The sequence below is a fragment of the Chrysemys picta genome, chromosome 2 (genome assembly GCF_011386835.1).
Source record: "Chrysemys picta bellii isolate R12L10 chromosome 2, ASM1138683v2, whole genome shotgun sequence".
NCBI classification, from domain to species: Eukaryota; Metazoa; Chordata; order Testudines; family Emydidae; genus Chrysemys; species Chrysemys picta.
This window is the reverse complement of record NC_088792.1, coordinates 80,244,597-80,388,775: the sequence shown is the minus strand read 5'-3', so window position 1 is coordinate 80,388,775 and position 144,179 is coordinate 80,244,597. Positions and strand designations below refer to the sequence as shown.

Below are 144,179 nucleotides of genomic sequence, written 5' to 3'. Positions count from 1 at the left end.
ATTCCACAGTCGACATAATGGCTATGTTCAGTGACTGGTAAAGATCCCGGAGTTCCCATTCCGTGTATCTTACTAAAACTACATTTTAGCTATTTTGTTTCCATGTTTTAAACTTTGGATTATAAGTTTTAATACCTTTATATCCATTGCTATTTACTATCTGTCCTTTTATAGAATGGTTTTAAATACATATAATAAATACTTAATACATGGATTAAATTCTATTTTAAATTATTAGTTTATTTTTTAACTACTGAATTTGGATGCGGACTGGCCGCTTATAGTAACCAGGAAAGGGCAGGTAGTCACGCCTGTACATAAATAGCCAAATGCCTCATCATCTAATTAATAATGCGTCATCTCCAGCGCATCATCAAAGATCTACAACCTATCCTAAAAGACAATCCCTCACTCTCACAGATCTTGGGAGACAGACCTGTCCTCATTTACAGACAGCCCCCCAACCTGAAGCAAATACTCACCAGCAACCACACACCACACAACAAAAACACTAACCCAGGAACCTATCCTTGCAACAAAGCCTGATGCCAACTCTGTCCATATATCTATTCAAGTGACACCATCATAGGACCTAATCACATCAGCCACACCATCAGGGGCTCATTCACCTGCACATCTACCAATGTGATATATGCCATCATGTGCCAGCAATGCCCCTCTGCCATGTATACTGGCCAAACCGGACAGTCTCTACGCAAAAGAATAAATGGACACAAATCTGACATCAGGAATCATAACATTCAAAAACCAGTAGGAGAACACTTCAACCTCTCTGGCCATTCAGTACCAGATTTAAAGGTGGCAATTTTGCAACAGAAAAGCTTCAAAAACAGACTGCAACGAGAAACTGCTGAACTTGAATTGATATGCAAACTAGATACTATCAATTTAGGCTTAAATAGAGACTGGGAATGGCTGAGCCATTACACACACTGAATCTATTTCCCCCATGTTAAGTATCCTCACAGGGCTATCTTGATTATCACTACAAAAGTTTTTTTTCTCCTGCTGACAACAGTTCATCTTAATTAATTAGCCTCTTAGAGTGGGTTGGGCAACTCCCACCTTTTCATGTTCTCTGTATGTATATATATATCTCCTCACTATATGTTCCATTCTATGCGTCCGATGAAGAGGGCTGTTGGTCATGAAAGCTTATGCTCAAATAAATTTGTTACTCTCTAAGGTGCCACAAGTACTCCTGTTCTTTTTGTTTATCATTCCTTATGGAGATCACAGATTGGGAATCTACGATCTCTATAATATATTAATTTTGTTTAACGTTTAGATGAATTTAATACATTTATTTATGTATTTTTAATTTTTATTCCAGTCTATTGAACAAGACCCTGCATTATGAATAGTATGAATTCTAAACGTCCGAGTGGGACAGAGTACCATAAACGATAAAAACACGCTACAGTAGAAAATGAAAAATGTCAATGACAATGGGGAAATGGCTAGTGAAAAATGCATCAAACTATGGGAATACGCCAATAGCTGACGTCTCTGACATCATAAGTTCGGCACCGCTATCTAATAGTAACAATGAGAATTATACAACTTCAGAAATTATTGTTGTAATTGACCAGCAATTGGATCGTGAGGTTACAACTTCCCCTTCAGTATCGATTACTGACAATGATGAGACACTCGACGCATTCAATATCATGACTAAAACTAATGTGAACAGCCGCGATCAGCAACATAATTCCTCTGCAAGGCAAATCATTGAAATCAATGTTAACGATCCATCATCTTGGCCCTGTATAAACGATAAAATAAGATGCCACCTTATTGAACATGGACCTGACCAGGGAAAATCTGCAGATTTCCGTGACTCAACATTGGAAGATGGAAGAAAATTTTCAGGAGACTGGTTTTGTAAAAAGCTTTTTAATAGTGAAACTGTAGAGCGTAATTGGCTTATTTACTTGGAAACCAGTAAGTCCATTTTTTGTTTTCCATGCATGTTATTTGATCAGCGCTTTACCAAACCTAATATTGCAAATCAGAAAGTAGGATTGAATGATTGGAACAATTTAAACCGTGTTGTGGAACATGAAAATTCAACCAATCATCGTGAAAATTTCTGTAAATGGAAATCCTTACAAAAGAGATTACTAAGCGGAGAATGTGTCGATGATGCACTACAAAAAGCTATTGAAACTGATAAACAAAAATGGAGACAAATTCTAAAAATAATTCTTGATGCCATGATGTTTTGCGCCAAAAACAATTTACCACCTAGAGCAGGGGTCAGCAACCTTTCAGAAGCGATGTGCCAAGTCGTCATTTATTCACTCTAATTTAAGGTTTCGTGTGCCACTAATACATTTTAAAGTTTTTAGAAGGTCTCTTTCTATAAGTCTATAATATATAACTAAACTATTGTTGTATGTAAAGTAAATAAGGTTTTTTAAATGTTTAAGAAGCTTCATTTAAAATTAAATTAAAATGCAGAGCCCCCCAGACCAGTGGCCAGGACCCAGGCAGAGTGAGTGCCACTGAAAATCAGCTCACGTGCCGAAGGCGGCACGCGTGCCATAGGTTGCCTACCCCTGACCTAGAGGATTGTGTAGCAGTATAGAAAACCCTAATTCAGGAATAGTTCTTAATCTATTGGAATTTATAAGTCATTATGATGTTCAACTAAGACAGCATATCATAATTTACAAAAAAGGTTCAGTGAGTTATTTTTCACCAGCTATACAAAATGAATTTATTGGCTTACTAGCAAACCAAAAAAAGAACAGGAGTACTTGTGGCACCTTAGAGACTAACAAATTTATTAGAGCATAAGCTTTCGTGGACTACAGCCCACTTCTTCGGATGCATATAGAATGGATGCATCCGAAGAAGTGGGCTGTAGTCCACGAAAGCTTATGCTCTAATAAATTTGTTAGTCTCTAAGGTGCCACAAGTACTCCTGTTCTTTTTGCGGATACAGACTAACACGGCTTCTACTCTGAAACCTAGCAAACCAAGTTCATAATGAAATTATATCCAAAATAAAAAAAGGCTAAATATTATTCTATCCTTCTGGACTGCATATCAGACATATCTGATCGAGAGCAAATGTCCCAGATTGTGAGATACGTGAGAATCGATAACAGAATTGTATCTATAGAAGAAAGTTTCATAGACTTCATTGAAACCAAAGAAAAAATGGGAAGTGGATTAGCTGAAGAAATACCGTATTTTCCGGCGTATAAGATGACTTTTTAACCCAGGAAAATCTTCTCAAAAGTCGGGGGTCGTCTTATACGCCGGGTGTCGTCTTATAGGGCGGGTGCTGAAACTTCCGAGCCGGACTGGAGAATCTGTGGTCGCCGCATATGGTGGGGGGAGCTCAAAAACGGCCGCGGCCGCATCCCCGCCATATGCGGTGACCGTATGAAAGCAGCAAGGGCGGCGCTGTACAAGTACGGTAGAAGAAAATCCACTCACCAGGATTCGTGGAAAGAAGTGACTTAACACGGTCCCGATGACGAGGTGAGGGGGCGCCTCACCGGGAAGGTGTAAGTGAAGGGCGGAGCAAGCTGCAGGCGTCCTGGACGCCCGGGGTATGGAAAAAAGAGATAGAGCGGCGCATTGCCCAGAATAACGCGCCTCTTTCACCCGTCTGGCCCGCCCCTGTATCCTATTACCGTACCTCCTCCTCTGCCTCTCAGATCTCGCTCCTGAGGACTGCAGTGAAGCGGCGCAGGCGCGCATGTGCAAGATCTGAGAGGCAGAGAAGGAGGTAATAGGATACAAGGGCGGGCCAAACGGGTGAAAGAGGCGTGTTTGCGCTACCGCTCTGATAGTCTTGGAGACAGGGAGGGCTGGGCAGGCAGGGAGAGCTGACCAATCCAAGCAGGCTTTGTATACAACAACCAGCCAATCGCCGGTAAGGTACATCGCTTGCCGTGATTGGCTGGTTGTTGTATACTGGGTACCACATACAGTACAGCACCAGTATCTGTACCTGTTCATACAGTATAGCACCAGTACATACAGTACAGTATACAAATGTCCAACAGTCAAAACCCCATCATGGCTCCACCAGCAAGAAGAAAGAAATATGAAGCCAGTTTCAAACTTAAAGTTGTAAACTTTGCCATGGAACATAATAACTGCGCTGCTGCAAGACAATATGGAGTAACAGAAAAGATGGTTCGGGACTGGAAAGCAAATGAAAAAGCATTAAAGAGTATGCCAAGGGGTAAGTGTGCATTAAGAAGAGGCACCCCACATTGGCCAGAACTCGAAAAACATGTAGCAGACATGGTGAATGAGCATCGCCAAAACGGTTATGTAGTGACACGAAATAAAATACGTTTGTTTGCACTTCATTGGGCCAAATCTAACCCAGATCACAGCAACAGATTTAAGGCCACTGTATCCTGGTGTACTAGATTCATGGGAAGGCATAATATGGTACTGAGGCAAAAGACGAAAATTGCCCAAAAATTACCTGCATATCTTGATAGCAAAGTAAATAGTTTCCAGCGATACGTAATACAACAGCGCACTAAACATGGCTATGCGTTAAGTAGTATTGGAAATATGGATGAAACTCCAATGAATTTTGATATGGTTGGAAATAAAACTGTCCATCAAAAAGGTGAAAAAACAATTTTAATTAAAACAACAGGACATGAGAAGTCCAGTTTTACAGTGGTACTAGGATGCACAGCTGATGGCGCCAAACTGAGACCAATGATTATTTTTAAAAGAAAAACAATGCCGAAACTCAAGTTCCCTGTTGGTTGTTTTGTACATGTGAATGAAAAAGGCTGGATGGATGAAGAAGGGGTAAAGCTATGGCTTGATAATGTATGGAGCAGGCGACCAGGTGGACTTATTCAAAAAGGTAGTCTATTGGTGTGGGATATGTTCAGGGTTCATTTAACTCCCAGCACCAAGCAAAGGCTTGCAAGACTAAACACAGATGCGGCAGTTATTCCTGCAGGATTGACATCGTTGGTACAGCCACTGGATGTGTGCCTAAACAAGCCATTTAAAGATCGCATTCGAGAACAGTGGAATGAATGGATGGTTAGCGGCGAAAAGTCATTCACAAAAGGAGGAAACATGCGTGCTCCACAGTTGGATGTTTTGTGCAAGTTTGTCATAAAAGCCTGGAATGATATTGATGCAGAAACAGTAATCAAGTCTTTCAAGAAGTGTGGCATATCAAATTCATTAGATGGTATGGAGGACGACTACTTGTGGCAAGATGAAGAGGAAGCCGAAGCTGAGACCACACCATCTGATACGGAATTCGATCCATACGATGACTGCCTTATAAATGTATCACAAGATGTCATTGATGTACTTATGATATCAGATGACGAACAGGACGATTTTGAAGGCTTTTAAAGGGAAACTGTCACGCCAGCAAAACCTGTAAAAATACCGTAGCTTGCAGTTATGATGGGCGTTGCTAACTCGCCAGGGACTTGCCTGGCACTTGCTCTCTCTCTATTGTTTGTTATCTTCCTCCTATCATCATCAGTTCCAGTTTGGTTGACAGCTTAGAAAACAAACAGCATGGCAGCTCCCATGGGTTTATTGTCTTATCCTTCCTTTCAGCTTTAGAGTGAATTAGGAAAATTTTAATCCACTTGCACTGTTTTATGTTTACATGTTTGATGACAAACAGCCTTATGTTTATAAGTGACAGTTTTCCTGCTAAGTACCTGCATGTCATAAGCATTTGAATTAAAATTACCATATTGAAATCAAATCTGATGTTTTTTTAATTTTTATTTGGTGTGCGTTGGAAGAGAGGTAGTCTTATACGGCGAGTATATTCCAAACTCTATATTTTAACTGGAAAAGTTGGGGGTCGTCTTATACGCCCAGTCGTCTTATACGCCAGAAAATACGGTAATAAAGAAGCTTGAAAATGATGGGCTTGATCTACAAAACACGAGAGGCCAGGGCTATGATAATGGCGCAAATATGTCAGGTGGGTACAAAGGCGTCAAAGCTGTCATTTTGCAAAAAAATAGATTAGCGAATTTTGTACCATGTTCAGCCCACTGTCTAAATTTAGTCAGAGTACGTGCGGCTTCCATAAATTCTACTATGGTTTCATTCTTTTGTCCCCTGTCACCAGTGCACTTTAATTGTCCCTGGAGACCCAGGGTTACTGACAAAACCCCTGATGATGAGTTTAACCATCTCCAGCATCATGTTTTGTCTGATCGGGGGCATTCTGAGGCAATTAGCTGGAATTGCATTATTGGAGTCTGTTACTCAAGCCAGACTTATACTGTCAGTTTGTCTGTTGGTGCTGCAGGCTGTCTTTTGACAGGCCATATGGGTCTTCGGCTAACCCCTGCAGAGGCTAGCTATCGGCCGACTTGTACCAAGTCAGGGGAAGCCGGTGCTGGGACTGATCCAATACGTTTGTGGAAGGATGCCCAAAAGATTTTGAAGGCGGCTGGAGGCACCTGTCCACTCACTATTAACCCCCCAAGCCTCCCAAGCGGGGGCCCCGCACATGAGCTAGTGATTCAGCTCATTCAGGAATTAGAGGGTGGGAAAAAAATCTAAGAAACTTCACCCTGACCAGTACAAATCAGAAGTTGTAGCCAGTGCCTATCACAAAATCCTAGGCCTGGCCCTAGATAAACTGACCATTGTTATGGGGGTCAATCGCTCGAGAGATGATTGAAATCCCCAAAACTCCCAGTGTGGCTCAATCGTTACCTGAGATCCCACTCCCCCCCTTGTACCAGATCTTAAAATCCCCGAATCCTCCCCTCCACCATATCCGTCAGCAACCAGCTTGTACCCAGCTTTACTATCACCAACCCCCGAGGTAATAACTCCCGGTCCCGTTGAGGCTATGCCAGTGCAGTTAACACACACCAAAGTGGACCAAACTGGGGTGCAAAATATCACTTCTGAGTGTCGCACTCGTAGCAAGGCTGAGATGAAAGAATTTATTAACGATACTGGGCGAGAGCCAAACGAGCCGGTATTCACCTGGCTAGGACGGCTCATCCTAGAATATAGCCAGGAGTTAGTCGACCAGGAGGAGGCGACCCTTATAGCCCGGAGTGCTGCCTGGTCCAGGGGAACAGGCCACGGATTATTTTTAATGGCTCCTCGCTGGCCAATCTCAGTACCAGCAGCTGCTTACCTACAGATACAGAATAGCCCCGCAGCGTTTCAGCTTCCCTCGGGCGGGATCTCTCGCGATTTAATTTTTACCATTGCAGGGGCATCCCTCATCTGGTGGGACCCTGCACAAACCCCCTTAAATTTGACATTAGCACAGCAGCAACTTCGTCCGTTTCAGGCCTACTGTTATGTCACCGACCCAGCTGCCATCCCCATACATGAGCAAGGGATAGACATGACACTTGACAGTAGCCCCTTAGGGGACACAAGTACGCTGCTATGGATGCGGGGGTTCCAGGGACGGCCAGTCACTTCTCTATTCCAGGCCATGGACAGCTTAAAGTGGCCTACTCCCTGACCATCTGTAGTGGCCGCGGGTACAGTGACCCCCGGGATCAGATCCAAGTATCCCGAACGTTCTTATATAGAACGAAAGATCTTCGGGTTTTTACTCAACAAAGGGGGGCTTAGCAAGGATACTGCTCGTAAATTAAGCCCCACACAACAAAGAGAGCTGGCTATAACCTTGGGGTGGGAGGACCGTTCAGAGGGCCCACACCCGGGAAACGGCACAAGACCGAGTGCGTAATGGCGGCCAACGCTCAATCTAGTGACTCCAGGCCGTATTTTCCCTTAGTTACTCTTGGTAATCAGGTCCAGTTTTTACTGGACGCAGGTGCCCAAGTCTCCATTATTCCTCCATCCATGCCCCACAAGCGCACGGGTTGCATCATTTACGTCCAAGGGCCCGAAGTTAAAGTTAAAGCTACCCTTCGGGGCACCCCCATTCAGTTTACCGCTCTTCTGGGAGATCAGGCTATCCTTGGGGTGGGTGAGTTAAAGGCTTTTAAGTTGGCCCCATTTATCACTTCCGTTTTGTCAGCTGCCTTAATTGCTAACCCCACGAGCCTCGTGCTGGTAACCCAACACCGTGGAAACATCAACCTATCCCCACTCCTCCCCAGGGAAAGGCCTCCATTAGTCAACTTCTAATTCAGCTTAAAAATGCCCAGCGTATCTGCCGTGTCACTACTAGTCGATATTTGTCCAGTGCATGGGGTATCCCAAAGCCCCACAATCCCAATGAATATCGCATGGTTATTGATTACCATTCAGCCAACCAACATATTGAGGCTATTGCATTTACAAGCCAGTGGGATTTACCCACAATTGAACGTATTTTACTAAACAGATAGACCAGGTGGGCATGTACCCTTGACCTTAAAGACATGTGTTACCAAATCCCCCTTTATGATCCACAGGGGTTTCTCAATTTTGCATATGAGAGTGCTCAATATCAGTGGCGGGTTTGTCCCCAGGGATACCGAAATTCACCCGCCTGTGCCACTGAGGCTCTAAATCAAACCCTTCAAGCTGTTTCACCCCAGCCTGGGGTCGAGATCGTTCATTATGTAGATGACATTCTCATTTGCGGTCCCGATCCTGGCCCTGTTCAGACCGTCACTGATCAGGTCCTCCAGACCCTAGACAATGACGGATGGGAGGTTAACGAGGCAAAAAGTGGTTTATCACCATCAACTTTATTTCAGTTTTGGGGTTTTAATGTTGAAGAAGGGGTACTTCAGCACTCCTTGTATCATTCATTACAGCCCCAGTTTAAGGTGGGGATTCACCCCCCTCGAAAGCAGATTCAAAGGGTGCTTGGGATTGTTAATTATCACCGGGCCTTCCTCCCAGCGAGCTTGCTTAATGCCCTCTCCATCATTCAGCAGTTTGCAAAGAGCAAAAGATTGCTCTGGACTGAGAAGGCTGATCAGGCCGTAAATGACCTAGCAGCATGGCTCCATTCTAGCCCGATTCTATATCAATGGGAACCCCAAAAACCAATTCTCATCATGCTATCAGTTACGACTCACGGCGTAAGCGCCACCATCACCCAAGAAAGCCACCCAGTGTACCACAGTGCTCACACTTTTAATGGTCCGGAATATCGGTACGGATCGGTGGGACACATGCTCCTCGGAGTTAAACTAGCTGCCCCTTGGGCCAAATTGGCTCATGGCAAACTCCAAGGCCCTCATGTACAGCTCATTCCTTGGTTGTCGTTCACTCCAGCCCCACAGTTCCATGGTTCATCAGCCACTTGGGAAAAGTTAGTGTTTGTAGCACAGGAAGCCTTTGGTCAGTGGGTATTATGTTCAAGTTCTGTAGTTGAGGAATATCCCAGTCTAGATGAGCTTAGTGTGTTTAACCCATGGATCGTGTCTGATGGGGGCACGGCCCCCTCCCCCCGTGCTGGTATTTTATGTCCGCAATGCGAGATGTTTCAAGCTGAACTTCTCCCAAGCCATGCTTCAGCCCAGCTAGCTGAAGTTCAGGGAATATTCCTGGCTGCTTCCCACCTTGCTTGTGCTCATCCTCGTACCCGGGTTGTCCTTGGTGTTGATTCTGCTTACGGGGTATCCATCCTTACTCGTGAGGGACAACCACGAGCTCACGAGGACTTGTGGGAGCAAATTTTCACCCTCATGCATAAGACTAAGTTACCCTGGTTTGTTACTCATTGTCCCTCCCACCGACCAGATAGCAATCCACTCCACACTACCCTCGATCAACGCCTCCGTACCTTTAAGGCCGAGACTCTTAGCAGTCCTGAGATGTCTTCTGTTACTTTCCCTCGGGATCCTTTTCTGACATGGATGCATGAGGAATGGGGACACTTACCTGGGCAAGCTCTTTACCAAATTTTCACAGCTCATGGACGCTGCAAATCAGATATGACCCGAAAGCACTGCAATGAAGTTATACGCGCTTGCCAGCAGTGCCAAGCGACCCGTCATACGCCCCGACTTGCTGTAGCCCAGGGAGCTTTACACCTCCAACTTTTCAAACCTGGATGTCATTGGCAGTTAGATTTAATTGGCCCTTTAGCTGGGGCTAAACTGTTCCCAAAGGGGCTAGTGGTTGTGGATCTAGGCTCCCGCCAAGTCCACCGTTCACCTTTAAAATGGTCCACAGCTCCAGCTGTCAACCAGGTACTACTTCAAGTTTTTGCAGCCTGGGGTGTTCCCTCTGAAATCCAAACTGATGGAGGCCCCCCATTTAACAGTCATAGCTTTGAGGCCTTAGTTACCAAGTGGGGAGCCCAGCTCCATGTCCACCTCCCCTATCAACCCCATAGCAATGGTGTTGTGGAGCATCGCATTGGAATTCTTAAGACACAACTCCATGCTATTACTGGGAAACCAGATTACAAAGGCTGGCACCTGGCACTCCCACAGGCCCTCATCACTTTAAATCCAAGCCCGGTCATTTTCCTAATACATATCACGTTGTGTGCACTGGTCAGTCAGAAGCTCGGCTAGTCCATCATAACTGGCTCAGCCAGCGATCATAACGGGACCCGCCCTAGGGGCTCGTCCTATTTTTCTTTTTCTCATTTCAAGTTTACCTGCAACCACATCATCCACACCCAAACCCTCTGGTGAACTGGATTCTGGCCTACGCCCATCAGGAGCTCTTGGCTGCTAATTCAGGTGATGTTTCTTCTATTCCCTCGAATCATTATTGTGTAGTATGCTCTTACCCCCTTTCCACCCTCGGGGAGATTCCCTTTTTCCTTGATTTTATCCCTATCGAAAATGTGTCTCGCGAGGAACCTGCCTCACGGTGTAATGTACCCAGTTGGCCCTGGAGACACTTGTTTACCTGTAATTCTTCCCAATCGGATCGATTTGAGACCCCTAGCACCTCCATTTCCATGTATAACTCCATGTCTACAGCCAGTCCCTGTTTTGTGTTTCTGGGCCCTGACTCCCTCCGTTCTTGGGGGAAATATCCCAACTGCTCCCATTACTATATGCCCCCACCTCCTTGTCAGTGGTGTGGTAAACGATATAATTGTAGTGATCAGCATAATTGGTAGCGTTCAACTTCCCCTAATTGGTATTGCCAGGCATTTGAGTCTACCTTAGCCATTCTTAATCAGTCTAATGTCCCTGTTACTGTTTTCAATGCCACCTCATGGTTATCTTCCTTTTGGCCTCATATTTTCCACTAGAAGGCAAACAGTTGGCCTTAGGGCCGTTGATTGGGCACATCGCTATTGGATTACAGTTGCATACGATCCCACAGCTATAAACAAAAAGAACTTGCTTCTTAAATGGGGCAATACTTCTGGCCTGTATTCCCCTTCAGGAATTTATTGGCTGTGTGGTTATGGCGTTGCCCACAGTCATCTCCATTTACCCAAGGGCATCTGTGCTCTCAGACAGGTTTTTATCAAAGGAGGAGGCGTTTTTCACAGACCTCCCCCTACGTTTGGTCCACAAAAGCATGAACTCACATGGTGGACCCATCTAAAATCTGCTACTGAGACCCTTTTTTGGGGCTATGTACAGTTCAATCCCCTTAGTTATGCTTTCACCCTTAATCAGCTTCGCAGCCTTTCAACAAACTTAGAGACACTCACTAATCTTACAGCTCTTGGATTTCAACAGGTTGATGACTCCCTCACTGTGCTAGCTGAATACACCGAACAGAATCGCCTGATGATACAGACCTCGTTGCATCAGGACTTTTGTGAAGCCTTAGAGAATCTTGATTCTCGCTTCAAAGGACAATGTTGCCTTCCGTTTACGTCCTGGATGGAACAACATCTCTGCCATCACCCAGCAGTTATCATCTCTGGCTGTTCGTATCTGTGAGGAACGTCAATCGTGGGACTGGTGGCAAACTACTTTGTCAGGCTGGGGACTTGGACAATGGGCACGATCTTTCAAGTACTGGTTAATTGCTGCAGCAGTTGTTATTGTTGTTTTTTGTTTAAGTCTTGCATGTACCAAAGCTTTGGTGACTAGAGCTGTATCTGCACTACCTATTCAAGCCACATACTCCGCTTTCCAGTCAGCTGACAACCAATCGGACATCGAGACCCCAGTCTAAATTTGGTTCCTTCCCCAGGCTCGCCCCCCTTCCTGGGTGTGAGCTGTCCCTCTTATAATGGACCGCCAATCGGCCACGGGGGCATGTCGCAGCCCTATGCTCTGTCATGGCGTCTGGATGGCCAATTGTCGGTCAGAAGATCACATTGGTGTTGTGTGCAGCACCTTGGTGCCGTGTGCAGCGCCTTGGTGTCGTGTGCAACACATTGGGGCCGTGTGACCATTCTTGAACCTTCCGCCTGGTCAATTGTGGGTCACATTGGTACCGTGTGCTACAATTCCGGCGTGCCGTGTGCATAAGCTTAGCGTGCCGGGTGCAGTATCTGTTTACGTAGAGGGCACCAGCTCGGAGCCTGGTTGGTGTAGGAGCGGGGAACCTATCAGATGCTAGCACGAGCAAGGGTCTTCGAATAAAATTATGTCCCTCGCCTAAATCAGCAGGAGTGTCCGCGTGTTAGCTGGAAGGCCAGATCACCCTTTCAGCCAGGATCTCCTCCGGATTTAGCTGGCTCGTGTCATGTCATCTCGGGTTACATCTCGACATGTCCCTGGTGTCTGTACTGCTGGTCAGCTGCGCCTGGAGTGTGGTATGTACATATTAATTTTTGTAGATATTCTGTGTGTTAGGCCTTTTTTCTTTATTACTTGGTACCAAATCTCATGTATAGTGTATAGCGGACGAATTGTTACAGTTTACTCAGTTTTGTATGTTTGTTCTGGCTTTTCAGTAAATAGTTGGTTGTAAATTATCTGATTCCTTGTTGTTAAGTTTACATAGACTGTTTTATATTACTGCTCTGGTGATATTTTTGGTTGGTTACTTGTTCCTATTTCAATTGAATCTGTACTGTTAGTTGGTAAAGGTGCTCCTCCCCAGCCCAATTATTAGAGAACCTAACAAAAAATAAACCTGATGTATTGGGGACCAAAGTCTTTTGGACAGAGGTGGTTGTGATTGATAATTTGGTTGGAGATGGGGAAAATAGAGAGAGGAAAAGACATTTACCCTGTCTAGTGTAGTATCCCCTCTCTCTCCGGACCCAATGCTAGCACAGGACACCCTCCAGAGACAGACACTGAACACAGACTTTTTCGCAACACTATAACCAGGTATTTCTGTAAGGCTTCAGCTGGTACCAGCTCTCCTGTTGTTCCGGTTCGGAGGCTAAAAGATAGAAACTTAGAAACAGATTAGCACAGTGCTCCCACCATGGCAGACCCTGCTCATTTATTTGTCCGCAGTGTACCCATTTTCCCTCCGGAGTCCCATGGCCGATCAGAGAGGGTCAGGGTATCTAGGGTGCTAGTTACGGCTTGGTGGGCTAGCATGGAAGAATTGTGGAATCCCTGGGGACCTGGGTGAACGTATACTGGGTATTGCGAAAGGTGAAGGCAAATTGGTCTTAGCTGTCTGGAGTCATGGGCAGGGCAAAGAAGCAGTTTGCTAAATCGGTCACTGAAAACCACTTTTCCTCAGGCAGAATTCTTTCCGACAATGCGGTCATGTCTGCCACCGCTGGAGCCCGCTGTGGGGTGCAAGCATTGATCCAGCGGTAATCTATAGTTAGTCACCAGGTCTTTCGGTCTGCCTTGCGGACCGGCCAGATGGGGGAGTTGAAAGGAGAGGTAGTTAAACGAACCACTCCCTGGTCTATCAGGGCATCCAATATCTCACCCACAGCTTGCTCTGCCTTAGGAGGATACTTGTATTGTTTCTGGGGTGGCACCGGGGGCTTTTAACACCCATCGGGTCTCAGCTAGGTTCAGTCCCTGATCCAAACACAGGATCACCATGTCCCGGGCCCACCCGCTGAACCCGGAGCGCGAAGGGCCACTCAGGGTTTTTGCTAACTCTATTGCTTGTGCGGGAGTCAACTCAGTCTCTGCCACGGTATGTCCGGTACTTGGGGCTGCCCCGCCCTCTGTGGGTGCAGGCCCATAGTTTCGGACCACCCTCCAGACTGCCGCAACACAGTGTCTGGGGCCTGGCCATCCGGGATCCGGAGGATCCGGATCACACCAGATATCCCTGTTCCAATCATCATATGGTCCCACACACCCCTGAGCTTTCACCCCAACAGTGGCGACCCGGACTGAATGAGCCCCCGAGACCCTGTTCTCCCAGGCAGACCCTCCAGGACCAGATCCTTCAGGCAGGTAACTGCCTGGCTCAGAGCGGCATTCTCTACTTCCACCCGCTCCCACTCCTCCTCTGCTGCCGCCACCTGTACTGCGGTTACAGAAAGGGAAGACGCCTGGGCGCTAGCAGTCAAAGCCTGTGCCTTCCATATATCCCGTTCCTTCTCCAACTCATTACATTGGTCCTTGAGTGAGTCTATTTCAGTGGCGAGCTCACTCTTTGCCACCTGCCATTGCCAGCCTGTGTGCCACAGCAACCAGGCTGCTGCATGATCCAGTCCCACCTTATTGGGACCATACATAAGTACATAAGAACATGAGCTCTAGTTCAGGAATTGTACTCCCAAGTGGAACCGCCCCTGGCATCCAGGGGTCTGCCCCTTTCTTTTGGAGCCATTCTAACAACAACCCAGGTAGCGGCACCGCTCCCCAAGGGGGGGGGGTGTATTCTTGCTCGGGCTGCTTCGCCTTTTTCTTCCCCTTGTCCCACAGTGGCATACTTAGCAGTGGCATCCTTTTCTCCCTGCAGTGGGTTGCTAGCCTACCACTTTTTCACACAGGCTTGAACCAGACTCACCCAAGAGAGCACCGGGGGGCACCACGAGACCCCCTACTCTTGGGTCAAATCCTCCACTAAGCTGCTCACATTCTCCACCCTTAATGTTACCTGAAATTGGGCCAGCTAGTAAGCTTAGGGAGGACTAATGACCCACCAGAGATTGGCAGAAAGCAGCGCGTTTATTATACTGATAGCTAAGCTCAAAAGAAAGCGGGGGGGGGCACATTCCCACTCGCATACCCATGCTCCCAGGACAGGCACGGCACTGGAGATGTTAGGATCCTTGAAGGTAAGTGTCCCACAGCGCAGCAATGGACGGTGTGATGAAGGGAAGTCTTCCCGAGGCACCATGGAATGCAATGCGGCAAACCACTGGCCAGGTGGTCTGGGCGAAGGGCCTTCATGGAGGTACAAGCTTGTGAGTGCACTCCTGAGCACATGGCCCCTTCCCCTTTTAAGGACCTGCTCCTCATGGCCTGCGACTACAGATGATTTGGCCGCATCTGGTTGGTCACACTCCACCTCAGGCAGTGTCCATGCACTGGGTGTGTGATCGCTGCCTAATCAGAGTGTCATGGCCTACGACTAGAGATGACTTGGCCGCGTCTGGTTGGTCACACTCCACCTCGGGCAGTGTCCGTGCAGCGTCCATGCACTGAGTGTGTGAATGCTGCCTAATTAGAGCCCCAGACACCTTGTCTACCTGGAAGCTGTTCTGATCTTCCAGCTGTTCAACCAGCCCATTCATCCCACAAGCATTCCAGGAGGGAGGGGGAGGGGGAAAGCCACTTCACAGGTATTCAGAGAGGGAGAGGAGACAATGGGGGGGAAGGGGAGTATAACAGACCTTTTGAGTATACAGGTTATACATAGCATACAGATCACTGATGCTTCTACAACAGAGAACATGTCTTGGTTCTGCTGGATGATTTCAATGACATCTGTTCGTTGTTCTGGGGCTAATTCAGGGCTGAGCTTTGTGACTTTGTCCTCACCCACAACCATTTCAGATTTGGGGACAACTTATACCTTCAAGTCAGTGGCACTGCTATGGGTACCTGCATGGCTCCACAGTATGCCAACATTTTTGTAGCTGACTTAGAACAATGCTTCCTCACCTAGTGCCTCTCCTCTACTTATGCTACATTGATGACATCATCATATGGACCCATGGGAAGGAGGCCCTTGGATTTCAACAATTTCCCCCCTCCCCCCCGCCATCAACCTCAGCCTGGACCCATCCACACAAGAGATCCACTTCCTGGACACTACACTGTAAATAAGTGATGGTCACATAAACACCACCCTATACCAGAAACCTACTGACAGCTATACTTACTTACATGCCTCCAGCTTCCATCCAGGACACATCACATGATCCATTGTCTACAGCCAAGCCCTAAGATACAACTGCATTTTCTCCAATCCCTCAGACAGAGACAAACACCTACAAGAACTCTATCCAGTGTAAGCAGAGTCAGGATGAGCTCTACCCTGACATCTGGTGGTGAATTATGGCGAGGGTGGAAAAGAACTTCAGGGGCTGATCTTGTTTGCATAGGCACACCCACCTGCCTAGCCTGGGACAACAACAACTCAAAGTGGTTACTTTGGCTGGTGTGGGATCCCCAGTTTCTCTGTTATTGGGGCAGGAAGAATAAAGTGTTTTTACCCTGATTCTGTGAATCAAGGCCAGTGACAGAGGGATTCACCAGTAACTAAGTAGCACTCGCTAGACAAGGGGCATGGGTTACAAAACCCAGTGAATTGAGAGAGGCTGGGGATAGGTATGTGTACCTGTTGGTATGGGTCTCTTTTGAGGGCCTGGAACACCAATTGCACTACCCGCTCTCTCCACTGTTGAGTAGCAGAGTTAAGTTTGCTTCCATTAGGAGTCTAGCTAGAAGTTGCTGAACTGAATTCACTTCGGGCCAATGGTGCACAAGCACTGGGGCTCCCCTACTACAAGCTGAAATCACTAAGAGCAGAAATTGCTAAAATTACTGAGCTGAGATCACTGAGTGCTGTTTTAAACTGTGGGGGAGCCCGAAGAAATATTGCTAAGCAGCTGGCAGAGCCGAGCAGTTTGTGGGCTGGTTGGAGCGGCCCACGGAACAGCGGGCAGAGAGGAGTGGCGCAGAGTGGAGAAGCCTACGGAACGGGGAGCAGAAGGGAGCAGTTTGCGGGGACGGCTGGAGGAGCGGAGCGGCGCGAATGGTAGAGCGGAGCCATTCATGGTGAAGGCTGCAGCAGAACTCCACAGAGAGGTGGGGCAGTCGGCTTCGGACCACGTAAGGTGCCCCTTAACATCCCGTGTGCCCCCCCCCCCCATTTCCGCCCAGGCTGTGGGGGTAAAACTCTGCAGATAAACTTTCGAACTCTGGGGCGGCACTGACCAGGGACAGAGACTTTGGGGTTGTTGGACTTTGGGGTGATTGGACTTAAGACCCTGAGGGGAAAAGGACACTGCCAAACTTACTTGCTCATAGTTTGTGTTATGAATCCTGTTTGTGGTGTTTCCCCAACATAATGCCGCATTGTTTCCCTCCTTTATTAAAAGCCTTTTGCTACACTCAGACTCCGTGCTTGCGAGAGGGGAAGTATTGCCTCCTAGAGGCGCCCAAGGGGGTGGTATGTAATTGTCCCAGGTCACTGCGTGGAGGCTCGAGCCGATTTTGCATTGCGTTATTGCAACGGAACCCCTAGATACTGAACCCGGACCTTGTTGCTGCCAACTCAGAGGGGCAGAAGGGTTACACAAGCATTCTTAAAACTACAATACCCACCTGGAGAAGTGAGGAAACAGATTGACAGAGCGAGACAGGTACCCAGAAGTCACCTACTACAGGACAGGCCCAACAAGGAAAATAACAGAACACCACTGGCCATCACGTACAGCCCCCAGCTAAAACCTCTCCAGCGCATCATCAATCTACAACCTATCCTCCAACCTGAAGCAAATACTCACCAGCAACTACACACCACACCACAGAAAAACTAACCCAGGAACCAATCCCTGTAACAAACCCCGTTGTCTTCTCTGTCCCCATATCTACTCTAGCGACACCATCATAGGACCCAACCATACCATCAGAGGCTCATTCACCTGCATATCTACTAATGTGATATATGCCATCATGTGCCAACAATGCCCTCGGCCCGCGCTGCTTCCCGCAGCCCCCATTGGCCTGGAGTGGCAAACTGCGGCCAGTGGGAGCCGTGATCGGCCGAACCCGCGGATGCGGCAGGTAAACAAACCAGCCCGGCCCGCCAGGGTGCTTACCCTGGCAAGCCACATGCCAAACGTTGCCAATCTCTGCCCTAGATATTGAACACGGCCCTAGTTGCCACCGACTCCACCCAGCAGAAGGGTTACATAAAGACTTTGGAGAATTGCCAGTAGTGGTCTGCCAAGCCCTCAATCTAACCAGTCACTGGATTATAGAAAAGGGTCACTTCTGATTCATGTTTGCCCTTCTCAGTAGGGAGCTGAAACATAGCACTTTGAACAGTAAAGTTCTGAAACACTGTCATCTTGTGGTAGTTTCGTTACCTAGCACTGTTTAATATAATTCCTTAATACCATGGTCCAGAACAGAAGATTTCTTACTCAGTGGAAGATCACTCTTGTCACTGAGGTGAAAATCTTCCATAAAAATCAAAATTTAAGAAGTTTGGTTACAAGTACCATTCACTGAGACATTTTTAAGCAAGTATGAAAGAATATACATGTTCTTCTGATTAACCATGAGCAGTAGACGCATATGCACATCTAAAGTTTGGGGTTTTAACAATACTGCCTCAAAGGAACTGACAAGTAATAAGAACTATTGAGATATGTACATACAGTACATTGGCAGCTTGGCCAGCAGCTTTAAAGGCAGCATATCAGTGTTGATGATGATTGGCCCACAAGGGGGTCCAGTGAATTACATGTGCATACACACACTCACGCCCCCTCTTGAAAGGATGGAAAAGAAGAAATGAAACCAAGGAAACCAATGCCGCCTTACAGTCAGAAAATCCCACACAAAAGAGTCCTTGTTAAAATGAAGCTATTAGACACAAATCAGTGATTTGAGCACACATTATTTTTCAAGAATGTTAGATTATTTTTTTAAGTGAGAATTCAGGGTGGGATTTTCAAGAGTGGTGAGATTAAACTCACTCTGCTCCCATTGAAGACAGCATGAAAAAGAGACCCAGAAAACGCAGATAAGGAAAAGAGTTAGGGACTTTTTTTTTTTAAATAGATTATAATGAAAGCTTAGATCTCCAGCACTCATGTGCTGTACTAACACTGATGGCGGCTGCATCCACCATAAGTTTGCCAATTTCAGAAGTGAATAATTTTCAAAATTAGACTTTGAACAACAAAATTAAGGTGCTGGGCAGTTAGTCTTTTAAATCCCCCTGGCTGAGATTAAGATTTACTTCTCTGGAGCAACTAAAAAACAAACACAGACGAGTCAATAAAGTTGAAAGACTTCTTGAACTACACTGAACACCTATTTTTAGGTTGTTATAATGCATGAAACTTTGTCTGATTCAAAGTTTTACAGAAAAAATTAACTTCAACCCCAGATCTGGCCTACCACTTTTGAGGCAAATATAGCGTTTTGTGCACGTCACTCATGTCTGCTTGGTGTGGCCCACTGTCCCACTTTAGTGGCAGTTAGAGACTGATGAGTCTGCTACAGACTTGGCTAAGAGACACACACCTTTTAGCTTGTGCAGTAGAGGCTCATGCATTAAGCTCCAGAAGTCCCAGGTTTGATCCCAGCAGACGATGACCAGGGTCTGTTGGCATTACACACATTAATAGAAGGGCAAAAGTTAAGCCAATAAAAACTCTTTGGAGTATCAGCCATCACTCCAAAGTTGAATATCCATGCATTTTTCAACCTACAAGACTACACCATAACAATGTGTATCCATCCTTCAAATCTGGGGCAGAAACTGTATTCATGAGAGCTAGAAGTATGTATATTGTCTTAAGAAATTGTGCTCCTGAGCAGCCTGTTATGGAGGAGTGTGGCTCCGCTATGGTCTGCCTCAGTTTCCCCTCTTTCCTGAGGAGACAATGAGGTCACTTAAACAGCCCAGTCAAGAAGAAGCCAAACAAACACTCTACAGCAGAGTTGCACCCTTTAAGAAAATCTCCTGAAAGGAGCACTTCTGCAAGTGTTTAGAGGCTCTTGCCCAGATGAAACGTCCAAGTCCCAAACCAAAAGCCTCTGGGTTTCAGCAGCTCCTTGTGCTGTGAGGAGGCCTTAGGCTTCTTCACTGTTTGGAGAGCTCTGCTGTCCTTCCCCAGCTTGGTCAGGGTCTCTCCCAGGATTCCCTGCCTGGACAGTTTTTGCCTAGCTCAGACTCCCTAGAAGCATCTCTCCCCCCCATCCAGGGCATCCTTCCTCTTCCAAAGATTCCCCTCAACTGAGTTCTCCTAGACCTTGTATTAGGCCCAGGCGCTTCTTTCTTTATTAACTGCTTTCCAGGTGTGTAGGCAGTTAACTATCTCCAGGTGGACCTGGGTTGGCTCATTCCCTTCAGTAGAGCCTGTTCACAGGTAAGCTGGGCAGCTGAGTCCCTTAAAGGGCCAGCCCTGTGACAGGCAGCTACTGGTGAAAATTCCAGTTACTGCTTTTAATAGAGAGATTCTACAGAAGCACCACACCCTCTGCTACAAACCTTGTGTTTTCTCCTCCAGCAATCACTGTTTTGGTACAAAACGAGGAAAGGAAATTGGAACAAAATAATTTTTGCCCAGTTTCTGAAGATGAAGGATTTGCTCTGCTTGTTTATGTAAAATGTAATGTTTCCATTTGATTACTTCATAAAAATGAGACCAAAGCAAGAGCTTTGTGCGTATTTTTAAATCTCAGAATCATTGTACATCCTTACTCGGCTTTTACTGATTGGTTTCCTTTTCATTTTTTATATCCCTTGCACTTGCCACATCATACCAGCTCTTGTTCTCTTTTTCCATGCCATCGAGCACCAAGGCTCCCAGTGAGGTTTAAGGGCTTGACTACACTTAAAACACCGCAGCAGCACATTTCACATTTCAGTGAAGACACTACCTACACCAATGAGAGTGGTTCTCCCATCAGTGTAAGTACTCCACCTCCATGAGAGACAGTAGCTAGGTCAACGGGAGAATTCTCCTGGCAACCTAGCGCTGTCTACACCAGGGGTAAGGTCGGTTTAACTGTGTTGCTCAGGGATGTGTATTTTTCACATCCCTGAACAACATCGTTATACTCACCTAATTTCATAGTGTAGACCAGGCCAAAGATACAAAACAGTGTACACCCAGCAGCTTCTGTTCTCGCTAGTTCCCAATTCCACATTCACTTACGCCCAGGAGTAATTTACCCATCTGAGAACATTTCACTGAACTATTCATAGGGACAGAGTTCAGCACATGCATAAATGTTTGCAGGATCAGAGACTAAGGCTATGTCTACACTACAGCCTACGTTGGCATAATTTATGTTGCTTGGGGGTGTGAACAAACCACCCTCTGAACGTTGTAAGCAGGGCTTTGGAGTGGAGCCCGGAGCTGGAGCACGGAACAGCTCCGGAGCAGTGGAGCTGCAGGTTTTTGCCTGGCGCTGGAGCGGAGCCAGAGCACAGCTCCAAAGCCTTGGTTGTAAGTTACACCAACATAAGCACTCACATACACAGTGCTATGTTTGTGGGAGAGCTTCTCCCGCTGACACAGCTTCTGCCGCTCGCGGAGGTGGGTTTTTTGATGACGACCGAAGAGCTCTCTCCCATTGGCATAAAGCATCTTCACCTCACACGCTGCAAAGTTTAACTCTTTTTCTGTCGTGTTCCTTTGTAGTGCAGTATGGCAGCATTGCTGCAAGTTGGAATGTTAGCACAGAAGCTGAAGCATAAATACCAGTCTGGCAGTATCACCATCTGAAGTCAGTATTGGTGATCCCATATCTGCCTATCTACATTGGTGTTTACATACCATCCTTAACTTTCACCCGTAAATATACACACATATAGATATAGGACTTCCCAAATATTTAAACATTGAAATAATAATCTCTCTTCCTATCCAGACTATAGGAGAAACAGCTCAATTAGTTAACACATGTGTTGTATATAAGCAAGTGGGTAGAACTGATTGAGTGAAGATGAAAAGACAGGCTTTGCATTTAGTTGGAATGCAGTGAAGCCAGTGGTCTGCCTTAAATAAGAAGATACTAACTTTTTGTGTAGGGGAAACAGCTGGTATAACGTATCAAAATGGACCTGGAGTAATTTCTATGGTATTTTTCCAATAAATTTTATCTTGGCAATTTTAGCCTGATCTTTTAGTGTAAGGACATTATGATACTTTTATCAAAAAGTGGTCTTCAAAACTGCTTGATTAGTCGTTGACACTTTCCTTGCTTTGGTCATTGTTGATCTCCATAGTTTTATTAGTAGAACAATGAAGGTGCTCTTGGATGAGTGGACAAATTGGTATTGGTAAGAGGAGCAAGGGTTTTAGATACATGATGTCTTGCTGGTCCTGGAGGACAACAGTTAAGAGTGGGGCAATACAATGAGATCCTGTGACAGTTTACTCGTTGCTTGAAAGATGTTCTCTTTTTTAAATAAAATATACTTCGCTTCTCCCTGGCAGTCAATACATCAGATAAGAGAAGCAGGCTGGATACAAGGGAAAGAGCTCATTTATATACCAACTTCATTGTTATCTGGTATGATGGGAGGGTCAATACAAGAACATTACATGACAATACAACTAATGGCATTTTGATTAAATACTGTGTTTCTTAGGGCTTGCCTAAGCATCATGTTGGAACTTGAAGGCAGTTCTCTAAATCAGTAGGCTGTTATCCACGACCCGCAACACACTGAAGAAAGAACCTACAAAACAGGGCAGTTTACTATTATTGCAAGTCTTATATTCAAGTGCAATATTATGGTCCCCATTATCTACATCACCACTCTTCTGTGGACAGGTTGTGGGGCTTCAACACAACTCTTCTGTGGGTGCTCCAACAGTACATAGTGTGACAAAGCTCCAAACTTGTCTCAGTGGGTCCCACACTTCCAGGCAGATTACGCTAGTCTCAGAGGCTCACTGTGACCCTCCACGTAGCCCTTCTCTCTCTAGAGGCAAGGGTCACAGCCTACTGAGCCATTTTCATCATAAGCCAGCAAGGGAGGTGGGAAGAAGCAACCCTCCCTCGCAGTTTCTGTTATCTCACAATCTACTTCACCCTTACCTCAGGGCCTCCTTCCTTGTTCCTGATAGGGTTTGTATTGCCCAGTTTCTCCAGCAGCGCAGCTTCCTCCTATATTTCCTGACACGCACCTCTAATTGATTAACTGGGAGATTTTTAGCTAGTTCCAGCCAGCCCTTGATTGGCTTCAGATGTCCCAATCAACCTAGCTGTCTCCACTGCTTTCTAGAAGGATCTTAATTGCCCCCAGGTGTCTTGATTAACCTGAAGCAACTGCCATTTGGTTACAATGGTAACACAGATTTGTTTAGCCTGGGGCTGACCTACCTGTTTTTTACTACTTTCCTATAGCCATCTGGCCTTGCCCCATCACAACAGGCTAACAGAGAAGCTCTTACCACTTTTCACCCCTGTGCGGTGTGTCAGGCATGCTGGATCTTTGTAGTCACATATTCCATGGCCTATCCCCACCCAGACCTACATGCACATTTCCCATATGTCCAAGCCTATTCAGGCCCTGCAGGACACATTATTGTGATGCCCAGGTAGTGAAGAGGCCCTCACAAAACAGCCAGTCTGGGCTAAGCCCCTTTGCTGGGCTAAGGCTGTGCAGTTATCTTTGGAGGACCCTCCATATTACCACACTACTGGGCAAATTTTGCACTACAGTAAAAATGTTTGCATGAGTATCCATTTCTGTGTTTGAAAGGTATAGACTTTATCAAAATGGGTTCATCTACCAGAAGGGTTTAAAATGCTCTTAAGTCAAAGTTCATAGAAATGTTTTTTCTTAACAGTGTGAAATACTGCTGCTCTCACTGAGGGCTACATAAGTTGGCTCACTGACGTCTACCAAGTCCAGATCCAATTATAGGATCAGGGCCTAAGTTTTCCCAGACAATGGAGCCTCACTTACACCTGATTGCACCTGCACTCACCACCTGTAAAACAGGTAACTTTGCCCATAAAGGCACATTTACACATTGCATGTGCCAATATTGTGGATGCAACTTGGAAACCAATGGCAGAAAAACTGACCCTAGTCGTAAACATAGAGCAAAATTTACTTGGCCATATCAAAGAATGGGGTTGAATTCACAATTAAACAGCATCTGTGTCATATGGTATGTTCCCCAAACCATTTTTTTCTCTTGCTTTGCTGTCTACGTGAGGGAAAATTTGCTTCTCTTTAGTCACAATAACTTAGAATACTTAATAAAATAATATTGAATTACTATATTTCTTTTCAGATGACCAGGGTTTAAATCATCATGCCACTGGAAAGCCATAGGTAGGGTGCATTAAAATAATTTTTCCCCCAAGTACACGTCTTATGGCAAAACTGCTGTTTCAGACAAGTCTAAAGGATTTACTTGCCAGGATTTAAATTTTCGGCAAATAAGTTGATGCAACACAGATAATAAGGTCAGATTTTAAAAAAAGATAAAGCTGACATGAAAAGCTAAGCAGCACCATAAGAATTTAGTCTGTGTGGAAAGTGAAGGAAGGGGTATTTCGGCTGAACTTCTGCAAGTTAGATAATAGATAAATGGGAGTCTATGGATTACATTTTTTTTAATTGGAACAAAAACATTCTTTTATGATACAAAGAGTTGTAGAAATATTCCTAAGGAATTTCAGATCAGATTAAGTTGATACAACAGTGAAACAAACTACTAGGAAAAACAAAGTTGCTGTACAGTATTGTAAATACCTGGAGAATTGAGTTCACAGAAAGCCACTAACATTCTCAAGTCTAAGGACAAATTCTGCAGATCTTACTCATGCAAGACTCCATTGGATTGTAAGGTTTGGCCCTAAATCAGTTGCAATGTTCCCTATGATGAATGAGATGACTCATTTATTCAAAAGAATGAGTCAAGCAAATGACCTCTCTCACAGCAAAAGCAACAGATAAATTAAATTGTTTTTATATAAAAAGAGCATCTGTTTTTTGTGATGGAGTTCAGCAGCCTAGTGTGTCTGTGCTATTTCTCCATTTGCTCTAAATTCATGGCTTTTTTCACTTAATGAACATGAGAAATAGAGAACCAGAAATTAAAATGTAAATACTCTCAAGTCTATTCATTAAAATTAAGGTCAGTGAATATTTTAAAGAATGAGGTACAGATGCTAGCCCAATACACGGGGTCACAATTTCAAAGGGTCTTCAACTTGCTTCCTAACCTGTTGCTCCCTTCAGTTTTATCTGAAAGAATTGGAGACATTTATTTATGCACAAGTATTAGCATGCACAACTAGTAAAATTGCAGTTGCATGAATCTTGTAGTTCGATTGCAATATTTTGTTAGTTGCACCCACCAACAAGAGCACATGCAAAATCGCAGGTGCATATTGATACTTGATAATATGCCATGTCCATGTCTAGCACTCATTCTTTATTGGGGTGATACACATCTTTTCCTTGTTTCTGGTAAAGCAGAATGCAAGCCTTTTCTACTGTGAAGGAGACAAAGCTGTGGATAAAATTTTCAAAAGCAACTAAATCACTTAGGAGCTTAGGTCCCATTTTCAAAAGAAATTGGGGCCTGGACTACACTAGAAAATTAAGTCGGCTTAACTACAACGCTGAGGGATGTGAAAAATCCACACCCCTGAGTGGCGTAGTTAAGCCAACTTAACCCCCGGTGTAGTCAGCCCTAAGTCGATGAAATAATTCTTCCCTTGACCTAGCTACTTTCTGTCGGGGAGGTGAATTACCTACGCTGACAGGAGCATCCTTCCCATCGGCGTAGGTAGCGTCTACACTGAAGCACTACAATGGTGCAGCTGTGCCACTGTAATGCCTGTCGGTTTTTGTTTTCTTCACCAGCTATCCATTGGCAATTCAGGTTTTATAGTAGTAATAATATTAAGGTGCCCTGAAACATTGGGGAATTATGTAAACACTACAGGTAAATTTTACAAAGAACCAAGCAATTTGAATAGTGTACATCTTGTCTTCTCAAATTCATTGTCCATTTTGTTGTAGAAAAACTACTGAGATACCAGAATACCAGATACCAGAATTTATGTCCATGATATGCTGAGCTGTACACTGTGAGGAAGGCAGAAAGTTTCAGTAATATTTTTATTAACCATATGTCTGAATCAAGGTGCCTACTTTTTACTGCTATCCATTGTGAGGAAAGGGTAAGGGCTAGGGGTTTGAGTCACTAAACTGTTTTGCTTGGAATCAGACCATTTAAAAAGAACTGGCTGGAATCTATGCACATGAATGAAAGACCCTGTCTTTACAGTGGAAAAGTCAAGTTCCAGGCCGCTAATACTTAACCACTGGGACAGCCAAGACAAGAGCAGGCTACTTCCTCCAACACTCTGTAGGGAAGCAGAGTGAAAAGATCACCGCTAGAAATACTTCCTACGGCCTGATCTACACTACACAGTTAGGTCGATGCAAGGCAGCTTACATCAACCTAGTTGTGGATGTGTCTACACTTAAATTTTGTTCCCACTGACAAAACTGCCCCCATTACGTCCACTTAATAACACCACCACCCCGAGCAGCATAGAGTCAAGGTTAATGTAGGTAAGTTGACATGGTGCCAGTGTAGACACTGCATTACATACATCAACTGTTACTGGCCTCCAGAAACTGTCCGACGGTGCCCGCTCTGGTCACTATTGTGAACTCCGCGGCCCAGGGCCAGATGGACAGGAAGCTGCCCCTTCCCCTTAAAATCCCTCAAATTTTTGAAATTCCTTTTCCTTGGTTGCGCGGCTTGGCGAGCACATCTAGCAGCTCTCCATTGTTGTGTGCAATGCCCAGCTGACCATGACAGCTAAACACTGCAGACACACCTTTGCCTAGAGTACACAGGAAGTGTTGGATCTCCTGGGTCTGTGGGGAGAAGAGGCTGTGCAGGCATAGCTCTGATCCAGATGTAAAAATGTCAACTTCTACAAGCAGATGCTTGGGGCGTGCAGGAGAAGGGGTATAACAAGGACCAGTAGCAGTGCCGCATGAAAGCCAAGGAGCTGCAGCAGGCATACCAGAAGGCAAGGGAGCCAACAATAGATCTGGTGTGGAACCACAGACCTGCCACTGTTACAAAAACCTCCATGCCATCCTTGGTGAAGACCCCACCACCACACCCAAGAGTCCCGTGGATACTTAGGAGGAGCCCAAGTCTTAGGCCCCCACTGTGAACAGCGAGGAGGAGAAGGAGGTGGATGAGGAAGAGGAGGATTATGGGGGACAGGTGACCAGGGGATCCAGGGGGACAGTGAGCCAGAACATGTTTTTTACTCCAGTGCAGTCCAGCCAGTCACGACAGTTGAGCACAGGTAAGTTTGATGCAGGGGAAGCATGGACAACAGCTATCATTGGCTGCGGGAGGCGGTACCTCCCCAAACAGCCAGGTATGGCCCCACCCACACTCCACCCCCAGGCTTCCCCTCTCCTGCTTTCTGCTCTGCAGCTTCCCCTGTGCCATGGCCCGAGCTTGGGCCCTTCTGGTGCTGGTGGGGGCTGGGCCCACATCACCCGCACTCACAGAGCCTTCACAACTCTTGGGTGAATACCATCTGGTCCTGGTGACTTATTGCTGTTTAATTTATCAATTTCTTTTTTGGCCTTCCTAATTGTATTTTTACACTTCATTTGCCAGTGTTTATGCTCCTTTCTATTTTCTCACTAGGATTTAACTTTCACTTTTTAAAGGATGCCTTTTTGCCTCTCACTGCTTCTTTTACTTTGTTGTTTACCACAGTGGCTTTTTTTTTTTTGGTTCTCTTACTATGATATTTTATTTGGGAAATGTTAGTATTCTTTAATATTAGTATTTTTAAACCAGTAATTGAATTATCCAGTAATACCAGCTGAATGTGATTCAAAATTATCAAAATAATTGATGGAGTCTGCACTATTTTCAGTGCATGTTTCTTAGTTCCTGGAAATTTTAATAAAATGCAGGCTCAAATTAACCCCTAATCTTGTTGAGTAGGAAATATTTACTGCAAAGAAAAGAACTTCTTACGGGATAATGAACTTTATAAGTAACTGCTCCAAAATGATTTATACTGGCTGGTGGATAAGAAGAAAAACATTAATAATTCAGAGTATACACTTCCACTCACCGAACAGGCTTTGACCATAATTGAAAGTCAAGATTCCAGCTCTAGTACGGATTCCAGAAATAACAACATACTTATGGAATATAGTTCAAAACCAATTAGGACAGACAAATCTATACAATAGCAACAAGTTATTCAAAATACATGCTAGACCCATCAATAATTCTTCCCTAAAATAACTTTGATCCAGTGCATAATTAGGTTTGAAAGGTATTACTCACAAAAAAACCTGGAGAGGTCAGTAATAGTTTAAACAGAAACATACTGTACTCACGCGGTCTACATGTGTGCAGGCTGTCACTTGGAGGTTTCAAAGCATTAATCTGATTGTGTGAAAACTGTGTAAGGTAGGATATTATTTAGCTTGCTTACAAAAAGGGTTCCAGTTCAGTGATGATCCAGACACATTCATGTGTCTATTTACTCCCGAGGGAATTCTGTGCCAAAAATATAAAAATTCTGTGCACAATATTTTAAAATTCTGCAAATTGTATTTGTCAATAAATAAAGGTGGAGGCTCCAGCATGGCAGTGGGGAGCACAGGCCACTGACTGCATGCAGGTGGGAGATCACCCTGCAGCCCTTCTCCCTTCCCACCTGGACACGGACTCGGTGCTGACGCTGCACCCAACCCTGACACAGCACAAGGGCCGGGCCTGCCCCAGAAACACTCCGGGGCCCTGCCCCTCTGTGTGGCAGGCAGGATCAGCAAGGCAGAATCCAAGTGTGGAGGGGCTTAATGTGGGGGGATCCAGCTGTGGGCTGAGAGGGTTCTCAATCTAATGTGGGGCAATCTGGGTATGGGTGGCTCAGTTGGGGATCTGGTCACGGCGGGGGGGGGGGCGGGGGATCTGGATGCACAGGGGCTTGTTGGAGGGTCTGGGTGCAACAGTAATGGGACTCTGCAGGGGGGTCCAGGTGAAGGTGGTTGTGGCTCAGCAGGGTGTAGATAAATCTCTGATAATTTTCATATGACTTTACATTGTGCCTCTTCATATAACCTTGTGGTGGGTCTACCCACGTGTGACCTCTGTTTTCATGGGACTTTGTATCAAAGCCTCATTTAGAAACTTTGCATTGCCCTTGGTATAATATTATAGCCCCTAAGGATAGAATAAGATAGAAGAAAAAATTCTTTTTGCTAGCAGTAGAACAAGAGCTCTCCCCCCCACTCTTAATCAATTGCCCTGTTGAATGAATGAGGTGTGGATAAGCAAGGCATGAAAGGCAGCACCTCCAGACAGCCTCAACTGTTGGAGAGGGGCTGGGAGCCAGACCCAAGGACAATAAAACGTGTCAAGTGGGCTCATTAAAAACAAGCAGACATACGGAGGGGCCGAGGGGGTTAGAAGCAAGCACCTTCTTTGGAAACACCCTCTTTGCAGCATTGGGACAACACTCAAAAGAAAGCAGCACAAAGGACCAATGGACACAGACACAGAGTTTGAATCTGGTATAGATTTGCATAAGAGGAAAGCTGCTATAAAAGTGAGGTGTCTTGCAGAGGACCCCGGGTCTCGTCTTGTCAACATGGGAGCATCGATCCGGATCGGCAGAAGCCCGGCTCCACCCTCTCCCCCATCTAACTCACCTGGCCAGTGAAGTTAAGGGGAGCAACTAATTGGTAACAACAAGACGGAGTGTGTTTGTGTGTGTGTGTGTGAGTGTAAGTGTAATATATTATATGCATATGATACAATGTTAATGAATACATGTATTACTAATAAATGTGGCATTTTGCCTTATTCCCCCTGAAAACATCCTGTGCAGTACTTTTAAGTACAACATTTTGGTGGAGAATGCGAAAGGGGGAGCAAGCATAGAATCCACAGTTATTATAAAACTGGTGTGCACACCGCCAGCTTTAGCAAGCCTGGCACTATAGGAAAAAGAGCGTAAACTTTCAGTTAATTAACCAAACTCTGAAGGATATAGGAGTTTAGGTTTAAATTGTGTTATAGAGGTACATACACCCTCAGCCATAGCAAGACTGAGCTAAAGAGGAGAACTTAGTGTTTCTCACTCTGATCCGGGGAAGGATTTGTATAATTGGTGTATGAACCCTCCGTGGTAGCAGACCGAGTAATACAGAGGGAAGCTTAGCGTCTCTCCCTCTGGCCCAGAATGGGTTAAAAACATAAGATACAGATCTTATTCTGTTAAACCAAACTCTGAAGGATATAGGAGTTTGGGCAGTGTAGTGTGGTTTATGTTTGTTTGTTTTGGTTTGGTTTTTTTGTAAGTAATATTGTGGTAATTTCACAATTTAAAAAAAAATGTTTAAGGAACGGAACCAGGAAGGGTGAGGGCTAGTTAAAAAGCCCACCCTCCTTGCTAAATTGGTAGTGGAACAAGGCTTGTGCCCATGGAAAAAAACTGTTTATTGAAAAAAGCAAAATCGGGCCCAGGCAAGCAACAGAAAGAGAAACTGAAAAACAGGTTGGGTACAGAGAGTTAATACGGCACTCTCAAATCTTACAGCAGCAGTAACATCAGGAGAAGAAACATTTAAAACCCCAGAAGGGGGCAGACCTTTGGGACCCCTCTGGAGATTGGGAAGGGGAATATTTGGGATATTTGGGTAAATTCCTCCTCCCAGGGCCAAAATGCCATTAAAACAGTTAACAACAGTGCCTGCTTCTGCCTCAGATCTCCAGGCTATGGCAAAATGGCTGGAAATTTTAAAACAGAATTTTTTTCCTAAATGGAGTGTTAACGCCCTTTTACTGAGAGAAAGGGAGAATTTACACTCACAAGAAATGCACCACTTAATTAGCATTTGTGCAGCTCCAAGTACCAAACACACTGTGGCAGAGACTAAGCAGGTTCTGCCATGGTGGAAGCACTGTGCTAATTTGTTTCCAAGCTTCTGTCTTTCAGGCTCTGAACCAGAACATCAGAAAAGCTGGTACCAGCTGAAGAGTTATAAAATACCATGGTTATAGTGTCATAACAAAGTCTGTGTTCAGTGTTCTGTGTTGCATGTTCTGTGTCTGTCTCTGGTGGTGTCCTGTGTTAGCATTGGGTCCAGAGAGAGAGAGGGGATACTACACTAGACAGGGTAAATGTCTTTTCCTCTCTCTACTTCCCCCATCTCCATCCAACTTATCAATCACCCCTTGTGTCCAAAAGACTTTGGTCCCCAGTGCATCAGGGTTATTTTGTTTTGTTTTGTTAGGTTCTCTAATAATCATTTTGTTGTTGATTTTTGTTCTTGATACATTTGTATTGTTAGTTACATTTGCTTGTATTATTATTAATTCCACACTTTCCTCTATGCACTCTGGTTCTATTTCCCCAAGCCCTGAAGGGTAGTTCTTGGGCCCCCATAACCTGTAAGACCTTGGCCCATAATTGTATGGCCCCATCTTTCAGGTCCCCAGAAACCTCTGAGAACAACTGTTAAAAATAGGGAATTCTACAACATTTTAGCAACTGAATGTTAGTTTAAGTCCAAATCAGCTTAACCTTGCATAACAACTGTGGTACTCCTACAAAACCTTATTTGTTGTGTGTGCTTAAGAAGGTCCTGACCTCAGTGACTTTTATTGTTTGATGGCTATTGCAGCATCAAACTTGGGCCTCATTTTGTTTGTCAATGTACCCAATTATTGTAATGGTAATGGTTTTGTTGTATTTCCAATTATTATAATTATAATTGTTTGCATTTGTGTTTATGTTATATCTGGTGTTTAGTCAATTGTAATGGTTTTAGTTATATTCACCTGGTTATAATTGTTTGGTTTGTTTGCAACAAATACAAAAGGTGTATATGGTGACCACTCAAGAATTGTTCTTGAGAGGTCAAAAGGGGGACAATGTAGATAAATCTCTGATAATTTTCATATGACTTTACATTGTGCCTCTTCATATAACCTTGTGGTGGGTCTACCCACGTGTGACCTCTGTTTTCATGGGACTTTGTATCAAAGCCTCATTTAGAAACTTTGCATTGCCCTTGGTATAATATTATAGCCCCTAAGGATAGAATAAGATAGAAGAAAAAATTCTTTTTGCTAGCAGTAGAACAAGAGCTCTCCCCCCCACTCTTAATCAATTGCCCTGTTGAATGAATGAGGTGTGGATAAGCAAGGCATGAAAGGCAGCACCTCCAGACAGCCTCAACTGTTGGAGAGGAGCTGGGAGCCAGACCCAAGGACAATAAAACATGTCAAGTGGGCTCCTTAAAAACAAGCAGACATACCGAGGGGCCTCGGGGGTTAGAAGCAAGCACCTTCTTTGGAAACACCCTCTTTGCAGCATTGGGACAACACTCAAAAGAAAGCAGCACAAAGGACCAATGGACACAGACACAGAGTTTGAATCTGGTATAGATTTGCATAAGAGGAAAGCTGCTATAAAAGTGAGGTGTCTTGCAGAGGACCCCGGGTCTCGTCTTGTCAACATGGGAGCATCGATCCGGATCGGCAGAAGCCCGGCTCCACCCCCTCCCCCATCTAACTCACCTGGCCAGTGAAGTTAAGGGGAGCAACTAATTGGTAACAACAAGACGGAGTGTGTTTGTGTGTGTGTGTGTGAGTGTAAGTGTAATATATTATATGCATATGATACAGCGTTAATGAATACATGTATTACTAATAAATGTGGCGTTTTGCCTTATTCCCCCGAAAAGATCCTGTGCAGTACTTTAAGTACAACAAGGGAGGGAGTCTGGATGGGGGGGGGGGGCTAGAGCTCAATGGAGGGGTCTAGATGCTGGGGGAGTGGGCCTCATTGTGGTGGGGCTCCAAGTGCAACTAGTTGGGACTTGGTGGGGTGGGAATCCCAGTGCAGTTGGCTCATCGGTGCAGGGGGAATGGGGCTCATCAGGGGGGTTCTGCGTGCAGGGGGTGAGGCTCAGTGGGAGGGTCTGTGTATGAGGTGGTCTGGATGCATGGGGGTTGGGCAGATGGGGGAGTAGCTCCCTGTACAGGAATCCTTCCCCCTCAAGAGCAATGGGTGCAGGAAGCAGGCAGGGGAGAGTTTGCAGTTTCCTACAGCCAGGGGAGAAATCTGGGGCGGTGTCTGACCTGGCCCTGGATGCCATGCAGGGGAAGAGAAAGTCCCGCCCTCCCCAGCTCAGCCGTGACTAGCCGCTGAGCCCAGCACAGCGTAAGAGCCACCAGACAGGTCTTCACAAGTTCCGACCCCTGCCCTATAGTGATTTATCTCTCAGCCACCTGAAATATACTGCTGGGGAGGGTCACATAACTGCTCTTGTGGCTTCCCTTTGCTTTCCCTTTCTGTGGGGAAGCAAAGAAATCTACGGGGGGGGACATAAATTCTGTGCCTGCACAGTGGCACAGAATTCCCCCAGGAGTAAATTTGGTCAGGGCTGTACTGAGGCAGCCTGAATGCCACAGATCAACCAAGCCACAGAGAACAACTCTTATTCCAGTTGACCAAAATATATTAAACATATTGATTACTGTCTACAGCAATAGTTTGCAGAATAGAAACAGCCATTGTGATACAAAGCTGAAACAGGATTGACATTTGACGGTTGAAATAGGTGTTTATTTTCCATAGTGTTTTGCCTCAGTGCTGAGTCAGCAATAGGCAATCATAGCTCTGGAAATTATTTAATGCCATGTAACATCATTTCATTAGCAATCGCTAATCTAGTGCCTGCATGCAATTCCAAATGCTTGCATAGACCTTCCAAACATCACTCGTCATACATGTTCAAGTCATTTTATACAGTAAATATTGTATGAAAGATTAAATGGGCAACACATCATTTGCAATCCTCATGTTGATTAAAGTGACTGTTCTATATGATTAACAACATGACCAAAGCAATAAAATGTATATAGCAAACAAGAACATCAGCATTTGCTTTAGCTTTTTGGCTGGATAGTCTTGTGAAAACAGTGCTCTGCTTAGTGCATGATCGCCCAACACAGTAGCATTTAACCTCAGAAAGGGAAACTACACACAAATAAGGTAGCTAGTTATACAGAAGTTAAAAGGCACAGTAACAAGAGTGAAATGCCTGCAAGCTGCATAGAAACTTTTTAAAAACACTGTAAGAGAGGTTCAAATTAAATGTATTTCCCAAATTAAAATACATAGAGGACCAAAAAACTGTGCTTTCCAGGAAGCAAAAGAAGTGAGTAAAAGCAGAAAGACATCCTTTTAAAACTGGAAGTTGCATTCTACAGTGCAAAATAGAAAAGAGCATAAACTCGGGCTAACGGCCAGCACCAATGAGCGCTCCCGTCCAGTCGGTAACCTGCAACCAGGGCTGTGCCCCCCTAACCCCGCCTGCAGCTGACCGGGCGTCCCACAGCAGCAGGGCAGCGACCGAGCCGCACACGTGGAAGGCAGCCCGTGCACGAGACCGGCTCTGGCGGGGTGGGGGGGGGAGTCTAGCCCGGCCTCCCTCCCCGAGCACGCGCAGCAGTAACCCTCCTCCCGGAGAAACCGAAACCACCTGTGTGCGCATGCGCAGGAGCGGGTTGCACGCGAGCTGGGCGGAGTCGGGGAAGCCTCGGCCAAGGCGGAGCTGCCGGTGCGAGGGGCGGGGCGGGAGCTGGCGCAGGGAGGAAGCGGAAGAAGGGAGCGAACGAGCGTGGATCGGGGTCCGGTCTGGCCATGGACGCGGCGGCGCTAGAGCTGGACGCGGTGAAGTTCGCCCAGCTGGCGGTGCAGCGAGACCAAGGCGGCCGCTACCAGGAGGCGGCCTTTTACTACAAGGTGCCGGGACCCCTCCCCCACCGCTGCAGCCGGGATCGCCCCGGGACCCCTCCCCTCTCCCCTCCCCCACCGCTGCAGCCGGGATCGCCCCGGGACCTCTCCCCTCCCCCATCGCTGCAGCCGGGATCGCCCCGGGGCCCCTCCGCTCCCCTCCCCCATCGCTGCAGCCGGGATCGCCCCGGGACCCCTCCCGGGAGCTCCCTACCTCCCGGATTTCATGTAGTTGCCCCGGGTGTTCCCGTCTACTGCATGGATGCCCCCCGCCCGCAGACATTACTCACATCGGTGTCCCCCACACTGTGAGGATTCTCCTCCACCCGGGGCGTTAGTCCTCGAACTGGACTGTGGGGACTGGAAGATCGCCTGGGCTTTTGGCACTGACCAGTCACAGCTACCAAGCGGGCATGGAGGGGGAGATAGGGGGTTGTTTAGTGGGGGACTCCTCCTTGACTGCAGCCCAAGGTGTAAAATGGTGTCTCGGGGGGAAGATATATTATCAGATCCCATGGCTGTTTGTCTGAATGAAGGGAGGGGAGACAGTCTTCCTCAGAGCAGTGAGTATTAAACACTTGTGTCCCATCTTCGTGGAGAAGGGAAGTGAATGGCTATGTATGCAATGGGTTTCCTTTTGATCTCATCCCCACCCATTTTTCTTCCCTGAGGATTGGGAAGACTTTACCATTACTTTGAGACATTTGCCTGATCAGAGGTGATTTAGAAAAACACATTTGGCATGAGGGGTGATGATGGAGCTGGGTAACCTGTGTCCTTAAATACAAGTTCAGAAATACGGTTTCCCTAGGTTATTTTTAGACTGCGGAAACTAATAAACTACCTGTGTGTTTTAAAACTGGTTGGACTTGTCATCTGGAAGCTACTTACAAATGGGAGCAGATGGAGTTCCAGCCCACAGAAACTTAACCTTATTATTGCACGTCAGGAACCTTAATGTGATCTCATTGCAAAAGGAAGAGAAATACAGTGTTTTTCTTCTGTTTTTGTGGTGCATTTCACAGATAGCCCCTGGAGACATTTTTACTTTTGGTTAACAGTGAAGTGGGAAGATTTATCTGTTTAACATCAGAGATCTAAGAACAAAGTATGCTAGAAAACTGTAAATGAACAAATTTGGGCTATTAAGTACTGTACACAGTAGCAATCAACCTTAGCTGTATTGTTTATGACAAAATGAGTAACTGAAGTGGTGAAGCCCCAATGCAAAAGGTTATTAATGGGATGAGTTCAAACTACATACTACTTGTGTATTCCCATATAATGATTCTTGGCTTATACTTATGCAGCCTTTCATCTAACATCATTTTACAGACCTAACTGCACTCTGAGGTCTCAGTTTTAATAGCAACTGTTTAGCTGTGTGAGGTTAGCATGGAGAGGTTACATGATCTGCCCATGGTCTCGTGTCACATTCGTGGCACTCAGAATAAAATCCTGACTTCCAGTCTCTGGCCACAGTTGCTACACAATACTTCCTCTGAATTATTTTGATTATGTTGAAGTGACAAGTTCTAGTCCAGTTCAGATGTAATACATCAGCTTTATGGTAGCTACAGAATATCCACGCTATTTTTTTGTTTTTTATTTGGCGCACACTTTCCTATCAGTAAGCTTTTAAAGACTGATTTCTATCTAGACTTTTTATTGACTAGCAGTAGTAACTCTGACAGCATGACCATTCTACAGTTATAATAAAATAGCTTGGGATGTTCATCTTTTGAACAGCTACCTTTGTGCTGTAATGGTGCTTATCTTTTGAAGACTTTTGCCTAATCAGAGGTGATAGTCTGATTATTATTAACGAGGGTCCACATAGGCACAGGTGTCTTGGGGCCTGATCTTGCAGGTTCTCCTTGTGCAAACCTCATTATACTTACCGTATATACTCATTCATAAACCGAATATTTTTGATAAAAAGGTGACTCATCAAAGAGCGGGGGTCTGCTTATAAACGGGTCTACACCAAATTTGATTTTAAACTCCTATGGAATCATTGAATTGAATATCTAATACATTTTTGTTTTGTTTACCTGGAGTGTCTGCAGGCATGGAGCCCCTCAGCTCCCTGTGGCCGCGGTTAAGCCAGGGCACTGATCTAGTATAGACAAGTCCTAAGAGATGGCTTTATAGACTCTCAGGAAGCTCATTTTAATTTTGCAGATCACTCCATATGCTAAAATATTAAGTGGAAGGAAAAACAACAGAGGCCTCAGTTGTGACTTGAAACAAGTTTTTGTGCAGGCAGATCCTCCTTGAAGTCATTGTGGCGCTTTGCAGGCCTAGGGGCTCACCTGCATAGAGCTCAATGCAAGCTCATAACCCCATCTTGCAGGAAGGACTTCTTCCTACAGCAAGCAGATTTATTGCATGTTAACTTTTCCCTCAGGAAGCTGCCCAAGCCTTGATTTATGCTGGAATGGCAGGCTCAAACTTGGAAAATATTCAAGAGAAGATAAATGAGTACTTGGAGAGAGTTCAAGCTCTGTATTCAGCAGGTTGGTGAAGAGCTTTCTAATTATATACTTTAGATTAGATTCACTGAGTGGGAAGAGGTATGGTCCTGTCAACCATATAGCTAAATTACTATATTTCATCCGATATCCAGAACCCCCCAACACATCAGTAAGCTGAGTGCTAAGATGCATCACAAGTGAAGCTTATTTGGGGGAATTATTTCATATTAACATGGATAGACTTTTCTACTAAATATTCTTACATAAGGAAGTGGAGCACTTCTGTCATGGTAAATTTGAGAAAATGGTTTAGCCATAGCACACACAAAAAAAAGAAGCCAAGAACAAATAACACCTAACACGTGCATTTAGGCCCCATTTCTGTACTGAAATCTATGCAGGTGGACTCCTGCTCTTTTGTGGAATGCTGCGTGGTCACGGGTCCACTTGTGATTTCATTGCAGTATTGGTGCTTGGGCCTACAAGACACAACCCCCACTGAGTCTTACCAAGTTCATTTATCTCAACAGGAGTTTTTTCCAAAGAAGTACAGGATCTCACCATATTTTATAGACCACAATTAATCCATGTATAGTATTAAAGTTAACTATATTCATATTTTTATTTCAAATTCACAGTACCCTGAGGGACAATGTCTCTAGTTCCTATGTTGTTCCTTTCTTGTATCGTGTCTTTTAGCTTAAAATCTGACAGGATGTTTAAAAGTGGTGTTGGTTTCTGGCCCATGAGCAGACGTAAGCTATGTGACCATTGTGTTCTTGCTTGCCCATTGTAATAAAGATTTTTCCACCCAAACCATCACAGCTAGCTAAATGCTGTATTTTTTTAAAATCTAGTTCAATCACAGAACACCGACCCCCTGAAGTCAAAACAGCAATTGGACCTGGAGCGTGCCCATTTCCTGGTTACACAGGCTTTTGATGAAGATGACAAAGGCAATGCAGAGGAAGCTATAGAATTGTACACAGAAGCAGTGGAACTCAGTTTGAAAACAGTATGTTATGCTACAAGTTAACTTGGTGGAATTATGTGTTGGTAAGAAATTCTTCCATTTACACAGGTGACTGATCTTTAGAGGCTGGCTTAAAAATGTAGTACCTGTATTTTGATTTTTTTGTTTTGTTTTGGTGTTTTATTTGCCTTCTGTTCTCTACATCCCATTGAAAAATACTTTGCATACATTGGCTACATTCACTTGATCCTGCACTGTTCTTCAACAGTGTAAAATTGATATGTGGGTTTTTTTTCTTCCTAGACTCTCTCTTTAAAATGTATATAAACCATATAAGTTTGCTGGAATATTCTTTTGGAGTCTATGGCCTGTAGCCAGTAAAGAAAGCTAAAACAGTTTAAAGTGTAATTCTTCTCCCAAGAAGATGGTCCTCTAATGTGTCATTGGAGACATTTTTGTTGTTGTTAATATATTACAGGCAAATGCTTTTTTTTTTTTTTTAAAGTAACACTTAACATAAGTATTCCTACAGATTTTCACTAAACTTCTTTTATGACATTAACACTGTACAAATTAATTCCAATTAAAATAGAAATAAATAATTGCCTAATTATTTTTAGTATTTAAGTGTTACTAAATAATATTACAGGTACTGCTTTTTTCATACTAAGTCCAGTAGCCAAAACTAACTCAGTAGAGGAAGAGCTCACCATCATGATGTAACTCCACCAAGTCTGATTATCTTCTTCTGCCCATTTTTTTGTTATGTGATATATTGGGAGGGTAACATTATTTCTCAAGGTAATATTTACATAAAACACTAAAACGTTTTAGTCTGAATCCTGCAAATACTTAAGCACGTGCCTGACTTCACTCAGGTAAATAGTTCCGCAGAAGTCAAAGGGGGACCGCACAAGCTATGAAGTTAAGCACTTGCGTTCGGTTTTGCAGGATAAGGGTCTAATCAAAGACTAAATGTTTTTCCCTTTGATTTGTTGGCCCTGGGCTCTTTCTGTCTATGCAGGTATTCATCATATATCATTTTGTTGTCTTTGCTGTATCCTACTCTCTGTTGTTACCATGCTTTGCCACATATTTAGATTAAATATTGTGCATACAATTAATATCACTTTACCCAAGGTGAAGGGAAACTCAGACACTAGCTGCATCTAATGAGGGACCCAAGTGAGAAGAATGGTTAATCTGTTGCTTTAGCAAGGTGATAGTTTTATGCTTTTGACACTGCAGGCAGTGCAAGAAGGTTCCTCTCCCCATCCAAGGTAAAAGAAAATCCAAACAAACCGTCCGTTCACTCTCTTGGCGACAGTGGTTCTATTTAGTTCCTTAGCTGTAGGGCTTTCTGCCTACCATATCCAAGTGGAGAGACCAGTCTGTTCTTCTACGCAGGCTGTATGCAGGGAGCAGTTTTCCAGCCTGAATATTCCGTTTCTCACTTCTCCCGTGGTCACTTCCTACCCTACTCTCCATCCCACCCTCAACCTCCACTGGCTCTGTTCCCAAGGCCCTTCCAGCCAGGAAAAATTGGGAATGAGACTTTAACTTGTAAGCTGAAGAGTTTTTTAAAAATGGAAGAAAGTCTTCTGATTTTTTTACTTTTATCATAAGTTTCTCTGATTTAGGAGGGGCGGGGGGGTCAGAAAAATCAGTTGGAAAACTTAAAGGGATACGCTCAAGTTCAATAGTGTTTTAATGTAACATCTTTAATGGTTGCACTTTTTCCCCTGTAGATTTTAACTTGATTTATTTTCCCCCCCCAACCCCCGCATTCTATGTGAATTCAGTGCTTTCCATGCTGAAAAATTTAAAACAGTACCTTACATTCTAACATATTGTGCACACCCACTCAGATGAGACAATGAGAGAAGCAGGTTTATTTATCTTAGTATGTGGAGTTTGCTTTTTCTTTAATCTCAGTGTAGGAAGTATTGACTGGTTTAAAAAAAGACAAATTTGGAGGAATTCTGAGGTTAAAATCTACAGGTGAAAAATAACAAGTGGATATTTGGCAGTATGACTTGCACATCTGGAATTAGATTGACAGGTGAGGTTTATAATGCCTGCTATTTTATTTTTTCTCTTAAGGCTAATGAAACTTCAGATGCAATCCTTCAATCAAAACTCAAACAGCTGGCTAGACAAGCACTGGATAGGTGAGTATTTGCAAAACACTCATGCAAACCATTGGTATCGGGTTACAATGCATACTTTGAGCTGGATTCTCTGGTCCACTCTGTCCATTTTGTGTTGCTCAGGTAGCACAAAGGGGATGGATTCTGGCTTGAAATGGCCCATGGAGAGTTCTCCTTTTGGAGGAGAGCTCCCCACTGGCATAAAGCTGACAGAAGCAGCTCCTGTGTCTACTGCTCTAGGGGTATGGTGATATGCTGGGGTAGGGAAAGAACAGGTTAAGAGTAGAATGGAGTTTCATAATGTCAGTTCTCTGCTGACACTAGGTCCATTAGGACCCCCGCAGCATAAATTAGAGCAGCCCCTTGGCTTCTCTAACTAATGCTGGGTTCAAGCTAGCACTGAGCCAACCCTTCCCCTGCACTGAGTGGAGCTTTGATGGAGGGGAAAATTGAACCCTTTAGTTTAATCTGTATGTATATCAGTGTGTGTATATATAGTAGATTTAGTGGGCTAGATTCCAATCTCAGTTACACAGATATAAATCCAGAGTAACTCTACATAAATCAACAATGTAGCTGAGATTAAAATATGGTCTGTAGTATGTTGAGTTCTGGCAGATATTATTTCAACACCCTTGTCCATATCAACATGATAAATTAAATCTCTTCATATCCACATAAATAGTGAACATCGTAATGGATTTTGATTTTTGTATTTAGCTTCCAAAACATACGTACATTCTCACATAAATCCTCCAACTAGCATAATTTTAAAAGCGACAGAAGCTTGAAAATGAATTAGGCCTAAATTGTTTTATATGCTAATTACTTTTGGTGTATTTTTGCCATTCTTACTACGGGAGAAAGTAGAGCGAGATGCTGGCATCAGGAACTTCCTGAGTATGCATTTCACATCTACATGAAGTGACTTCTTTAGCAAGAGCAAAATAGATAGTTTTGTTTGTCTTTCCATCTGATGTTAATTATATGGAGGCATGAACAAGCAAATTAATAATTAAACCATACATTTGTTGTTGCTGTAAACAAACATAGAATATTTGTTTTAGAGCGGAGGCACTGAAAGAATCTATGTCAAAGTCTTCTCAGAAAGACAGACAAACTGCAGCTAAACCGAATCAGCCAGTCAGAATGTTCTTTCCATTGGGACCTGATTTTTCCTTGAATGATAAGCCACAGACAATCAGAACAGTGCAAGCTAGTGAATCTCAAGGCCAGAGATACACCACAGAGGAGATTGAAGTGCTCAGGTAAGATACAGTCCAATTTTCCCAAATTGTATTATCCATGTAAATCTACTGCAAAGCGCTAGATTGAGATATAATTGGGTTTTGCGAGGGGAAGGAGGGATGGGTAATTTTGGTTTGGTTTTGTTGGTTGCTTTTTAAGGAGGTGGGAGAAATATTTCTGTAGCATTCATTACCACAGTACAGTAGAACCTCAGAGTTATGAACACCTCGGGAAGGAGGTTGTTTGTAACTCTAAACAAAACGTTATGGTTGTTCTTTCAAAAGTTTACAACTGAACATTGATTTAATACAGCTTTGAAACTTTACTATGCAGAAGAAAAATGCTGTTTTCCCTTTATATTTTTAGTAATTGACGGTTTACATAGTACTGTTTGCTTTTATTTTTTTTTTTTTCTCCCCTTTCTGTCTCTGCTGCTGCCTGATTGCATACTTCCAGTTCGAAATGAGGTGTGTGGTTGACTGGTCAGTTCATAACACTGAGGTTCTACTGTATTGAAAGCTAACATGTTCCCAAAAATAATCTTTTTGTAAGTGAACACAGATGGCTCCTTGTCAGACAGCATTCTTTGTAAGGTGTATTTGATAGAGAATTTAATTCTCCTAATGGATTAAGTATTTTTTCTGTTATCTCTGTGTATTCATTATTTCTTTAGTGCAGTACAGAACATAGACGCCACACATTTATTTCCTACCTGAATGAGTGTATCATCTAGGGGTCTGATCCTGTGAAGTGCTGAGATCCTTGTAAGATTTACAGAGTTCTCTCAAGTAAAATTGAGTGGGAATTAAGGGTGTTTATCATCTTGCAGGGTTGGTCTTTACTTAGGCCCACTCCTTCTTGCATTGACTTTGATGGGAGTGGGATCAGACACACAAATTGTACATGCTTTGGTGTTCAACAATTAATAGAGAATATCCTGAGTTCAAATTACAAGTATTGAAAACTCCATCAAATGCATCTTAGGTTATGTCTACAGTGACCCCAGTTTGGACTGCAGGGGTGTGACTACAGTACTACACTGTAATTCTCCTCTGTGGGTGCTGCACATGCAAACTAAAAGGTTCTTAATTTGTTTAATGTAGTCCCGTTAACGTGAACCAGGAACTTTTTAGTTCACACTCGCAGCGTCCTCATAGGGGAATTACATTGCAGCACTTTGGTGCATACTGCTATTCACATCCCCGTAGTCCAAACTGTGGGGCAGTGGAGTGTAGGAAAATCCTTCCAAAGGACACTGTCTGGACAGATGCGCTCTGCTTTCATTTTCAAACAGATACTGGAATGTAAGATTTCAGTGGAGGTTAGTAGTGCCCAGCTCTGTGCAGGATTGGGTCCTAAAAACTTAAGGCCTGATCCAAAGCCCACTGAAGTCAGTGAGAGTCTTTCCACTGGCTTCAATGGGCTTGGATCAGGCCCTAACAATATAAATATGTTTTGTGCAGGAAAAGTTGGACAGTTGAATGAACCAGTTTCATTTTAAAAACAAGTTTCCTTTTTTATCTTAACTGATAATTGTGAAATGGAAACCTTTCTAAAGCTTCAAAGAGAACTTCACAGTGCTTTAAATCCTATATATCTTTTGTTTTGAAAATATCGTTGTTGTTATTTTGACTACCTATTGTTCAGCAGTAGTCACTGAAACTTGTTACGGTCACATCTGGCTTGTACATATTTCTTGATTCTTCCTGATCTAAAATAGCTCCCATCTATAGGAAGACACACACAAAAGCAGACCAATGGTCCTCTGTAGAGGTACAACGGTCTGCTGTCTGCACATCAATATGTACCATTGAGGTCCAAGGCCTTAAAATACATTTGTTTAAATATACTTTCAACAATGTCTTTAAATTTCTATTTTCACAAAGTTATAACTTATATATATATATATATATATATATATATATATATATATATATATATATATATATATAGCTCCCATCTATAGCTCTGTGTGCACTTGAGTATCTCTTTGCAAATACACTAATAAATACATCCAGTGTTATCATTTGTACCGCTTTTACTATTTGACTAAATGATTAAAAGTAGATGAATATGAAAAAATCATCTCTTAAAGTGCCAACTGATTGATGCCCAACCCAGCAAGTACTCCAGCTTTAGAAATGTAGAACTTGTAGTTATTCCCTATTTGAGGCAGAATGCCACCGGTTCTCAAGTGCACCATTTCTTGGCTTCTGTTTTTTCATTACTTTCATTGTTATTTCCTGGGTGTTGTGCTCTGGAAGTTGGTAAAACAAAACAGCTTTGAACATTATGGTCCAACTTTGACACTTACGATCATGTTCTCCTTTTATGATATGCAGAAAGACATCAAAGATAAATGGTATTGAGTATGTCCCGTTCATGAGTGTTGACCTGAGGGAGCGTTTTGCCTTTCCAATGCCATTTTCGTAAGTGAACATCAGTTACTCCAGTTATTTTTGTCTTGTTTTCTCTCAAAGTTTTCCTGTGTCTTCATTGCATTTCCTTTCTCAAAATCCAAATTGTTCAAGTAAGGCTGTAGCTCAACCTTTACTGTTGCCAGCCAGTAGAGAGTGTGCCATTTGCACCAAGTTAGTCTGACAGTAGAAGAGAGTGCTAACAGCGAAAACTGAGGAGTTGCATGCAAAGTTGGCTTACAACTCAGCCATGATTTTCAAAAGTGACTATGGATTTGGGGTGCCTCAAATTCTGAATGCTCCACTTGACACCTTAATGGAGCCTGACTTCCAGTAAGTGCTGAACTCCCAGCCTCTGAAAATCAGGCCCCATTAAAGTGTGTCAAGTTGAAAACCCCAAACCATCTGTTAATTGAAAATTCTGGCCCTCCTTTGTACTGGCTGAACCTGGTGCTACTCCTCAATGCATGTTGATCCTACTGTGCTGTGTTTTTTCACCTTGTCTTATTCAGTTGCACTTCCAGCTCGTTAGAAATCTTTGGACTTGGAGAGTGGGTGTGGGAGGAGGGGGGTGGTTTTTTTGTGTAAGCCTGACATCTTCACCACATAATTTCAGAGGGCAGCTCTAGTTTCTCTTCAGAGTGGAAATGGAACTGTGGTTTAGTGCCCTGGTTCTCAACCAGGAGTCTGGGGGCCCCAAGGGGCCACGAGTAGGTTTCAGGGGTTCCACAAAGCAGTTCCAGCATTAGACTCATTTGGACCCAAGGCAGAAAGCCGAAACCCCACAGCATGGGGCTGCGGCATGGGGCCCCAGGCAATTGCCCTGCTTGCTATCCCCCAATGCCAGCCCTGGCTTTTATATGCAGAAAACCAGTTATTGTGGGACAGGTGGGCCGTGTAGTTTTACAGCATGTTGAGTGAGCTTCGGAAAGAAAAAGGTTGAGAACACCTGGTTTAGTGGATAGAGCACTGAACTGGGACTTGGGAGGCCTGGCTTCTATTCTTGGTTCTGCAGCTAGCTTTCTGGATGACATTGGGCAAATCACTTCACCTCTCTATGCCTCTGTTTCTCCACCTGTAAAATGGGGATACTGATACTGACCGTTTTGTAAAGCACTTTGGGATCTACTGATGAAGTGTGTTGTATAAGAGCTAGGTATTATTATGAGATCAGTAACCTGGGACTCAGGTGACTTCCTTGGAAGAGGGGACCACAGCAGGGACAGACACTGCTTTTAGTTCAGTTATGTGAAACTGTTGGGAAGATTTATAAATGTAAAGTTCAGTGACAATATGAGGGAGATGGGAAATTATGAATTACAGTCCAGTATCTTGAGACCTGCCAGGCCCTGAGTGGACTAGCTCAGCACTTTCCAGCATTGAGTAAATTTCTCCAACAACAGTGACCAAAAAAAATAATCTTTGTTGTTAAAGATGGCTTTTGGAATTCCCCTCTCCTGTTTGGTTTCATATGGAGGGGAAATGTCAACATTTAGTATTTTATATTTTACTTATGATATGTCCCAAATAATTATTAGCTTTGTAAGGCTATTAACTTAAACTACTTTATAGCTATATTTACATATGTCATAGAATCGTAGAAGTGTAGGACTGGAAGGGACCTCAATAGGTCATCTAGTCCAGACTCCTACACTCAAGTCAGGACTAGGTAATAACTAGACCATTCCTGACAGGTGTTTGTCTAACCTTTTCTTAAAAACCTCCAACAATGGAGATTCCAGAACCTTCCTAGGCAATTTGTTCCAGTGTTTAACTACCCTTACAGGTAGGATGTTTTTCCTAATGTCCAACCTAAACCTTCCTATCTGCAATTTAAGCCCATTGCTTTTTCTCCTATCCTCAGGTTAAGGAGAACAATTTTTCACCCTCCGCCTTGTAATAACTTTTTATGTACTTGAAAACTGTTATGTCCCTCCTCAGTCTTCTCTTCTCCAGGATAAATAAACCCATTTTTTTCAGTCTTTCCTAATAGGTGGTGATTTCTAGAATTTTAATGATATTTTGTTGCTCTCCTCTGGACTTTCTCCAGTTTATCCACATCTTTCCTGAAATGTGATGCCCAGAACAGAACACAGTATTCAAGTTGGGGCCTTGTCAGCTTGGAGTAGAATGGAAGAATTACTTCTCGTGTCTTGCTGACAACACTCCTGCTGATAGATCACAGAATATTTCTCTCCCCCACCCCTTTTTTTAAATAATGTTACACTGTTGACTCATATTTAGCTTGTGATCCACTATAATCCGATATCTCTTTCCATAGTATTCCTTCCTAGGCAGTCATTTCCCATTTTTTATATGTGCAACTGATTGTTCCTTCCTAAGTAGAGTTCTTTGCATTTGTCCTTATTGAATTTCATTCTGTTTTACTTCAGACCATTTCTTCAGTTTGTCCACATCATTTTGAATTTTAATCCTATTCTCCAAAGCACTTGCAACCCCTCCCAGTTTTGTATTGTCCGCAAACTTTATAAGTTTACTCTCCGTGCCATTATCTAAATAATTTGTAAAGATATTGAAAAGAACCAGACCCAGAACTGGTCCCTGTGGGACCCCACTTGTCCTGGCAGCTTCACTGTGAACCACTGATAACTAGCTGGGAAGGTTTTCCAACCATTTATGCACCCACCCCCATGTCAGCCCCCCGGCTCTGTCAGCACAGCAGTCTCTCCCACCTCCCACCCCCGGGCAGAAGCAGCTCGCTCTCTCTGCCTGCCTATGGTTCTGTGATTCCCTCAGAGTTCTCCCACAGCCTCCTCAGCTCTCCGGGAGCGGCATCCTGAGCAGCTCTGTGAGCTCTCAGTGCTGAGGAATGTCAAAGCAGCAAGGCAGTAGTCCCCCTCACTCCCCACTGCCTGCAGCTGTGTTCTAGTACAGGGCAGAACAGGAGCATTCCACATTAATTATTTGCTTTGTTGTGGGAGCATAGCAGCACGCTCAGCTGTCAGATACTTCCCAGAGCTTTGAAAGGGGAGGGGCGCATGCCTACAGGGCAGCAGAGATCAAAACAGCGAGCAGAGCCGTCATTGTGGGATGCTGGTGGAAGCCAGTTATATCAACAAAACAAACAGCAGCGTCTACACTGACACGTTGATGCTTTAACTTTGCCGCAAAAAGCTTTATGCCTCTCGTTGAGGTGGTTTTATTTTGAAGGCAAAACAGAAGAGTTTTGCCGCCAAAAGTAGCTTTGCAGCGTGTACACCTCCCCTGTTTCGTCAGCGAAAGGCAGCTTTTACCGAAAAAACTTTGTAGTGTAGACAAGGCTTTAGACTAGACAGATGTCATCAGGCCCTGTTGACCTGAAGACTTTTAACTTGTCTAAATAATTCTGAACTTGTTCTTTCCCTATTTTAGCCTCAGATCCTACTTTCAATGGCATTCACTGTTAGACATCCAATCGCTACTTACCTTTTTGGTGAAAACTGAAACAAAAAAGGCATTTAACATTTTCACATTTTCTGTTAGTGTCTTCCTCCTTCCCCCCCCTCCCCCCGCCATTGTGTAATGGACCTTGTTGATTAATGTCTGTGACTGCTGTAAATAAAATGGGATATACCATGGAAAGTTGTGTCTGATCTGTCTTTGGTTGATTTGAATTCTTTTTTTATTATAATTTTTAAATCCAGAGATAAATGCGGCAAATTACCATTGTCACCCAAACAAAAGGCAATGTTTGCCAAGTGGGTGCGGCCAGATGACCTAACAAATAACCCTACAATGATCTATACTGTGTCAAGTTTCAGCATAAAGCAGGTAAGTTGTTTTTAAAATGAAATTTACACCAGCTATTCTGATAATTGCTGAATGAGTTCGGGGTCTTTTAAAGTAATGTTGGGGTGCTCATTAAAACCTAGCAAGTAAGAGAACTTTGCTTTGCCCTCATCTAAGACCTACATTTGATTTCACTGTGGACCATTTGACTTTGTTACGGCTGTCAATTAATTGCAGTTAATGCATGTGCTTAACGGAAAACAAATAAACTAGATAAAAAAATTTCATCATTAATTGCACTGTTAATAATAGAATACCAATTTTAAATTATTATAATTATTTTTTGATGTTTTTTCTACATTCTCCAAAATACTTGATTTCAATTACAACACAATACAAAGTGTACAGTGCTCACTTTGTTGTTTTGATTACAAATATTTGCACTGTAAAAAAGATAAAAGAAATAGTATTTTTCAATTCACCTCATACAAGTCAACTCAGTCCTATTTCTTGTTCAACCAATCACTAAGACAATCAAGTTTGTTTACATTTGCAGGAGATAACGCTGCCCACTTCTCACTTTCAGGTGACATTGTAAATAAGAACAGACATTCACTTGGCACTATTGTAGCCGGCATTGCAAGGCATTTATGTGCCAGATATGCTAAAAATTCATATGCCCCTTCATGCTTCAATTTGTAGGCTCTAAAATTTTATATTGTTTGTTTTTGAGTGCAGTTATAGAATAAAAAATCTACATTTGTTATTGAACTTTCACAGTAGAGATGGCACTATATTACTTGTATGAGGTGAATTGAACAATGTGATTGAAACTGTGATTAATCAAGACTATTTTTAATCTCATGATTAATTGCAATTTTTTAAAATTGTTTGACAGCCTTACTTTATTTATGAGTGTAAGAATAAACAGAGGGAAAATATAGGTAGGAATGGAAAACGTAACTATTATACACCTCAGATCTCCATATCCAAAGGAATCTAGTTTAAAAAACTACATTTGGGCAGTCATGTATTCCAGTGAGCAGCCCATTATAGACTCATAAGGTATCTGCCTTCTTCAGACCTCTAAGAATCAAGAGTCATTGATCTGTTAGCTATGGGATGCACAAGGTATAACTGGACAAGGGGCAGAGCACTCTAGCTTCTGACATGTTAACAGTAAAAATAAAAATCAGTTTGGCACCATACATGAGGGGGGGCACATACAATGGGTTTTTTGAGCAGCAATAAGATGAGTTTCAGAGCTTGCACTGTCTAGCCTGACCTAAACTATTCTATCCTGCAACCAGCCACAAGATGGCAGAGCCCACCTTCAGCTAGCTTTAATCTCTTTCCATCTCCACTTGCTTCTGTGGATTTAAGAATAGGAGAAGCAAGGTTTGCCCTTTTGTTTCCTAACAGTAGCATATTACACACTTGCTTATACCATATATACTCGATCGTAAGCCGGTTCGTTTATAAGCTGAGCCCCCCAAGATGGATAAGAAAAAATGGAAAATTTTTATAACCCGTTCATAAGCCGACCCTATAATTTAGGGGTCAGCAAACTTTGGCTCCCGGGCCCTCAGGATAAGCTGCTGGTGGGCCGAGATGGTTTGTTTATCTCGAGCGTCCGTAGGCACAGCGGTAAACCTAAGTAAACAAAGTGTCCTGGCACGCCAGCCACTTACCCTGATGGCCGGGACAGCAACTGCTGGGGAAACTTTTTTTGGGGGGAGAAGCTGGGAGTCAGGGGAGTAACCCCTGTGACCACCCCCCACGTGACCCCACCCCTGGCCCGGGACCCCCACACTCTCCCCATCCCTTCCCACCTTATCTGGGGAGGGCCAGAGGAGGATGTCTCTGACCTGGCCGCAGCCTGCTCCGGCAGGCTGGGGCCGGGCGGCGCGGCCGCAGCCTGCCAGCCCCAGAGCTACAGCTGCTTTGGAGGCTGGGGGGAGAGCAGCGTGCCCAGAAGTGGAGACACTCTGGCCCTGCCTCTTCCCTTCTGGCTGTGCTGCCTCTCCTTGCTCCTCTGTTGGGGGAAGGGCTGTGTCCCACCTCTCCCTCTCTATACCCGTTCATAAGCCGACCCCCTTCTCTGGTGCTTCCCTTTTTTTACTAAAAAAAAAAAATTCAGCTTATGAACAAGTATATACGGTATGTAATATTAAACCATGTGTTTAATTTGACGTTTGTTAGTTGTTGTTTTTTTTTAACCCTTGCTAGGAAAATTAGTGGCAACTTAAGTTATTTTTCTCCTCTACCAAAGATATAACTTTACATTGAGGTTGGTGGAGCTTTGTAATTGGCAATTTTTGCTCTACCAATCCAAATAGCTATGTCATTGCTCCATTTGCAATCTGAAGTCAGACAAAACTAATTGGTCCTGACAAATGATTAACCAAATTCTGTGCAGGTAAATTTAAATTTAGGCCACATCAATGGAAACAGAAGTCAGACCACCGAGAGTGTTGGAGGGTTTTTGTGGCAAAACTATATATATTTTGTCCCAATATTAAGCCACATAGGGCCTGATTCAGAGTCCTCTGAAATCAATGAGAGCTTTTCCCATTGTTCACACTGTGGACATTTAGGAATCATCTGTCTCTGAATCTCATCCAGTTAATTTCTTTCTTCTGTCTCAGTTTATCAGGTTTTAGTTTTGAGGAAACTTAGATTTCCCAACCTGTTGGGAGTGCCTTTGCCTCTCTTGGTTCAGAAATCCTTTTGTTTGTTGGAAGCACTTCTAATTGAACTTTTTCCTGTTAAATATTAATAACAGTTAAACCCTCACTAGTGTCTTTTGCTCCTAGACAATAGTATCAGATTGTTCTTTTGTGGCATCACTAGCTATCAGCGCAGCATACGAGAGACGGTACAACAAAAAGTTGATTACAAGGTAAATGGCTGTTCCTGTTTAAAATCTTGTCAGTTATGCAACGTTTAAAAGCCTGTCTCTTTTTAACATTGGCTATAACAGATAGAAGCCTATATTATGGATGTCATGATTTAACATAGGTTTATGTTAAGCTTGCTTATAAACGTACATAAACCTGAGATATTATATTTTGTAGAAAGTCCAAATGTAGACATTTGGTTCAAAATTTTCAAGCTTACCTGCCTAAAGTTAGACTCCTAAATTCATGTTTGGGCACCTGAATAAAAATGTCCCTATTTTCAAAGGTGCAGAGCACCTGCCGTTCCTGTTTACGTCACTGGAATTTGTGCTGCTCAGCACTTCTGAAAATGAACCCCCCTTTTCGTACATGCTGAATATGGTTTTTGAATCTTAACTTTAGACACCCATGCTTGGAAAATTTGGCCATTTGGGGGGATTTTTTTTATTTCACTTTTATCTCCCTTAATCATGCTTCATTCACTTGTTTTCACTCTTTACTATGCCAACTGCTGTACAGTACGTGCCACATTTTACCTCTTGCTTCAGCATTGATGTTAAATAGAATTGAGATATTGTTATCAACTAAAGTCCTGATCCTGTGATGAACTCCACATGGGCTTAGCAGTCTGTCACATGGAGCCAACTGTGGGATCAGGGCCCAAGAGTTTTTGAAATTTTGTTTTAATCAAAATTAGTTTTTAGCAGTATTTTGCCCAAACCACTGCCATTTGTCTTTTATTACCTTATCCCTCGGGCAATGGTCTCTTAAAACCTTAACTTCTTCACTCATAGTCTTTGATTTGCAACGCATACAAATATTGTATGTATTCAGAAAGATATACAATATTGCTTGAATGGTAAAATATACAGTTGCATGCATTTATTTTGTTTGATTATCTATGAATGACTAGCTGACTGAGTGGGTGACTGCAAAAAGAATGAGGTATACAGATCTTGTTCGAAATATAAATTAAAACAAGAAAATTTAGTTAAATTTCTCATGCTGTGATTCACACAGACATTCTAGTAATTTGAGATGATGGCATGCATTTTTAAATTCCAAAAATAGATCAAATTAATGTAACCCTTTTTTTAAACATCAGATAGTAGGTATACATACAACACATTGTTCAGATATATTATAATTTCTTTTTCTTTTTCTAATAGCATAATTTACCCTCAGAATAAAAAAGGAGAACCAGAGTATAATCCATGTGGAAAGTACATGGTAAAACTTCATATCAATGGTGTCCCTAGAAAGGTAATTAGCTTTAAGGAGAGTAGTATGATTATTGGATAAGCTAACTACCTTGAAAGTTCATTCCATTTCATTGTGAAGCTGTGTTTTATTTCTCAGTAAGAATTCAAGATGCACATGCTTTCCAACAAATGTATAATTATTACACCTTGCTACATTTCATTTTGGTTACATAATAATGTGTAATATAGCATAGGTGCCTGACCCTGTAAAGATGCTGTGACACTCTGGGGATCAACACAGAGCAGTAAGGGGTTTTGCCCTGTAACCCTGGGTGCTGCTGTTCTGGGCTGCTTTCGTTCAGACAGTGTGCTTTGTAGCACAGTAGCCTTACCCTGACTTTCACCAGCCTGGTTACTCCTTGGAGGGTGACATCAACATCCTTGCAGATCCAAGTTCTCCCCCAAAACGGCTTTCTCTGCAGTGCTCAGCCCCTCTTACTGTAGCACCACAAAACATTATCACGTTTGCTGCGCCTTTAAAGAGACAGTACGCAACAGCTTATTCACTGGGGTTGACAAACTCTCCACTTCAATCAAAGCACTGAGTTGGTTTGTTGTAAAAGTAAAACAAGTTTATTAACAAATGGAGATAGGTTTAAGTTATGCCAAGTATAAGCAATAAGGATAGAAATAGTTTCAAAAATACACCTCTCAGACTGAAACTCAACAAACTAGAGTCTTTGGTTCAAAGAAGTTTTTTCACCACTGTCATTCTTCCAGCATGCCTGGCCCGTTATTTAGCCAGGACCCAGCACATGGAGCTCAGAGCACTTGATTTCTTTGCCTCCTTAGATGAAGGATAACTTAGGGGTTCAGTAAACCTTTGAAGTATATTTTTAAGTGTATCCCCAGGTAAAGTAGCTTTCCCTTGCTGAGTGTAGACACCATACTTTCTGGCCTAGACGCCGCGCTGACTTCACCCTCTACTGTGATTTTTACAGTGCAAATGATCTTTCTGCAATCTCCAATACAAATTAATAGCCCACTGTCCTTGGCCACACCTGGCTTGAGGTGGCATCCCCTTTCCTTTGTCTGGAAAAACCTGTTTATCAACTTTCCCTGACGTGCCTGATTTAAACACATTTTAGTTACGCATTTCCGGCACCTCTGTATACGTGGTTGTAGGTTAACCATACATCACACAAGAATATTAACAGTCAGTGAGTTATTACATGACACCTCTTAAATAAATATGCCAACTATAGTGTGTGAGGTGTGTTGAGCAGGTTAGGCCAGCTGAGTTTTACATAGCAGCTGTGTTCTCCTACGGTAACACCTGCATGTAAATATCCTTACTCGTGTGAATGAGTCCCATTGAAGTCACTGGGGCCACTCAGGAGAGTAAGGTTATTCATATGCAAGTTTGCGGGGTTGTGCCATAAGTTTGTGCTTCATTAATGGTCTGTACCAGTGACAGATTAGTGTCATGATGAGGCTGAGATATTTTCTTTGTGGAGCCATTACAGACCATTTTTGGAGTAAAAACTCACACACTATTCTGCCTAATTTAAAACAGAGATTTTAATAGTTTCAAAACCACCATCATGTGGCTGCTTCTTTCAAGAAAAGGAAAAACTACAAACAATCGAATGAAGGAACTGGAATAGCAGATGTGATGAAGTTTGAGGCCATCTTCCCTTTGGACAAATATAACTATTCATATTTCTGATTGACTGGGTGAGGGGGTTTTGTTAGACTTTTCTATACATTTAATAATAATAATACCTAGCTTATTTATAGACCTTTTCATCAGTAGATCTCAAAGTGCTTTACAAAGTTGGTCAATACTATTATCCCCATCTTACAGCTAGAGAAACCGAGGCACAGAGTGAAGTGCCTTGTCCACGGTCACCCAGCCTGCTAGTGGCAGAGCTCAGAATAGGATTCAGGTCTCCCACGTCCCAGTTCAGTGCTTTATCCACTAGGCTACACTGCTATTATGAATTAATTGTTGTGTTTTTAAGTCAGGGAACAATGTTTAGTTTCCTCGCAATCTGAAAGCAGCTATATGAACTAGAATGAGCTTCTGAGGATTTTCATCTTTTGAGAAAAGTCTGTTTGAATTATCACTTTTATGATAATTTGTTTGCTTATTTGCTCAGGTGATAATAGATGACCAGTTACCTATAGATCACAGTGGAGAACTCCTCTGCTCTTATTCCAACAATAAAAGTGAATTGTGGGTATCCCTGATAGAAAAAGCTTACATGAAGGTCATGGGTGGATATGATTTTCCTGGATCAAATTCTGTGAGTACCAGATTATTCTTTGCAATAGGCAAAAATGTCCATGTAGTTCATCCCATAGCACATAGCTTTCCTTCGAATGAATAGTGATGAGATCTAAATGAATTGTCTGAGGAGAGGAATGACTTTTTTCTTTTGTATGTTGCTGTCTGGGTTTATTTTTATATATAGATTTTAAAAGTTACTTTGATTTTAGTAAATATAAATTAAGTTGCTTTTAGCATCTCTCGGATCACATACGCTAGAGACCATGGCCCTGATCTTGCAAATGCTTACACACGTGCTTAACTGGACTCAGTTGGAATAGTCCCATCAAAAGAGATTTCAGTGAGACTGCTTGTGGGTACAGTTACACATGAGTAAGTCTTTTAAAAAAAAAAAAAAAGAAGAACAGGAGTACTTGTGGCACCTTAGAGACTAACAAATTTATTAGAGCATAAGCTTTTCGTGGACTACAGCCCACTTCTTCGGATGCAAAAATAGGCCCCAAACCTGCAAAGTACCTATGTTTATTTTGAGAAGTTTCATTAGGGCTCTTGTATGTTTCATAAAACCATAGTTTTGTGTTTTACACTAATAATCCTTTGGTCTCTAATGCCATTTGTATAATAAGTAAAAGAGACATTCTCCCTTATTAAGTTGAGGAATTGGCTAGGGGAGGAGCACATCAATCATTTTACTGCTCTTATGCGCATGGTGAGAATGGGTACGTGTGTAAGTTAGTATTATTTGATAGAATAATACTAACATACATAGCTATGTAACTTGGTATTCATATAGTAGTTTCTTTAGCAACCGCAACATTTTTATATAATGCTCAAGTTTAATCTGAGAAGCAAAACACTTGCAACAAGAACTGGACCGGTTTTGCTGATCTTGGTCTCTAATCACATGAAGAAATGCTTCCTAACATTTGAACTCTCGCAGCATATTTCTCAGTTCATACCAAGGTTCACACCTGATGATGTCCTGAAAACCAGACTTCATTGCTTTTTACTTGGTTGCTCATCTTCTTTTGATCTTTTGGGTAGGTTATCGGGGACTTTCTCATTGAATTTGGTTTTGTATAGAGAGTAACAATAGTGTAGATTTTTCTAAGTTTGTTCAAGTCATTACCATGACACAATTTCAGAGAATAGGGAAGTTGTCAATGCCAAAGAACAACTTGACTTCTAGCATTTGTTTCAATGAAACATAGAAACTCCAGCTCTTGACAGTATGTCTCCTTCTTTGCATAATCAGAGAAGCATTTCCCAATGCCTGCCCTGGATGTGTTGCTCTCCAAGGCCTATCTGTCAGTACTGTCCTTAGACAAGTTGGGAGGCATTTCTTTGCGCTTTCATAACCCTGCTTATTTGGGAGAGGGAATAGGGAAAAAAAGACCTTTTTTTCCTAAGTATTTTTGGGAGAGTGAAGCCCAGTATTGTGCTTGTAAAGTGCACCACTGCTAGTTAAATTGAAATTGCTTTTATTGTGCAGGACTTTTCACCATGTAAAGCTAGTTGTGTCTTGGAGACCAGCTAGAGAAAAAGCTAAACTATTGAAGGTGCACTTTGTGGCAAGACTCGACCGAGGCTTGTTTTGGGACCTCACTCTGCGAGTACTGGGAATTTGAAACCATGAGCGTGAAACACTTTAATTGTACTTTAAAAAGATACCAGTGAACAGTACTGATTATCAAGCCACTTGTTTGAGAAAATCATTTTCTTATGCTTAAGCACAGGCTAGTCTAATGAAAAATTGCTCTCATAAGTGTTATGAGGCTGGTGCAAAATAGCTCTGTGTACAATATAAACTAATTTAATAGGCATTTTAAAATACACTTAAAGGTAGCGTAATGTGTCTCTTATGACCAAATATGCTTGCATTTCAGAACATTGATCTCCATGCACTGACTGGCTGGATACCAGAGAGGATTGCTATGCACTCAGACAATCAGGCTTTCAATAAGGACAGTTCTTTCAGAATGCTCTATCAGAGGTAGAAGTTTGTTCTTCCTTGGTGAGAGAAGATGCTCTTCGTGAAACAGATGCGTTAATGATATGAAAGTGACTAAAAACGTGATGGTCTTTGTCACTAGCTCTAAACACAAGCATTGTGGTCCTACTACATCTGATCCTTCATAGCCCCTCTCTGCACTCTCCTTTGAAATCCGCTGGAGGAATAGGTTATTAATGGTTTTGACATCAGAGGCTAATGGAGAAACAAGGGAGCTCAGTTAATAGATGGAGAACTGGATCCCCATCTCTAGCAGAACTATAATTTAAAAAAAATAATAATCCCTCTTCCCTGCCAATGGTGGGGGGGGCGGGAGGGGGAGAGAGTGGGAAATGGGGAGTGGAAGTTGAATCCTCCCCTGGGCTAGATTCAGGAGGAAGCAGGAGCCAGAGAAAGGAGGATGGATTTCCCAGCTATGCAGCATGAAGCTGACTTCAGAGTGGAAACAGGTGTGGTGAGGTTGCTCTAATAGTGCCACCAGAGTCCTTACTAACTGCCCAACCAGTAGCTCTCCTGTGGAGGAGCACAGAGGTGCTCTGTACCTGTCAGGACCAGGATACTAACCTGGGGCTTAGTATATCAATCCTGCTGTCATGATACGTGTGGCCTAATTATGTTTTTCAGCTGCGGGCATTGTTCCTTTTTCCCCTCCCCAAATTAAGAAAAGTCTCATTTAGCCAACCACTTTCTCCTCATTGTCAAGGAAGGCAGAGCACCAACATGATGGGAAAGGGATCTCAGCTTGGCCAAAGCATTAAAACAAGCAAACGCTGTACACCTAACACAAAAACTCACATTTTCTTCAGTAGATTTGTGACCTCCTAGTAGGTTGACAGTCACTCTTACGATCTGTTTCTCTGTATTTAGGCATTGGGGGGGCTAAATTTTCAGATACTACAGACCTACACTGATGTTAAACCAGCATTTGTGCATGCAAACTGATGTAGGAATATGGAAGCATGTACTTTTCACCCTCTGATCCTTAGAAAATTTGCCCCCAAGATCATAAGTGCAGAGACTTATTGTTTCAGTTTGATGTATATAGCGATTGACTAGCATCAAAGGATCGAACAGTGCGTTAGGTAGAAGATTTATTTCACTGAGCGTCTTTAATAAATGATATTGTCAGTGTAAGACTGAATCTGACATGTTGTTTTCATGACAACAGTAATTTTCCTACTAGAGCCTGATCTTAAATGTTGAAAAGTAACAATTATACCTTCTTTTATTGAGCTTGTACAAATAATTTCTGTCTCCTTCAGAAAAGATTACTTGCACTCCAGGTTTGTAAAGTTGGGTCTTAACAATACCGCAATTTGGAAGTAGAGAGTTTAGTGTTCAATAAATGTAATAATATTACACTGGTCATTTTACATGTGCTAATAACCTAAACTAAGCTTCCTTAATTTCCCCTCCAGATTTCACAAAGGCGATGTCCTTATCACAACAGCAACTGGAGTGATGTCTGAAGAGGAAGGAGAGAAATGGGGTTTAGTTCCAACCCATGCATATGCTGTTTTGGATATTAGAGAATATAAGGTATCCAATAAAACAAGAAGCTTTGTAGTGGGTGCTTTTTACATACTGTCATCAGTTGTAATAGATGGTGGATTTAAACGTGATTGTCCAGTGACAGTGGAGTTTTGCTCAAAGACGGGGCTTGAAATCTTTATCTTGCTCGAGAGCTTTATCAAGTTATTCCCAAAAACTTAACACTGTATTTCCTTCAGTGTTTAGTTTATGTATCTATTTGGTAAGATTAACAATATGTTCGCTCTTACCCTGACAAGATAAATCAGGTGATTTCTTTATTGTTTCTCTAGGGGCTTCGATTCCTCCAGTTGAAAAATCCCTGGAGTCACTTACGCTGGAAAGGAAGATACAGTGAAAATGATGTGAAAAATTGGACCCCAGGGCTACAAAAATACTTAAACTTTGATCCTCGAACAGCTCAAAAAATAGACAATGGTAAAATGAATTTAAAAGATGTCGTCAAATCAAAAAGAATCATACTTCTGTTTGACTTTTTTTTGTTTTGTTTACTTTTGTTACAAGTAACATTTAAGGATATATCACTAGAAGATTAGAAAAAAAGACCTCTTGTCAATTTGAGTAATTGAGAGCAGGTGTGTGGGGGTGGGGGTGGTGGGGGGGGGCAGTTTCCTTGTTTTTGTGGGTCATTCACACAGCAATGTGGGGGACGGGACAATAAACAAAACTGTAAAGCAAAAAAAAAAAATGGCAAAGGCAGGTAAGAAGTACCTGATATTACTTTAAACTCATGTTTCAAAATTGACTAGATTTTAATAGAGTGGGTCATTTAATATATTTTAAATTTAAGAGGTTATTTCTTAGTATTAGCGTCTATTTTCCTTTTTTTTAATCATGTGATTTTGGCCATCCTTAATACTTCATAACACATACTGAGAAACCTCATAATACCATTTACTAGTACGTGAGTGGACTCTTCAGTACTTCATTAGCTGTTTTCCTACCATTCAGAAATACATATTCATACACTCCTTGTAAGGAATGTTTTATTTCCTTTCATCCAAGAGATCCGTGATGTCTGTAATGGGGACTTGAAGATTTTCTCCCTGTGCTACACTTTAATGTACACAAATCTTTAGTTGCATTCACTTGTTGACTGGATGACTATAAGTTGCTGAGATATTTCTTTGAGCCCAACCGGACTACTACATAATTATGTAGAGAGATTGAGCAATACCAGGCACTGTCTTGTTGCCCCATCTTCCCCCAGATAGAACTAATGCACTGCATCAAGGAAAGCAGCATGGGTTTCCCATTTGGCAGGGCAAAATGCTGCCACTAGATCAGCCAGTTCCCAAATGCTACAATAGCTGCTCCACTTTGGAAATACAATGTAGTTTTTTTCCTCTATGCGAACAGTTGTGTCTCTTGTCTCCCCACTGTAATTAATTAACCCTTTTTGGGTCTGGTGTCATATTTTTTACAAAACAATGGATGCAAAGGCACTGAGATTCCATGTTGATGAGTGTGGTGTAAATAGCTAGGTGGAAAAACATTATTTATTAGCAGAAAGTAATTCCATCCTGACACTGGCTTTATAATCTTCAGGAAGGATAGCTAGTTATTCATTTATTAATGCATCACTTGACAGTACTTGGATTTAAATCCCTGGGTTCTGTAAAGGGATTGTAAAGATGTTACTTTTTATGATTGGATTGGTATCTGACTAGTCTTGGTATCAACATGTACAGTTGCCATGACACTGGATATTCTTTGTACTGTAAGTCTGAAATACATCTGTATTAGCAGCTTGTGTTACAGTGCTGTCTGTGAGCATATGGAGAGTTCAAGGAGCAGGATTTCAATAGCTTGTAGTAGTGTTGGCTGTGGTTGCAATTGGGTGTGCTGAGGAGAGGATAATAATTGCCAGTGAATATTGTAAAGATTGTACAATATTGTAAAGCAAATTCCAGTGTGCTAGAGCTCACCCAAATGGATGTTAAGTGGAATGCTAGGGAAAGATCTCAAACAATGCCATGTGTACTTTCCTCTCAGAGTAAGAGCTTGTTCTGCTGGACAAGTGATGTCCCTTCTCTGATGGACCTTCAGTTAAATAGGTAGAAAACAGTGAGCTAGATTACCTAAACTGGAGGTTACCTATTAATTGTATCTAATTTTTCAGAATCCTAAGAAAGTAGGGGGCAGTACCGAAGTGGTTAACATTGCCACTCTTAGGAGGGCACAAGGATTACGGCTTTTGCTCATCACTTAAAAATGCAAAATATTCTTTCTGCTGAGGAAAAGCAAAGGCCTAACTGATCAGCAGAGACGGTGACCAGATGGTGTCTCAGAGGTCAACTTCAATCTCTTTTGGTTTACCAAACTGGCCTATTGTGGAGGTTGTTTGTAGACGGGGAAGATGAACAGCGTGGACATTTGTATTCAGGTTTATGAGAATGGATTTTATACAAACCTTGGCGCTTGTGTGTAATTAGGGTCCTGCAAAATGTGTAGAGCAAAGATATTTTGCAAGCAAACAATGAAAAATGTGTTTCCTTTGTAGGGATTTTCTGGATTGCCTGGGAGGATCTTTGCCAGTATTACGATGTTATTTATTTGAGCTGGAACCCAAGTCTTTTTAAAGAATCAACGTGTATTCACAGGTTGGTCCAACAGAAAAGATTGAAATGTTAAGATCTACAACATAGTCATATACAATATTGATGTGGCATTTTCCTTCTTTCCATTCTCCTCATCAGTCCCCAATTTATGAGCATTGATTGGAGACCAGTCTCTTCATTCAGAGCCTGACATCCCACTTTAAAATCCATGGTCCGGATTCTGTTCATTATCGCGCTCACATAAATGCAGTGTAACTCCACTGACCTCAGTGCTAACTGCTGGGCGATTGGACTTGTAGCCTTCTGCATCTTCCATCCATGCTTTCCTTGAATAGTCTGCTGAGGGGTGCTTGAAGAATAGGGCAGTTACTTTTACTTATCCCATGTCCCTGGGAAGTTAGTATGTAGCCTGTGCAATGCACACAGTCTCTCCCAGATAAACTGAGAATATTTGCACTTTTAAAAATCACTGAAATTATTAACTTGGGATGGATGAGTCCCATGACCTTACCCATAACTCTGCATTTCAGCATTCAGTGTCATAAGTCATCTTCCTTGTCCATTGATTTGATCACATCGCTCCCCATCCTCTGTCGCATCAAATTCTGGCTTCTTGTCACTCCCTTCTAAGCTGTGTGTAACTCTGTCTCTCCTTACTTCTCTGAACTCCTCTCACTTTGTGTTACCAGCTCCACTTTGCCAATGTTCTCGCCCTGTTGGCCCATATATCAGATTCACACAAACCCCTTCATGCCGTCTTCTGTTCCACTCACTGGCTGTGCATGGTACAACTTTTGCAAAGGCTCTTGCTGTATCCACATTTAACTCAGTCTTGAAGACCCACTTCTGCTGTGCTGCTTACAGCAAGACTTTTTTTTTAAATGTGTATATTAAGTAAATCAGAAAGAAAAATATTGTTTCCAATTTCCCAAGTGTCTGGCTGTCCATATATTGTTGGGGACTGTTCCTCCTCGGTCAGGAAAGCACCTGGCCATAGTGGCCATTACCATAAAGGTGTAACAGTAATAGTTGGGACCCGCTGGTTGATAACGCAGCATTCCATGGATCACATCTGAGTAAAGTGGGAAAAAATTAATTCTAGATGAGAAAAGAGCCTGTATCTCCATGTTCATCCCCACAGTGTTCTGGGCTTTTTAGTGAAGCATTAATCCCCTTCTGTTGTATTTCACATCAAGCATCCTCCTCCAGGCAACACATGAGGTAGTGTGAAAGCTTTGAAATTATGATTCAAGCTGATGCTGGTCCAAAGGTGGAGCTGCTAATTAAACTAAAAAGCCCCCTCTGTGTATAAAATTGGAGAGACCAATGTGTGTAGATTTTGGATCTAGCCATATTTTAATAGCTTTTAAGCAGTCCTACAATTACAGAAAGCACAGGTTCCCTTCCACGTGCCAGGTTTTAAGCCATACATGACAGTAACTCATTACCCTGTGGGTGTTTTCCTAAATCATGGTTTTCGCTTTTATAGTGTCTTGTGCATGGTCTTATTATTCATGGTGCTGTTCCTATTCAGCGTTTGTACTGCAGCACAGCCATCTGTAAAATAAAGTGTTAGGGATAGTGTTTCTCACAGCTGTGCTTTGTAACCATTGTCATGCTTATGGCTAGAAGTTACGCAGGTTTTAGTGGGAAATCATTTAGCTTCTGTTACCACTCCTACTTAAGGAAAACTAAGTATCACTTCCAGGCAGGATTTGCAGTTACTTTTAGAAATATGAATTAGTATCTTATTCATCAACCTATTATTATTACTTTTAGTACTTGGGATGCAAAACAAGGCCCTGTGAAAGATGCCTACAGCCTGGCTAATAATCCACAGTACAAACTGGAAGTACAATGTCCACAAGGTGGAGCTGCTGTCTGGGTTCTGCTCAGCAGACACATTACAGACAAGGTATTAAATTCTTCTTCTGACTAATATAATACTATTTTTCCTGCAGATTTATTACAATTGAGAAATAGTCAGATCTGAGTACAAGACTGTCTGTCTGATTCTCTAGATCCTAGTGAACCTCACTGTATGTCTTTTTCAACTGCAGAAGTAGTGGGGAAAAGAAAGGGGAGGCGGCCAAAAATGTTTTTGCTTGGGGCGGCAAAAATCCTAGAGCCGGCCCTGCCATCTCCAAGGGTTGCAGCTGTCTGGAGGTGCCTGCCTTCCACACCTTCCTCATTCACACCTCATTCATTCAACAGGGCAATTAATTACAAAGTGGGGGGAAGATCTTATTCTATTTCTAGCAAAAAGACATTTTTCTTTTACCTTAATTATACTACCTTAGGGGCCCACTATAACATATTACCGAGGTTCAATACTGCTGTTTCGGTGGGGCGGCGCTGGGGAAGGAGGGTTTGTTTCCGTGGGGCAGGTGGTGCGGGGGGCGCTCAGGGGGTTACGGCCCTCAGCTGTTTGCTTTGGAGTAATATGGCCCTCGCCACTTTACGAGTTGTGCAGGCCTGTCATACAGCTTCTGTTCTGCCCTAATCATGGGGTTTAATTAGTTCATTATGGTAGGATGTATGTAATCTCTCTAACAGTTTTTATTCATATATTTTAAATAAACTTGTTATGACATTACTTCTACTCCTGTAAGCTGTCGCGCTGTAGTGTAGACGTGTTACTGCTGTAGAAGGATTTTTTTCTATCACTAGGGATGGATTTACTAATCAGGCCTAAGAGCAATATACTAGAGGCCTGATCTGTTCTCAGGGAAGTCCTTGTCAAATTCTTTACTGGCTTCCATGGGAGCTGGAATAGGCACCTCAGTAAATATAAATGCCAAATCAAGCCACGTTGCTAATACAAAAGCAGCGATGAAATATGCATTTGAATTACACAGTGCATTAGTAGTAATTTCTGGATCTGTTTCAACTCATTTTAATATTTTTTTAGGATGACTTCGCACGCAATCGGGAATTCATCACAATGGTTGTATACAAGACTGATGGGAAAAAAGTTTACTACCCAAGTATGTGTGTTTTTTAGATGTCAAAGTGATGCTCACGAGTGGATGAAGACTTGCTAATTTTTTTAAGCTGGTTAGAGTCATTCATGAATGGGAAACCCCAAGTCCGAAGGGGTGAGGGAAGATTCAGACTTCAGTGTGGTCAGTTGGGCTCTGATTGACCAACCAATAAAGTCTCAATGTATGCTTTGGTCTGCTTCCATTGTGGAGAGTCCTAAGGGCTCAGTCCTGCCCTCGGATATACAGAAATCCATTGCCGCTTAAACGGGCACAGTTTTTATATCTATTTCTCTTGTAAAACCAGCTACTGTGCCTGCACAGACAGAGGGTAGTGAATATTAAAAGGGAAGTGACAACGTGCTCCTGATTATCTAAAGGCACAATCATTCCCTACTTTTGTGGAGTAAAAAACAACAACAAGAAGTGGAACTTTTTTATGGCTATTTGCATTGAGTGGAAGCTGTGGGTGCTCAGCACCGCTGATAAATGCCGTTTATTTAAAGATCCAGTTCAGCAAAGCTTTTAAATCTATACCTAAGGATGTACTTGGAGATAGTCACATGTTTCAGTGCTTTACTGAGTTAAGGTGAAGTGTTCAACTATGGATTTACATTGCCTAACTTTAGCCGCCCAAAATTGAATGCCTTGGCTGTGGTCACTATGGGCTAAATCCTGCTTGCCTTGAAGTCGGTGGGACTATTTGTAAGGCTTTGTCTTCATTGCAATAATAGGTGGGGTTTCTGTATCAAGATAGCTAACTGTAAAACCCTAGAGCCGATGAGGCACAGGTAGTTTTCACCTTGATATAGCAAGTCAAGGTCCAACCCAGGTGGGAGGGTGTAAAGTTGATCTTGACTTGATACTTCAAGGTAGAAACTACCTGTGCCTCATCTCCACTGACATCAAACTAGTGATCTCAATGTACAAACCCCACCTCTTATTGCAGTGAAAACAGTCTAAGCCAATCAGGACTAGGCCCGTTGTTGGTTACAGCCAGACAGTTCCCTGTGTAAAACTGAATTTGAGGTTGGGTTGCTGGTGGCTCTTCATGCCCTTTAGAGGAAAGGTTAATTATACTAAAACACTGCCTTTTTGGTTTTAAGGCAGCAGTTGTTAGTAAGGGCAGAGCCCATCATCTGCCAACTTGTTCAGTGAACTCTGCCAACAAGTTCCTCTTTGATTCCAGGCTGTGTTTCTGCAGTGAAGGTCCTTTGGGACCTAGGCAGATTGTCATCCATTTTTGCAAGAGCTGATCTCATTAAACATGTTTGTGTTCCTCCCTGCTGTATCGGAGACATCTTCTGATGTGACTAGCACTAGCAGCAGCACTTACGTGGCATATTAGACCAAAAAATATTCTCACTGAATGTCAGTGCATTTGTACAGTGGAGGAACTGAAGGTTTAATCTGTGTCTGAAAGATCTACAAGGGATTTTCCAAAGAGGCTGTTTGACCTCTTACTTTCAACAAATGATCTGTCCAGGTTTGGTTTTGTTTTAAGGCCCAGTTTTTTTTAACAGAGCTTTCAAACTGACAGAGTCATCAAACTGCTTTAAAATAGTCTTTCCACTGAAACTGGGAATTGCAACAGATTTGTAAAGCTGCAATATTATTTCACCCATCTGTTAAAAATACAGTTTAATCCTTTGGCATGGAGAGGTGGATTTCCCAATGCTAAGCTTCAATTTATTTTCTATTAATCCCTTTCCCTTCCCCCTCTCCTCCCACACAGTTAAAGAACAGAGTCCCTTGTCAAGAGAATGAAGGGCCTGATCCTGGACCTATTGAAGTCAGTGACTAGATTCCCATTGATTTCAGTGGAACAGAAACAATCCTGAAAAGAACCAAGGTGCCTGTAAGAGGCTGAATATTCCTGAAAGGTTCTTAAGCATTATCTGTCAGATTATGTCACTGTATTATGTAGCTATAGTAAAGCAAACATTCAGACTGCAGCTATGTGGGTAGCTAGTGGAATGCAGCCTACAGTTGAAAAGTTAGAAATGTACTGTGGGAGGAAAAGGGGAATTGAAAAAGAGAAAATCTAGCATGTTAATAAGCTGTACTCTTAAAAGCTTTGGACACTTCCACAGCCCAGATCCAGTCTTTTGATTCCCTCCCAGCAGGGAGCCTCCATAAGGAACTCATCACAGGAAAAAGTTTGAGGGTCTCTTCCCCTCAAATATATTTTAATTTAAGATTCTGGGTCTTATTTAAAATGTCTACTTAAAATCACAGTAGGACTCTCTCTAGAGTAGAGCTATTGGGCCTCATCTACTCCCATTGAAGTCACTGGAAGTTGGATGAGGCCTGTGATGCAAGAAAAGGGCATTAGGTTGCATTTCCCAATGCATCCTGAAAAGGCATCTATGGCACAATGAGTGGATGCCATATCATACCCAATTCCCAGACACTGTTTGTTTGGAGTTGCTCTTGAAAGTGTTTCTTGCTTTTGAGTGTTTCATCTGTGAAAATGGAAGATATTGTTATTTTTACAGTTAGCTAGTCTGGGTGTAGCTTGTATTTCTGTGTCACCAGCTTGTTGCCAGCAGAATGACATTCCTGGCATAAAGCCCAGTGATGAGGCAGAATGGATAGAGATTTTCACCACTGCTGGGGGTTTTTTTGGTGGTGAGGAAACATGCATCTCTTTCTTTCCAGCTGATCCTGCCCCATATATTGATGGGATTCGGATCAACAGTCCCCACTATCTGACCAAGATAGCGCTGACATCGCCAGGGTCCCATACGTTTACACTGGTGGTATCCCAGTATGAGAAACAGAACACGATCCACTATACTGTCAGGGTATGTACTATAGAGAAACTACAATCATATTATAAGCGGAGCATTGAATTCAGTGGGAAAACATAGCAAAGAGAAAATCCTCCCCATTGGTAAGAGTGATGGGAAGTGTCTGATCCTGGGGACGGTTTTCAGATTTTTTTTAAATTGATTGCCCTATATTTCAAAGTACTTATTTTTCGATGAATATAGTTGTGTTTTTGGAAGGGGTCGGGGGAAGATGTGAATCATGGACGGGACGCACTGGAGAAAGGGAAGCACTGTGTAGGTGCTTTAGTGCATATCGATAGAGCAGCTAGGAGGTGTGATTCCTAGCTCAGATAGACAGACACACACACTAGCTCAGCTTTGGCTAAGGTGTTAAAAATAGCAAAGTGGCCATGATGGCACAGGCAACAGCTCAGGCTAGCTGCCCGAGAACATACCCAGGGGGTCAGGTGGGACTACATGCAGGTGGCCACGCTGCTATTTTTAATGTGTTAGCTGAGCTATAGTGTGTATGTCTTCCTGAGCTGGGAATCACACCTCCAGCTGCTGTGTAGACATACCCATATATGGATCTTCATCTAGTGAGGGCAATACAGAGTCAGTTCTTGCGTGCAGTGCTTTGTTCCATTACCGCAGTCCAGAAACTCTCTCAATCATAATCTTATAATTAGACTAGGTTAAAAAGACGAAAGTATTTTTGTTTTATTTCCTCAGCTAAAATTAAACATCTGCTTCAAGGTAAAAGGCTCTAGCACTAGCTCATCATTGCACTACCCAGCCTTCATCCACTTCATATTTCAGTAAAGATGATTTAAAGTATTTTCTTCCCTAAATCCTCACGTACACAGTAATCCGAATGAAAGGTCATCCTGTAACTGACAAATCCTATGCTAATGTGTTACGCAGTTCCTTTCCCACTACAGAAAATAAGACCGTTCACACCCTCTCCCCCTACATTCTTTACGCTATGAAAATGTGACATGGAATTGGACGCAGTTCAGTCATGCTTCCCCAGTGCACCTCTGCCTTACCGGACTTCACTACAGGCCACTTTGACAAGCACTGGTGGAAACGGAGGACTCTATTGCTACTGTTTTGCACCTGTGTTGAGCTCTGCATTTAACATGACTAGACTGCTCACAAACAATGAGAGATGAGCTGCATTCTCAACCATGTATGAGGAGGACTTAGTTCAGAGCAAACAACTGGCCCTTATTTCACTACTCAAATATTAATCTCAATTTCCCCCCCCCCTCAAAAAAAGCATTCTGGGGGAAGGGAGGGCAGTGGAGGATAATGGTTGGAGCCCAAACACTGTAGCCCCAGTCACCCCAGGGTGACTTTACATATCAAATACACAAACTTTGAAGGGCATGTTATTGTGGGTGGTATCTGCTGTTTCCCAGTACTCACTGGGCAGAAAGTGCTTCTGGTTCTCATTTAATATCACCAGCCTTTTCTTCTCCATACGTAATCCTCTTGGTGTCCCTCTGCTCTGCATACTAAACACATTGAGCAGCTAGCTGGAGCTTTAGGGAAGCATGCACTGTGCTAAGTATCAGAAAGCAAATTAAAGCACCACTATAGGTGTTCACAGTTTGCTTTGGTGAGGGGACTAGGGCTTAATAGTTGAAAGGAGTATGGGTGCCCACAATTCCGGTTCTACCCTGTGCCCTCCAACTGTTAGTAATGTTCGAAGTATCTGTTCCCTTGCGCCCCCTCCCCCCCCCCCCCCCCCCCCCCCAGTGCCAGGAAGGGAAATAGGGAATGTTCTCTTTTTGTATAGACCATTATATTGTACGAATTAGCTGATGTCAGTCTGTATCTTTTACCTATTGGAGACAGATGGGGACTCAAGATCTCCAAAGTTGTTGTGCATGTAAAGCTGCTTTTTTCCCATAATTATATTTTGTCATGGTTTCATACTGTAAATGCTTGATTGATTTGTGTGACTGAATCCTTCTTCCACAATCTAGGTGTATTCAGTATGCAAGTTTACTTTTACCAAGATTCCTACCCCATACACCATCTCCAAACGGGTAAGAAATTGGATTTTCTTCCATAAATCAGTGCTTGTTGATAATCTGCTATGGGTGTGTGAAATTCCTGATGTTTAGAAAGAAGGCCCCTCTCGGTCTCTGGAGTTCTTTTATATAGTTTTGTGTTTGGTATTTTCCATGCAAAGTGAGCCTCTTGATGAAACACAAATGTATGCTTTGACTTAGAATGTCTGTATTGTGCATCCTCTACAGTAGTGTGAGTGGAATAACTTGTGAGCTTCATTTTTAATCTATACTCAGAAACTCTTGCTTTTTTTGGGTTGTTAGAACTTCAAGGTAGTGGCCTGAATATCATCAAGGAAAATTTGGATACTGGATTGTTTAATCCAAATGAGAAGGGGTCTGAAGCTTTAATCTAAATAGCTTTAATATTTGTTGAAGGGGAAGGCACTGTTTTTTTTTTAAAAATTCTAAACACTAAAAATAATTCTGATCTTGTCTATGCTGGTATAAATCAGGAACAACTATTGAAATCAGTGGAGTTACACACTTAGTCAACTGAAGTGAGAAGAATCCAGGACTTCACTTTTTTATTTCTCTGTTTTGAAACTAGACAGAGAAGAAACAAGATCTGTCTGTAATAAATAGGGCACCGTCTGTTTTGTTTGTTCTCAGGTTAATGGGCAGTGGAAAGGTCATAGTGCTGGAGGCTGTGGAAACTTCAGAGATTCCTACAAAAACAACCCCATTTATCAATTTCAGCTGGAGAAGACTGGGCCATTGCTAATTGAATTAAGAGGACCAAGGTTTGTGAAGAATAAATGTTGTGTATCAGTAGTTAGAACATGAGATACAGATCAAGTGTAAGCTTTTTTTTTTTTTGACTTGTCACAAACTTGAACTTTAAAGGACACTTAATTTCCAGCTGAACCAATCCTCATTAACGTTTTTTCCCTTCATTCTCATGATTTTCAAGCAGCTTCCACTCTCCACCCAGCTGTTAAACAATGAATCCTTTTTAATGTTAAGGATAACTCATCTTTCCCTCTTGAATTCTCCCCATATGCCAGAATCCTTTTTCTATCTGCTGGCTAGGGGTCAGATCACAGTTGCACCTTGCATGGCAGGGCACAGGGGGCCTTCCTTGCCCTGGCATGGCCCCTAGGACAGCTATCCATGCCTGTGGCCCCTTTACCCCTGCAGGAGAGTCAACATGCAGGAGAACCTCACCCCACCCCTGAAGTTGTGACAGAAGTTGTGCTCTCAGTCTGGCAGGCTACAGCTCATATTCTGTTTGTGCTCTAAGGCTGTGCCACTCCACACGGTCACCAACATCGAGCTGCATGCAGCTCAAGGGCCTGGTTGTGCTATGACAGAATAGCCGCATGCATTGAGGGAGGCATGTGTATAGCACTAGAGCGCCATTCATCCTGAAAGCCCCCAAAGTATTTTATAAGCATGCCTGGGGCATTTGCCCAGCACTCACCTCTGAGTTAGCAAGTGGTAATTGTGCACCACCCCTACTGCACTCCACTTCCTAAGAACAACTTCTGCAGTTAAAACTGTAGGAGGAATTTGGGAAGGCAGACTAATATAGACACTGAGGCTCATCTGATCTGGCCCCTACTTTATCCTACAGAGGATTTAGTAGGGGCCAGATCAAATGATAAACATTCACATAAAGAATCTGACACATCAGAAAAGGGCAGACAAATAAACAGTGACAAGTTTTTAAAGTGCTTGTACACAAATGCTAGAAGTCTAAATAAGATGGGTGAACTAGAGTGCCTTGTGATAAAGGAGGATATTGATATAATAGACATCACAGAAACCTGGTGGACTGAGAGCAATCAATGGGACACAATCATTCCGGAGTACAAAATATATCAGAAGGACAGAACAGGTCTTGCAGGCGCAGGAGTGGCACTATATGTGAAAGAAAATGTACAATCAAATGAAGTAAAAATCTTAAGCAAATACACATGTTCCATAGAATCTCTATGGATAGAAATTTCATGCTCTAATAAGAATATAACATTAGGAATCTATTATCGACCACCTGACCAGGACGGTGATAGTGATGATGAAATGCTAAGGGAAATTAGAGAGGCTATCAAAATTAAGAACTCAATAATAGTGGGGGATTTCAATTATCCCCATATTGACTGGGAACATTTCACTTCAGGATGAAATGCAGAGATAAAATTTCTCGATACTTTAAATGACTGCTTCATGGAGCAGCTGCTACAGGAACCCACAAGGGGAGAGGCAACTCTAGATTTAGTCCTGAGTGGAGCGCAGGAGCTGGTCCAAGAGGTAACTATAGCAGGACCGCTTGGAAATAGTGACCATAATACAATAGCGTTCAACATCCCTGTGGTGGGAAGAACATCTCAACAGACCAACACTGTGGCATTTAATTTCAAAAGGGGGAACTATGCAAAAATGAGGGGGTTAGTTAAACAGAAGTTAAAAGGTACAGTGACTAAAGTGAAATCCCTGCAAGCTGCATGGGCGCTTTTTAAAGACACCCTAATAGAGGCCCAACTTCAATGTATACCCCAAATTAAGAAACACCGTAAAAGAACTAAAAGAGAGCCACTGTGGCTTAACAACCATGTAAAAGAAGCAGTGAAAGATGAAAAGACTTCCTTTAAAAAGTGGAAGTCAAATCTTAGTGAGGCAAATAGAAAGGAGCATAAACACTGCCAAATTAAGTGCAAGAATGTAATAAGAAAAGCCAAAGAGGAGTTTGAAGAACGGCTAGCCAGAAACTCAAAAGATAATAACAAAATGTTTTTTAAGTACATCAGAAGCAGGAAGCCTGCTAAACAACCAGTGGGGCCCCTTGATGATCGAGATACAAAAGGAGCGCTTAAAGACGATAAAGTCATTGCGGAGAAACTAAATGGATTCTTTGCTTCAGTCTTCATGGCTAAGGATGTTAGGGAGATTCCCAAACCTGAGCTGGCTTTTGTAGGTGACAAATCTGAGGAACTGTCACAGATTGAAGTGTCACGAGAGGAGGTTTTGGAATTAGGCTTGGTCTACACTAAACCCCCAAATCGAACTAAGGTACGCAACTTCAGCTACGTGAATAACGTAGCTGAAGTCGACGTACCTTAGTTCGAACTTACCGCGGTCCAGACCCGGCAGGCAGGCTCCCCCGTCGACTCCGCGTACTCCTCGCGGCGAGCAGGATTACCGGAGTCGACGGGGAGCACTTCTGAGTTCGATTTATCGCGTCCAGACAAGACGCGATAAATCGAACCCAGAAGTTCGATTGCCTGCCGCCGAACCAGCATGTAAGTATAGACAAGCCCTTAGTTGATAAACTTAACATTAACAAGTCACCGGGACCAGATGGCATTCACCCAAGAGTTCTGAAAGAACTCAAATGTGAAGTTGCGGAACTGTTAACTAAGGTTTGTAACCTGTCCTTTAAATCAGCTTCTGTACGCAATGACTGGAAGCTAGCTAATGTAACGCCAATATTTAAAAAGGGCTCTAGAGGTGATCCCGGCAATTACAGACCGGTAAGTCTAACGTCTGTACCAGGCAAATTAGTCGAAACAATAGTTAAGAATAAAATTGTCCGACACATAGAAAAACTGTTGAGCAATAGTCAACATGGTTTCTGTAAAGGGAAATCGTGTCTTACTAATCTATTAGAATTCTTTGAAGGGGTCAACAAACATGTGGACAAGGGGGATCCAGTGGACATAGTGTACTTAGATTTCCAGAAAGCCTTTGACAAGGTCCCTCACCAAAGGCTCTTATGTAAATTAAGCTGCCATGGGATAAAAGGGAAGGTCCTTTCATGGACTGATAACTGGTTAAAAGACAGGGAACAAAGGGTAGGAATTAATGGTAAATTCTCAGAATGGAGAGGGATAACTAGTGGTGTTCCCCAAGGGTCAGTCCTCGGACCGATCCTATTCAACTTATTCATAAATGATCTGGAGAAAGGGGTAAACAGTGAGGTGGCAAAGTTTGCAGATGATACTAAACTGCTCAAGATAGTTAAGACCAAAGCAGATTGTGAAGAACTTCAAAAAGATCTCACAAAACTAAGTGATTGGGCAACGAAATTTAATGTGGATAAATGTAAAGTAATGCAATTGAAAAAAATAACCTCAACTATACATACAATATGATGGGGGCTAATTTAGCTACAAGTCAACAAAAAGATCTTGGAATCATCGTGGATAGTTCTCTGAAAATGTCCATGCAGTGTGCAGAGGCAGTCAAAAAAGCAAACAGGATGTTAGGAATCATTAAAAAGGGGATAGAGAATAAGACTGAGAATATATTATTGCCCTTATATAAATCGATGGTATGCCCTCATCTCGAATACTGCGTACAGATGTGGTCTCCTCATCTCAAAAAAGATATACTGGCACTAGAAAAGGGCAACTAAAATGATTAAGGGTTTGGAATGGGTCCCGTATGAGGAGAGATTAAAGAGGCTAGGAAAAGAGGAGACTAAGGGGGGATATGATAGAAGTATATAAAATCATGAGTGATGTGGAGAAAGTGGATAAGGAAAAGTTATTTACTTATTCCCATAATACAAGAACTATGGGTCACCAAATGAAATTAATAGGCAACAGGTTTAAAACAAATAAAAGGAAGTTCTTCTTCACACAGCGCACAGTCAACTTGTGCAACTCCTTACCTGAGGAGGTTGTGAAGGCTAGGACTATAACAGAGTTTAAAAGAGAACGGGATAAATTCATGGTGGTTAAGTCCATTAATGGCTATTAGCCAGGATGGGTAAGGAATGGTGGCCCTAGCCTCTGTCTGTCAGAGGGTGAAGATGGGTGGCAGGAGAGAGATCACTTGATCGTTGCCTGTTAGGTTCACTCCCTCTGGGGCACCTGGCATTGGCCACTGTTGGTAGACAGGATACTGGGCTAGATGGACCTTTGGTCTGACCCGGCACGGCCTTTCTTACGTACAACCTTTACAACCAGTGCAGTTGTAGTGACATTGCATGGTCACATTAGGGCGTCTGCCGAAAATCCCATCAGAAAGACTGTTCATGTCTTCACTTCGTAACGGGTGAAGCAGTGAGTGGAAAGCCTCCTGGCCCCCACTGTCACTTTCTAGCAGAGCCCCACTAGCAGGCACCTATGCATCGTTCCTAATTGACACTAGAGGGTCAGTGTCTGGTCACTGAACAGTATTATAAGGAGTCAGGCAAGTAGGTAGGTGTTGGTTTTGGCAAAGTACTCATTCATGCTGCTTCAGGGTACATAAGCAACACTTGCTCTCTCCAAAAATGAGGATCTGTAGAAGCAGTTTCATGTAAGCAAGACTAGATCACTTACCTGTCACGAGCCTGCTGCTGCAATAACTTGGCACTTCCCTTCTGGCACCCCTGCTCCTTGGGATTTGATTCCAGGTTGAAGGGTAGGGGGTATGCACCTCCTCTGATGTGTGTGGAGCCAACTTGTGCTCAGTTATAGAGATGCAACTTGGGGGAAATTCCATGGAAGCCAGTGAAATCTGGTTTGACCCATGTAACTTAATTTCTGTGGTCTCTGCTATTCAGCATATGCACTGATCTATAAAAGCTGAAAGCTTTTTTGCAGCCAAATACTAAATTTGTCTCTCTGAGTTTCTGAATGCAAGTGCTGACAAGTGTAGTTAAGTGGCAAAAATAGCCTTGCTCTAATTAAGAAGAGAAATAACTTGCAGATGTGCTAGTTGCTTGCAGATGTCTTCCAGTTATAGCTCAACTTGAATTTGGTAAATCATCTATTTGACATTTAAAACAAGGGTAATGAAATCTGTCTTTACATGTAGGCAGTACAGTGTGGGGTTTGAACTTGTCACAGTCTCTACAGTAGGAGATCCTGGTCCCTCTGGCTTTCAGAAGAAGAGCAGTGGTGACTACAGGTAATGCTTATTTGCTTATATATACACTTTTCCTTTCTCCCTTAAATACATCTTATTAAGCTGGCATTGTATTTTTTTCATCAGATGTGGATTTTGCTACATGGAGGTGGAGAATGTACCAGCTGGAGTTTACAATATTATTCCCAGCACCTTCCTGCCTCAGCAAGAGGGTCCTTTCTTCTTGGACTTTAATAGCACTACCCCTCTTAAGACATCACAACTGCAATGAGGGGGCACGTCTCTACATTACTTTCTAGGGAAGAAGTCAAGAGCTAGAGCAATACCATCTCCTGAAAACACTGGGGAAATGTATCCCTCAACCATTGACACAAGATGCATAAAACTACCTGGAAAAAGTAATAGCCCAGGGCTTGGGGCACCAATCTCACTGCATGAGCCACTTCAGAGTTTGCTCATTCTTTTTGCTGTGCAGCCATTAGGGTGAGAGAACGCTTCAGAAATTCTGATTGATGGTAAATTTTTGCGTGAAATGCTTGAATGTAAATCTTATTAATCATGTTAACAAATGGCAGGCATTAGCTTACTGCAGTTTGGCACCTTATACCTCATCAAGTTTTGAAGTCTTTCCTCTCCCCCCATAGAGGGTAGCTTAGTTCTAACAATCCTTGCTTAACTTTTACAGTAAACATTGTAGAGAAAAAGGAGGGGGTTGTGTGTACTGTTTATTTAGAACAGGGGTTCTCAAACTGGGTCTTGGGACCTCTCAGGGGGTCATAAGGTTATTACCTGGCAGGTTGCAAGCTGTCAGCCTCTACCCCAAACCCCACTTTAGAATCAGGGCCGGCTCCAGGCACCAGGCAACGAAGCACATGCTTGGGGTGGCACATGGTAAGGGGCGGTGGGGGGAGCGCGGCACGGCATTCCGCAGGGGGGGCAGGCTGTGGTGGCAGGAGCCGGGCGGCGCTGGGAGGGGTTCCAGCGGCGCGGCGCTCAGCAGCGCGGGCGTGGCGCTCGGTGGGGGGTGGGGCGCAGCACTGGGAAGGGGAGTGCCGGCGGCGCTCAGCAGGGGGGCGGCGCGGCGCTTTTTTTTTTTGCTGCTTGGGGCAGCAAAAAAGTTAGAGCTGGCCCTGTTTAGAATGGTGTTAAATATGTAAAGAAATGTTTTTAATTTAAAAGGGGAGGTCGCACAGAGGCTTGCTCTGTGAAAGGGGTCACCAGTACAAAAGTTTGAGAACCCTTGATTTAGAGGAATAATGAAGTAAAAGCCAGGGGGTGCTGTTCTGGATGTTAAAGCAGAGTTGTTTATACTGCCCCTTCCTCAGATAAGAGCCATTAACAGGGAGCACACTGTAGTACAACACTCCTGTATTCTGCTTCAGTAGTTGAGTAGTTAGCTACAGGAGCTGTTGATCAGCTTCAACAAAAAGGCTGTCATTTAAATACTAGCTCTTTAACTATCATTTCTGCAGGAGCAGGGCTTTGTGGAGTTATGATGGGAGAGATAAGAGGCTACTCCCTTCTCTGTAATAATCCACACATAAGCAGCACTGGCATTACAGCACCACAGACAGAAGATTGCTTAAAACAGCATTCAGGCCTTGGCTACACTGGCGCTGTACAGCGCAGCAACTTGCTGCGCTCAGGGGTGTGAAAACACACACACACACACACACCCCGAGTACACCGCCAGTGTGATCAGCGCTGCAAGCTCCTCCCCTCGGAGAGATGAAGTACACTCAGTGCTGTGAATTCCTGAGTGTAGCCAAGGCCTCAGAGAAGCAACCTTCTGAAGCTGTAACCAGCCAAGAAGAGACCCTAAATCTGTAGCTAGGGGTGCCAACTGTCCAGGATTCTTCAGGCATTAATCTTTAATTAATGGTTGTTATGTGATGAAACCTCCAGGAATATAGCATTTGACCCTACTTCTACTGCAGTCAGTGGTAAAACATTGACACTGAGGGGAGCAAGCCTCAAAGCAACCAGCAACTTTGGGTTGTTTTTTCACCAGGAGAGCACCAGTGCATGAGTTTGGGGAGATTAAGCAGTAAGATTCTCTAGGGTTACCATATTTTGAGTGTCCAAAAGGAGGACACTCCACAGGGCCCCAACTCCGCCCCCTCCCCTGCTTCCCACGAACATTTGATTTGCGGGAAGCCTGAAGCAGGTAAGGGAGGGGTGGGGGGAGGAGGCGCGGCCCCCTCTGGCCCCCCATCTCCGACCCCCGGCCCCCAGCACCGCCGGCCCGACCCTTGGCCCAGCACCGCCTGCCCTGCATGTCCCGATTTTCCCGGACATGTCCGGCTTTTTGGGATTTCCCCCCGGACGGGGATTTGAAGCCCTAAAAGCCAGACATGTCTGGGAAAATCCGGACGTATGGTAACCCTAGATTCTCTCCCATTAAAGTTGGCTGCTGCAAATGTATCTAGCAGCTTAATAGCACAGGGACACTTTTTTTTTTTTTTTTTTAAATCTCCTGTGGTTAGACAGCAGCTTTGAGGAGAAAGTAGTTTGGAAAAAAACATGAAGATGTGCCTTCTAATTGCAATTCTCTGAAAGACTATCTGGGTTAGGAACTGCATCATGTCAGTAACTAACTCACTGCTTATCTTCTTGGCAAGGAAGTTGTAAGATAAAAAGTAGGACAAAAGCATTGATGTAAGAGCTGTCCCATTGCAGATTTTGGAGGGGTGATGGTGGGAGGATGGAGTTTGAGGACATAGCCTAAATGATGTCTAACTGCAGTAAGTTGATCTTTATGGGCTCTGCAAGCTCTAAGGACAGCTGTTCAGATGCAAAGCTGTATGTCCAGTTTAAAACATGTTGTAGGGGGAAGGTTTCAGCTCAGGCTTAACCTAGTCCTCATTATGCACATACAACTGTAGCTGCAGGCCTTTGCATATGCACAGTTAGGTCACTTACTCCATTTACAGGCCAGAAACAATTAAGGCCCCCGAATTGTGTGTGTTGCTCTACCTGCTGCTGTTTGCACTTTGGCCAATATTTTTTTTAATGTTTTTAAAAGTTACTAGTCTTTAAGACTCTGTACAAGGTACACTGGCAGGTTGTGAAATTTTACTATTTTGCTGACAGGGAATTAAGCATGAAGACTTGCCCAAATCACCTGTTAAGTCATCCTCTTTTGGCTGATACTGCACAGGAAGTCAATTTTTCCCTCTGACCACCACCAAGCTAATTCAATGGCTTTTATATCAGTAATTTGACTTGAAATTGAACAAGTGAGAGTTTCAGCTTCCAGGCACTAGATCACGGAATTTAGTATAGATTAAATAAAGGAACAATCTTCAATCTCTATGCAGATTACAAGTTTATAACTGTCCCTCTGAGAATAGATAAGAGTAGATAGGCTGTAAAGGCCTGCAGTGTGCCAGTGCTACAAAAACACAGCATTACTATTTGACTGTCCAGATCCCATTATAAGTTGAGGCCAGGTATGCAGAACATGAGTCAGTTATATTCTAAACCTCTTAAAACATTGCAGTCTTGGTGTTCTCTGATAGTTTAGACCCATTTTATATCACCCTACTTAGGGTTACCATATTTTGAGCCTCCAAAAGGACACTCCACAGGGCCCTGGCCCCGCCCCAACTCCGCCCCCTCCCCTGCTTCCCGCAAACATTTGATTGGCGGGAAGCCTGAAGCAGGTAAGGGGGTGTGGGGGGAGGAGGCATGGCCCAGTCTGGCCCCCCTGGCGTCTCCAGCCTGGGTCGGCTCGAGCCCTGGGGTGCCAGCCCGGCCCCCAGCCGAGCACCGCCGGCCCGGCCCAGCACCGCCGGCCCCGCATGTCCCGATTTTCCCGGACATGTCCGGCTTTTTGGGATTTCCCCCTGGACGGGGATTTGGAAGCCGGACATGTCTGGGAACCCTAACCCTACTTATCTGGGGCACGGAGTACCTTAGCACAAGAAGGAAATTTTCAGTCATAGAACCTCAGACAGTATCAGATGTATATGCTGCCTTTGTGCATGCTAGCCTTAGCTTTATGCCAGGACTTGCTTTTTACATTTCATTTGAGTATCGTCAGAGGAAAAAGCAGATTACCCAACTAATAAAAGCAATCAGACTATTGCATATTTTAATCTAGTTCTAGAGAGATTTATCAGATGTAAAAAAGTTATTGGGAAATGACCCTATTGCCCAGCCAGGAAAACAAAACTGCTCAACTAAGTGTCCCCCACTGCCATTCAGAGATTCTGATTGTTAGGATTACAAATATTTGTAGGCTGCTCCATTCTAGCACTTATAGAAGAGATGGGAGACTGACAAAGGGATATACAGATGTCTGTAAAAAGTTGCTTGCAGTCAAAGTTTCTTACTACACCATGATGGATCAGGCAGTCTGAGCTGGAATTTGCACATTGTAATTAGCTATTTTGCTATGTTTCCAACAAACAGTCAAATATGAGACTCCTACTTCCCTTCTGCATGCAACTGTATCAACTCAAACCTGTTTTAAACCATAGAACTATAAAGATCCACATTATAAGTATGTACTGCACTTAGCTAGCTGGTGATTGAAACTACTCTAGTACACAATGAAGGTGCTGCAGCTAAGGAATTGTGTACACAAGGAGCATAAGTCACCAGATGCAAACCAATTGCCCTAGAAATGTCTTTTTAAATAAAAGGAATGACACTTACTTTGATCCTCTAAGGGTACATCTACACTACAGCGGGGAGTCGATTTAAGATACGCAAATTCAGCTACGTGAATAGCGTAGCTGAATTCGACATATTGCAGCCGACTTACCCCGTTGTGAGGACGGCGGCAAAATCGACTTCTGCCGCTTTTTGTCGGCGGCGCTTACTACCACCTCCGCTGGTGGAGTTAGAGCGCCGATTTGGGGATCGATTGTCGCGTCCCGACGGGACGCGATAAATCGATCCCCGAGAGGTCGATTTCTACCCGCCGATTCAGGCGGGTAGTATAGACCAGACCTAAGAGGAGGAATAACTCTGTTTACTGGGTTGCACACAGTGAGAGGAAGGATACTTACAAAGCCGTTTTCAATATCCTTCAAAAGCATTTTTGGCATGTCCTGCACTTTCCCCTTCAATGTAGGCACTGTAGATGCTACATAGTTTGCTAGTGAATCCTACCTCAGAGCTGCTGCGGACATCATGCTTTACTTCCTTAGGGCCCAGAATTGGGCCTTCTGTTTTTTTAAAAAGCCATTAGGTTAATCATCCGTCTTGCTTAATCCGTCAGAGTTCAGAAAGAGACTTAATCCACATAGTTACCTTTCAGTGGGAGTACTAGCAGCATCCACGTAGTCCTGAAACACAGTAAAGCTGAGAGATTCCATTAGAAGTTAGACCTCTCCTACCCCTAGCAAAATGTTTGAAATTAACATTTTTACGCAATCTGACAAGATTGCGTATATGCATATTTTGTACAGCAGACATACCTAAGGCTTCTGTACCTGAAGGTGAACATGCCACATACAGAAGAGTTTCAGAAACATGTTAGAACAGCCTATGGAAAAAACGTAAGATTAAAAAAAAATACACTGAGTACCAGTTTTCAGTGTATATTACCGAAAGTATGATGAAGCTTAAAAGGTGATAAGCCATCAATTCACTGCTCTTTGGTAAAGCCGTTTACATTGCATCTCACTTCAAGGCTGCTAACTTGTTACCACACATGCTTTAAATATTAAAGGCTTATTTTTATACTTTCAGCACCACACTGCCAGCTAGTGTAATATTAAATTAACGGATGTTTTGAGCAGTCTAACAAAAGGTAACTCGAGAGAACTTGCTCCTTTGGTATTTGATGGTAATGTTCTATTCATATCCATTTGTCATTATGTATTTGATATACAGAATTGGCATTTATAAAAAGTTTAAAAATAAAACGGTAAGAGCAATTATTTATGAAACTGCATTTTCATTTCTACTCGCGTCTGTGTGCTCTTCAAAGCCTGCCTGAACACAGCAAAGCAAGCTATGCACATACACTTCAATTGTACAGTTAGCTACTGAATGCGGAGGTGTCCAGAGGAAGAGGCCCTTCCACATCTTTACTCTTTAAAATTTAGTTTGCCCTTCTGCTGCACGTTTGCAGGGTAGCGGCTCCTAGTTTCTTGGGCCACATCACCCCCCCAACATACTTTCTGCTAGTAATGTCTCACCCTACTAGAATCTGCCTAGAACTTTCATGGAGGTACACTGGGTAATAAGGAAAATTTTGTTTTGGTGTCCTGTGGTGCACAAACAAGTAAACTTTCCAAGAGTGCGGGTGTTTTAATAGTAGGAAGGATTTGATGCCAAGGGAAGTAGGAAACAAGGAAGTGCATTTGAGAGTTGGCATATCTGCAAAAGTAGGTACTCAGCACTTAATTGCTTGGTTGCTTACTTAACTAGAGGCAGAATAGACAATTGGTTTAGCTACAAAGATTAGGTGAAAACATGAAAATTATGCAGTTTTATTAAGAGACATTTCTGTATTTTATTTAAGCTACAGTCTATCCATGTTTCCCAAAGTATTTGTTGCTTCATAAACTGGAGATATAAACACTTCTTCCTAAGTATTTGTCTAGCTTGAAGAGGCTAATGATCTAGGGGTTAAACCTTTGTTCTGCAAGTTCCAGATCACAGCATGCCCATCTCTGTTCAAATGATCAGTAGCTGTAACACACTGAATCTCCATTAATTCTGACAACAGGCTCCCTTCCCCATGACTTTGCCTTGCTTTGTTACAGCTTTCCATAGTGAAAGGAACCACAGAAGTGTTAGACAACACATAAGACCTTCCTCTGCTGCATACTAAGTGATCTTTCAAAAAAGGCAACACTGTATACAAGTTGGCTAATCTTTGGTCATAGGAAATTCATAATACCAAATAAGTCATGAATATAAATCTAGTTACAAAGCTGTAATGAGACAATACTTGTCCACATACTGCAGGGTATTCCTAGTGTTAGGTCTTGTTTGAAAATTTACTGTCCCAGATTTGGGTATTCTCCAATACACTGATTCTGGAACTGCATTAAGCCTCTGTTTTCATTTCAGTAATTGCCAGTGCATTTGGCATTAGAATCGCGAAAGATGATGATTTCATTGAGTGAATGTGGACCACGTGCACATTTTAGTTGTAAAGAGGTTTAAATATCAGACTATGGTTTTAGTATGGAACTACGTTTAGAATAGCTACTGAAATATTTAGTACTTCAAATACACTGATACTGTACAACACAAAATAAAATGTGGAAAACGAAAATGTTTACTGTAGTGTGAAGAATTTTACATTTACTTTGAGAATAGATACACAAGCCAAGGGGCAGGGACAAAATACACCAGGACTGCAAAACATGGAATAGAAAATACTTTGGGTGATGCTAAACTCCCATCCAATTAACAACAAAAAAACTGAATACTTTAGATATAGTAGGGTGCTTTCAGAAATGTTCAGCTACCAAAACTGAGAAGTCCTAGGATTTTTGCTACCACTTATTAGCATAACTACCAGACACCACTACTGCCTAACAGCTGCTGCCAAAACATGCCCCCATTCCCTTTCTATTTTTAGTGAACAGTTTCTCTAGGGGATACTAAAATTGTAAGTCCCTTAAACAGTTCTAAAACCCCACGTTACAACCTACAGAGAAATTAACACATCAATCCACATTAGCAACTCCTTTTCTTCATGCGTATCTTAAGGACGAGCCTCGGTAGGTCGAGATCTATAACTACTTCTCTCTGGCACACACCAATTCATGCCGTTTTACAGTAACAACACTTAAGGTGCTGAAAAATGATACTCAAATTCTTAGAAACAAGTTAAATCTGTCATTTTGGCACTGGATTCACCCTGGAAAAGTCGCACACACTCCACCCCGGAAAGTAGGGGGCTAGAAAGAGCACGCAACTATTGAGTAATAATGCCACATTTCTGCCACCCTCTCGGGCCAATACTTTAGATCATGACTAGTTTCCTCATGAGCATTGGAGGCAGGCCAAAGACTTCTAGACCCACACATGCAACAGCTGCCTTGTATATAAAATACTTCTACAGTTTCAGAATAATACAGACAAATACGGCTGTTTAAAGGATATGCCAATTCCACTTCAGAGATCCACTGTATCTAAAGTGCATCTCATTCTACAAAACTGAAGCCAAACTGCTCACAAGTGTTTGGCTTGGATTTCACACCCCTACTGGCATGTGTTTATACAGGAACAATGCTAGTTATTGCTTCAGCCAGGCTGCTACAAAACAGTTTACAAAGGCTGTGAAATACAGCGAGCACAACTTACATGTTTGACAACTTGTCTGTCCTACAAAGATTTTACTGAAAAAAAACTTCAGCCTTCAACATCAATTAAACTTCTTTAGTGCAGTTTTAAATTTGTAGAGTAAACGCTTAAGATTTGGCATATATTAAATAGTTATTGGCACAATGTTCTTCAGACATTTTGAAGTTCATGTATATTTATACTCCCATTAATCAGAGCAGCAGGAGGACTCAGCCAATTTGTACAGCTTTTCTGTCTGCAATGATCCCCTCTTTGACTTTCATGCACTGGAGTGAAAGCTGCTTCATTCGGTTATCCAAAGCCAGACCCTCAGTGGAGTTGCCACTGCTGCTCCTATTTTTGTTCGCTTTGTTGCTCATCTTGTTCTCAGCTCCTTCTGCCCTATCCCCTGCAAAGACACAATTAAAATATTATTAAACCTGAAGTCTTAGAATGCTATATCGGTCAAGTGGGCACTCATACAGCTTCCTTCGCCAAAGTATCTAAACCTAGGACAAGTAGTAATATACTTAGGGCTCATCTACACTTACTGGAGGATTGACACTGTGGCAATCAATGCATCGGCAGTCGATTTAGCAGGTCTAGTGAAGACCTGCTAAATCGACCGCCGATCGCTCTCCGACTCCTGATCGAGAGGAGTATGGGGAGTCAACAGGAGAGCGTCTCCCGTCGACATCGCATAGTGTGGACCCCACAGTAAGTAGATCTAAGATACGTCGATTTGAGTTATGCTATTCACAGACAGTAACTCCTCTCTTAAAGTCGTCCCGGTTAAAGTTGTTATGTTGCTGATCATTTAGGGAACATGCTTGTTTAAAGTTGTGCAATGCTCCCTTCTAACACATTGTTGGACAGCCACCTGCTTTGTCCACTGCTTGCAGGAAGAGCAGCCTGTTGCAGCTAGCTGGTGGGGGCTTGGAACCAGGGTGGACCCACAGGCCCCCCATCAGCTCCCTGTGCTGCAGCTGCCCAGCAAGCTATCAATTGCTGGACAGTTCAGTTGTCCCTCCCCCCCCAATGCCATGTGCTGCTCCTGCCCTCTGCCTTGGAGCTGCTCCCAGAGACTCCTGCTTACTGTGCGGGCGGGGAAGGAAGGGGCTAATGTCAGGGTGTCCCCCTCCCCCCTGCTTATCCCCTCTCCATATAGAGCAGGGAGGGGGCACGGACGGAGAGAAACACAAAGAGCTTGGGGCAGCAGCTGCTGTCTCAATTTCCTGATCCACTTAAAAAGACAATGCACTTAAGAGTGGGTCAGCTTACTTAAAGGGGCAGTGTGCATCTCTCTCTCCCTCCCTCCCACACAAGGTGTGTGTCTGTCTCTGTCTGCTATGCGGTCTCCCCTCCCTCCTGTTTGTGCTGCCTTGATGAGAGGCTACATTAACAACAATGTGGTAACATTTGAGGGCTCAGCCAAGTGCTAGTTCATCATTTAGCAGTAAGGCATACCCTGGAAAATAGCCCACCCTCTTCCACCCTCTAACTTCACCACCTCAACCAAGCTTCACAATCATCATAGCTGTGAACAGTATTAAATGGTTTAAAACGTATACTGTGAGTATATCTATACAATATATCGTTTTTTTGTCTAGTGAAAAAAATTTCCCTGGAACCTACCCCCCCCCCCCCACCCTCCATTTACATTAATTCTTATGGGGAAATTGGATTCACTTAACATGGTTTCACTTAAAGTCACATTTTTCAGGAACATAACTACAACGTTAAGCGAGAAGTTACTGTAACTCAAATTGCATAGCTTAGATTGACTTTTCCCTTTACTGTGGACAAGGCCTTAAATAATGGAGGTTGGCCTTCCAAGCTGAGTTTTGTCTTGTGCCCTGAATTACCAAATGTAATGACTGACAGACTTCAGTAGGAGAGTGATTAATCCTCTAAGCTCAGTTTCTCCTTTGGCACCTTATTTGATCAGAACTGGGAATCAGGATTTTCCCTCAAGCAGGACATCATTCTCCCCTCTTCCCCTGCAAAAGAAGCTCAGCGCTTATCCTTCAAATAATGTAATATCAGAATCCAAATATTGGAAGGCAGCAACTGATGTATCAGTTACTGCTACACCGCTAACATCATTGCTGTATAGAACATGCGTTCAGGCAGAAGTGAAACTGGGGAACTTCTCATTTTAGGGAATAAATAACTCAGTTTTTAAAGGGCAGTAATACTGTGGGATGAAGGTGGCTCTGGCACCGCCCCCCAAGCACCCAGAGAGCAGAAATGTGTCTGAACCCAATCAGCACAGCATCCCTGGAGGAGTTGAGCAAGTTCTTCTGCTCCTTTATAAAGCTGCATAATAAATTGGTCCTGTGCTAACCCAGCTCTGCTTACCTCTTTCAACTTCACATTCAGGCGATGATGCCCCACTGCATTCACTTCGAGGACCTAGTACAGGAAACACCATCCCAAATTCAGACAGGGAGACAGGACTGGGCAGATCCAGGCTTCCAGGTCGCGTTGCTGGAGGAAACTGAGTGGGCATCTCATAGGGACTTGTAGGACCAGAACTGAAACTGGACACCGACTGGGTCTCAGAATCTTCTTCAGACACAAAGCTGCTGCAGTTGTCATCCTCAAACACTTCAGAAGCCACTGTAATGTTTAAGGGGAATTTCAGTTAGCCTACCCATTTCCACAAAGCAGCTTTTACATGCAATTTTAGTTGTTTGCTTTTCCATCGGCAGGATGTACATTGCTATCTTAAGGGCTGCATTTACACGTAGAGTTTCACTACTTCTCTGTAGTCGATTAACATTGCATCTCATTAGCAGGCCTTGGGTGAGGGGGGGAAAGATTCCCATTTCTTGAGAAGCTTTTGGGAGAAACAAGCTAATGTGATGTACCATCCAATACTGTAACAACAGCTACTACTCATTGTGTTAAGATAGGGTTGTTTTTATTTGTACTATCCCTCTCAATTGTGTGTCTTGTCCACCTATTATAGTCTGTTGTAAGACAGACAAAGCAGTTTGGGACAGTGACACTCTCTGTAATAAGTGTACTGTACCCAGCACAATGGGGTACCTGACTGGGGCCTGTCAATATTTATCTGGAGTAATACTTAAAAGCCAGATGTGGCAGACGGTGGGAGCTCAGCTACTGCATGTTATCTTAGTGCTTATTTAGCTAAAATCCAACAGGACTCACTAGAGCAGTGGTTCTCAACCCACAGCCCAATCAGCACACAGCTGCAGCCCATGTGACATCCTCAAGGCCATACAGGTAGTATTGGATGCCCACAATGGTAAATATGTTGAAAGCCACTGCACTAGAATCTCCCTTGGCACAGGAATCACTAAGCAACACAAAATCTGTCTCCTCGCTCATTCTGTGTGCAAAATTACTATTAGCATTAACCATCGCGAGAGTGCAGGATGGAGTAAGCCACAGACTCCTTGTTGAGAGAGTGGGGGGGGGGCAGCACGGGGGGCAATAAATCAGTAAGAGGAGTTCTATTTTGTGCATTACAGTAGATCCTGTTAAAGCTAAAGTTTCCAGTCTTTGGTCACTGCAGGATTGGGGCCTACGTTGCCAAAGGCTTATGCACACATAAGAACGGCCATATTGGGTCATACCAAAGGTCCATCTAGCTCAGTATCCTGTCTTCCGACAGTGGCCAGTGTCAGGTGCCCCAGAGGGAATGAACAGAACAGGTAATCATCAAGTGATCCATCCCCCGTCGCCCATTCCCAGCTTCTGGCAAACACAGCCTAGGGACACCATCCCTGCCCATCCTGGCTAATAGCCATTGATTGATCTATCCTCCATGAATTTATCTAGTTTTTTTTTGAACCCTGTTATAGTCTTGGGCTTCACAACATCCTCTGGCAAGGAGTTCCACAGGATGACTTGTGTGTTGTGACACAAAATACTTCCTTTTATTTGTTTTAAACCTGCTGCCTATTAATTTCATTTGGTGACCCCTAGTTCTTGTGTTACGAGAAGGAGTAAATAACACTTCCTTATTTACTTTCTCCACACCAGTCATGATTTTATAGACCTCTATCATATCCACCCTTAGTCGTCGCTTTTCCAAGCTGTCCCAGACATAAGTAGTCCCATTGCAATTAAAGGGGTTACTCATGTGCATAAGCCTTTGCAGGAGTAATGCTTCTGACAGAATCATGTAGGGCTGAACAAGCCACATTCAACAGGGAATTTATAATGCTGGAAGTTATCTTCAGTTACACTTCCTTGCAGTTCTTGCTATTTAAAGCAAGATTCAGAACCCAGTTAAAAAAAATCACAAAGCAAAATAACAGTGTTAACAGGGAAAACATTCAAAGAAAAAAATTCAAGGATTTTCTATTTTCTCATAAACCTCTGGCTCATTATTTACAAACATAAAGGGGACAAACAAAGAAACCCATCAACTTTGTTGTTTCAAGGATCTCCAGCCTCCATGTATTACATGTAACAGAACTGACCTAAGAATGCTTCAGCCGATGATAGATGGATAATCACAGCAGCCACCTCCTGTTTTATTTTTTTTTAAACATTAAGTCCAAGATTGCACAGCCGAGTTCCAGCTCCTCCAGACATAAAAGTGGTACGTAACTGGTTCTTCCCACTCACCATGTTTTTATCAATACACATGGGGCAGTGCCAGATAATTTTGCAGGGGATGAGCAACAGTGGCTGCACAAAGTAGTTCCTATTTGTAGAAATTATCTGCTTCGTAAGTAGCACTAATCTGCTACTCTAAGACAAATACAACTAAAGAAAATTACAGTTTATATTTAATTGCCAAAGACAGGCTATAACAAGTAAAAAAACTGAACAGTATCTACTATTGTCAACAAAAATCAGTGTATGATGCTTACAAGTTTCACCTAAGCCTGGCAGACAGAATTTTGTTCTGTATTCAAGAAATAAACAGTCCTAGGTAGAAAGGGATCACCCATTATGATGGGCAGCAAGTTAAATTTTCTGGGGCTAATGTTCTTATTGGACTGGCAGGTCTTTAATCCACTGTCGGGCCCTGATTCTGGATTTTCTCTCACCAGCGACAGTCAGGAGTAACTCCACTGAAGTGGAACTATTTGGTCCAGGGTGGACTGATTTAAGTCAGAGCAATTTAAATCACTGATTTTAATCACCAAGCAGAAAACCCTGATTTAAATCTTGTTTTGCATTTGTTCTGCATAGTGGTCTTCCTAAAGAAAAGTTGATTCTCATTAGTTAAAACACGTTGATTTGCAACTAAATATAGCCTTTATGCTAACTTTGGTACTTAGTCTATCCTCCTGGTGAGCAAAATGTTTATGCCCATTTAGATAAGCAATTATATAGCTTTATATACAGTTATTCCGAGTTATCAGCTATGAAATAAGTGCCTCATTCACCATTTTAGTGTGTGAGAAAGTAAAGTATTAAATTTTCTTTATTTGTGATTTGTGTCAATCTCTATCTGGATGGAAATCAGAATTCAATTAATGCATAAAACAGCATTTTAATTGTTTATATTAGTTAATTTTATTTAAGTGTACTGGATACATAAGAAAAGACGTTTATTAAAACATTATTTGCGTTTAAAACTGATGCATTAAACAAAGGCAGTATTATCTGTAGTCAGAATTGATGTGATGGTTGCTGTTTGCATGTTCTTCACGATTTTAAAATTAATAAATCTCATTCTTTCACACCTACTTTTTATTCATAGATTTGCAGAGGGAAACAAGCTTTCCTGCTTTTTCAACTCCCGATTGGTTTCTGTACTAGTCATTGAACTGAACTAGTTGAATAAATTGAAATAAAAAAAATTCTCTGCACCTGCAGAAGAGTCTACTGCACTGTCAAAAGCTGGCTTAGCACTTCAACAAACTCTGGTTCCAGGTGCTTAGCCAGTGGCTTCCACCAGTTGAGTTGTTTGATTTTCTTTAAAACTTGGCAGCAAACTGCGTAATATTATTGTTTATATTTAATTTAAATGATTTTAACACATTATAAGTATAGGCTTTAACACAGGTTGCCATAATTTCATATAAAAACAAAAATTAAAAAAAACAGACTTTTTAATTTAAAATCAGGGTATTTTTAATCATCTATATGTATTCACCATGATATGGTAGTAAGATTGGTGTGAGATCAGAACCAGGCCCAATATATCTGTCTACACAGAATGAGTTGTGGAGTAGTTGTCCTAGTGTGTATGATCTTAGAAAGTGCAGGCAGGGGAAGGGCAACAAATTGGACATTGTGTGCACATTTCTAGCTACTTTACATCCCTGGCCACCAGGAGTGTGCATTCCATGAATGAGATGTAAACATCAACTAACAGACAATGCAATATTGAAGAAAACTAAATCTAATAAAGGTGGTGGGTGGTTGGCATGTATCAGTTTGTACTTATATATAGGGAGGACAGACTTTCTAAAGAAATAAGCCCAGTAATACTTAAATAAATATAATTAATTAATTAATAAATTAATTAATGGAGATATCCTATCTCCTACATACAACTGGAAGGGACCTTGCAAGGTCATCGAGTCCAGCCCCCTGCCTTCACTAGCAGGACCAAGTACTGATTTTGCCCCAGATCCCTAAGTGTCCCCCTCAAGGATTGAACTCACAACCCTGGGTTTAGCAGGTCAATGCTCAAACCATTGAGCTATCCCTTCCCCAAAAGCTATCCCTCCCCCTCCCACTTCTGGGGGACCTACCTCAAAATTTCAAGGAGCCCTAATGGCTGGCTTATATCCATGACAGCAGTGTATGAGGGCTGCAGGGAGGACATGCAACTGGGTTATGGAGTTATAAACTGTGATCATCAGCACTTTGACAGGGTTCTTTCCTGCAGACAAGAGCTGAGATGCAGAGAGAAGGGAGCTATGGGATTGGATTTACAGAAAGGATCATTTTTGGAGCAGAAAACTAGAAGTAGGAGCGACAGAAACGGAAGCCTCTTTTGGGTCTTAAACTATTTTAGTCTCTCCCCTTTAGCAGCTCACTTTTCCTAGTAGAGAGGGGCCTGAATCAGAATCCCAGATCCAAGGCTCCCCAGAACTTGGGGAATGTTCCGATCTTTGCAGCTCAAAATCATCTCTGCTAAACAGCGTGACTATCTGGGCCTGTGGCGCAATCTTACTGCTGTTTGTCTATCTCTCAAAGAAGATGCATCTCCAGTCCTGACATGCAGCACACTGAGCTAATATGTTCCTATTTCTTTGCTTCCCTTATTCAAAGGACCAGGCATGGCTGCACTATTTACATGGCAACATATCAAAGGAGCCCACATCATGCAAGCAGCTTGTGTAGACAAGGCCTAAAGACAAGAGTTGTACTGCTTTAACTATAGCTTACTATATAGATGTACCAGTGAGATTAAAGCAGCACAATGCCCCCCAGTATGGATGCATTTGTATCAGTAACCCAGCATACTGGCATAACTGCATCCAAACAGGGGTTGTACTGGTATATTTCAGTAAAAAAAAAAAAAAAATACCATACCAACAGAAACAGTTATACCAGTACAAAACTGTGTGTAGATCAGGCCCTAGAGTTACTGCATAATTGTTGTCACTTGTGTGCATTTATTTACATGCTTTGAAGTGTGTTGATTCTGTTTCGTGCATGCAACACTGTTTGCAACAGCTGTGATGCTAGGAGCAAATAGGGAGTTTCCAGTCTTCTCTATTTCCCCTGAGAAGGGAATTCTCAAGTGCATGGTAAATTGTGGAGTTAACAGAAGGTGCAACTGAGTTACCTGAAGTTGTAAAGTATCTGACTAATCACCAGCTGTAGGATACAAACAAGGTCCTTCATTTCAGCCCCCAAACCCCCTATATGACACTTGCCCATGGGAATTTCTGAACACACAACTTTATACTTACTGGAGATGGAGTCCGACTCCAGTTTACATGCGGAAAAATCTTCCAACGAGGTGTTACTGCCTTCCGCACCCACACCACACCCCCGGGGTCCCATGGCAGAAGACCGTCTCCTCTCGTGGATCTCATCTGAGATCATCTCCAGGTTTTTCAAGGCTGTTTTGTACTCTCCCTTGGCTAGGGCCAGCTTTGCCTGCAGGTCATCCACAGTCTTCTTGAATTGCTAACGAGGAAGGCAGATGGGGTTTCTTTAAACGATTGCAGATTTCAAACAAATTGTCATTATGTAAGGAGGGAAAAGGGGGCTTCATTTCCCCAGCTAAGCAGGCAACATGGCCTAGTTGATAGAGCACTGGACTGGGACGCAGGCGACTTCTATTCCTGGCTCTGCCACTGGCCTGCTGGGTGACCTTGGACAATTCATGTCTCTGCTCTGTGCCTCAGTTCCTCATCTGTAAAATGGGCATAATGGGGATCCTTTGTAAAGTGCTTTGAGATCTACCAATGAAAAGTGGTATATTAGAGCTAGGTATTATTAAATAATTTGAGTGTATAGGTTAAAATGTAACTAATAATTTTGGTGCACAGATGATGAGAGGGGTTTTTAGTTGAAAAGTACCTCGATTATGCAACAAGCCAGGGAAGTTGTGAGGGGATACGTGGGGGGGGAAACGAACAGTTGTGGTGTTCCAGTTTGAATGAACACTCCAGTGCATTGGAAAGGATTCTCTGTGTGTCACATAGCCAGGAATGGCGCATAAGCCTCTATTAGCTGAGGGCAGGTGATCCATGTTAAGATGAAGAGCTAATGAAAGTGCTTAATAATAGACTATGTTTATTTTGACCATTTATTGAAGTGAATGGACATGCACAACTAGCAGAAAACTATTTGGGACAGTTCTCCAGTTCCTGATCACCTAGACTGGGCTCTGGAGCAATTGGGGGCATTACTGCCACATGTTGGAACAAATGCCTAAATCTGAATGTGCCTGAGCGGAGCTATCGTATATACCCTCAGCAATTCACTAGCTGACAGCATGAATGCTAACAGTCCTTGCCTCTCCCCCTGCAGGATAAGGGAACAGGAAAGGCTGAACTGCTCCACTTGGCTCCAAACAGATGCAGGAGGTTTTCCGGGCAGAAACAAAACTAACCCATCACTTCCTGGTCACTAAAACTGCACATGAGTTCGGACCCAGGTGGCAGCAGGCTTCAAAGCCTTGAATATTGCAGTGTGCAGCTTTAACTGCCCCTTCTTTCCCCCTCCAGGCACAACCCCCCTTCCACAGCTAGGAGAGAAGACTGGTGTTAAGGAGTTCGACAAAGAGCAAACATGAAATACAGCCTGACAGGATGGGATAGGACAGTATCAATTTATGAACTCCATTTTGTATTGTATGTTGAACACAAGACAACTTGCCTGAGGGCAGCCGACCTGTACTGCATTTTCAACAGCTGCCCTGGGGCATATCAAAACCTGGGTAAAAATTACAAGCTGTCACTTTAATTTTCAGGGGGTTCCTGCTCCTGCTTGCAGGCTAGAGGGCTCTGTAGGGAAGCATGTGATCGGTCTGTGGATAGACAGCCTAGAGTAAAGGGAGGGTGAGTTGCGCCTCTCTGTTTTAGGGAGCCGCCTGGCTTGTCACTCTCCGGTTTTGGCTCTTGTACGTTATCGTTCTGAACTCTAAGAAATAGAGTTATGTAGCAACCTTCCTGCAAGAGCACTTCTGTTTTTATCTAACTTCTCCATGTGCCTGCCATGAACATGATGTGCCCTGCCTCTGCGAAAGACACTGGACAACACAGAGCTGAAGGACTATCATCAAGAGAGCAATCTAGGGCCACCAACTTTGCTGTCTTTCAACCACTGGCCCCACTCCCATGGAACAATGGTTTCTTTGCACAGGGGCTCACAAGGTAGGGCAGACATGACTGGGGAGCGTGGGGGGGTTGGGGCCCGCCTACTTCACAAGTGGAAACAGTCTCTTTTGGCCTTTTATTTTTAAAACAGGCTTCGTGTATTCTTCAACATGAAGCGTTTGGAATGGAATGTACTTTGTACAGAAATGCAGAGTGATTATAGCAGCCCTTTGCAGTGTATTTAAAAATTTTTACTGCACGCAGTCATTACTAGATCTGAATTAGATACATACCTCTAGCTGTACATAGTACTTTGCCTTCAGTTCAAAATAAGGCCTGTGGAAAAACAAAGAATAATTTGTTACAGTTGCTGGGATAACAGGGGATTGGAGTAGGAGAGAGACTCTGGCCCAAAGCATTAAAGCAGTTATGTCTTATGCCAGCAATTTAATCCTCAGGCTTGCCTATCTAAAACGTAAACATCAATAAAGTTGCACACACCAACTTTAAGCACAAATAGTCACACTGTAGCAGTGTGCTTTCAAGTTAGGTAAATGCTTAAGCACCTTCTAGAATCAGTGTCTTAACCCTCTAAAAATGGATAAAGTTTCCCCCTTCCCCGCCCCCTTCTTTTTAAAACACAATTCTTGGGGCACATACACAGATCTTTGGTGTTTTTTTAGAATGCTGGAAGTAAAATGCCTGTCTCTCTCCAGACTGCAGGCAAGAGTCAGATGAACATCTGCACAGTTTTCCCTCCAGCTGCACGACACTCCAAGGTTTTGTCCTTGCTCAGTCACAAAACAGAAAGATGCTACACTTGAGCTGTTTCCTGCTTTATTTATAGCATCATCAGATATCACCTAGACAAAAGGCACAGTTTAGAGCCAAGAATGCACGTTCTATTCCAAAGCTTTGAAGACAGAGTCATCAATTTGATGCTACACGGGGCAATAATAAAATCACCTTACTCAACTGAGATAGACCTTCCAAGCACTCGCACATTTCAGAAGCTATCCTAATCAAGGCCAGGCAGTTGAATAGTCAGATAAGTCTTCACATACAATCAAGACTTCAACCACTACCCTGTATTTCCATACTGTGAGCTAGATTCTGAGATACCAACTACCATTGAGTAGCACCTCACTCTGCAAACAGTCCCACTGAAGGTTCTTGGGGAGCAATGTGTTACTGAATGTAAGGGTGCCAGAATCCAGATTTCAAGTACCCGACACATAGATATGGTTAACCTGGCTCATAATTCGAGCTCATCTAATAAAACCTGACCTGCACAGTACAGCCAAATTCTAGATTTGTCATGAATTCTTTGTTTGGATGCATCGCACACTCTTTGGGTCCCCTACAGCCCACTGTGCACTACAGATATTTGTAACTCAACAGCCCTCGCTCCATTATCGTAACACGTGAAACACACTTCTCTGTTTCCTGTATTATCAAAAACATCTCGGGCTGCACTGCGACTCTACACCCTCAGGTAAGTCACTACTCCACTGGTGGGCCCATTAACGACTATTCATATGGCTGTAACTGCCCACCATTGGAAGCAGGGATTCACAATCTGGCTCTGAAAATTAAGAATTCGTTGTCCTCTTTCCATTTAGCCTCCTCACGTAATTGATCCTTACGAAGACGATTAAGCTACTCTGAAATTCAAACACATTCTATGGAATCTATAGACAACCCTGGTTCAAAGTGAAGGTTTCTCCTGAGGCCCCTCAGTTCCACCCTAATTTTAGGCTAAACAATGCAAGCCAGTCAAGTCACAGTGCTCTCCCTACCGCATGGGAGCAACCAAGCTTGGTTCCTGGTCTCATTCCTTGGGGCATCTCACCAGCTCTTAGTATGGGAGAAAATCAGTGCCTTATAATTAAGGCTGCAAGTTTGTCATGGAGGTCACGGACTCGTGACTTCTGCACCGGCCGGTGCGCCTGGCTCAGGGGCAGCGTTCAGGTAGTCCCTGCGCCAGGTGCACCAGCCACTGCTGGGGCAGTCTCGCCCCCACACAAGCATTCCCAGCCAATGGGAGCTGCGAAGCCAGTGCTCTGGGCTGAGGCAGCATGCAGAGCTGCCTGGCCACGCCTCCGCCTAGCAGCTGAGTGAGGGGGATGTTGCCGCTTCCCGGGAGCCCCCAAGTGAGCGCCACCCACCCCCCTCACCCCGTCCTGTACCCCATACCCAAACTCTGCTGCTGGGAGAGGAGGGAGGAGGCACAGAGCGAGATAGGGAGCCTGCCAGCCAGCCCGCTAAACCCTCCCCCAGCACCAGCAGGGGTCCCAGGCTGTGCACCCGCCCCCACCCCCACCCCAAAGCAGCCAGCACCACCACTCCCAGCACCCCTGGGGCCCCCAGTCACTCTCACACACACGTTCTATTCACTGGTATTTTCAGTAAAACTCATGGACAGGTTACGAGACATGAATTTTTGTTTACTGCCTGTGACCTGTCCCTGACTTGTACTAAAAACACCCATGACTAAACAATAGCCTTAGTTATAATATTTTATATATAGGTTTTTTTATGGTGTTTACCACTGCCATAGTATCTGGGCACTTCCAAGAGTCATTAGCTCAGCCTCAACATCCCTGAGATGCAGGAAAAATTTTTGTTTCCATTGTTCAGATAAAGAATACAAGCAGCTTTTCCGTGGGGATGAAGTTTGTTTTTTACATCCCCTCTACCTGAACTCATGACAGCAGACTCCTATTCCCCATAAAAATCAGTGGATTGTCTTCTGTTTAAATGATGAAGTTCACATGAGAAAATGAAAAGTCTGATGTTCTGAAAAGTTTTGCAGTGTTAACTAATTAAGCCTTGGAACGCCTCTGTCAACTGGCAAGGCATGTAGTAGGGTCCATTCCACTCACCACTGCCATAGAAAGCTCTGAAGTCAAGTGTTGCAGGACACAGCATCCTTACACAAACAGTTTGGGGCAGGAGGGGAGGAATCTATATCCATTTGACACTGCAAGGTGAATCGAGGGTAGCAGAATGTACCCAAGGCAACAGCTGGTCAGGGCACCAGGATGAACACCCTTATTCTTATGAAAAGGTCCATAAGACCTCAATGGTAAGTGGTCAGGACCTTCATTTTCCATCCCATTCAAATAAAGGCTCTTTTGGTAACTTAATGCCCCTACCACCACTCTGATCTAGAGGAAAGAGTGCCATCTGCTGAACTGCAGAATATTTATTTCAGCACCGATGGAGGTTTCCCATCCAATACTGGCACCCTGCTTAGCTTATCTTATCATAGAAACACACCGCACAAGGTGGAATGGCTGCAGGCTACAGATATCTGGCAACAACATGTGAGAGAGAACACGTGCTCAGAGTTTCCTTAGAAAGTACCAATACTTGTATATGTATTGAGCAAAATAGTAACAGACATTGATAAAGTCATTTTTAGACTGAGGGATTAAACACTAAATAAATGATCACTGTTTAGTCAAGCTGCAGAAAATGGAAATTATTAAAATTAAAAATATTAGTTGGAGATTACCTAAAGCTTTTTCCACGGACAGTGAGCAAGTATTACAAAAGGCTGCTTTTCTAGACAACCACCACATTTGCATAGACTTCTATGCAGCAGAGGAGAACCACACGCCAAACACATTTTATCATTTATCACACACGCTTCTTAGCTATGCCCTCTGAAGCGTGCGCCTTTCCACGAGAATAGCTCTCACGTGACTTGCCAAGAAGGCTCCGGAAAGCGAACAAATCTGACGTTCGATATGCAGCTCTGAGGTAGTCTCACACTTTTGAAGTTTTTAATCAATAGCCTTGCTGCTTTCTTAGCCAGTGTAAAGTTCTGTGACCACGTGGACTGGGCTGCAAGTCAGACACCAGCTACGCTATCTGTGCAGCCCCCTGGACGGAGTCCTGAAAGCCACGTGCGTGAAGCACCCCGTGCAAGTAGGCTTAGCATGTAAACGCACCACCAGCTAAAACACATACTTGGATTTATTGATGGCCCTTTTCAGTTTCTTCTCTAGCTGTTTCATCCGGCCCATGGCAGCATTGTATTTAGCTGCCGTTTCCTTGTGCACCAGCTCACTTCTTGTTTTCGTCTGCTCTGCCTCCATAACCTTCAAGAGAGGAAACAAAGGGTTTGATTTGTAACAGGCATGTTGCATGCTTATCAGTTTCATATAATTTTAATTAACAGCATTTCCATAACCTCTCTGAACCGCTCACAGTATAGCAGGGTGGAGGGGCGATACAGAAGAGAAGAGACATCTTCTTTCAATTAACCTACTTAGAAAAATCTTTCTTGGAAGAAACAGCAGCACGTCTGGTTAGCAAATAAAATATTAACGATACAAGGAGCATACTGCTGCTTAGTGCATTCTGGGGGAGCTTTGGTATAAGCAGCCTCAAACGTGAGAGTTCAGTACCCCTGCAACCCCAGTGAGATGGTCAAGATCCATTAGCACGGCTCCATTCTGAGCTACCATATCATCCCTGTTATTTCCCCATTCTCTTCCACAAGTGAGCTATTTCCAGGGCCGGCTCTAGGATTTTTGCCGCCCCAAGCGAAACAACTTTGGCCGCCCCCTAGCCCCCGTTTTTTTCTTACCCCAGCCCCGGCCCCACCTCAACTCCGCCCCTTCCCCAAATCCCCAGCCCTGCCTCCTCCCCCCAGGCTCTCAAGCCTAGGAGGGAGGGAGGGAGAGAGAGAGGGAGAGGGAGAGGGAGAAGCAGCGCGTGCGCCGCAGCCACTCAGGGTCTCCCCCTCCTTCCCAGGCTTTCAAACCCGGGAGGGAGGGGGAGATCCCGAGCAGCCGCGGCGCGCGAATCAGCTGTTTCGCGCGCCGCTGCTCCCCCTCCCTCCCAGGCTCTCAAACCCGGGAGGGTGGGGGAGATCCCGAGCGGCCGTGACGCGCGAATCAGCTGTTTCGCACGCCGCAGCCTCTGGGGATCTCCCCCTCCCTCCCGGGTTTGAGAGCCTAGGAGGGAGGGCGAGCAGCAGCGCGCGAGCGGCAGCAGTGGAGGTGAGTTAGGGCAGCTGGGGCACATTTTTAGGGGTGGCATAGCCCGCGCCAGAATGCCGCCCCTAAAAATGTGCCGCCCCAAGCACCAGCTTATTTTGCTGGTGCCTAGAGCCGGCCCTGGCTATTTCCTTTACAGAACATTCCTCTTCTGGCTGGGATGATGAGCCATCACGAATGCTGCCACACGCACTAGGCAGGCAGAGATGCATGTGTACGACTGGCCCAAAGGTTAAGTGTATCACGCTTTCCATGAACACTTCCAGTCCAACACACACAGGGCCATGGCTCGGGCACAAGTCAAGCAAACATTTGAACATTTACAAATAATGCTCACTGCCTCAGTACTTTAATTTGTGTAAATTTTGTTTTAATTGCTGTAAAAATATCCTCGTCATCTGCTCCAGTGAATGTCCTGCTTTGTTTATGATGCCAGCAATGCTACCAGGGATATTTTTGATTTGCAAATTTGAAGAGCCACATGGCAAATTAGGACATCCATTTTTCTGTACTACCAGGCAAAAAACGTAAAAGTGGAGTGAACCACATAACAGGGTCCAGCCAGAGGATAAACTGAAGTCATCATTACTCTCTCCTGCAACATTTTAACAAGACATGAAAGTTTCCATTGCGTAGGTGATACGCAGGCTCTCTCACAAGCAAGCATTGTTACAGAAAGTGATGGGACCCTGTTTTCTGTGATATTCCTTTTCCAAGAATTCAGAATGCAAATCAATTTATCCCCCAACTCTAAAGTAAAATAGCTCGAAGTATATTCCATTATTTGAGCTATTCCAACACCTGCCAGAAGGGGCAGTCTACCTCAGACCAAAGTAGCAGGCTCTTATTTCAGAAAAGACAACCAATTGCAAGTAATTTTGTTTTCAAACAATATTAGTCTCATCAGCATTGCTGTGTTCTCCTACGATCAAATGAGCAGTATCTCTTGGAGGCCAAACCAAACAGTTAGTGGTATTCAAAACACGCAAAAGGATGCCACCAACTTGAAGTATACAACTGACCTTTGCTTCCCATTGCATTCAGAGTAAACCTGTGCTTTATCCCTTTCAATGCTTACATGAAAGGCTGAACAATGGGCATGGCAAAGAAATTTAGCCCCCAGGGCTGGAGCATCCATGAAAAAAAAAAAAAAAAAAAAAAAAAGATAGTGCTTAGCACCCACCAGCAGCCCCCGTATCGGCGCCTTCCCCACACCCCCAGCACCTCCTGCCCACTGGCAGCCCCAATCAATGCCTTCCCCTCCAGCGCCTCCTGCCCGCCGTGATCAGCTGTTCCGTGGCAGGCAGGAGGCCCTGGGGGGCAGGAGCGAGGGCCAGGCACGCTTGGGGGAGGGAGTGAATATGGCAGGAAGAGGCAGGGCAGGAGTGGGGCCTTGGAGAAAGGGGTGGAATGAAGGCCGGGCCTGGAGTGGCACATTAGAAACTTGGCACATATGAATTTAACCCTGCTGGAAGCTCTGCAGAGATGGAGCTGTTCATTTCCAGTTGTTGTCACTTCTCAGTTGAATGCCAAAATGACTCTTTCCAGGAAGAGTTTTTGGTTGATACCGCTGCTGGCTTAGACATCCTGAATCATACATGCTGACTCATGGCGTGATGAATGCTGCAAGCACCAACATACTAGGTCGCTTAGTGGCCTCTTCAAAATACAAAAGCCTTTTGTGAGGTGAGCAGATAGACTAAATTATAAACAATCAAAAACATTCAACCAAAAAAGGTGAAACCTGTCTTACTGAAGACACACACACACACACACACACACTTACACTTTGTGAAAGAAGTCAATTGTGAGAGTGGTTGTTTAATCCTTTTTATAATTTCAGATGACAAAAAAAAATCAACCAACCTTCCTTACTTCCCTAATTCCCACATTGCACAAGTAACTAAACAAACAAACAAACAAACGTGCCAGATGGACAGCCCTGAAAACTTAAGTCTTCTCTCTCTCTAAAAAACAGGTACAGGACAGACAGTGGCTCCGAAATCATCCCCCCAGAGCCAGCTAACATCTCCAGAACAGCCAACTAACATGTGCTTGGGCATTTGATGTGGAAATGAGACAGCCAACTCTTTTCACATTGACCACTAAACAGCCTGCAAATGGAGACAGTTGGTCACCATGGCTGTATGCAAACCAATTATTTAAGAGTCTCTGTTACCAGTCTCCCCACGCCTCCACCTCAATGTCCAGGCATTAAGAATGCTGCTCTAGAGGTTCACGTAGGGGCTGGTTAAGAATGCTAGTCAGATGAGAGCTTTCTGGAGGTGATCACAGCCTCTCGTTATTGTGTTATACCCTCTCTTTTGGTTGTTTATGAAAGACGTTGATGCTATGAAAAGTTACAAATGCATTCATAGAGTAGCTTGGCACACAAAGATCAGCATTATATTGACTAGCCCCCCTGCTTGCTCCTTGGTGTGGTCTAAAAATAGACTATCCCATTAATGTAGTTAATTACTAGATCATCAACAGCGTCAGGTAGAATTCATCGCAGCATGGACAGCAACCAGTAAGCTGCTAGATAAAAGGCAAAATCCAAGACCACCGTCTGGGTATTCTATCGAAGGGGACACAATATAAAATAGATGTTCTTGGAGAACAGGTTTGTATGAATTGCTTTGTTTTCTCCCAAGTAATCAAGACAAGCCTAAGTAAAGAACGTACCCTCATCAGGACCTCAAGAGAGAAACAATGATGCAGTCAAAACAGAAAAAGCAGGGCACGCCAATGAATCTTGTATGGACACGAAGAGTTGTCGTAGAAATTAAGTCAGGTGCAACGTTTATTCTCTTTCTCCAAAAGCAATCAGTGTATCACTTAGAGGGAAATGTTAGAAACAGGGTGGTGAGAGAGGCAATGCAAGATGACTAAACCATTTTTCTGAATGCCCCATATATTTCTGAGCAACTGAAGGGTAAGATGAAAAGGAATTAGGGGAAAAACCAAAGCCATGTTGCATGTGATTTGTTTGGGTTTTTTTGAAAGATTAATTGCATACATGAAGGAAATGTGTGCAGAACGTTCCTTTTTAATGCAACTAATCTCAAACTCCAGATATCACCCTCTCCCCTTACACATATATCAATGTGGTGCACAAATATTCTGCCAAAACATTAATGCCATTATTCCCCTTTCATCCCTCTAGAACCATTTATCCTTCGGCCCCTATGGAAGCCTCTTGGTATACACGTGTGTGTCTAAAACTGGAAAATAGTGAAGTTGGTTTCTTAAGCTCTGCTATAGAAGGAGACAAACCCACACCCGTCCTCTTCCCAGAAACCCCCCTAAACAGGGGCCAAAACATTGGGTCTACCTCATTAACTGAGAATAGCTAAGTCAACATTAAGATGATGCACTTTTTGATAGCACTTTTCAGAGGAAAGAAAGTGTCATTATCCCCATTTTACAGGAGGGGAAATGGAGGTATGGAGAGATGAAATGACTCACCCAAAATCACACAGCAGATTGGGGGCCAAGAATGGGACTCTAAATTTGACTCCCTGCTTCCTAGTCACTTGCTCACATTGCATAGGAGTGTCCCGGGTACCATATGTGTATGTTTGATGGAGTTCTAAAGCATGGGGGATTATACAGACAGAGTGAAGCACCCAGCCTCTATTTAAATTCAGTGGGATTTAGGTGTCTAATTCCCTTAGGCTCCTATGAAAATAGGAGTCAAAGTTCAAGGCACAGCCCTCTTCAACCCTCCCTGCAGCTGTTCATACCAGTCCTGGTTGCTCCCCTGAATAAAAATACCTGCTATATTTTATTCTTCCATCCCTTTAGGATAGGCAATATCCTTTCAGTGGCCCTCTAGGTTTTATCTTCTATACTGTTGGTTTTAAAGGTCCTGTGTATACCCTGTTATAGACTGACCTGTTAAAAATACGGACATTAGCAGCTTTTCAATCCCTGAACAAATCAGGGGTAGTCACAACCGTCCAGACCCATCACCATTTCTTCCCAGAGAGAGTCTGCAAATGAAGTCCAGTTTGATATTCTGAAGTCTCAGACTTTGTCCACACCCATCAACCCAAAAGCAGCTGGGGTAATCTTGCAGTATTTCCACAGCATCTGTGTATAACAGAGCCACTTATCCTGCACCAGTTCTTTCATCTATCAGTTTGCTTCATAATCTCTGCTTCTATCGCCCTTCAGTTACCTACTTACTTTTGGGCTCAGTTTTATACCACGTCAGACAAATTTTAACCAGTCCAAAAATACCTGCCCTCCCTGTATATGAAGAAAGAGTACGACCTTACTTTACCCTTGCCTGGCGATTTCAAACAAATGAGTTTGTAGCCAACTTTGACATTTATAGATAGATGGCATGTGACTCATTGCTGCGCCAATAACTGTGGAAGTCTACTTTGTACCCAACACATTTGTCATTTACTAACAAAGAGTGGTCAATGCAATTGAAGTGCTATAATTTTCCATCAGAAGAGTTCTCTATGTGAAGCAGCCATCACAGGCGAACTAGTTTATTTGAAGCCGATTTTTGTTGTTGGCTTCCTACCCCAACCCCAGATCCATAGCTTTGTAGTTGGTTCCCCCTCTCCCCAGCCACAAAAATTCATACATTCCCAAACTCCTCATGGCATCACCTAGCTGGGTCTGGTACCAGGGAAGAAGGAGGAATCCTCCCCTACCCAAAGGACGGAGTGACCGTTGAGCCCAATGATTGAAGTAGCCCTCCATGCCTTTTATGTGTACATGTCCCTGTACAGAGATGCATTGGAGGACCTCCTGTAGGGCTCTGTGCCATATACGGGGTGCCCACCTCAGCACACACCATTCCAGTCCTGCCTTCCCCTTGCACGGTAGAACCAGTTCCATTGCTGAAGGGGAGACTCCCGGCAGCCCTAGCCCCTAAACACAGACTAACTGATATGGCGTGAAGAGCCATGAAACGCCCAATAAAAATCAATGGAAGTCATGTGACTAAAATCCTATTGCAGAAGCACTTGCATTTCTGGTGTCAATGTGACGCAGACTACTAGTGGAAATAGTATGGTGTATATTCCATGAATCAGCATTGATTACACCACCACTCTATTGCCACCCTTCTTAAGTACTGATATTTAGTTTCTTTTAGAAACTATTTGAGAATGAACTTTACCCAGACTGTTCTGTCAACAGCCAGAAAGGATGAGTAAGGTGGGACTCTTTCCAATGAGGAAGTTCTCCGTTGGTGTATATGTTCCTACAGGATGTTTTGTCACCAGATGTTTTGACAACTGCAGCCAATACATTAGGGTCCATTTCCTATTCAACTCTAGTCATTGGAGAGGTTTCATTATAAATAAGTCATCCTGACAGGTCCAGGACCAGAGATCATGCAAAAAGTCACGTGATTAAGTGTCACGACAGAATGGCATTGCTCCCAATATTGTTTTACTGAAGAATGTTGGGCTAAACAACAGAACAGCCGCCATCTCACGTACTAAGTCTCTGGGCTTCCATAGCTCAATTGTATTTTCATCCCTAGATTCTCTCTTAGGCAGCATTACGGGTTTAGAGAAAATTTTTCATTGAGGCCATCTACAGGAGAGAGATTTCAAAAAGATTCCCAATTTAAATGCTGGTGTGATTTCCCTCACCTGGTCCATCACAACCCAAAGCATCCTTTCTGATATAGTATTAGAGTCATCTCTCTAGAATGCATCAGCATTAACTGGAGGTCCTTCTTTGGAAAACAAAACATACATCACTCTCTCTCTCACACAGAGTTTCTAAACAAAAATGCTCATGTATCATCTCTTTTTGGAGCTTTTCCTTCACATTCTTTTGACAAACAAGACACTTCTCCCCCCCTCCAGAAAGTTGTGCTTGTGGAAGGTGTTGGACTGCCAGCCCTGGAAATGGAAGTTTTCTGTTTTTCCACAGCAAAGGCAGCAGCAGCTGCAGACTTTTCCCCATACGGACTCCCCAAAGCACCTCAACCCTGTCTTAGGGTGACCGCCTGCAGAGCTAAGACGGTACTTCAGTCTGAATATTCATTCATTGCTTGGTATTCCACAGGGAAACAACCAGCAAGGGTGCCCCTTGTAGCACTATCTGTTTGGTATGTAAGCTGCACAGCTCACACTAGTAACTGGTCACTACCAAGCTTAACTGAACTTTAAGAGGCAATGTTGTACTGCCCATTGCAAACCCACAGAAGCATCCAGTTTTCATCCTCATGCTTCAAGAAAGAAAAATGTTAGTGTGTTAGTGGACTTCTCATTTCAAATAAGGGCTACAACCTGATTGCTTCTGGGCAATCACAATGAAGGGGTGGAGCTAGTCTTGTCATGCAATTTAGAAGTATAGGAACCTTAAACACACAACAGTGGTGACAACGACATCAGCAGTGTTCAGTTTTCACATACTAGGTTTCCCATTTCACACAACACATCTGTTGCTCTTTTAGTACTGTGCACCATCTGGCAGCGCTGTTGTATACAATTTATACATGAAGACTATGTTGTTTTATAATCAAATACAGTTTCCACAAAAGGATTAGGATTTCAGGACTAAGATAATGTTACACTATTGCTTCAGCCAGCTTGGAATAGTGGGTTAAGCTTTCCTGGCACATCTGGAGAGACTTGGCACAAGAGACTTTAAGTTTGGTTCTTGTATGTTCTTAAAAAAAAAAAAAAAAGACACCAAAGCCATTTTTGCATTCTTTTAGGAAAGAAAGTGGGAAGAAAACATAAAAAAAGTGAGTAAGAATTTCTCTAACATAAGCGTTTAAGGTGACCACCTAGCTTTTATGCAATACTTGCCTTCTCTAGATTTCAAAGCACTTTACAAAGGAGGTCAGTGTCATGATCCCTATTTTACAGATGAAGGAAGCAGAGGAATGGAGAGGTGAATTGACATGGCCAGGTCACTCAGCTGGCCGGCAGCAGAGCCAGGGAGAGAACTCAGGTCTATTGAGTGGAATCCAGGGCCCTACTCCCACATCCAGGCTTTTGATGTCTCCGTGTAGTTTTATCCTGCACTCTTAACATTTGGGGCTCATGGCACTTAAAACAGCAGCTTTGGTCCTCAAAATACTAGTCTTATTTTAGTCTCCATTTCCCCATGGATGCCTCATTGGAAGGGGTCTTCCTTGGGCAGTGACTCTGCTGCTGTCTCTGCAGCCCAGTCAGTTGGCATGGGCCAGCTCTGGGTTTTTATTTGCAGTGCAGACATACCCTAAGAGGCCTCTGGGCCTTGAGACCCGCTGGAGCTGCTTCCTCCCCCTTCCCCAGCCTTTGCAGAGACTCCCCATTCTGGTTCCTTCCCACTCAACTTCACCTGCAAGTCTGATTCAGCATTCCTCTTCCTCACCATACAATTGGGGAAGGGAGGTGCTGGCCCAGCGGCTCACATACCATAGTGACAGGCATGGTAAAAAAAAACCTACGCAGATTCCACTTTGTTCACCCTCTCTATGCCCTCCAATCATGGTGGGAGCAGCTCTTAGCTTATCCAAAGTGGATCCCCTTAACCCTGCAAGCTACCTTCTTCCCCATCTCACAGGAAACCCCATCCTATTTCATCTTTAATAGTGCCCCAAGTACCTGATTCACAAGCCATTTCTATTCATTTGCCAGTGGAATTACAGCCCTTCTGCATCATCCCTCAAGCAAATCAAAAAGAATTTAGGCCTTGTGGCATGCAACAAAGCCGACTCAAACTGAGCAAGAGACTTAAGACAAGCGGCTCCTTATTGATCTCACCCTTTGGGTGGCGTGATTGAGCATCTCTTGCCAGGCAGAGTCAAACTGACGCTTGTCATCCTCCAGCAGCCTCTGTTCAGCGAGTGAGATGGTTTCCTTGGCAGCACGCAGCACCTCAGTAGCCCTCTGGAAATCCTGAGTCGCTTTCTGAGCTTCCAGTTGTGCCTAGAAAACAGACACTGCAATTAGGCATCAAGGAACACTTAGTGTGGCAGTTTTTAAAAATAGCTAAGACCAAGATTTTAAGGACAAAAACACTCCGGTGTTTTGATTTCCCACCCTTTTGTTTGGCAGCACATACATATTTCCTTGCCTGGGTCACTGCTAGTTCACAGCCACACATGTCTTCTGTAAAGCATTACCATGCTGTTCATATCCTATAAACCCAAAATGCAGGAGATCATTTCTGCATAATAAGCATCTGGATGACAGATGGAGAAATACTGTGTGGAACAGCTTTAATCCATCAGGAAGAAACAGGAGGCAGCAAGACAACACAAAAACTCCTAATATCTCTGCTCTCCATAGCCAGCTTGGTGTTGAGTTTCACAAGAATGCAATGGGGAACAACATTTCGTGAGTGCAGAATTTAAGTCAATACCAATTTTTTAGTCACTGCAGTATTAACCAAGCAGAAGAGCATTTCTGAGCGGTTACGTTATTACACAGCATGATGCACAGTTTTCCAGGGAAGAGATCTGTAAACCAGTTATACGTATTCTCTTCTACTCTGTTATGAGAGGGGTAGAGTAGGCACTGTAGGTCCCAGGTCTGACGCATAGGGGCAAGGGAAGAATGGAGGTAGCCAAACAGTTAAGTGCAATACTTTATAGTGTGTGTAGATCAATGTTCAATGGACATGTTGATTTGGTTCAGTCTCCAGTCCTGGGTCAGTCACTCAAACCTAGGGATCCTCTTGTCAACAGCTGTGTTTGAAGTAGTAGTATTTAAAAGTCTGGATGAGAGCTATGAAATAACTGGCTTTATAATGACCTAAATTCTAGCTCTATGAGCAAGAGGATTCATTTAAGTACTCCACCCATACAAGTATCCTACCAAGATATTAAATTACAATACTTCCAACCAATGAAAATACAAGTTAGAGGCATCACAGGACAAATTTACTGTAATTATCTGACTTTTGAGGACATTTACTTAGAAATTTCAAAAAGCTGCTGGTTTTACAGATTAAGCTTTTTAAAAGAACTGGGCCCAAGTGACCATATTGTCATCCCAGTCAAAACTGTTTTGAGATTGGGGAGTGTTCAAATCCAGGGTCTCAGTTTTGAACCATCTGTTTTTTCATGTCTGAAACACACTACACATCAGTCTTCCAAAAACCCTTAGCCAATGTGGTATCAGCAACCATTTGCCCATGCGGCTGGAACGGGGAGAAAAAAAATGGGTGGCATGGCAACCAATAAAATATAAATACAGCCACTATCGCTGCATATTCATATGAACTCCAGTGACCAGACAAAAGGGATTATAAAGTCTACATGTTCATCAGCCTGTACTATTATATTTTGGCACCAATGACTGGTGTTAATTGTTTGTTAGAGAGAGATGGTTGGTTTTAACAAGATAAATTATAGGAAACAATCCTTTTAAAAAACCTAGCTTCAAGTTACTGGAAATGTCCATATTTTTAAAATGAATACTCATTTTTTATGGTTATCCCTGAACCAACTCAGCTATCTGGAGTTTTTGATCTTTAGGTTGTTTTTAAGGTTAGAGGTGTTTGTCAGAAGCTCACAATTGAAGCGTAATGACCACTTTCAATATCATTTCATTTACCTTCACCTACTTATGGACATCCATTTAGTATACCACATTAGAAGCCCTTTTTAAGGTGTGAGTTTTGTTGTTTAACTGAAGATCATAGCCTTTTGTATTCGGTCTAAGTTTTTATTTATTTATTTTTTTAATGAAAAAAATGGTTTCCAGCTCTTCTGCCTGGGAAGAAAACCTTTCAAACATAAGCAACTGCATTAGGTTTCTTTAGCATACAGCACTGGGGAAGATGAAGTTTTCAGTTACACTTCAAAAGTTTTTAAATGAAATTAACCAATTTATATCTACTGAATAAAAATGTCAGCTTTGACCAGATCTGACAGAACACCCTAAAAACCACGAGTTTACATTTTCACAGACCTGAAGAAGAGCTCTGTGTAAACTCAAAAGCTTGTCTCCCTCACCAACAGAAGTTGGTCCAATAAAAGATATTACCTCACCCACCTTGTCTCCAGGGCCAGCTCCAGCATTTCTGCCGCCCCAAGCAAAAAAAAAAAAAAAAGCCGTGATCGGCGGCGGCAGTTCAGCGGCAGGTCCTTCGCTCCTAGAGGGAGTGAGGGACCTGCCGCCCCCGAATTGCCGCAGGTGCCGCCCCAAGCACCTGCTTGTTAAGCTGGTGCCTGGAGCCAGCCCTGCTTGTCTCTAACATTTGGAAAGGGGTTTGGACCTGAAACTGTGCAAAGGATTCTGGAATATAGGGTCACGTGTGTGTGTGGGGGGGGGGGAGAGAAGAGAAAGAATAGATCATTTTGTTTTTGCAGGCAGAAAAAGGTGGTCACTTGGGAAAAGGCTGCTAATCTCTGTTTTAGAATATGAAATAAGCAGAACAGCAATCTTTTGAAAGAGCTGTTTGCAGCTTGTTCTCAGCACCAGATGTATCAGCCTTCACACTTTAAACGTCATGCTTATTTGTATATGTAGTTACAGAAACAAGGCCTCCCTAGGGGAAAAAAGTATCACCTAATTTAAACAAGAGTTTCAAAAGGTAAAAACCATGTTCAGTTCCCCTCAAAAGCTTCTGAAATGGTAGCAAGCTCTTTCGACTTCTTCCCTGTTAGATCACACTTCAGAAATGTGTTTTACCGCACAGTGATGGTGGATAAATATATTCATGCTAGAGCTTCTCTATTAGCCTAGAAAAATCAGAAGCCACAACAGTAAGGATGTGTTTCACTACCAGCTCTGAGCAGACTTGCCACACTGCTTTCCGAAGCAGTGGTTAGGTACTTCTACGCACACAGATCCACCCAATCCCTTGCTGCTGTCAGTCAGCTTACAACCTACAGTCCTTAAGCAGGTCTTCTTAGCTGCCAGAGCCCTAAAACATTAGAGAGCATTTAATTTCTGGTAGAAGTGCACATCATGAACACATTGTGCTTTGTGCCAAGATTAGTGGATAAGAAATGTTTTTGCCAGCCCAGTGCCAGTTCACTGTTAAGGCAGTCTGACAGGCAGGCTCACGACAGCTAAAAAACTCCAGCTGCTCACGCCGAGTGAATAAATGCATTTTATAAATCCTAAACCCCTGTGGGCAAGTAATATTTTAAATTAAGCTACTAGCTATCTGCCTTTGACTTTGGTATCTAGTGGATATAGCAAAATCTTCAGATGATCTTTAAACAAGGTTAGGTCCGAGCCTTTGATAAAACACATTAGAAGAGCATAAATCTCGGTCCCAAAAATATCCTCCGTGGCTTACTGGGAAGTCGTAACTACTTGTTCTTCCAATAAGTTTGGTCTGTCCTGGTAAAGAGGTCACTGCAACTGAAGGTCAGAAGTTCTCCATAAAGAGTTGGCTGACAGCCGACCCTGGATGCTGGGAAAAAAGGTTTTCACTTTCTAGAAGGCCATGTGCAGGATAAAGGGCTCTTCGAATTTCACCTGGCTAATCCAATAAAGTAATGTTATGAATTAGGTTTCTGAAGTCCAAAATCAAGGGTTTTAGCTGCACAATTCTCCCACTGACTTTAACAGAAGTTGAGCTACTAAAGCCCTGAGCAACACATTTAATGTTTAATGGTCCTGCAGTCATTCATACCTCCTTTCATTATATGTTTAAAATAAAATTGGCTCGACACTGAGAACACGCTCTATCTGTGGAGATCTCCATTCATCATAGGTGCATTTTAGGGCTGATGAAGTCATCCAGTCCTTCCCCAAGCAAAAGGATGGGTTGCTCTATTTCTTTCAGTACAAAATATAATCCTCTCTTGAATCCATCTAGCGTTTATGCCTCACAGCTTCGCCTGGAAGCCACTGCCAAACTGCAGTGGAGAATTTTCTTCAGTCTGCCACCATAACTTGAATGTTCAAGATGGAGGTCGAGGTCATTATTCCTAGTCTTGTCCTTTTGTGTATGTCAGTAAATTCTTCCCCCCACTACCACCCCACTTTTTTAAAAAAAAACTTCTCCTCCTGTATTAAAGGTCTGTGTGCTGTGCCCTCCCTCTTTGCCAATTCTCTTCCAAATTAAAGGTATTTCCAAAATGTTTATGCTGGAGGATGCAGTTATTGGCCCATGTTCACCCCACATGCTAAGTGGCTTCTCTACCACTGGAGCCAAATGCCCCTATTATTGTCACAAAAGGCATCTTTTCCAATACATACAATGATGCTGATATTACATCAACTCCCACCAACACAAAAAACAGAGATTAAGAATATTAAACCAAAAAGCCAGCATATTCATTCTTCTTTCTTTCCTTTCATCCACATTTTTTTTTAAAAGCCTTCCAAGTTACACAACCCCTGCAAGCTGGTAGACCAATTCATTTATACAAAGCCATACTGCAGCCCGGCTAAAGCACTCCTTCAAGGTTAACTGACAACTAAGGATCCATTGCGACAGCTATAATCTCCAACTGTATGTGCATAACTAATGACAAAACTCAAGAGTTGCCAAGAAGAGGCACAGAAAGGGCTACGAGTGGGATAAATCTGCTTGTACCGCAACAGAATTTCTCCTCCTTGGCCAATTTTATTCACCAAGGGCCTGAACCTGTGCACACTTACACACATTGTAACTGTAAGGGGACTCATTTAAGTGACTTGTGTGCATAAGTGCGTGCAGGACTAGGACCTAATATAGCAACAGGCAAGGATTCCATTACGGTCAATGCAGAGAAGTTATTTTAAAATGTTTTTAAAGCAGCTTCCAGTTTTACATTGGTCAGTAAGGAGGATGCAAGTTTGGTATCAGTGAGAAAAAAATCAATCTGCAAATTCAGATGCTGCAGAGAACTTAATATGTGTATTAAAATTAAGAAAAAATACAAAAGGTACAGTGTAGTCAACCTGTACACTGCGTAGGTCCTTATAGCACTATTCATCAGTCATTTTACTTTGGATCTTACAGTATATCCCAACTACAGTAGAACCTCAGAGTTCCGAACTGACCAGTCAACCACACACTTCATTTGGAACCAGAAGTACATAATCAAGAAGCAGTAGACACCAAAAAAAAAAAAAAAAAAAAAATACAAATACAGCACAGTAGTGTGTTAAATGTAAACTACTAAAAAAAATAAAGGGAAACCACAATTTTTCTTCTGCATGTAAAGTTTCAGAGCTGCATTAAGTCAATGCTCAATTGTAAACTTTTGAAAGAACCACCATAATGTTTTGCAAAAAGAACAGGAGTACTTGTGGCACCTTAGAGACTAACAAATGTTTTGTTCAGAGTTACGAGCAATCGCCATTACCGAGGTGTTCGTAACCCTGAGGTTCTGTAAGGGGCATACACAATTCCTTTTTATAAAAAGCCCTTGACTGAAACATAAAGAGAATATAACTATTTATTTACATAAGGAACTGGGAAACCACATGTTATAGCCCAAGGTCACTGCTCTAAGCTAATTTGTTTGTTAATGTGAAACCCATGTATTTCTTGCCTGCTAATCTTTAAACAAGTGTTTAAAATTTGTCTTGCTACTAGCCAATACTTGCTTACTACTCAAAAATAATTAACTGGCTCCCAGCTAGACTGTTCAGAGACAAATAGGAAGTTTCATATACTTCCATTTAGGCTATCATCTCTTAAGTAAGTAATTACTCATTTAGTTAAGATACTAAGTAAAGTACAAGAAAGAACACTATGTACTCTGCTAGATCATCACCGGAGTTGCCATATTTAATTATTTGCAACATGGGGCAGGGTCACTCCCAAACTGGTTTTGGGCTACCTTTAGCACTATCCAAGGCTTTTAGCGCTTGTGCACACTCATTGTCCAGCGAAAGCAGACACTATATCTGCACCATGGTGAGCCCTTCTTAATTATTACCGGGGTGGGTTTACCTATTTGACAGCCAATGAGTCCTAAGCAAACAAGCACTCTTTCTAGCTACCAGAATTATTAACTGAATATAGCAGCCGCTCAATGTCCATTATTTTGGACGGATGTGCTGTCATACTTCACACTGAAGTCAAATGTTATTCAAATAAGATGACAGGTGCTGTAGAAAAGTAACATTGTCATACATTCAAACATTCCAGAGAGCACAATGTGTGCTTAAAAGAAAAAAAATACCCTCCTCAACCATCCTCTCCTCCTCAAAAACAAAACAAAAAAAGGAGTCAGATTAGAGGGACTGGGATGAGTCATCTCAAATATAGAACGACCCCTCTCCACACACAGGCAAATCAATCGCTTATAAAATTCAAAGCCTGTCCCTTAATGGCAGATTTACGAGAATCTTTACTGAGCTACATAAAAGTCTACAATTATTCTCTGCATTACTGTCAGAACATCCAATTTCTTTGCTATTCCTATCAAGAGCTTGAAACGTTTCGGTATCTTTGAAGCTGCCATTAAGGTGCTATTACACTGCACAGAGGTTAAACTTGACTTTTCAAAGATGGGTTTAGGGACCTTTTAAAAAAGTCATTTCAGCCCAACCGTTAGACCTCCAACATCTTGGGAGCAAACTATTTCCTCCCTGCACCATAAATAATGGAAATGCCTGTGGAATACAATGACCAGATGTCCCTACTTTATCGGACTCCTGCTTTTGGTTAAATATCTTGGTTTTTTCCTTCTTCTGGAGGCTGAATTGTTACAGCTCCAATTGTCCCCTGGACCTCAGCTCGTTTACATCCATGGCAATTTTTTTGCAAGATGGGACAGGGAAAGCAAGGCAAGGCTAGGGCACCGTAGCAAATTTTGAGAGATTTCTATCACTGCTTACAGCAATGGTTCTATGGCAAAGTGTCCCCACACACCTCTGCTAGACAGAGAAGTAGGCCTGCTGCAGACTAAGCCAAGATCATCACACTCAAATCCCTCATCACCTAGCCCAAATCTGAAGCCACATTTCCAGAAATAACAAGGCTCACACACTAACCCAGTGTGGCATCTAATTCAGCCTGCCGCCTCTGCTCACATCATGTATGCAGTTGCTTTCGTGCATGCAAGAGATAACCATCTTCCAGGGCCTCTTAAAGAAAAAAACAACAATTTTAATCTGGACAAAAACAGCGTATTTAAAGAATTCAGTCAAGTAACAGAGGGGGCCTGTGTCAATTACGTGGCACTGCCATACGCCTGATAAGAAGGGGAATTTATAAACTGGAGGCCCCTTCTGCTATGACAGCACCTATGCACAGACATCATTGGAAGCTCTAATTTCAGATGTTCTCATGAAGGCTAAGTTCTTCAGTCCTACTCTAGTGGTTGATAAGCCATCAAGCCTATTCCCCTCCATCATGCTCTTAGCCACTCAAAAGCTGTTTGCGATTGCTTGATAAAACTGAGGCTTCATTCTCCCCACTCCATTGTCAAATAAATTATGCTCTTTGTGATGCATTTGAATAGGGCATATATGGAGATCCCAGAAGACGCATCACACATCCAATCCTTGCTTGTTAGAGCGGGATTGTCTCCGGTTGCAAGTCAGACTGAGGTTATTCCCTTATTTAGCATGCCTATGGCACCAAAGACTGCCATGCTATACTCACTAATACTGTACAGACTGCCTTCTTGTGCAGCCAGCACCATCTGTTAGTGGTGTATTTCAGCATGGCCAAAAATAAAATATAGAACTGTCCCTCCCTCTCTTTGAAAGATGGGTTTACAGTAACTTGGCCAGTTTTATAAGAAATCCTTATCGTCAAGAAGAGAGCTAGAATGCCAGGATGAAATATGGAGTTCTTCATCTAGAATATAAAACCCTGCACAACAAAATCTCTATAGCACAAACAGTAAGTCTAAGGTTATATTTTATAATTGGTTGTTAAAGTTCACAGTAGCCAGCCAACATGCTTCTTTGCATCTGACAGCAGCCTTCCCTACTGAAGTCCTAAAAACAGATGCTGCAAGATTTAAGTGGACTGCCATAGTACATTTCTCTTTATAATTACTTGAAATAATAAGTGTTCAGTGAACCAGGCTGCACACTATAATCACATCTCATTTAATCATCAAAGCAGCAGCAGGTTCTCAGAGGGTTGACATTAAGGATCCGTAAACACTTCCCTACCAGAGATCCTAGCATAAGCGAAAAGAAAAATGCATGAAACATGAAGACTTTGGGATTCCAGTCTCAACTACAAGGACATGTGCTCAGTCCTTGGAAAGCCTCACATCAACCAACAGTGTCCAAATCCTTTGGTTGGGTAATGAGCAGCAAGAGTGTGCTCTGAAGGCAAAGCTTAGCCAATTCTACTCCACTGCAAAGAAGGTGGTTGGTACTTACAGACCATAAAATATGTTTAAGAGGTCCAACAGCAGTCAGGAATACAAGCAGACCTACCTGTAGTAAAGAGCCTGGATAGCAGCAGTTGCGAGAAGCTTACCTAAGGATAGATTTTAAATTGTTTGCAGCAACACTTTTTTTTTTTTTTTTGAAGTAGCAGCTGCGATTGAATACCCCCCCTATATTCCACCCTACACGCTACTGTAATGACCTTTGTACAAAATATGCCTTGTGAGGTATCATTTGAAAACTAAAAACTGGCTGGTCAATAATATGGTGAAATGTATGGACACGATGCATATTAAGAGTTATGAACATAAGCTGAAATTATGACTGAAGTGTGCTTACCAGACAAGTCTGGGGAGGAGGGCACACCTGTTTCTCAAAGACAAAAGACAAGCTGATGCCTCTAGTGAGGTGTCAAAGTTGGCTGGCCATCACCAGTCAAGCAGCCATTCTTTGCAAAGCAATTAGCATTTTAACAAACATCAACCCGGAACCTCTTTCACCATGAGTCTCCATGCCTCCATCCTCTCAGTGGGAAGGAATTTTATCTAAGGGTAACTAACCCTCAGATGACTGGACTATAAAAGTGAGGGGCAAACACCCCCCCAGAGACTCTCTTTCTTTCTCTCGCTATCTCTCTCACACTCTCTTTCACCTAAGATGAAAAAGGAACCAGCCCTTTGGACTTTGAGGGCCAATCCTGACTTGAGAATTTGGTCAACTACGTTGCTGGGAACCTGTGGTAAGATTTCAACCTTGAATCAAGTCTCGTTTGTTACGTTTTAGTTCCTAGAAAGCGTTTTCTCTCTATTTCTCTTGTAACCATTTCTGACTATAATACCTTGTACCTGTACTCATTTAAAACCTCTCTCTTTGTAGTTAAATGAACTTGTTTTATTCTTTAATCAAAACTAATCCAGTGTTGTGTTTAAAGTGAACTGTTGGGTAACTCCAATTAAAGCAGCAAACTGTTGGATACTGACCCCCTTACAGCAGCAATGGATCTTTAATATCCAAACTGTCAAGGAGAGGGCTGTGCAATGCAGAACAGCACACATGTTTTGGGGGGGGAAATCCAGGCCTGGGAGCACGTTGGGGTCACTCTGCTGTGAGTGTGGCTGCTATGTAGCTGACAGGCTGCTGGAGCCCGAGTTGCTGGACCAGGACTGGAGCTACACACAGACACTCAGAGCATGACCTGCATGCTGTTTGGCTGTTTGTGAGAGGCCCGGGCTGGGAGGAACATCAGCTAGGCATTGTGAGGCTCCCAAGGTTGCACACAGGTGGTGACACAGCCCGTCACTAGTCTGGATTGCAACCCAAATGTCATAGCAGCCCAGAACACTCTTTACCTAATCAAAACTCAAGCAAAGACTAGATGGGGAGGGAAGAAATACGGACAGGTCTTCCACAGTCCTGCCAGTGACATTTATCTTCTTTCCAACGATGTTATGACAAATTATCTTACTTGAAATTGTGGTTCTTTTATTTCTGCAGCTAAACTACTCAATATCCAAATCTCAACCCTTCCTGCACCACCAAACATGTAGGGCACAAACTAGCCTCTGCCTCCTCTTTCTATCCTGGGCCACTCTTTGCATGGCTTCTATGTTAAGAATAAATAAAACTCATACTTGCTAGTCAGAGCAGCCTCCTACTCAATAACAACAGCCTAATGGGGAGGAATATATTCAGGATCTTTAGATCACCAAGCAGATCTCCAGTGGTGACTTTTCAAGTCTCACTGGGAAGTATCCATTGTCTTCCTGATGGTTTAAAATTTGTCCAAGACACCCAACATTCTTCTACTCAGCCAGCTGGCATACCCAATGAATAAATGTTAAATCAAGGCCTAAAGAGAAGTGAAGTCTGTCACCCAATGCCTAATTGTCTAACCAAATAAAGTCTCCGTGACCTCCCTTTCTCCGGTCACACATATATCTGTGCCCTGAAGCAGCAGCAAAACAGAATGCAGGAATGATCGGACCAGAGACTGATGTGTCTAGCCTGATGTGCTTGAAAGCAGGATGGGAACTACCACACTGAAACTTGACTGGCTCCTGTATTCAGAATACACTATACAGTGATTAACTGATGTTGATCTGATATCTCTAAGGCAGCACAAAAGGCACTCCATCAAATTTAGAGTGTGGCAAAAGATTTCCTTTCCCTAACCCAGAGGGCATCCTGCTTTAACTAGAGAAGCAGCGTTTATTTCTGCTCTATTCCTTAGCAGAAAAGCAGGGAGTGACTTCCCTCCCTAAATAGTGCTATCATGTCAAACTCCCTTTCTTGCCATAATTCATCCTGGGCTTTGAGCTGAATTGGTGCCTGGTCACACAGCCAGCGTACACACTGCACTGAGTCTCACAAACAAGAAGGGAGACAAATCTGTGCTGAAGGTTCCCTCGCTGTTGTGCCAAGGGAACTCCGTGTTTCACAGGAAGACTGACGTCACGCTGCCCTCAATTCCCCATGGGGGTAGCAGGAGGGGAGCATTAAGATTTAATGACGTGCTTCATAATGAAAATGAAGTAGTCACTAGAGAAAAACATTGCCCTATAGAGCAGGTCCACAGGGAATAAAATACTGGGAGGGTGTGGGAGAAAGAGCTGAAATAAAGGCCCAGTTTAAGAATTAGTCATAGCCCACACTAACTCCAGAAACCTTGATGCTATACACAGATCCAGCTGAAAGGTTCTCCTTGCACTCTTCACATGGATTTCCTCCCCCCCCCCCCCCCCCTACTAGCAACTCCCTTCAGTTGTCAGGCTCCCCTACATTTCCAGATAGGCCAGAGAGGCTTGGAGTTGGCTCTGAGGTAAGCCTCCTTTTCCTTCAGGGCTATTTCAGCCACCACTTCCTGGAACGGTTCTGTCCTGCCTCAAGAATTGCTCCGACTGCCCTTCACAGCTGCCAAGTGTGGTAGGGGAAGGTTAAAAGAACCCCAAGTCCCATTTCTCTCTCCCCTCAATATGGGCTCTCCAGTTACAGGAACCCAGCATTTTAGAAAGGACTCTCCACTTTGCAGGACCTCTTTAAAAAGGATGTATACCACTACTAACCCTGTCACAATGCACTTCTGAGATCCACTTCAGATCTAAGCCACTTCTTAGCCAGATAAGTGGCTCCTCTGCACAGGTGATGAGGCTTTTCAAACCATTATGCCTGCCTTCCTACAGCAGTCTTAAGCCATTTATTTCCACTTCTTAGCAGGAGAGTCTGTAGCATTCAATACAGGTCTGCAAGAGCAGCTCCCACTCTACAGTCTCCCTTCAAGCATTCGCTCCTATATGGAACCCTTATTATAGCCACACTATAGACAAGTGATCCAATATGCAGGTTGTGGATTGTTCTCATAGCGTGCCAAAAAACAAAAAGGTCACACACAGTCGCTTTTACTGAACAGAAAGAACATTTACAAAGAATATCCAAGGAAGTACTCTCAAGGGCCCTTCATAATCACTTCACAAGTGTTGGGCTTTAGTCATCGGTGTTGGAGAAGCTGCTGTTAATTCTGTTCCAATGCTAGTTCTCACAGGCTTTGTCATGCTATTTGCATCCATTTTATTTATGAGCTAAATAGGTGTGAATATGAGAACTGCAGTTTGCTAGCAGCAATATTGCATCTAAGATGAATGCAGTTATCCCCCATTTAAGAAGTTACAGTAATTATCCAAACACACTATACCAGGGGTCTCAAACACGCGGCCCGCGGGGTGATTTTCTGCGACCCGCGAGCCCCTCGCAGCCCCCCCACTCTCCCCCAGTGTTTGCCAGAGTGGTGGCCAGATGTGCACCGGGAGCACGGCAGGCTCCTTGCGCAGCTCCGGGAAGAGGCTGGAACGTGTGGAGGGGGGGCGGAGGGACTGTGTGTTTCTGTTGCTTTAGGCAGCGCCCCCAGCAGCTGCCATTGGCCAGGAACAGGGAACCGCGGCCAATGGGAGCTGCTGGCGGCAGTGCCTCAAGCAACAGAAACACACAGCCCCTCCGCCGCCCCCCCCCCCCCCGTTCCAGCCTCTTGCGGGGGCAGAGCAGACAGGGAGGCAGGCAGGCAGCCTGTCCTGCCCCCGGTACGCGCCGGGCCAGGTCCTGCCCCCCCCGAACCCCTCCTGCAGCCGAACACCCTGCCACACCCTGCACCCTGACCCCCTGCCTCACCCCTCACCCTTCCTGCATCCCAACCCACTGCCCTGAGCCCCATGCCGCACCCCTCCTGCACCCCGACCCGCCATACCCTGCACCCCTCCTGCACCCCGACCCCCTGCCGCACCCCAACCCACTGCCCTGATCCCCCTGCTGCACCCCACACTCCTCTTGCACCCCAACCCCCTGCCCTGAGCCCCTTGCCGCACCTTGCACCCTGACCCCTTGCTGTACCCCTCATCCCTCCTGCACCCCACACCCCAACTCCCTGCCCTGAGCCCCCACCACACCCCACTCCCCTCCTGCGCCCCCTGGGGGCAGGGAGGGGGCAGAGTTGGGGTGGGGATTTTGGGGAAGGGGTGGGAAGAGGCGGGGCAGGGGCAGGGCCTCATGGAAGGGGTGGAGTGGGGGCAGGGCCGAGGGCGGCGGGGGTGGGGGGAGGGAGGTGTCAGTAATGCGGCCCTCGGGCCAATGTACTAGTCCTCATGTGGTCCTCATGGTCATTTGAGTTTGCAACCCCTGCACTATACCTTACAACAATACTGCTGCATCATGGGTTTTAGCTGTAGGTCATACCTTTTTTTTTGTTTGTTTTTATTGAAAGGATTTGCAAAAATTCAAGACATTTAAAGATTCACTGTATCCAATTTCCTTCTTTTGTAGATGTTAAGTGGTTAAACACACTCCTTCAACCAGAAGAGGTCAGTTAGTTTGTCTACTGCATCTGTGCCAGTAGTTTTGCTTTTCACTAACTACATGGCAGGCTGCCAAATATGAATACAAGTCTGTCACAGTTTTGCTGACATGTAATTTTTGCTTCTCAAATTCCTCTCCCCGTTCCTTTAGCCAAGAAAAGTTTGCTAGTCAATATGAATGGACCTCAGCTCTTTGCCTTCTAAACAGACAAAAGCAACAAGGTTTCACATTCCAAATATGGTTGCATTTTGTGGTGAAGTGATCTCTGTATATAATATTTCTAATGCACATAGGGTCTAGTTTGCAACAAAGAGATGTTACATAAGAACATAAACCAAGAATATTACAAGAGAATTGGTTGTAGAGCTGGGCCAGGGAAGAAGTGCAAGACCTAAGAGGAAATAAACATGCATTCCTTTCAATGAATCTTCCTCTCAACATTTCTGAAAGGTACTGTAGTGAGAGAGATATACATAGATATGACTTGGCACACGTCTTTCACCTCTTTTTGCCAGCAACAAGTTTTCTGATGGTCCTCTGTGGAAGCTGCGCCGAGAACAAACTGCAACTGGCACAAAGAATAATGCTTCTCAAGACCAAGCTCAATGCTAGAACTGCCACAGTGTTCAACTCCTCCTACACCCTGAATCACTACTGAGTTTGGAAGAATCAGGGAATGAGAAGGTATCAAGAGTGCTGTACTGTAGCTCCCATTACCCTCAGGGTTGACATTACCAGGGTTTTATTCTCTATTATTCTGGTTAGCTTCATTAAGTCAGCTTGCTTTTTTTTTTTTTTTTTTAAATTCCCCCCATCAGAAGTGGAGCAGCCCATTATTGCATGTTCAAGTCACTGGTTCTTAGCTTGGCAATCTCATGAGGATCACATGAAGGATAATACTTTACTCTTCTGTAGCATCTTCCAGCCAAGGGCATCAAAGCACTTCTACATACATTAGAAAATTAAGCTTCAACACCTCACTGAGGTTGGCATCACCATTTTAATATGCTCAAGGCTCCACATAACAGTTGGAAATCAAACCTCTCTGATTCACCGCCTGTGCTTCCCAGGTACTAGGTACATTTATTATGCTCTAATAAATTTGTTAGTCTCTAAGGTGCCACAAGTACTCCTGTTCTTTTTGCGGATACAGACTAACACGGCTGCTACTCTGAAACAGGTACTAGGGTGACCACGCTTGCTTTTGCATAGTGTGTTATTCCCCAGTGACTGACAGGAACATCTATGGTGGCAACACACCATTCCCAAATTCTCAGCCAGCTGATGAATCAAGACTTGCAGAAAATCCTTGTACAGTGGAAGAGTCTGGGCCCAATCTTGAGAGGTGCTAAGCAGCTTCAACTCTTCCTAAACTCTCCACGGCATCAGGCCCTGTCCCCGTGATTAAACCATTAATGTATTCTTGTGATTTCCTCTCCTCCATTCATTTCTCCATTCCATTTGCAATTAAATATCATTCTCAGACCAATTATCTATGGCAGCAGGCTAGGAACAACAGATTTCACACAAACAAGACGCACACATTGGAAAAAAGTGTGATGAGTTGCAATGACAATGTTGACTTGCTAGCCCATGATGTAGCTAAATCATCTAATCTTAGTGCTCCTGATTAAGGCAGTGCAAATGCTGGGCTGCTATCTTAGCCAACCTCCCTTCTGAAGCCAGAAGAAAAGTGCTAAACCCTTTTATATGCTCAGCTTCCCAGGCAGTACATTTTCCTCCCCAAAGACCCCTCACTAAGATATATTTTAATAGTTAATGTACAAAATAGTAAAACATCCCTGCCACAGACCTTAACATTCCCCCCAAGGTTTTCAGGTCCTCAGTTTGCCAGGTCACTTTGGCCCCATTACAAATTTAACGTTAATGCTTTGATGCCAATAATCTACATCCCGGCTCCACGCAATGGATTGGAAGTACAGAAAACCCAACTCCTAGCCCCAAGTGATCATCGTTACATTGTACTAGAGCTTCATCTCAGACAGACAAAGCTGACTTTCTCCTGAAATATATCATACAGACAAAACATTACAGGATTCTTACTTAGGAGATTCATTAGTCTTGAGTTCTTGAAGTTTTCCTGTCAGTATAAAATTGCACAAGATGGGGTAGGGACAGGAGGTCTCAGGGTTCTCAGGCTGCCCTGAGGAACAGTAAATTCATCCTTATTTAGAAGCCTGATTTCATTTGTTTTTTATGCTTCATGTCAGAACCCTTGCCTTACCCCACTGTGACTGGCTTCGCCTTAATAAAGGCACTACCAATGTTTTCATAGGAGAATAATGTCAGTGCACTACTGAAGCCAACCATCTCATCATGACTCAACACAGCTTGCATCAGACAACTCAGAAGAGGGGGTGGCAACCATGGAGCATTCTGAATCCAAGTTACTTGGGACAATTGGGCATTTCAGCCAGTCAGAATGTCAGCAGCAAGACAGATCTTTGTTCCCAGAAGACAAGAATTTATGGATCCAATTTACACTTCCCTTCAATGAAAAGAAGGAAAAACACACTTCCCGCTCTCCACGCCGACTCTGAAGAGGGAGCAAGTATTTTCAACTTAACTATTTCATCTGTGGACAGCCTTGTGCTCAAGTTGGGAGGGAACTATAATGATTCTATGGTGTTTGGGTGAATGAAGAGAATTCATAGGTTATATAATTATTAATGTATAAAAGGTAATTAGACAAATAAGGGGGAGGTGCTCTGGAAGGGAATCATTTTGTTACTTTAGTTCCCATCACTCCTCTACACCTCTGGGAATCAAAATTAAAAAAGATCCCTGGATGACTGAAATGGATCAATATCCCGGTGCGAAGGAAGTCACCCAATGTTTCATGATTTCTTCTCCCCAGTCTGAATCATTTTCCCTATAGCCTTTTTTAAAATTATATCTTGTTACACAAACTTAATAAAATTCAGATCATAAAGTGCTTGGGGCAAAGAATGATTTCTGATAACATGCTTTGTAATCTTATGGCGCTCTCTGTTTTATTACATTTCTTGAACAGTATTCCCCTGGACCCTAAAGCTGTTAGGTTACAAGACCTTAGCATGGAAACAACCATAAGTAAGGAAGGGGCCATTTTTCTGTTTTGTGTTTGTACAGCCCCTAGCACAATGGGGCCCTGATCACAGCTGGGACCACCCGACTCTACCACAATACAAATGATAAATAAGGTTTTTGTTGGGAAGCAGGCTATAAATAGCTAGAAGATAAGCCTCCAAAAAGGCGACAGTATCAAAGCATCTAAATAACGCAGAACACTATTAGTCTGAGTGAGTGGACAAGTCTGGAGAAGATAGCATTTTACTTAAGCCTAACAGAATGAACTGAATAAATATGGTAATCTCTACTGATGAATCTGTCATTACTGAACTATTAATATTGCAATCCTGTAATTTTTTTTCAGTGTTATCCACATTTTTTTAAATGCAATGGTTACATGTATGTTTTGGAAATAAGATCTTTAACAGAGCGCAGACCTCTCCTTTCACAAGATGCTCTAGCTAGCATAACTAAAGGGCTTTTACAGACAGCAAATAGGCAGAGCAGTGTTTCCTAAATGGTGGGCCTCAACCCACCATAGGTTACAGGAAGGTTCTAGATGAGTCACCATGTCCAGGGCCGGATCTACACATGACCAGGCTCTAAGCAACATATACTTCTGGCCCAATGCGGGTGGGGCTGGGGGGATGTAGTGGTTTGAAGGGTGAGAATGTCTTACACTCACCCCGTCCTGGGGGACAGGGCCCAGCTCCCCACTACAGACACCACAACCTCGTACATGGGATCGCAATGCCTGGAGCTGGCAGCTAGGCCACCCTGCAGGACAGGTGCTGCTGCCACAGAGTGAGCTTACTCTCCAAACCCCTGCACCACCATCATGCCTCCCCTCTGCATTGGGCCAGGATTAGGGTTGCGGTGCCAGGGCAGAGGGTGCATGCATATAACGACAGATCACAAAAAGAGACAAAACCCAGGGGGTGGGTCACCTTAGTAAAAAGTTTGGGAACCAATGAAGTAGAGATAAATTGTCATTTGCAGGGACTCAGCAGTAGCTGCCAAGTTCCCGTCACAATGGACATTTTTGTAACCTGGTGCCTGAAGTTATGTACCTAACAAAGTGGTCCAATTTTCAGTAGTACAAAGCACCCACATCTACCATTGACTTGTAAGGGAGTAACTTACAAAGTTTTAAGTTTGGTTTTTACTAAGTCATTTTTGTAGAACTATAAAAACATGCTGGATATAAAAATATATGTATTGCACAAATATTGCACATGCACTTCCTATCTTGAGAAAGAGAAGTTACCTCTGTGCTTCCAGGAGCTCTCACTCCCTTTACAGCCAGCAGCTCCAGCCACTCTGCTCCCCAGCCCAACTCAGCCCACTCACCTGCCCCGGGCAACTGGGATTTTCCAAGCCCCAGTAAGGAAGTTAACAGATTTAAGTGCCTAACTTTAAACATCCAAGTTTGGGTGATATTGCCCAAAACGGTTACATAAGTGCCATAATTCATGTCAGAGAGGAGAGTTCAGACATCCCTGAATATTCACCCATTTCAGAGAATATTGTGTTTATACTTACCAGGAAAAATCAGAGCAGAATTCTCTTGGTTGTGGGGGAGGAGGAGGAGTGGGGTTGAACAAATTCCAATACCCTTCAATTTTAGTACTTAGCATTAAGCTTTGAGAGAGAGACTCAAGAGACAGGAATTCAAGATCTATAACTAGTTTTAGAGCAATTAACTGCTGAGAGGAAGGAACCTGAGTAAGTCTTTTACTGTCTGAAAGGCCATCATTAGTGCTAGAGAATAAAACAAGCCTTTTACTATTGATAGTATATGTTTATATGGTTGTTTTTGGACTAGAGTGCGCACACAGTTGTTGTGTGGGGTGGGAACAGATTTTGCCACCAATTCATATGGTAAGCATGCAACCCCAGACATCTATCAAAGCATCAGCCAAATGCCTACACTTAGGGTGCTATAAATAGTACCATGTGATGCATCCAGTGTGTACTTTCCAGTGTGTGTCGTACTGTGATCCAATTACCAGCATAAGCTTAGAAGAGAGTTCTCACCTGTCTGGCTACCCTCCGGGCCTCCCAGTAAGGTTTAGAGTCTTCCACAGCTTTTCCAATCTTCTTTACTAGTTCATCTAGTTTCACTGTAGCTTCCACCAGCACAGAGCGGAATTTTTGGCGTGCATCCTACAAGAGGGGAAGAAAAGATAGAAGAAAAATTAGAGTGTTTGTGTAATTTTACTTCTCTTCGTCGGTTGTTCCTAGTGTGGGGATCTTGATTAGGAGTCAAAGAGCAGCCAAGAATGTTAGGATAGTGGCTGTCATTAGTATTAAGCTAGAACTGTTCCATCATAATAATATCCAGTACCCTGGAATGCACCTAAGAGCGAATATTTCCATTCTGGATGTCAGAACATCTCTTCAGAAAGCAGCATATATAAAAGCGTCAGGACAGCATAAGCCAGAAAGGGAAATGCCAAGGACGGGAGAGGAAGAGCAGCAGTGCACCAAGCTCAGAGGGAGATAAAGGACAAAGATACACGTGGCCTGTTGTGTGATTTTCTAATACGACGACACTCAGACTGAGCTCGCAAGCGGCAAGTGTCTCTTTAATGTGCTCCTGCAGCTCTCTGCAGCATACGATATTAAAATACTGCGTGATTTAATTATTAACCAATCAGGATGCTTTTACTAGGTTATTAACCAACTGTAGTTGATAAAATATTAATACTTGGTTGGTTTTGCTATGAGAATAATTATATATACACACATGTAAGTAAGTAAACGAAACTAAGTCTCACTACTGTGGCTCTTTGGGGTAATGATGATCACTAATTTGGCTCCTGAACCACTGAGGTCTGAGTATCACTGTTCTAATACTAGAGAACAATTCACGTCCCTGCACTATATCAAAGAGATTTGGACTTGTCCTTTTAAGTGTCCTCTGGAAAGAATATGGACATCTCTTGGGAATAGTTATCATAACAGACAGCTACATGTTTACTAAGGAATTTCAAGAGACTTTCAAGGCAGTTTTCAGATTTCTGGTCACTTCTTTGAGCATTTCTGCTCTGTAAGCTGGACCTGGGTCACAGTGGGTCCTGCCATCTCAAGGCCCAATCCCATGTTGTGTTGAGATCTCTCAACTGTCATTAACTGCAGCAGGAACTGAAGGCTCTTTATGGTATTTTGCAGAAGGGGCACCATTTTACAACGGGAACTAGGATTCAAAGGACCTGCTTGCTCCAGGAGAAAGCACCAGGAAACTTTTAAAGAGTCTGTATGCTAATTTTCAGACAAAAAAACAACAACGTTGATTTAAAAAACGCCCTCCTGGCAACATCTCTGTAGAGCTTTCAATTCAGTTTTCTGCCATGAAAGCCAGCCAATCTTTTCAGTTCTAGTTGCATCAGTTAGTGAAGATGGTTGCTTCCCATTTGACTGTTATCAGGGCCGGCTCTAACTTTTTTGCTGCCCCAAGCAGCAAAAAAAAGCGCCGCCCCGCCGAGCACCGCAAACACCCCCCCCCCGAGCGCCGCACCCCGCGCTGCCCCCGAGCCGAGCGCTGCACCGCCAGAGCGCCCCCCCCGTGGCGCTGCCCCCCCGCCACCCCAAGATTGGCCACCCCTTACCAGGTGCCACCCCAAGCATGTGCTTGGTTGCCTGGTGCCTGGAGCCGGCCCTGACTGTTATTCTTTTATATTTAAGAAAGCCAGAACTTCTCCTGTCATTCCCAAACTGATTTAGCCCTCTTTATAATTAGATAAGGTGATTAGAATCCTCCTTCTGTTCCACTTTTATTTTATTTTTTTTAAAACAGAATGGATCCGATTCTGATTTCAGCACCCAGCATAACTCTGAGTTATTCCAGACTGACAGATGTAATTGAGATTAGAATCTGGCTCTATATTTAAAGGGACCAAGAGCAAGGACCATGTGAGCTCATGACAAACCTTCCAATTCTAATTAGAAAGAAGGATTTAGGCACACTGCTGGAGTGACATTTTGATTAACTGAGAGCAGCTGGTTTGGAGCTCTGTCTAATTCAGATCCGGTTTCCTTTTTTCCTGAGATTTCTAGAATACAAAGTTATATATTCATTGCCAAGATTAAAAAAAAAAAGATTGCAACCTAACACTTGGCATTCATCAAGGCAGAAGGGAAAGATTCAAAACAAACTATTAACATGTATTTTTAGTAGCCCAATTATGGTTGATTTTCAGTATTATCTAAAATCCTAACAGGATCAATAGCATAATTTTTTGTCCCCAGGTTAATAGTTTTGGCATCTTAAAGTATTCTGCTCCACTTTAAAATAATATTTATATGTCTAATGTGGCAACAGCCAACGTTAATTTAGTATTTTAACAGTTCTGTTCTATTTTATAACTCTGATCTAGCTTAAGTCTCTTTTCTTGGAGAAAAAGAGTTAGTATCAAACTGCATCATGAGATAAAGGCCAGACAATACATGTATGAAATAAGCAAGCTTCTGAATCAGAAGAGTTAAACAAATTACAGCATTTCTAATTAGACTAATGGATTTTATATGATTCACTACTCAAAATGTGAGCTTCACAAATAGGTGAAATTAAATTGCTTTAGCAAATATGATGAATTCATTGCACGAAAATTACTTTTAAAATAGCAAAGCATATTTAGAGGGGGTGGGGGAGAGAATGTTCTTGCCCTGCTGGGAAACCTACCATTAAAAACTCATTTCTAAGTGACATCGTTAGCTGGGTTTATTTTCACTTTCCCCAGATTTTCAGATGGCGGCGAGGAGGGTTGTGTGTTAAAATGTGAGAAGTCCTTAATGCATATGAAGAGACCCTCACAGCATCTAGTTCAAGCAGCCTCATTCTTAGCTCCATAAAAACACTCTTGGAAGGAAGAAAACTGTCAACAAAAACTCCTTATAATGACTAATTTGTGCATTGAAACCTTCCCCAGTTTTATTCATGTTTAATTATATGTACTCTCATCCCTTAGGGAAGGGAATGTGACTATCTCCACATGGAATAAAAACAGCATGGAACTGTCAAACCAAGAGCAAATCTGGTGAGAAGCCACAGATCTTTATCCAATGAAGCACCTCCTAATTACTGTGCTGTAACAAGAGCCTCTCTAATTGGCACCTTAAGCATACATCTTGCAAACACTTAAGCACATGCTTAGCTTAACCCCTGTGAATAGTCCCATTCAAGCCAATGGGTAAAATTACACACATGTTCAAGTGTTCTGAGGATTGGGGTCTTTTTTTTTTTCCTATTTTATTTTATTTTTTTTTTAAACGACACCTACAATGAGGACCCCAAATGAAATTCTGATGAATAAAAGAAAGTTGGTGATATCTATGTTAAGTGATAATTGTTTATAAACCCTATGGTTTAATCAGACAGCCCATTTTAAACCAGAATATGTCCTCAAGTTTCTATTTATCAGAAACAGAAGATCCTAATTCTGCATGTTCAACTTTCTTCTGAATGATAAAAAATGATCAGCAGACTCTCGTCTTTTATGTGCCTTGCTCATTAGCAAAGGTTTCTAATCATTTTCTCAAGTTGGGCCTGTGGTGTGATCTAACACAACATTAGTGGTGGTTGGAAAACCCAAAGCACCAGTAGCTCCCAGAGAGGTTACCACCCCTCCATTTCATTCCCACACACTACTTTCACTTTTCATTAGCCCCGTCAACACGAAAGGCACTTCCACATTAAATATTTCAGCTAAGCAACTGTAGCACTGTTTGTCCCTGCAGTTCAGTGCGTCCACACTAGCCAGACAGTTAACCTAAACTGATTCCACTCCCACCAACAGCTGCTGTACCACCTGCCCAAAGTCCCAGGCACAGCTCCCCAGAGCAGGGACATACAATGACAGCACAGGCTCCATCACCTTCTGTCTGACCTGCCAGTGAAGGGCATAGAGGAGTACCATCCAACTGTGCTGACGGACCAACTGAACTAGTGCAGCTGCAACAGCTGCACTGCCCACTGACACCAGCTCTGCCACAGTTTGAACTGAGCTGGAGTGGGCAGAAGCACTGACCAGGCTTGCTCAGAAGTGCCATGACACCTGGAGTGTTTGCTCAACATCCGGAGAACTTATGTGAACGGACGGGCATTCCAAGCACTCAGATCCATTGCAAAGGAAAGATGATCCAGCAGTTGGGGCATTAGCCTGGGACCTGAGACACCCAGGCTCAAGTCTCTGCTCTACCACAGAGTTCCCATGTGACCGTGGGCAAATCACTTAGGTCTTCTCTGCCTCAGTTCCCTGTCTTTCCAATGGGGATTATAGCACTCCCACCTCTCACAGGGGTGTTGTGAGGATAAATACAGTAAAGATTCTGAGGAGCTCAGATACTATAGTCAGAGGGGCCATATAAATACCTGAGATAGATATACCAGACAGGCCTATCACGTGCACTGGGAGGACTCTTCTTCACCTGCACCTCCAAATTATCTATTGCCTTGCTCTCCATGACCAGCTGCCACCACAGTCCTGTAGGTGTACATGTTTTGCATTTACCTTGTTTAACTGCAAGATACCTCTTCTGCCTCGATCTAATGCCCTAACCTGTGTTTGCTGGGGAAAGGAAGTGAAAAAACTAACGGTGCAGCATGGGGCACACGGCAAAGCAGTCACGGGAGTGAGAGTGCTGCAAGGCTGCTCAGACGAAACCCACAGAGATTAAGTTCTTTCTCCCCATCTATATTCGGTCTTTCGGTTCCTTGTAAAAATAATTAAAATATTTCATCATCAACTTTCAATCTGATTAGAAGTAGCATTCAAAGTCGTTTCTCTGCAGTTTCAGGTACTATCCCTGCTCATGAGTCACCCTGCCAATTTTTTGTGGTTTTACAATTATATGTTTTCCCCCTCTCCTGTTGCTACGCTATGCCCTGCACATAAAACAGGGCAAACTACACAGAATGGAGAGCAGTAAAGCTAACTGTACAGAGTTTGCTCAAATGCCAAAGTAAACAAGCGGAGCAAAGCAGAATTTTTCCTCCAGTCTCTTTTGGCAATAGAGCCTGCCAAATGTTATCCTACTATCCTTCAAAGCTCCTTGTAAGGACAGTAGGATAACAATGTTTCAGATAAGAGGGTGATTTTTAAGTAACTGTGTCTAACATTTCATTCTTTCTCCCCCTTGTTCAATTGCGACTGTAAGAAGTTTTTCCTTAAGTTTCAACGGAAGTCAAGGTGTTTCACTTCTGTATGCCTTATGGTGGAGAGAGGAGAAGGAAAGGGTCAAAACCTAGCTCTTCACACTGGGAGCACTTAATAGCTAGAATTTCAGATAATTACTTGTTTATACTTCGCTATACACTGAAACGTAAGCACAGTATTTGTATTTCAATTGATTTATTTTATAATTATATGGTAAACATGAGAAAGGAAGCAATTTTTCAGTAACAGTGGCTGTGACACTTGTATTTTTATGTCTGATTTTTTAAAAAGTAGTTTTTAAGTGAGGTGAAACTTGGGGGTACACAAGACAAATTTGACTCCTGAAAGCCGGGTACAGTTGTCTGGAAAGGTTGAGAGCCACATGGAACTAAAACTGGCAAGTGCAGCACCAATATGTATCAAATGGGGACAACTGGAGTTTACTCTTCAACACAAAGGGAATATTTATTGTCCTAACAATTCCCCACTAAGAATTCCTTAGCTCCCTCTCCTCTACCCCTTGCCAACAGGGAGATTCTAGAAGTGTAGCTTTGGGGAGCATGCCAGTCTTCTACCCAACACATGCTGCTGTTGGAACAGTCCTTTTTGAAAAGCAGACTGTTCCAATAACTGTTTCTTTTGAGTAGTGGTCTGCTATTGAACTACAATAGAGGACCATATCTGACAATAGACTGTTCAGACAGAAGGCTCCCCACTTGACCGCCCCCCCGCCAAAAAATAAAATACTATTTTGCACTTACATAGCAGCTGTTAAGAGGATCAAATATGTTTTTGTTCCTTTCTGATGCATATGTCAACAAGTGAGGTTTGGAGTTAGATTCTGGAAGGCAGGCAAACCTCGGTTCCCGCCCTTCAGGCGGGGTGTATTTTCAAATGCAGCATTTAAAAGCAGTTTAAAATCCAGAGCTCTGTGGAATGTGATTTGCTACAGCTTTGCAGTTGAGGGAGATTAGGGGGCTCAGCTCACTTATTCATTGCTCAGTTCATCTGGACTTCAAATGCTGGGGCTACAGTATCCTCTTCACAACGCAGTATGCAGAAACTAGTATCCTCTTGACAACCCATTATTCAGTAGGAAGGAATGTATTAGTGACGGCAAGATACATTCAGGGTTAGGGTTACTTTACAGTAGTGTAAGTTTCCAAGGGCCAGAGGAAACAGTCATTCGGTTTTCCCATGCTATAGATATCTAATGCTGCTATGATATTTAAGATCGTCCCTTCAAAGTTAGGGACATACAAATATCTAACTTATGCCCACAAATTCCAGGTGTACCCAATTTGCATGCCCGCCTGGTATTTGCACATCTACATTAGACACACAAACATTCGTGCACTCCTAACACTGAAAATCTGGCCCTTGAAAACTCAAAGCATTATCAAATTGTTTATCAAGGTCCTCACTGTCTGGTTTGTATTTTACTAGATCATGTGGAGAGTATACAACTGTCAGCCTTTCAAAAGAAAAACAACCAACCCTTAATACTTAATTTTTTTTTAATGAGAGTAAGATGTCACCTGACTCACCCAGTGATCTATTCCTTTGCCAGCTGAAAAATAGAGATTTGGGGTATCCCCTGTACCCTCCAGCCCCACGAACAGTTGCAGGCAGGGCCCACTGCCAAGCTGAAGTTTAGTTTTATAAAAAAGGAGAAATTGGGTGGTCTTTCTAAGCACTCTTTTTTTATTAACTCCCTGTGCCAGCAGCACACTTCTGCTTCGGGAGGTGGAGGAGGGGTGTCAGGCTGAAAAACCATCTGCTTCTCTTGGGCAATGGTTCTTTCCAGAAGGGGTAATCAGAAAGAAATCACTCTTGTACAGTCAGAAATGGAAGGAAAAGAAAAATCCATGTACAGATGCCTATTGCCCATTTCCACAGCAAACAAATGGATTATCAGAAAGAGCTTGAGGGGGCTGAAGTTGGAAGGCCAGAGGTTTGACCGATGATACCAGCCATGTTTTGGATTGTGAGTACATGTGCATGCACACAGGCACACACCCCTCCCCATTTCCATCTACTCCATACTTTTGAACAGGTGAACTTTTCACAAATCCTATTCGGCAGCTCTCTCATCACGCCCCAAAGAGCTAGCAAACAGGGGACACAAGTCACAGACACTGCGCTCTCAACTGGGCCATTTTCTAGGTTCTTGTGAAAATGCTGCATATAGGCACTGACAAAAATGATACTGTCTCTGAAGATATGAGCTCTTACAGCAGGCACATACATGCTCTGCGCATTAATCAAACCAGCCACCGCTGATGAGCAATTTTTCTAAAATTTGGAGGGGCTGCAGTGATCCTAGCCTAAAATCTTGTACAGCAAGTTCCCACCTGAAGAATCGAAACCCTCACCCCAAAAACAAGTTTACAAATGAGGAGAAAGAATTTTATAATAAAATTGTTGACAAAAGATTTTTCCTCCAAGGTACAGAGTTTAGTGCATTAGCCTTTCATCTTTGCAGAGGAGTTCAAATGCTGACAGTGTGCACAAGTGAAAGCGATTTTGATGACATGCATCCTAGCTCTCTAACTGTGACCAGCACAAAGGCAACCTACAATTCCAGATGATTGGCAGTCTCTGTAAGAGAAGCCCAGGGCTAAAGATAGCAAGGGGTCTTGCAGGTCAGGAAGGATTAGAGGACATTGGCAAGCTTGGGTAGAAAAGCCTGCACAGTGCCTGCTTGTGGCATGCATGGCTGAATGCAGCACTATTAATCCCATATTTTCATGGAGTATTAATCCCCACCAAAGAATTTAAGAAAAGCTGGCAAGGCTTTAACTACAGCAGTGCAAGAGATAGTGCTACAAATGCAAGACACGATTCGGATTGTTGGGATCCAGTGGTGGTTTGTTATATTTATGTCATAGTGCTGATGTAGTGCCGCCTGTGGGTCAGCTGAGTCTTTTATACCTGCATCGTACTTTTCAGAGTTTATCAAGGACATCCTTTTATGTAGTGAATGTGTTTCATACTATGGCTTAAACACATTCATTAAAATAGTTTAGGATTCTGATTTTGGGGACAGGAGGACACAGCATTTCTAAGGCCCAGGAAGAAAGCCCCCAAAGTAATAAGGTAGCGCTCTAACTTGTCTTTGTCTGATTTATTTTCCTATTGCCACTTAGATTTTTACAGCAGGCTCCCTCACCTCTTCACGGATGTTTCAGATATTAACAAGAATATTAGAGAAGCCAAGTGTTAAATCGCTTTGAGGATCCCCATAATCCTTTGCTGCATCAGTAACGTTCAGCAGTCCACTGTGTGAGAGCAGAGGTATAGATTTTAAAACAAGCCTAATCACAGATTCATTAATAGGCGGAACATTAATTAATCCAGCATGTAAATATCAGCAGCCTGGTGCCCTTTATAAGGCTAAAAAAAAAAAAAAAAAAAATCCTGAATGCACTTTATCAGTAGGCATCATCTGGTCAAGGTATTTCCCCAGGGTTTAAATGGGGGTGGTTGAGAGGGCAAACGGTATACTTATTCACCACCTCACAGAACTGATAACGCCACTGAAAATGACTTCATAGCATTTACACCCACACCCTTCTAAATCCTATCACAAGCTTGCTTTGTTTGTTATGGAATTACTTTATTGGATAAGAACTGAAGTGGGGCTCAGCTGCTAAAATAATAGGCTGTTCCTCTTACTGGCTCTCTGGAATTAACAGTGCTGTCTCTACATCAAGCAGCTGCGTACTTGTGGGTCTGTCCCTCCCATCAGCATCGTTTCTCACCACCTTACAAACATCAGTGAATTTACCCCATAACACTCCTGTAGAGTGTTAGGAGGTAGAAGAGCAGTATTATTGCCATTTTATAGATGAGGACCAGAGGCACAGAGATTAATGCCTGATTTTCAGAGGTAGCCAGCATCCATAACCTCCTTTACGGTCCATGAGAACTGGATGTGTTTGCCACACTTGGGGGGAGGGGAAGATAATCAGGCCTTAAGTGATTTGCTCAAAGTCACACAGAAAGTCTGTGTCAGAGCCAGTTATAGAACCCAGAATTCATAAGACTCCAACCACTGAGTCACCCAGAAAGCCATCCGTCCTGCACATCAATAGTGAATCAAGCCACACAACACATGCCACCACATTTTTCTGTAGTCCTTTAAAGAAGGCATGTTCTAGCAAATTGTTTTTTCCTGATTATTTTTGGAATACTTAACACTGAGAATTATGCGACTTACAAGACTCACTTCCTTGATGTAAGTTAAGTAGTTCTTGTTAGTCCAGTCATTGCTGGTGGGGTAATCTACAGTCCAAAATTATGTGCCTCAAATAAAGATCCAGTCTCCCCACACATTTCACTTGGGTACTCATCTTGCAGACTGTTCTCTGAAGGCGATCCCTTAAACTTGTAGAGTCCCACCAACGTCAGTGCAACTCTGCATGGGCATATGGGCCCACCTACATAGGCCCATTTACAGGATCAGGATTTAAATATACCAAAGGAAACTGATATGAAAGTAAATACATAAAATAAAATGGTCATAAAGAATGTCAAGTGAGCATCTAGTCAGTTAATATTTCAGTGTGAAATTCCCTTCTTCCTGAGGTTTGCTTTAGATGATTAGGGCTCAATCTTTTCTGTGTATATGAAGTCGTACACTGTTGCACATTTTAGGTCAAAACCACTATTTCCACAAGAGCTGATTTTACAAGATACAGAACGGTGCAGATCTTATCAGTCAGAGCATCAGGACCATGCGGATGTTTCAGTGACCTGGGAGCAATATTCATAAATCAACACTCAATGTAATAAGGGCAGGTTAGTGACAAGAGCGAGTTTCTTTGTGTCTCCACCCCCCCCATCCCCCAAAAACAGCTCAGGAAAGGGCAAGCATTCCCAAGTACAGCAGTAGCTGTGGATAAACCTGTTGCCCCTTCGGAAACTGCAAGTATATTTAAGTATGCTCCTTCTTTTGGCTGATAGTCTGGGAAAGGTCACAGCTGCAAGGGTTGAATCCTGGAGGAAACATGCAAGACTCCAGCTAGTAAGGAGAACAAACTAAGGCTCCAAACCTGTAGTGAGATCTGCTTGCACAGACTCCTGCATTTGTGCTGAGACCCATTGTTTTAAATGGAGATACAGGTCTATGTTCACTTCCACTGAAGTTGTTAGGGTAGTAGCTGGCAAATTTGAAAAGTGAAAGGAGAACTAGGATAAATATAATTCCACTGTCTGTTTAAGCTGAAACATTCTGTCATCTTTCTCTTGTCATCTAAATATTTAACCAGGTCATTTCTACAACAGCAGCAGAAACTGCTGTCCCAAACTAGGAAGAGGCAGCAACAGATACGTTTTGAATGGGTGTCTTCTCTCACTCAGGTAACAAACAAAAGCTCCAAATGCCGTTCAGTTGAACATAATGTTCTCAGGTTTTCACCCTCTTTTGAAGGATCCTTGAAGTAGAATGACACTCTCAAATTTAGGACTGAAATCATCTCTTCCCCAGAGAGAACAGGAGTACTTGTGGCACCTTAGAGATTAACAAATTTATGCCTACGAGGCACCTCTGTAGATTTTTTTTCTCCTGTTATTTAGTGTGAATATTAGGGTTTTCCAAGTATAATTTTTTAGGAGTTCTAAATAATATATCTTACATTGACCAATTTTGTCATCGTGCACATAAAATGTTAGCAATTACTTGCTTGTGACAGTCAACTGTCACAAGTTTAAACAGATCAAGAAAAATGAAAATTCTGGGATCAAAGATTATTTGATTGCCTAATCTTACATTGAGGCCAGTTTATGTAATAAGGAGAAACTTTCACAGAGACACAATGTCAATAAGAATTCCGTCAAATGCTGCTTGCAGTAAGCATTACAAAAATACCCTAGCGAGTGTCTACTAAAGGCAGAGGCAGGAAGCCTATGACAATTGTTTCCTTTAATGTTTAAAATTGACTATTTCTTATAATAAATAAGGGGAAGGGGTAGAAATTGTGTTAACCCTTTTGTCAAAATGTATCTCTTATTTAATTCCAATGGTGCCAGTAGATCAGAATTTAAGCTTTAGAGTTCAGCAAGTTTGCTACAAGCATAGTTCAACCAGACTAAGTACAGTAGCAACAAGTTTCTAGTAGGTTGTGAATACACTTAAGCACATGAATAACTTAGCCAGGTGAGTAGTGTATAAGCACATGTATAAGCGTTTACAGGTTGTGGTTCAATACTACTATTCCACCTCTGGTATAATATGCTGTCGACACAGGTTACCACAGGTCTAATGAAATTCAAACCACCATTCATAGTGATGTCATTCAATTTCAGTACCTCAGCATGAAATAAGGAGATTGCAAAAATTTGCTAACAGCCAGTACTACTCAAGACCATTTAATTGGTGGCTGTTGAGATGAACTGACTATTATATATTGGATTAAAAGCTTACTTGGGAAATTTAAAATCAAGCTGCAGAGCTACTTAAAAGTATATTTCAACTGCAGAATTATTAATTCTGCATGTCCTATAGGTAGCTCTCTGTACCACTGATAATTATATTCACCAATACATTCTTCATGATTTACAGACTTATTAGCCACAGACAGAAAATGAAAGCCTGAAAAGTGTAAGATAGTTGTACAGACAGAGGAAAAAAGCATAAGTGTTTGATGTGAAAGGACCACTTATTTACTACAGAACTTTGCAAGTCTACTCAACATTGAATGTACATTTCACTGTAATCTTGTATTTTAAAATTCAAATAATAATGACATACAACTAGAGGTACCCATACAGTGCTCTGGACACCTATCCCATAAATTTAGAAGTCACAACAGAAAGCAAAAGATATACCCCAAAATATATTTGTCTCAGCCCTCACCTTTTAAGGGCTAAAAGAGACAATTCTGGGGCAGTCCCTTTTTTTTAAATGTTACAATTTTTAATTTACAGGATAGGTGCTTATAGTTGTATTTTTAAAATGTAATAATCATTTACAAAATTAAAGTGAAACGTAACATCCAGAATTAAACAGATTTACATAATATAGTGAAATATAATTAAGTGATCCTTTTGCATCACTTATTTTATGTTGATTTTCTTCCATCTGCACAGCCATCTTATGCTATTGCAGGCTTTCATTTTCATCGGTGGCTAATAAAGGAAAGTGGCAGGTAGTTTAGGTACAAAAATTAAGTTCTAGTTTTTAAAAGTTGTACAGAACCTAGTACAGGGATTTAAAAATCCATTAAGACATTTTATTTGGATTTAACACCTTTCTTTGCAATATTTGCCACCCAAACATAGAAACTTTCTCCCACTTGACAGCCAGAAAGTGAAGATATAAGTGAAATTGACTAGTGAAAAAAAAAATGGAGAGACTTTCATTATGAAGGGCTAGCTAGTGGGTGTATTTTCACTGACTAAGATTAATGAAAAACAAAAAGTAAACTCTAGAAAACAGTGAAATTGAACATGGTTTAAAAATAATTTCAATCATCTAAACTAAGAAATTCTCTTTTTAAATGTGTTTTTTAATCTCACAGCATCTCTTTACAATTGACCCACTTCAGCTCAAACCCAGATATCTACTGTTTCCGAGTCATTCATCAGGTCCCTGGTGTCAAATTATCACAGAGAATTGGACAATCCCATTAAAATAAAGATGTTTCTCACAGAAGCCTGTTTACACAAAAGGACAGTATGAGAAGCAGCTCTGTACCTCAAGTTCAGTTTCTCTTCGATTGATGTCATCCGTGGATTGATTTAACTTTTCCAGTTCCCCCTAGAAAAGAGCAAAAACACAGGCATGCACTGAGTAATCAGACACCAACATGATGGAGAAGGAAAGGTTCTATTAAATGTCATCTGGCATCCCCCAAAGAAAGCACATTAGGGCTCTGGCTGGAATGTGAAATGAAAACAGAGATTTGAGACATTTGGAGGAACTCAGCCAGAGGTTATGGATCTATTATAGGAGTGGGTGGGTGAGATTCTGTGGTCTGCAATGTGCCTCAGGTCAGACTAGATTATCAGGATGGTCCCTTCTTGGCCTTAGGAAGTCTGTGAGTTTACCACCTAGTTGCAGCATTCAGCTACTCAGGAAAAAGAAAAACAAGCTGAGAAACTTCACTTATATTCTAGTTTTAATGAAGTACAGTTCTTGCTTTCGGTTATGTCATTTTTATTAATACTAAATAAGAATACAATCTGTATCTTAAAAGAATGTGACTAATGTCAGCTAGTTCTCAGTAAGACAGTATTTAAAACAAGGCCATTTGTCTTCACAGTGGTAGGGAAGGAGTTATATACACAGACAAAGGCACAAAGACAAGGATTAGAACATAGTGTCAATACTGTAACAGAAACAGGCACATGCAAAGACAGCAAGTATAAAAAGGGACTCATTTCACAATACATTAGAAGCAGTTACACCAATACCCTCTTTCTGCAACAGAAGTATCAGAATTTGGCCCTCAATGTTGAATTGTACTAAAGGATCCACACCACGAATTGATCAACTATTGAGTGACTGTCCACCAAATTACATTAATTAATCTGGTCACAGTGAAAAGATGTTAGTTCTAACAATATAGCTTTATTACCCACAGAAGTCAGATTTGATTTCGGACTTTAAAGACAATTGTTTTTATTTTTTCTAATAGCAGGTTTTAATACACATTTCAAATTACTGCTTCGTTATCTAGGTAAGAAGGTTTTGCCCTACAAATGTTAAAGCAACAGACATTTATTTATCCAGATGACCAAAAAAAAAACAAAAACAACCCCCACCACAATTTCATGAATAGCACGCAATCAAACTCCCAGTGTTGATTAGATAAATAGAGTCATATTCCACGTAAAAAAAACCCCAAAGACAAAATTTCAGTCATTGGGAGATAGTGCGCCTCAGTCTCTGAAAAATCAGGCCACTTAAACATTGCTGAAGTGTTTGCAAGATCAGACTTATCTTTAGGCACCCACATCTGAAAATGTTGCTACAAATCTGTACAGATCTGGCAAAGAGATACAGAAGACAAGAGTAATGACAGGTATAGGCCCGATCCAGCAAAGACTTCTACATGTGCTTAACTTTACACACAGCCAGTAATCCACTAAGGGAGTACTCAGGGCATAAAATTAAGCCTGGGTGTTGGTCTTTGCAGGATTAGGGCCATACTGCTCTTTCCACCAAGCAATAGATCAGGGCATGAATTTGAGGGGAGGGGAGAAAGATGGGGAACTTTGTTCAAAAAAAGATTCAAGAGCATTTAAAAAAATCACAGGTAAAAAGAAAGTAACATTTTGTATTTCAAGCCTGTGTTTTCCTTTTTAATTAAAATCCCACCATTATTATTATTATTATTATTATTATTAAGAGTTTTATCCTCTCCCTATAGGTTTACAAAAAAGGTTTTGCATTTTTTTGTTGTGATAAAAAAAAATCAAGGTCAGAATTTTAATTTAAAAAAAGGGAAGAGAGTCATGGCACAGAACATTTTAATGGAAAATATAATAATCTTAAACAACCAGCATGAACAGCTTAAATCATACTAATACAACTTCACAAATGCCCTTGCTCAGCTGCAGGCACCAAGCTAAGAGAGACCATGACCCCCTCCAACAACCTTATTTCAGGTCTCAGCTTCAAACATGTTTTGTTCCCCACCCCCAAGCCCAATCTTACTTAAGGGCCAAGCCACAAATGATTCAGCTCTGGTCTTGTAACTATTGTACAGCGTTTTGAAAGACGCCCTGTACGAATGGTACCGAAGAAAATCACAGTTGCATTGTCTTGTCTGTGTGCAGACACACGCACCGCAGAAACCACTCTTCAGGTATTCTTGCAGCCTGTGCATAATATCACAGGAGGTTTCCCCTTGGGTTTGGAAAGGGGCCAGGTTGCTTTAAGTCCTGGAAGGTTCAGAAAAGACCCCCCCGCAGTGATGCTGCCTATCGGGGGGGGGGGGGGGGCTGGCGTGTCTCCAGCGCACACACTGGGCTGCTCAAAAGGGGGTCTTTTAAACCCCCTCTCCCGAAGGGGAGCAGGCAGGCACCCGGTGCTCCAGCAGCCTCTCCACCCATCCGCAGAAATACCCCAGTAGAAACCTAATGAGCTCAGCGGGCAGATGCACAGCGGCTGCACGCCCCATCGGGTGGGGGGCGGAGTAGCAAGAGGGTAACACGGAGGAGCTCTATGGGAGACCTGTGCAGGGATGGGGAGCAAACGCAGTGACACCCCCCCCAAACCAGCATTCCCCTCCTCCGCTCTGCGATCGCAGCTCCGTGCAGGACCGTCCCACCCCAGTGATGAGGCCCATGGCTCCGGGCGCAGAGACTAGGCATTGTCCGCCCAACGCGTGCGGGCTTGGGGCTGAGCCAGCCCCCGGGACCGGCTTCCCGGGTGCCGCCGCTCCGCAGCATCCCCGGGGCTCGCTCTCCTGCCTCACCTGGATCCTGGGGTCCACCTCCTCCTCCTCGGGGAAATCCCCCTCCTCGGGCCGGCTCCTCCGGCCCGCGGGCTCCATGGGGCCGGGCTCCCAAGCTCGGACCTGCCTCTGCAGCTGCCCGCGGCCGCGCGGGGAAAGGGGCCCCGGGGAGGTGTCGGCGGCCGAGTTGAGGAAATCCGCCTCCCCACGCCCCCTGCCTGCCGCTAGCTCGCTGTCAGCCGGGCGCCGCCTCTCCCCCGCCCGCCGGCCTCGGCCCAGCCCCCCGGCCGGGCTGCCAAATCAGCGGGCGAAAGCAGCCTCCCCACCCCCACGGTGACAAGCGCCGCCCCCAGAAAAGCCCGGCCCCGCGTGCTCTTGACAGCACCTGGCAGCCGCCTGCTGCGTTCTCGCTTCTCCTTTGTGCGGCTGCGGAAGGGGGGCAAGCGGCAGGGCCGCTCTGCAAAGCGCCGCGCTGCTGGCTCGGCAGGCAGGGTTCCCATCGGGCCGCTGTCCTCGCCACGCGGGCCGGGCTCTGCCCAGCGTCCATAAGAGTCAGCCCCTGGCAGGTGTTACCGGGGATGAGCAGCCCCAGCAGGAGACAGGCCAAAAGAAGCAGGGACTCATTCTCACCTGCCCCTGGCCTAAAGAGCAGCTGATGCCGTGTAGAAAACTCTGACAGCCAATCTCCTGAGCCCCAGTGGTGCCCGTCTCGTTTGGCCCAGGGGTTGTTTGGTTTTGGTTTTTAATTTAGGACACGCCGGTGAAAACGGGACCTTAATTGTTTCACAACGCCTCGCTTGCAAAGGGTCCTTTGTGACATCACAATCAGCGCCACGCAACTGCGGTACCGCCAACAACGCTTAGGGGCTTCAGGTGCAGGGCAGTGGCTAGCTCATCAGAGGGCTTTTTTTTTTTTTCAGCCGTTTGCTGGTGAGGTTCCGCGGGTTGAAATGTTTTTGCAAAGCACTTTTAGAAGCCTTGAAAATTCAATCCGAACGAGGTTTCTGACATGAGTCAGATGAGCCAACACATTTTGTATCTGGTGCATGTAGCAAAAAAATAAGCGAACTCCACCCAAAAACAAACAAACAGTGATTGTCGTCATTGTGTCAGCAAAAAGGAACCTCGTCCTAGAACCCGTGGTGGTGTGTAAAAATAAGGCTACTGGCTAATGTAGCAAGAGCAAAGCATACATAGCGCAGAGCTCTTTTTGATATTTGATTTAGCACTGCGTTAGGCCTAGGTTTATTACAGGATTAGCACCTCAACCCTCGTGAGAAGATAGTAGAGTTAATCCCTCTTCTTAGAACAGGAACAGCAATGGGAGGCTGCAGTACGAATTCTGGCTCTTGTTCCTCTTACCTTCAGTTTTTGATAGTAAGAGAAGTAAAATCAAAGCTCCCACACCCATGTTTCCTTCTGTCCACACCAAGGAGATTAAAAACAAGGGAGATTCTTGGTCTCTGATTAGAGTTGCCAACTTTCTAACTGCAGAATAGGGAACACCGTTGCCCTGCCCCGAGGTCCTGACCCTTCTGAAAAGCCCCACCCCCATTCACTCCCTCCCCCACCTGCTCATTTTCACCAGGATGGGGCTGGGGATGAGGAGTGCAGGAGGGGGCTTTGGGCTAGAGTGCAGGGTTCAGAGTATGGGAGTAGGCTCCTGGAGGGAGTTTGAGTGCAGGAGCGGGTGTGGGCTCCAGGCGGCTCTGATCTCAGGCAGCTCCTGGGAAGGGGCAGCATGTCCCTCCAGCTCCTAAGCAGAGGGGTGAGCCAGGGGATTCTACACATGGCCCCAGGCTGCAGGCACCGCTCCTGCAGCTCGCATGGGCTGGAAACCATGGCCAATGGGAGCTGTGGAGCCAGCACTTAGGGCAGCACCTGCAGGCAGGGGCAGCACGTGGAGCCTAGGAGCCGGAGGGACACGATGGCCGCTTCCCGGGAGCCACACAGAGCCTGCCTGCGCCGCTGGCACTATAGCCAACCAGACTTTTAGCAGCCCGGTCAGTTGTGCTGACAGGAGCTGACAGGGTCCCTTTTTGACTAGGAATTCCGGTTGAAAACTGGGCACCTGGCAACCCTATCTCTGATCATATCTGGTACAGAAAAAGGTTTGTTGTGCCCTTTTCCATTTTTTGTGAGAGATTTTAAAAAACAGTCCTCCTTTAGAGGAGCAAGGAGGTTCTCCCTGGGGGACCACCCACCCTCTGGCTAGAAATATCAGCTCTTGATTTAACCCCTTTTTTCTGGAGGACTGAATTTAAAACCACCTGCAGTCATCCCTATCGATCAGAGATCTTTTTAGAAGCTTCCCCTTATCTCATTAGTTCTTTGAGCCAGACATCCTCCCTACCCTATTCCTTCTGGCCTTATAACTTAGGCCAGGTCTACACAATAGACCTATATTGATAGAACTACATTGCTCAGGGGTATGAAAAATCCACACTCCTGAGTGATGGAGCTATACTGACCTAGCTTCCCCCCATAGATAGTACTGTGTTGACAGGAGAGCGTCTCTCGCTGATGTCACTACTGCCTCTCTGGGAGGTGGATTTACTAACAAAAGCATAGTAGCATCTTCAGTAAAGTGCTGCAGTAGTGCAGCTGTGACCCTATAGCACTGTATGTGAAGACAGGCCCTTATTATTTTCAAGGCCTTCCTTCTGCTTCCTAATAAGGACCTTTTTTACACATGCATACATATTTCCTTAACCAAACTTAAGGTAATATTCTTTAGTTTCCTATTTGTCTTACAACCTGTAAGAGGGGACTGGACTCGATGACCTCTTGAGGTCCCTTCCAGTCCTAGAATCTATGAAAAAAGTCTTTTAAAAAATGAGTGGCCCTTTGTAAAAGTCACTTTCTTTGCAAGAGATTCACCACTCCTACAACTGAGGGCTGAGAAAGCTCCAGCTCCCATTCTCTGCTCTTGCAGCAAATCAAGGAAAGATAAAAAATAATATTCCTGAGATTTGTAAGGTGAAAAAGTAGACAAATTACAAATAATGTTTGAGCCTTCTTTATACGACATAAAGCAACAACAACAACAAAAAAAAGGAGGGGCCAGGTGTAAACACTTTTTATTTTAAAATGCCATACACCTTTGAAGTGACACCAACAGCCTAGAACAATGAGAAGGACAGGAGGTGCTGCATAAAAGCAGAAAGAGAACACAGCTACAAATCATAGCTGGACTGTTTGAAGCTGCTAAGACAGCTTAGCACCACAAAAGGCTGTGTCCTTTTTTTTTTTTTTTTTTAAACTATTTCGTTAAAGAAAAACAGTTATGGCCTGATCCTAAGAAGGGCTGAGCACCCATAACTCCTACTGAAGCAAATTAAGGAAATCTACAGATAAAAACCCCACAGATTTTAGGACATCTGTGTCAGATATCCTTCATGACAATCATCAAGCTCTCTCATTCCCATGGCAACCTGGCTCCCTGTGAAGCCATGCTGGCCCACTGTCTCAAAGCCCAGAGCAGAAACAGAGAGTTAATGCTGACAAGCCCAGAATTCCCACTACCATTTTCCTATGGGTTTTCTGGAAACTGGTGCTATGTAACATGGATCTTCCTCAGCTTTGCCATCCCCACCCACAACTCACATAGCTCCGATCACTTTGATTTCATATGTAAGGGTAGGCTTCTACAGGGTTGAGGATGGAGGGGGAAAAAAAATCACTGCTTAGGCTTCATTCTCCTCTCATGGACAGATTTTAGGCCATTTGAGTGAGGTCTCTGCTCCTGTCATCCCTACCAAAGCTGCCCATGGAACAGAATCCTAAACAGAATACGAAGAAAAAAATACAATGGGAAAGATAAATCAATAACAAGCATAATTTAGTAACAAAGGGGCAACTTAAGTATGTAGTGCCTGTGATGGGTTGGACCCCCTGGAAGGTCACCTGGTGTACTGGGACACCCCTGAGGCAGACTATTCTGCCAGCCAGGGCTACCTTTTACCTGGCCTTGCTGGGCTAGGCTCCCCAGCCTTTTCCAGCCCAGCACACAGGCAGGGCCACACCCAGCTGCACAGAGAGACAGAAATCCGCTCTGAGGAGTCTCAGCGTAAGGGGCTTGCCACAGCACCCAGATTTCCACCTCCCCGCTTTGGAGTACAAACCCAAAATTATAGGAAATTCGCCTCTTCCCTCAGTGTGGAGGAGGATATGCACAGCTTCTTACCCCCCCACCCCCATTAGAAATCACATAAACTGGGTTATATTGTAAAGCAGAAATAAATTTATTAACTGTAACAGGTGTATTAAGTAGTTAAAGCAGTAGCAGACAGAACAAGGCAGATTACTACAAAAATAAAACAGAGCACACAAACTAAGCTTAATACATGTAACCAGTTTCTTTAGTGTAAGTTCTCACCCTAAGGCCTGGTCTACACTACGACTTTAATTCGGATTTATCAGCTTTAATTCGAATTTACCCTGCAACCGTCCACACAACGACGCTATTTATTTCGATGTAAAGGGCCCTTTAAATCGATTTCTGTACTCCACCCCGACGAGCGGAGTAGCGCCAAAATCGATTTTAACATTTCGAATTAGGGATAGTGTGGCCACAATTCGATGGTATTGGCCTCCGGGAGCTATCCCACAGTGCATCATTGTGACCGCTCTGGACAGCAATCTAAACTCGGATGCACTGGCCAGGTAGACAGGAAAAGCCCCGCGAACATTTGAATTTCATTTCCTGTTTGCCCAGCGTGGAGAGCACAGGTAACCACAGATAGCTCATCAGCACAGGTAACCATGCAGGCTGATAATCGAAAAAGAGCACCAGCATGGACCGTGAGGGAGGTACTGGATCTGATCGCTGTATGGGGAGAGGATTCAGTGCTTGCAGAACTTCGTTCTAAAAGATGAAATGCAAAAACTTTTGAAAAAATCTCCAAGGGCATGATGGAGAGAGGCCACAATAGGGACTCTGAGCAGTGCCGCGTGAAAGTCAAGGAGCTCAGACAAGCCTATCAAAAAACAAAGGAGGCAAACGGTCGCTCCGGGTCAGAGCCGCGGACATGCCGCTTCTACGCCGAGCTGCATGCAATTCTAGGGGGGGCTGCCACCACTACCCCACCTGTGATCGTGGATTCTGGGTTGGGGATAGTCTCATCAGCGACGCCTGAGGATTCTGCCGATGGGGGAGAGGAGGAGGAGGAGGATGAGGATGAGCTTGCAGAGAGCACACAGCACTCCGTTCTCCCCAACAGCCAGGATCTTTTTCTCACCCTGACTGAAGTACCCTCCCAAGCCAGTACCCAAGACTCTGACCCCATGGAAGGGACCTCAGGTGAGTTTACCTTTTAAAATATAAAACTTGTTTTAAAAGCAAACGGTTTTTAATGATTACTTTGCCCTGAGGACTTGGGATGCATTTGCGGTCAGTTCAGCTACTGGAAAAGTCTGTTAACGTGTCTGGGGATGGAGCGGAAATCCTCCAGGGACATCTCCATGAAGCTCTCCTGGAGGTACTCCAAAAGCCTTGCCACAAGGTTTCTGGGCAGTGCATCCTTATTCCCTCCTCCATGGTAGGACACTTGACCACGCCATGCTTGCAGCAAGTAATCTGGTATCATTGCCTG

The 144,179-nt window shown here is 43.4% G+C and overlaps 2 protein-coding genes and 1 long non-coding RNA gene across 9 annotated transcripts; 1 reads left to right on the top strand and 2 right to left on the bottom strand.

Annotated features, from left to right (window-relative positions):
* Positions 1-34,569: 34,569 nt before the first annotated feature.
* On the top strand, positions 34,570-74,599 carry CAPN7 (calpain 7). Of its 4 annotated transcripts, none has more exons than XM_065583586.1 (21): positions 34,570-34,754; positions 37,156-37,264; positions 38,080-38,237; positions 40,299-40,366; positions 41,413-41,613; positions 43,936-44,022; positions 47,655-47,781; positions 50,556-50,641; positions 51,809-51,902; positions 54,004-54,150; positions 56,021-56,127; positions 57,564-57,684; positions 57,969-58,113; positions 60,200-60,299; positions 62,037-62,172; positions 63,169-63,244; positions 65,900-66,045; positions 68,007-68,069; positions 68,706-68,836; positions 73,842-73,934; positions 74,019-74,599. In XM_065583586.1, the coding sequence occupies exons 1-21, from the start codon at positions 34,653-34,655 to the stop codon at positions 74,161-74,163; spliced, it is 2,442 nt and encodes an 813-aa protein (XP_065439658.1). In that variant the 5' UTR covers positions 34,570-34,652; the 3' UTR covers positions 74,164-74,599. The 4 variants fall into 4 exon arrangements, with proteins under 4 accessions (XP_065439658.1, XP_065439659.1, XP_065439656.1 ...); XM_065583584.1 differs by having other exon boundaries at positions 34,577-34,754; positions 37,160-37,264; XM_065583587.1 differs by lacking the exons at positions 62,037-62,172; positions 65,900-66,045 and having other exon boundaries at positions 34,572-34,754; positions 74,019-74,596.
* A 2,476-nt stretch (positions 74,600-77,075) lies between these two features.
* On the bottom strand, positions 77,076-79,795 carry LOC135981373 (uncharacterized). The gene is made up of 2 exons (XR_010598364.1): positions 78,852-79,795; positions 77,076-78,563 (listed from the first exon to the last, which is right to left on the bottom strand). It is a non-coding gene; the product is annotated as an uncharacterized LOC135981373 (long non-coding RNA).
* Positions 79,796-81,120: 1,325 nt separating this feature from the next.
* On the bottom strand, positions 81,121-139,610 carry SH3BP5 (SH3 domain binding protein 5). 4 transcript variants are annotated; one of them, XM_065583588.1, is made up of 9 exons: positions 138,971-139,610; positions 135,879-135,941; positions 123,060-123,188; positions 104,619-104,783; positions 95,849-95,979; positions 92,164-92,206; positions 90,014-90,233; positions 84,513-84,773; positions 81,121-82,560 (listed from the first exon to the last, which is right to left on the bottom strand). In XM_065583588.1, exons 1-9 carry the CDS (start codon positions 139,130-139,132, stop codon positions 82,382-82,384), a joined length of 1,353 nt encoding a protein of 450 aa, XP_065439660.1. In that variant the 5' UTR covers positions 139,133-139,610; the 3' UTR covers positions 81,121-82,381. The 4 variants fall into 4 exon arrangements, with proteins under 4 accessions (XP_065439660.1, XP_065439662.1, XP_005278721.2 ...); XM_065583590.1 differs by having other exon boundaries at positions 139,216-139,408; XM_005278664.5 differs by lacking the exon at positions 138,971-139,610 and adding an exon at positions 138,607-138,842.
* Between the last annotated feature and the right edge of the window lie 4,569 nt (positions 139,611-144,179).

Bases quoted from the DNA above. Each gene is read 5' to 3' on its own strand.
- CAPN7 (XM_065583586.1), top strand. From the start codon at position 34,653: ATGGACGCGGCGGCGCTAGAGCTGGACGCGGTGAAGTTCGCCCAGCTG. The intron at 38,238-40,298 runs GTATGTTATGCT...TTTTCTCTTAAG, and splicing joins TGGAACTCAGTTTGAAAACA to GCTAATGAAACTTCAGATGC. The intron at 50,642-51,808 runs GTAAATGGCTGT...TTTTTCTAATAG, and splicing joins AACAAAAAGTTGATTACAAG to CATAATTTACCCTCAGAATA.
- SH3BP5 (XM_065583588.1), bottom strand. From the start codon at position 139,132: ATGGACGCTGGGCAGAGCCCGGCCCGCGTGGCGAGGACAGCGGCCCGA. The intron at 92,207-95,848 runs GTATGTGTTTTA...GTTTTTCCACAG, and splicing joins AGGGCCATCAATAAATCCAA to GCCTTATTTTGAACTGAAGG. The intron at 82,561-84,512 runs GTAAGCAGAGCT...GTGTCTTTGCAG, and splicing joins TGAATGTGAAGTTGAAAGAG to GGGATAGGGCAGAAGGAGCT.